This window comes from Rhamphochromis sp. 'chilingali' (assembly GCF_963969265.1).
Source record: "Rhamphochromis sp. 'chilingali' genome assembly, chromosome: 11".
Classification (NCBI taxonomy): domain Eukaryota; kingdom Metazoa; phylum Chordata; class Actinopteri; order Cichliformes; family Cichlidae; genus Rhamphochromis; species Rhamphochromis sp. 'chilingali'.
Genome location: NC_137938.1, coordinates 31334772 through 31478950, shown reverse-complemented (window position 1 = coordinate 31478950; position 144179 = coordinate 31334772). Strand labels below are relative to the sequence as shown.

The 144179-nt window shown below is 39.7% G+C and overlaps 4 protein-coding genes across 9 annotated transcripts in view; 3 read left to right on the top strand and 1 right to left on the bottom strand.

The window, feature by feature from the left end:
• Positions 1–11504: 11504 nt before the first annotated feature.
• On the top strand, positions 11505–26048 carry prdm1a (PR domain containing 1a, with ZNF domain). Its single transcript, XM_080895498.1, has 7 exons — positions 11505–11677; positions 14748–15077; positions 17022–17141; positions 18421–18673; positions 22285–23366; positions 23481–23609; positions 23727–26048. The coding sequence occupies exons 1-7, from the start codon at positions 11651–11653 to the stop codon at positions 24330–24332; spliced, it is 2547 nt and encodes an 848-aa protein (XP_080751624.1). The 5' UTR covers positions 11505–11650; the 3' UTR covers positions 24333–26048.
• A 21820-nt stretch (positions 26049–47868) lies between these two features.
• On the bottom strand, positions 47869–97234 carry atg5 (ATG5 autophagy related 5 homolog). 2 transcript variants are annotated; one of them, XM_080897472.1, is made up of 8 exons: positions 96969–97234; positions 96376–96531; positions 91341–91468; positions 90042–90120; positions 89531–89693; positions 86006–86100; positions 70521–70638; positions 47869–49660 (listed from the first exon to the last, which is right to left on the bottom strand). In XM_080897472.1, exons 2-8 carry the CDS (start codon positions 96481–96483, stop codon positions 49524–49526), a joined length of 828 nt encoding a protein of 275 aa, XP_080753598.1. In that variant the 5' UTR covers positions 96484–96531; positions 96969–97234; the 3' UTR covers positions 47869–49523. The 2 variants fall into 2 exon arrangements, with proteins under 2 accessions (XP_080753598.1, XP_080753597.1); XM_080897471.1 differs by having other exon boundaries at positions 47870–49660; positions 96376–96534; positions 96969–97233.
• A 55-nt stretch (positions 97235–97289) lies between these two features.
• On the top strand, positions 97290–101907 carry dctn3 (dynactin 3 (p22)). Its single transcript, XM_080897473.1, has 7 exons — positions 97290–97454; positions 99802–99886; positions 100210–100296; positions 100463–100546; positions 100758–100816; positions 100914–100973; positions 101200–101907. Exons 1-7 carry the CDS (start codon positions 97353–97355, stop codon positions 101284–101286), a joined length of 564 nt encoding a protein of 187 aa, XP_080753599.1. The 5' UTR covers positions 97290–97352; the 3' UTR covers positions 101287–101907.
• A 28907-nt stretch (positions 101908–130814) lies between these two features.
• The window catches only part of nt5c3a (5'-nucleotidase, cytosolic IIIA), an 18108-nt gene continuing 4743 nt past the window's right edge, over positions 130815–144179 (top strand). Inside the window, exons 1-2 of one of the 5 annotated variants that reach the window (XM_080897381.1) lie at positions 130815–130973; positions 131121–131365. In XM_080897381.1, coding sequence (XP_080753507.1) covers positions 131228–131365 — 138 coding nt within the window. In that variant the 5' untranslated portion in view covers positions 130815–130973; positions 131121–131227. The other 4 variants (XM_080897383.1, XM_080897384.1, XM_080897382.1 and 1 more) reach the window with 4 other exon arrangements.

The window sequence follows — 144179 nt, the reverse complement described above, 5'->3', positions numbered from 1 at the left end:
GGGGCCAGGCTACGGCCAGGTCAGCGGGTGATGGATGAGATTGAGCCTGGTTATGGCAGGTGCCCACCATTTCTGACCAGTCTAGCTTAATCAGCAGAGCCCTCTGACAAGAGAGTCCATTTAACCTCCTAATGACTGGTCATCAGTGTGAACACACACACAGACTCACACACAAATGCAGAGGGGGGCTACACTTAGCCAGTGTGAAATGAGGAAACGAAATAAAATGACTAAAATACAAAAATAGACACACAAAAATAAAAGCTGACACGAGCACACTTAAAGATCTCGTGCTGAACGAACACAAAGACATGAACACACACGTAATCATTGCTCCCCGCTGGTCTCCCATTCATCCCTTTATTGATTTCTTGTTCATGGACTTAGGAACGATTGACGCGCTGGTTGTTGCAACAGATAATGTAATTAAGACTTCACAGCTGAGTGCACTGACCTGCTGCAGGCTCTGACACATCTAATCTAGTCACTATTTACATTGCAACAGTGATTAGTTGCAATCAGTGAAGCAACAGTTATCAACTTCTAAATATCAAACGCTCAATAAATGTAAGCCCGTTTCCTAATTTGTAGTTGCGTCTGTGTTTAGATTTGAAAAATGTGTGTGTGTGTGTGTGTGTGTGTGTGTGTGTGTGTGTGTGTGTGTGTGTGTGTGTGTGTGTGTGTGTGTGTGTGTGTGTGTGTGTGTGTGTGTGTTGAGCTGCACATTTGTCACTTTAGCATACTCCATCCACAGTGACCCACTTTCTGTCAGCGTAGTCATTGTCTCAGATCATTCTGCTTGATTTAACAAAACAGTGTCCCTGCCCCATGTGTCTGTGTGTCACTAGGTTTGGAGTCAATTGTTGTGCGAAATTATACACTGCAATCACATTTTTTAACAACAAAAAGGTCAGCTGTACGGAAACATTTTTCTTCTGTTAATAATGTTTTGATATTTCTTTCCAAAGCAGCCAGTTTATTTGTTAGAGCACAAACAAGATTAATAGATCAGATCAGTCTCATAATGCAATTAATTTTTAAAACAATATGCAGCCCAGTCATAAAAGATTAAACGCTGGAATTGCTGGTTTTGTAATTGCATTTTTTCCCACTGATCATTACTCAGAAGAAAAAGTCCATTAATAGGACTTCCTTTTATCACCTTGTGAATCAGATAATAAAAAGGTTCAGCCACTTTGTCTCATTTCAGGCTTTAGCAGAAAAAAGATGCAGGGTGTGAACGAAGTGTCAACAGTTTTTCTCCCTCCTGTTAGGAAATGTGTGTGCCCAGGGTGATCACATTAGTGAAAGTAGAAAGTGTTAAGTGGACAGTTAAACTCTGAGGTGTGAGCACTAATTAACATAACATGTTAAGTGTAAAACTTGTGTATTGAGTGTTTGTTTTCATTTAAGCCAGCACACACACACACACACTTGAGAGCAAGAAATACATTCTGCATTAGCGACCAGCCTAAATTTACATTTCCCTCCCACTGACACTAATGTTTGCTGCATGCTAGTCTTCCAGATAGACTCACTAGATTGTTTCTTTAAAGCTAATTAGCAGACAAATCCTACGCTCCCTACAAAAGAAAGGTTTCATGAGGGTTCAATAGGTACAATACAAGATTATTTAACTCTTGTATAAAAACTAGTCACAACTGGGTCATCTCTTTGGCTTAATTTGAAGCACCAAGCCCCATCAGCAATGTCCCTGGTTTGAGCATTGGCAGCTACATGATAAGTTGTCTCCTACAATAAAATAAATGATCAGTGATGAATTAAGACACATGCCAGTGTAGTAAACTGAAACAGGAAGGCATGAGGATAAAATGGGCCTGAGAGAGGAATGAGGAGGAATTATAGTCAAAGGAAGGACTCGATGAGGAGGAAGAAACAGGATAAAGGAGAAAAAGGAAAGTGGGAAACAAGAGTTGCAAACAGCAGTTAGCCTAGGGAAGCCATTCACTTTAAAAGCCAGACAAGAAATATCAATAAACAGATGAAAAGAAAAATATCACCACACATGAATCATCTATCCCTCTATGGACGGTGGAAGGAAGGATTTTGAAAAAGGCAAGGGGGCGGGGTTAAGCCAGATTGTTTGTTGTCATTGAAAATTGAAAAACACACGAAACAACATTTAGCATTTTTAGCAACATATTGCAGCCCGAGATAGCGCTGTGGTAAGGAATATATCTGTTTGATATAATCAAAAGAATCCTGCAGACGACGAGGAGGGAGGGCATCTCCGCGTAACAGGTGAGCGCCGAGGCACGCGGGGGAGGGGGAGGCGCGCGTGAAGTGTGGTGTGAGTCTGTTTTGCGATTACTGTAATGAAATTGGCGAGTTTGTTATCAGTTTATTGAAGATTTTGCCACGGTCGTAGTCCGCAGATAAGAGCCACGTTTTCACTCATCCTCCCATCACTAGCTGTGAGTTTAATTCCACTGAAGTGTAACAGGTTGCTTTGATATATTACTGTAGTTCTATAATAGTCCGATTCCTGGAGTTTACACACCCTCGAGTTATCTCGGTTAGAAGTTGTTAGATTAATAAATCTGTTATTTTGCCGTTTGTCACACATGTACAACAGGTTAGACTTTTGGGTGCTAGTTTTTTATTCCACAGAGTAATTCTTCATTTCCAAGAAGTTATAACTTCCTCTCATTCCTTTCTCCCGGATTTTGAGGAGGCTTGGTCTTAATTTAAAAGCATAAACACCAATGACAAGTGTAAACCCTGTTATGGTTCAGAGAGGAATGGAAAGTCTAAACAGATTGTGCCCTGGAAGAGCTTTACGGGAAGGATGTGAATGATGGGTAGATAGGTACATGCCTGAATATACAATATTATTCATAATCATTCTGACAGAAAATTTCCCAACTAAAAATGCCTTGTTTACTAACAATAGCATTGTAAGAAAAAGCTGGAGCATATCCCAACAGTCATGGGGCAAAATACAGGGTATACCCTAGACAGGTTGCTAGTCTGTTGCAGGGCCAACACACCATTCACACCAACAAATTGCCACTTGAACTAATTTGCAGATTTTTGAATTGTGGGAGGAAGCCAAAGTACAAGGAGAGTCCACATGGATACAGGGAGAACATGCTAATTCCACACAGACGGATTCAAAAAGGGCTTTTTCTGCACAAATTTCCCACATGGATACAGGGAGAACATGCTAATTCCACACAGACAGATTCAAAAAGGGCTTTTTCTGCACAACTGTGTCAACCAACACTCATTTCATTTTACTTTAGGTCTTCTCAAGTCCATGATATGTCAAAGAAATGATCAAAATACAAAATAACTTAGTATGAAAAACCTAATGTAATTTTTAATGCAATAATCTTTAAGTGCTTTAAAAGGAATCCGGACTATTTCATCCTGTGGGCCCTAGTTTCATTGTTTTAAAAGTCCTAAATATTTAATAAATAGTATGACTAGAGCAATCGGCCTTGCACTCCAGCGGTATCATGACCAAGCTGCCATATCTAAGAGCCAAGAGCATAAAAAATGTCTGCCTACACAGCTTTTAGTTTGGATTTCCAGGGGGAGTGACGTTAGCTTTACAGCTTACAGTCGATGAGAAATGGGAAAAGGCTTATGGATGAAGAAATTTCCAAACATGTCACAACTGTGTTTTTAGCTCTTCTGTCCTGATAGATTTGAAGTATTTGGTCAACTAAAAGTGCTCACAGTTGCTGGTTATAAGTGTCCACTTAAACCAAGCCTACAGTTTTCTCCTACTGTACAAGGAGTCAAAATGCCTTCAGATATCAAACAAAACCAACAGTCACAATTCATATCACACAGGATTCTGGCATTCTGCTAATTCAGTCAGTTTTCCATGAGTCTTCTCCAGTTAAGACCAGTGAGGTAGTTTAGACTCTAAAAGTGACTATTAATTAGATTTCATCAACCAGTTTAGCCCAACTATTGGACTAAAGTGGTTTTTCCTGAGGCTTGTTCTAGTTGAAACTACCAGGATGTAGGTTGGTGTTGCATGAGGCATGTGTATTTGTGAGCGTTATCTCAGTGGCGCTTTTCTCATGTCGTGACTCACTTCAAGTTTCCGCTGTTCACTGGAATATTGCTGGAACATGTTTATGTCCTCAAGTTTTAATGGCTACCTGAGAGTGATTGCAGAAAGACTCTGTGTCCCTTTTTCTTGCAAAAGTGCTTCATAAAAGTTGATTTATTTTTGTTTCTTAGAAGGTTTTTTTCAGCTCATCTCAGTGCTGACGTTTGTTGTTGTCTGCAAGTGACGTACGGAGCAGTGAAACTGACTCACATGCCTGGACTGGAGTCTGGAAAATGAATGACAAGTAGAAGAACAAACACAACAATTAGGGGTTGTAAGCTCTGTTAACTTGTTAACTTATCAAAGTCACTAAAAAAGCTTTGTTGTGTTTATTGTTGGTTGTTTTTTGCATCCAGATTAATCAAAATCATTTATTCCAGATGTTTTATGATATCTTTATTTGATTGGAAGGAATTTTCTTTGATTTTCCAAACAGAAAGAGAAATCAGGTAACTAATGTTAAACAGGGTGAAAACAAAATGGAAATATTTTACCAGGGTAGCTACCACTGAAAGTGACAGAAGAACAGTCTGTAATTTGCGTCCTGTGCCTTAACACCATGGTAAGATCAATACCTCGCCAAAGTCTGCGTATTAAGCATTAAGCTTGATCTAGGAGATGATTAGCTTAGCTTAGTACTAAGATTGGAAGTTGGGGAAAACAACTATACTAGCCTCTTACAAAGATGAAAGAAAAGCCCTCGAAAACTTGCTAATGAAGACAATGCATGTGGTTACTTAATCTGTATACAAAAATGTCCCGTTATGCTATTTCTTGAGAAAAAGCAACAAGGAGAAATTACTTCAAGATTCAGTTATCGTGTCTGGCTATTGTTTGCCGATATTTGGACTTCAGAGTTTTGACAACAACCAGTATGACTGTTTCCATCTGTTTCTTTTTGCAATAGCAAGCTCCTTGTTGGCTTAGTCACCTTAGTGGTGTTACGTTGGTCATCTAATTTGTTATAAGGAAGAAAGTGGTGCTCATACTTTAAATAATGGTTGTGGCTTATGCAACAGATTTCATGAAAATAATGAACTCTGAGTTTTCATTTGGGTTTTGTTTGTTTTTTTGGGGGGGGGGTTACACATTGAATGGATCTCAAAGGCGAAATGGGCTGTACCATTATAAATTATTCATATACACAAATAATTAGCCAGAGTAACATTTTTCATGGATATATTCAGGCACTGGCAGTACTTACTCAAAGTTTGGAAGAACAGTTTGCTTACACAGACTTCAGACACGCGCCTTTTTCTAACCTTAGCCACATAGCTTTTGTTGCCTGACCATGAATGACCTCTGAACACACTCCTGAATGATTGTTTAGCTGTCTCTTGATGAGTAGAGTGTATTTGGTTGCGTGCAGTCTGATTAGCTATAGACTCTGGGGGAGGGGATAATGTGGAGGGTTACTGTCTGGTTTGGATATTGCTCAAGTTTACCCTCGGCCTCTCTGCTATAGCCATCTGTTGATGGTGTCAAGATGAGCCCATTTATGTGTGTGTGCTTGTACACACAGCAGGGGTGGATTGGCAAGATTAGGAGAGGTGGCTACCTCACACCCCTCCCCCTTCCATCCCTGATGGACCTCCACCTACTTTTTGAGGCCCTCAACCTGCTGCATGCCACGCGTTCGTGGTTGTCCCACACACAAGAAGACACACAAATAAAGAGGAGGGAATTAGGCAGGTCTAACCTGCCTAATTCTCTCTAATGGCTTCTCTATTCAGGAATTAACTCCCTATAACCCACACACACTTTTAGAGGGTCTACGATATACTGGCCTACAGTGTAACGGTCATAGTAGCACACTGTCTCTCCCTCTCTCTCTCCCTCTCTCTCTCCCTCTCTCTCTCTCTCACACACACACACATACACACACAAATACAAAGGAAATGGACAATAGCTGATCTCTGCAGTAATTTGGCGAGGCATCAAATGGCCTGTGGGCTTCAATTAAAATGTTTAGAACTCAAGGAAGGACTTGAGGGGAGAGAATGGGGGAAGATGGGAAGGCAGAAGAAAGAAAAGAGGAGGGGGGAAGATTTTGAGAGAAAGGGGACGAAAGTGTTTAACTTTTATCAGGATAAACTCTTTCTTTGACCCTCTAGGAATTACCAACTTACCATTGTGGCAGGACTTGTGTGTTCCTGACATTCCAGGAGCTATGTTGTCATCTTTTGCCTTGATAGGGACTCCCAATGAAAACTTGTCCTTGGTGAGGAGCAAGACAAAGAGCAATTAAAAAACACCTATGAGGAAATATTTAAGGGACCAGGTTTATCCTGCCTTGGACAAGGTTTTCGGGACCTCATCTTGGATTCAGGCTTTGGGAGCTCCTGAGCAACTGGTGGCTGGCTTTAGCTTTTGGAATCCAAAAGGGCGATCTGGGCCTGTCCTCTCGTGTGTTCACCACGTGCCAAGGGGTCGGTCAGGTGCAGTCTGTGTTTGGCAGCATTTAAGGGCAGAGATACTGGCAGTCTGATCCCCGACTGTTGAAACTAGCCTTTGACACATGGAAAAGAGCCTGAACTAGTGTTTGAGATTGAAAGATATTGTCCGGATATAGTTGGGCTCACCTAAAAACTGGCAAACTGTAAGGCAACCCAGGAGGGGAGAGTGTTGCTATACTCACACGGTTTATAGTGCGAGTGGGATGCTGCTGCCTTCAACTGAGTTGTATAGTTGGGTGGTGGAAGGAAGACTGCAAGGTTCTTCTCAACCCCACTGACACATAGAGAAGGCAGAGAATAGGACAAGGGGGCGAGATTACTTAAGTAGTTCAACAAATTTTTCTGCGCAGGGCCCAGAGTAAATTTAGCTGATTACCTGAGTGAGATTCACGCTGACATCTTTGATGGACTGGATGTTGTGTGGCTGTCTGGGTGATACACCTCTGCAACATTTTTTATGATGACCCATGGTGATGCTTACGGACTGGCAGAATTGGGTGGCGGTTCTCATCTTTAAGAAGGGAGACCAGAGGGTGTGCTTTAATTATAAGGATATCATACTACTCCCTGGGAAGCGCTGCACCATTTGGCAAACCTCAGGTTAGGGAGGAAAAGGACAGATCTCATTCTGATCATGGAAAGCTAAACCAGCTCTTTTCCAGAGTTGTCATGCGTTGGTATTCTGTTCATAATTTTTATGGACAGAATTTCTAGGCAAGTGGCAACCAGGACCCATAGACCCATTGATTGTGTGTGTTTCGCTTTATAGGGACTTTCTCTTTAGCATCTATGCATTCGTGTTTGGATGTTTTTACTGGCACAAACAATTTCCAAAATACAAACAGTGATGTGTTTTTTCTTTCTAGAATTTAGAAATAAAATGAAATATTTTCAAGGCAAATCTCTGTTGAACCAAACAATTTAAACTGCTGCCAACAATTTATATGAACAGAACTGAAAAACTACCCTTGTCTCCTCTCTGAGTTCTTACTCGAAACTGAAAAGGGATTGTAACCTTGGTGTATTTTCAGTCTTACCAAACAATCTTGTTCATATCCAGATCAGCTATTTAAGAGATGAAAGAGCTAACATCTTTCTAAAAAATGTAACCAAGTGGAGTTTTAGTCGTCCTAACACTTCCTATCACCTTTTCTGTAAATTGAAACTTGCAAAGTCTTACCACTTAGTGTTAGAAGAAAATCTTTCATAAAAGATGGAGATACATGTTTATGTGTGCACATATATTTTGGCCATGCAGACTACCAGATCCTGACTGCTATTAGGGGATAAACACAGACAGAGAGGTTGTGGTTTACTCAAAGGAATGTGAGGTGTTAATCCCACATGTATGTCCTGAAACCCACCTTTCTCTTTGTCTCTGTTCTTTCTCTACTCTCCTCTTCTCTCTGCTCTTCCTTGTACTTCCTTGTGTTTTGAAAACGTCTCACAAATTGCAGATTTCAAGATAACTCAAAGAGTTTAAATGCCAAGCTGAGTAGAAAGTTTGTGTAAGTGGAGAATATGTGTGTGCTCACGCTACTGTATGTGTGAGCATGGTTGTGATAGAGGCCCTCTGTTAAACCAACAGAGACCCAGGAGGTCTTTGGACCCTCTTTTGTCTGTCCTCTCTGTATCCTGCAGGTATGCATGCAGGGCCACTGTGGAAACAATACAATTTAAAAAAGCACATTTCAGTGTGACTTCAGGGTAACTTCAGACACTGCTCCCCACCAACTTCAGATACCCCATAGCTATATAAATGTCCTCACCCCTTCACAAAGAGTGTGAAGGAAACTTGAAAGGGAAACATAGTAGTCATTTTTAAGTGAATCATCTATCATAAAAATGATGATAGAAGATAAAAAATGTACTCCTTTGAGTAAAAGAGTGTTTTCTTTTTAATATCTCTTTCTCCTCAAGCTTTCTCTGTCTCTCATCTGCTCTCTCCCTCTTTCTGTCGCCGGTTGTTTTGCACAGGGAGGAATTGCTTGGTTGTAAAGCATCAACATGTCCGACAGCTGTGGGGCAGATTTGCAGCTCTGTGTGTGTGTGTGTGTGTGTGTGTGTGTGTGTGTGTGTGTGTGTGTGTGTGTGTGTGTGTGTGTGTGTGTGTGTGTGTGTCTATGCCGGGGTCGTCCGTTGGCAGGAAGCAGTAGGCAGCAAGTGATGTGGTCAGACCCTCTGTCACCAGAGACAGAGCGAGAGAGGTCCGATGTCTGTCTCTCCTTCTCTCTCTCTCTTGCTTTCTTCTTGTCGTCTTCCTGTTGCTTGTTTTCTTTTCCTGATCATCATTCTTCATTAGAGGAAAAAAAAACACAAACAGAAGGAAGCTCATTTAGGCCTCTGAGGGCTGATACTGATGATTGTCAGACTAGTACTCATATCATGTACACTCGGTTCCTTTCAGTTTAATGTCAGTTTGCATTCTAGACTATAAAGTCATACGCTTCCAGACAAGAGAATAATCAAATTTATTGCCCTCAAAAATTCATAGTATGAATGGAGAATTTCTCATTTATGCAAAAAGAAAAATCAAAGTCAAAAACTATTTCATTTAGTCTCTTTCTCACACTCATTCTGCATATATTTTTATATATTGTGAAGTTCTAATATACTTGTTGATTTAGTTTCCGATCTTATACTTACCTACTGAATTTCATGTCGTAGAGGAAAAAAAACACTTCTGCAACCTGAGCAAAAAAACGTGAAAATCCTGAGAGGAACAGAGGCTTTAAAAGGGGAAAAGTGATGGAAAAACTAGAGTTAGAGGTCAGTGTGGAAAATCATTTTTGTAAATACAATGTGGAAATCAAAGGGAATGAGGAGAAAACGAGGAGAGGAGGGAGGCGAATGAGTAGGAGGTAAATTGAGGGAGTCAGGGGGACAATTAGATGGGAATTTCCAGTGTTAGTAAGAGAGTGAGCTTTTGTTATAACAAGCCGAATGAGTGAGAGCTGTGCGTTAAATTATGCATGCCACTGAACTGGTAGCTGAGAGAGGATGTATAGGAAGAGAGAACTGAGCGAAAGCCGTTGTCTTACTTACACCTGTGGACTGTATAAATGATGCATGCATAGCCATCGTAATATCACCCGTTGATTTTGGACTCTTCATTTTGAAAACTTATTCTGGCTGCTGCTGTCTTAGTTAATTCATTTGAAAACAGCACCGGCACCGCAAACACTGCCAAGAAGCAGTAAAGGTGAGGCCTGGCAGACGTCCACTAGCTACAACATCTATCAAACTATCCAAAGGCCAAAATCATTTTTGTAGCAGGTTCTTTTTAAATGCTGCAAAGTTGGGCATTTCAATATATCAATCTTCAAGGGCCGACTTGATTTCAGAGCCAGCCTGAAGTGGCCATTAGAATAACTGCAGTTTTCACATAGGCTTAATTTTTCCCCATGTCAACTATAGCCAGAAACATCTTGCCATTGAGAGCATATTTTACAATAAGCAGCAGAATTATCCTGATGAGAGAGTGTATTGTTTTACTTAGAACCTTTGGGTATTATACAGAACAGTTTCTCTTTTGTAATCTACAGCCAGTGCCGCTGTAGATCCAGTCTGTCAGCTATTGTCTGATGACTTAACGTCCGGAAGCAAAGACCAATATTTTTGTGCTTTCAGTGAAGCCAGAAGAGATAAGATTTCCTGTTCTGTCATCTACTCGTTGTTTAGGAATGTAGATGTATTAAAAAAAGTTAAGTGGCTGTAAGGCAATAGTTGTTACAGTTAGTACACTTTGTTCTTCAAAAGAAATATCTACCTGCATGCAACCAGAGCCTGCTAAAGTGTAAAGGGTTACTTGAGCTAAACAATGAACACCAAACCACTTCCAGTGGTAAAGTTGGTGTTTGTCAGTTGCAGATTGATTATACATATTCATATGCTGATATCTGTTTATAGATATTATCATGTGTTTTAAAGGTAACTACAGTGTTGTCTTTCAGTGTCTTAGTTTCCAGTGACATACCCTAACTTTAGTTTATTTGCCTTAATGTCTTTACATTCAAATCTCCTCCAGAATTACTTTGACCAGTGATGGCGGCCCTAAGGAGATAAAGAAGAGTTCCTTACATTTAGGATATAGTGGATACAGCGTATTGTCCTTAAAATAAACCAGTTGTAATTGCTTGAGTTTGTTCTTTTTGCCCTTTCTTCTTCTTCCCTGTCAGACATGTGCAATCGCATGTGAGCCAATAAGGCAAAATTCATTTTCTATTAAAACAGAAATGAAGTCATTGTAAAACGTAAAAGAAAGAAAGACAGCGGGAGAAGCATATGGAGAAAGACAGAGACAGAGAGCAAGTTATTTGAAGGGGAAGATGCAGAGCGACAGAGAAAGGGGGAGAGACAATAAAAGAGAGAGAGAGAGAGAGTACTTTTAAGTTCTTTTGCAAGAGCAGCAAGAGCAAACCAGTCCTGCCCCCTAGAGGTATACGCAAAGTGTGTGTGTGTGTGTGTGTGTGTGTGTGTGTGTGTGCGTGCGTGCGTGCGTGCGTGCGTGCGTGCGTGCGCGCGTGTGTTACTGTGTGTGTTTAGCTGAGGAAGAGAGGGATGTCCTGTGACAGTGACTCAAAGTTTCCTCCCCCAATACATGCACACACACGCATGCACACACTCTCACGCACACATATGTTGTTGTTGTTTACTCCTTAAATGCTTTGAATGGACACACTCACAGAGAAAGAAACTCCTAAACACAAAAAAAACACACTTATATTCACACATAATCATAATCACTGCAAAAAACAAAACAGGCAGGGGGACAAAAGGCTGTGTTTTCAGTGTTGTGTGTATGTCGGCGTCTCTGTGTGTGTATAGCTTATGGCCTCAGGTGAAAGCACATGCTGCTTCCTTCCAAAGAAAAGTTGGTGTGTGTGTTAGCAAGGAGAGAATGAGGGGGGTGGAGCCAAGAGGAGGAGCTATAGACTTCTGTCTCGCACATACACTCACTTCAGAGTACACACACTCGCATTAGTGTGGATATCAGCACCCGGAGCTGGAAGGACAGAAGGAGCGGAGAACTACTGCACCTGTCCCACACACACACGCTATCTTCACAGACATACAGGGAGAAAGGATCTGACCGGACGTCCCTATGTGTGGATGGGACCAGAGTTATACAGTAAGTGTGGAGCATTCGTTCGTATGCTCAATTTTTTTTTTACATTTTTACTAAAAGATACAGAAGAACAAAGATTGATTTTTTGCTTTTGTATTTTTTTTTCTTCTTTTAGTTTTAGAGAAACTAAATAAAAATTTCAGAATTTAGAGTAGAAATAAAACTTTAAGAGTTTTTTTTTGTGTGTGCTTTTTAATCCAGTTTAATATACTTTTAAGCTTATTTTAATCTCATTTTCAGCCTTGTTTTCTGAACATTAGGACGATTTTTAATTAGAAATTTGAGGTTGCAGCCAACGTGACTTCATTTTTCTAATAAGATTTTTCTTAAAATAGTTAGCTGCTGTTGCAGATGCTTTTACTAGTTTGAAAAACTGAGGTATTACAATGTTTGTTTAGCAGCTCAGTTATTTTCACATATTTGACGTATTTTCTACATATTTTTACAAATCAATCATTGTTTGTTCATGGAAACATGTGATTTTTGTTATAACAGTAGTGTTTTTTCCCCCACATGAATTTCAGAAAAAAACAGTCTTGGCATGATTCCTCATGTCTGTTTTTTCAGGTTTTTAGAATTTAATGTTGTTATTTAATGTCATTTTAATGTGAAATCTGGCTGCCTGTATGCAGATTCGCCTTTTACATATTTTTCAGTTGCTCTACATGTGCAAACAGTGAATTGTTTCTTGGTTCTTGGTTTCACTATTAGTTTTCAATGTTGCAGCTGTTATGCAAAGTAAATTCAAGAGAGATCAAATATTGTATTTTCATAACTGATCACTTTCAAGTGATCTTCATTTTAATAACAAATTGGGCAGAACCTGTTGTTCGCTTGGCGTATCCTTTGTAGTAAAAAAAAAAAATCCAGCCGCTGATTGGGAAAAATCTTTCTCACTGGAGTTTTTATTGTTTTGCTAGTCAAAAATTAGATTTTGTGGTTTTAAGATACTTAAATGTATTTTGGGTGATTTGCTTTGTTACAGCCTGGCAAGTCAGACTGTTACAGTCAACATACTTTAAGATTCTGGGTTTAGAAACTACTTTTTGATTGCAATTCTGGAACAGGAAAGTCAGTTGCATTGGTTGCAAGTGCTCAAAAGTGTTGTCTTCTATAAAAGTGTTAAAATTTGAAAATATAAGTCTACATTTTCAGTAACTAAGGGTGTTTATAGAGTTTATTTTCATGTGTAACTTTAGTATCTGTGTGCTGACTGTTTAAGCACAAAGTTGTTGAATGTGAGGGAAATATTCTTTTTTGTGGCTTCAGAAGCATTTGCAGACCTGAGTGTGCTCACTGAAGATCTGCTGCTTTCTGCTGCTCTGCGTGGGACAAGCAGCATGTTTGTCCCTTTGTGGATATCTGCCTGTCCCTGTATGTGTGTGTGGGATTGTCTTGGGTGGGATCACGTTTGAAGTTTTGTTTGCGCTGCTGTGGCCCCCCAAATGGAAAAGTTTTGACGCTCCCTTCCTCATCACTCCCCCGTCCATTACTAACATACATACACACACACAAGCTGGGAGTCGGGATGATTTGCCGGTTCCGCTGCAGTGCCACTCTGCTTCCAATTTTAGCTTCATTCAGACACAGACAGCATTTCCTTCCTCTGTCTTCAACCCCAGGGAGAGACACGGAGGAGGGGGAATTAAGAGGGAGGAAATACGGAAGATGTTAGCGTCACATAATCTGAGTAGATTCATCACATTATCCAGCAAAGTCCAAATTTCTTACATGTGTAAGCTAGTTAAGCTCCAAGTTGCAGTGTCGTTGTCTTTCTGAGTAAAAGCATGGGAGAAAACGACCGCAAACAAAACAGGAAAACTTTCTTTGCTTCAGGAAAAGAAAGAAAGTTAGAGACAAAGAGGTCACTTGGAAAGTTTGCTCAGACCGTTAATTACTTTTTGTTATATTGTTCTTTTAAACATCGGGTCGATTTTTTGAGGCTCAAGCATAGAACTTCGTTTACGCTTGATCTTTTGTAAAGGGGAAAATCTCATCGACAGCGCAGCTTGTAAAAATTACACACAGTTCTTCATATGGTTTGGGATTTTCATAATCATATTTCGTCACTATGTGTGAGAACACAAGCTCAGTTCCTCATCAGTTGCTTTTCGTTACCGCGCTTGATCGTTGTCTCCTGAGGTATCCTACGCTCCTATATCAGCCTGAGTCATGTTCAGTTTCACCTTGAAGACATCACTCAATTCTGATAACAAAAAAGCTTTGTAATACAAACACCAGTAAGACCAGAAGGGCCATTTCAGGTGATTAAAATGATTGGGACTGTAGTCAAAGGAATGAATTATTACAATGCTGGATTAGGAGTTTTATTTGGAAAATGGTATGCATTTAGATTATTAGATCATTATTATTATTAAAATGAGCTGGTCTTTACTAGAGTCATGACAAAATGAAGACTGGAATTTTGTCATTTCTTTCCCCTAATTGTTTCCCAAATTAGTTAACATTTAGTCTAAATAGTTGACAAGACAAGCAGCTTCCTGTCTTTCCCTTAGTGTGCATGTTCATTTACGCGTGTGTGTAAGTGTGTCTATATGTGTGTATGTCTGTGTGTGTGTGTGACTGTAGCATTAGTCAGACCCCCTCCTTTCTCACTGAATCACCACACATAATAATCACATCTCTTCCTCTCCTCTTTGTCTTTCCTGATCTCTTCTTTCGGAGTTTATCTTACATCATTCCAATCCTTTTCTTTCTTTCCTCTTATCATTTCCTCCCATATCTCCTTCTCTTGTGGTAGTTTTTCCCACCACTCCCAGTTTCTACTTTCTCTTTTTTTCTCTTCTTTAACTTTTTCTTTTTCTTATTTGCCTCTTGCTGTCCCTTCTTCCTTTCTGTTGCTTTTTTACTGTCTGTCTCGATTGATCTAGTTTCCTTTTCCTTTCTTCCATCTACTCGGCTTTCTTTCTCTTACTTCTTTCTTTTTTTGTTCTATTTTTGCAATGTCTTTCTTAATTTCAACTATTTTTCACTTGCTGAGCTTCCATTAGTGGAAATATTTAGATAAAAGTGATCAGAAGTAACCTTTTTCGCTCCTGCCTTTCCTGTCCAGGCGACCTCTCATAGCTCGGCCATGTTGACCAGTGAGGGGGCGCACACCATGGAGCAGGACGACGCACGCCACGGAGCCAAGATGGCTTCCTCTGCCACCAGCACAGGCTCAGGTGGAGCGGGCACGATGACAGATAACGACGTCGACATGGAGGAAGCAGACATGACACAGTGGACAGAGGCAGAGTTTGAAGAGAAGTGCACGTATATTGTCAAAGACACGGCATGTGAGGCGGGCCCAGACGGTGATGCCATGATGATGTCGACGACCAGAGCCGAGGCTTCGCTGCCCCGTAACTTGGCCTTCAAACACCTGGCTGGCAGCAAGGAGGTCAGACTCTCTCTCAAACTCACAAACGCACACACACGGGCACATGCTGGCAGACAGACAAACTTTCTCTCCAGCCAGAATATTTCATACACATTGAGGCAGAGAAAGGCATCTGTACATACACACAACTGTGAGTCAGACATGGGTCATGTAATAAAAAAGGGGTCAGGTCTCGTAAAACTTCACACACACACACACACACACACACACACACACACACACACACACACAGAGGCATTTATGTGTGCGTGGGTGTGTGAAACATCAGAAACAGATTTGACTTACAGTGCTGTTTTATCAGCTTGTATCTATCCATGAAAAGGATTGTGTCATCTGAGAAAAATTATGGCGCCTTGATCGCAATTGTTTCAAGTCATAAAACTACTTGAAATACCGAACCATGCAGGCAGGGGGCACCATCAAGCCTCTCATCCAACACAGTGCATCAGACTGTTTCCATCTGCTCGTCTTAAAACTGCTGAATGAGAAAGTGTCAGAGTGTGATTTGAGCTTTGATCACTCAAATGCTTCATATGAAGCATTTGACGATTTCCTGTACTGTAAATATTTCTTTACTAACCAATCGCCCACTACATGATTATAGATAAGCTTAAAGTAATAGACTTTTTTTCACTGATCTAACTGGGGGTGGCAAAGTCAAAATGTCAACAGGCAATGGATGAAACTTGATAACAGGGAGAGTGAACAGAACCACCATGACTCTTAGAGTGATAAGAGTGGTTTGCAGCAGCAAAGGGTTAAAAAGCATTTAATAATGTTCCAGAAAACAATCAGATATCCAAGTGACTAAGAGCAAAAATAAGCAATTTAAAAAAAAGCTTGTTTCCACTTTAGAGATTGTCACAGATAGGATATTTTAAAGTAGAAAAGCCACAGCACTTCTATGCTGTGTTTCAAGGTATTTTAAAGATGCATGACTGTCGCTCAGAAAATGTCAGTTTTGGCACTTGGGAGGTTCCCAGTAAAGCTGCGTGATGTCATTGATTTTTTTCACCAGGCGATTAGCAGTGGGAAGCTGAAGAGAACTTTACAAGCTGATATTCTATCAGATAATATTTAAGAGAGGGAAAAAAGGTAAGGCTGAGGATGGCAGCTTCTAGAAAGAAAGCTACATTATGTTCAAAGTGAGAGAGAGAGCTTTGTAAAAGCCTGTTAATAAGTTGGGTTTTTTTTAATCACATGCTAACACATTTTCATGTCTGGTCCTATTGAGAGAAAAAGGGAAAAATGGGGATTTCCCATGTCATCAGGGAACGAGGGGGTTTGGGAAAGACTTCTGTTTGTGTGGGTTAAGCATGAAGAAAATGTGTGTGAGTGCATTTCTCTACCATCCATGGCTGGAGCCAAACGTCTAGTCACCACATAATCCCTTGCTTTTCTTCTTCTTCCTTTTCTTCTTCTCACCTCTTGCTCTTTGATTGAATCAGATGACAGAGTGAGAAAAAAGGAGAAACATGGTTGTTGTTTTTTTTTTACCCAAGTATCTGAATGTTTCCTCTTGAAGCATGTGAAGTGGCGGTGGTTTTGGTTTGATGTGGCAAGCAGTAGAGGTGTAAGGAGAGAGACAGAGGGAGAGACTCGAAGAAAGAGATTTTAGTTTTGTCTTCAGCCATTTGCAGTCACACACCAACACAGACGCTCCAGATGAACTCAAGTGTGGAGCTGGTTCATTAATCATTGTCTCTGTTGACAGCTGGTTGACGCTGTGTGTCTGAGTCTGTATTTGAAGTAAGACTTAATGAGACTTAATGATATGTACTACAGATGGCTGTGCAGATATTATGAAAACACATATTCCACACACCTGAACGTCCTCTTCAAACATTTCAGACTTCATCATCATCACCCAATCCACTTCAAACATCCTGTTTGGCCTTGACGTGTTTTTTCCTAACCTGTCTATATGTGCGTGTCATCGTGCAGGTGGCTGGCGTGTGCAGCAGGGAGTACATCCCCAAAGGAACTCGCTTCGGTCCCCTGGTGGGCGAGATCTACACGGCTGACAGCGTCCCCAAAGACGCCAACCGCAAATACTTTTGGAGGGTGAGCACAAACATCAAAGATACACACAACAGCAGAAACACATACTTCCTCAGAAGCCGGAGAGACCCCTTCCTGTGACGTCACGCACATCTAAAGTCAGTCACCGAACAGGAAATTGGGTTTGCTGTTTTCTGTGTGTGTGTGAGTGTGTGTGTGAGTCTGTTCAAGGAACGGAGATGAGGATGTGATGTCAGCGTATACAAATAGCATGTCACGCTGCCGTTCCTGTAAGTCCACACACACTGACACACACTGTTCGCCAGAAGACGCTCCATCACTACCAGTAACTGACAATGCGACTGCACATACTCAAAAACCATCTACCTGACCACCGCCTACACAGTGTGTGGTGTGTGTGTGTGTGTGCGTGCATGTCTGTGTGTGTGTGTGTGTGTGTGTGTGTGTGTCTGTGTGTGTAGTATGTGAACCTAACCACAGTTCCATTCATGCTCATATCTCACTTTCTCACACACACACACACACACGCCAAGCCAAGAAAAAAACGAGTTATTAAGACAGAGAACGAGAGAGACAGAGAGAGAAAGGGGGAGGAGAGGCAGAAAATGAGTTGGTCTTTCCTTTCCCTTTTCAATATAAAAGAGGATCTCCTCCTCCTCACCACTCTCTGTCTGTCTCTGTCTGTTCTTCTGGCTCAAAGAGATGAAAGTGAAGAGAGGGAGATGGTAAGGAATGAAACCATTAAGAAAGAGACGAGAAAAGATTTAAGATGTATGTATGTGATGCAGTTTATAACCAGTGGTGTCTGCTTGGTGGCAGCTACTTCTTTGCTACATGATAAGTAAATTATTTTGCTTTATTACTTCAATCAAGTATTCTGACAAACATGCAGCTGTTTTTACTTGTTTAGTTGTTTTCTGACTGATTTTTTTTAATCAATGAATTGCTTCTTTACCAGCATTTTAGCCAGTTGTTTAACTTCTTCTCCTAATTTTGCTAGTTCACTATTTTAATTAAGCGGTAATGTTACTTATTTAGATATTTGCTTTGTTAGCTACTTAAATTAACCTGTTTATTCATCAAATTGCTAGCATTGTAATTAAGATGTAATAAGTGAAGGAGGGGGTGAAATAAGAGTGAAATAAGTTTTTTGCATGTTACTGCTTTGTTTCTTCTCATAAGACCTGAATAAGCATAAAAAAGGAACAAAGGACAAGGGATTTATATTATTCTCCCTTTTTTCTGTTAAATTAACTTCAGTGTAATCTTACATTCAGGTAAATTAACTCACTATTATTTTTTTCTTCCTCTCTCTTTTCAGATTTATGTGGACGGAGAATTTCATCACTTTGTCGATGGCCTGGATGAGACTCGCTCCAACTGGATGCGGTATGTGAACCCGGCCCACTCGGCAGCAGAGCAGAACCTGGCGGCGTGTCAGAATGGCATGGAGATTTACTTCTATACTGTGAAGCCTGTCCCAGCTGGTGCCGAGCTGCTTGTCTGGTACTGCCACGACTTTGCCCGACGCCTGCACTACCCACCGTCTGGGGAGCTGATGATGCAGAAACTTAGTAAGTTCCCGTGATTTGACATTTTTTGAAACCACAAAGTTGATGAGTAGAAGTAGTGACATTCACTGGAACATTAATCATTAATTTTTCTTTCTGAAGTTAAACATAATTTGTTATCTGACATCTCGTGTGGTTAAAACTTACTACAGCATTCACTTGCTGTGAAAGAGCAGCATGCATTATTACTCGCCTGATGCACTGACCACCGCACATAAAAAACATGAAATCAATAGTCAGTGTAGGTGTGTTTGTCTTGACTGTGTCCTGTCGCCGCTCTTAAACCCTAGCAGTGTTTTTGAATATAGCTGTGTCTCCTTCCTCTCTCAACATTAGCCTGTCATTATCTCTCTCTCACACACACACACACACACACACACACACACACACACACACACACACACACGCACTCAAAAGTACAAGACCAACAACCTTTCATCTCTGTCAGTATCAGCGTTGTATTTTTGCTTGTGTGTGTGTGCTAGTGACAGTGTAATTACACAGACAGGGGATACGGCCCCTAATGCCACAGTCTTACACGCTTAAAGACCCGCTTTTAACATAAAAGCTCGCACACACGTGCACGCACAAAACCTTGCTCAACCTCTGCAGAAGAGTCGGAGAGTGTGTTTGCTTGACTGCGTGTTTTCGGTGACCTTTTGACGGGAAAAACTTGCTCTCATAAGAGTATATGCAAAATGCACATTAACAAGTATTAAAAAGAGTTCTCAAATATTTGTGCTTTATTTCATACTAATGGTATTTAACTAATCAGTCTAACCAATAAAAAAGCTTAATCTCAACCTTTAAACACGGCCGACTAACTACGCTCATTCACTGTAGTTGAGCTGATCAAAGGGAGACCGAGCTAAGAGGAAAACAAAGGCAGAGAGTGGGAGCTGAGTGGTTTCCAGGTGTGACAGCAGGCTAATAGTAGTGTTAAGCTGGCAGAGGAACTAGCACACCCAGCCAGAGTGACTCCACTGCCCAGGGAAAAATGCGCATGACCTGGGGCACAGAGGCAGGAGGTACCCACGATCCCTTTGCCTGCCTCCCCTCCCCGCAACTCAGCGTGTATACAGTAGAAGTGTTGCCTTTAATTAGGTTCCCCTGTCAGTTAAGCCCCACAGGCTTTGTTGACCTACCAGTGACTTGAATACCGATTCTTACCTGCAGCAGAAACAGTTGTTTCATTTGACTCCATTTTTGTCCTGGAGCTACCACACAAGTTTCTAGCCCTTTTTCATTTATTTTTTTTTTTTACTTCTACTGATCTTTCATTCCTAAAATGAGTAAAACATTTGACTGTTGGTGTTGCCCACTACAGTTAAGCTTTACAAACGTTGTCAGAAATAATGTCATTGGCTGAGTAAAACGAAGAAGAAAAACCACAATCTTTCTGACTAAGTAACGTTAAACTGAAACTCAGTTAAAAGGGCAAAAGGTAAAAGAAGAGGAAGCTGCTTTGCTGAATTTTAATAGTCATGCTGCGCACCGAATGTGATACCATTAAGTCATCGAAGTTTATTAGTGATTTTAGTCTATTTAACGTTGCTTTACCGGCATCGACTGTTGTAAAATATTGTTATTTTTCACCGATTTGTTGCTTGAGGAAGTGGACTCATTTTGTTCGCTACTAATGCAAGTAGATGCGCCCGAAATGAACCGCTTAAATACTAAATAAGTTCCACGTTTTGGTAGGGTAGCTAGCTAATGCAAATCTAGGCACTAGATAACCATTATAAACTAACTCTTTGCAATAATTTGGTAGCCTACCCACTAGATTATTTTGGGGCTTTCAAACCATTTCATTTTTAGAGAAATTAGTCTACACTGCAAAAACTAAAATCTCTGATACCGCCCACTAGATTCTCATCAAAGTTTTGCGTTTTGCTCGTTGTAAAATGTTACATGTGTCCTTAAGGAGGCACTAGAGCTTCTGTTCCGAACCGAGCGACAACCTGTATTATATTCCCGAGGAGCGCAACGATGACAGTTGTTTGTATCATATTTTTCTTTCTGGTTTTAGCTCTTTCTAGCGCAGTCATAGCAAAACCAGACATATGTATGTGTTTAAGTGTGTGAGCAAAATGAGTGAGCATGCACCACAGTTTTACTCCCTCACTTTCTCCTTTTTCTCTTTTTGTCGCCGTCATATGCGCTCTTGAAGTGTTAGCGCTGGAGAGCACCTGTCATCCATGTGTGTGTGTGTGTGTGTGTGTGTGTGTGTGTGTGTGTGTGTGTGTGTGTGTGTGTGTGTGTGTGTGTACATGCGTTGTGTTCAAAGACACTCTCTCTTCCCACACACACGCACACAGTCAGGAGCGTGACATGCCACCATATTTATAGCCACCCTTTTCACCTCAAACACATGCACACAAGCTTGCTGCTCATGTGTGTGCGAGCGTGTCAGCCAATCACGCTGATATATTTGCCACTTAAAAAGACTAGAAAGAAGGTGGAGGAGGGAATGAGAGAGGTAGAGTTGCACCTCCTACCCCCCTCTGTTGACTACTTGAACTTCCTGGCAGAAGGGCCGTGTTGACAGATTGATATCTCCAAGATGGCTGCCCTGTTTGTTTTTCAGAAGAGGGATGGAGGGAGGAGGTAGAGAAGGAGGAGTAAGACTAACTGATAACCTCAGTGTTTACACACTGTCGCTATACTGCTGACAAAAGGGTCACTGACTATGTGTGCAACTGTGAGTGAAGGGCTGAATCAGGAGGAGTTAAGCAAATTTCACCAGTACTGGCACTTAAGATTAACTTTGACATGCTCCGTCTCTCTCAAACACACACACTTGCAATATCACACACGCATGTCCCTCTGGGCGACCTCGTAGTAAAAACTTGACTGCCCACTAAATGAGCTTATAGGTAATACACAACGGCATTTTAAGAGCCCATCTGTGGCAATTTAACAGCCGAGATGTGCTGCGAACTGACATCCCGGGGCTTTTAGAGTGTATGTGAGTGAGCTCGCCTCCTAATCTACTCTTTCATCATACTGAGAAGACAGTAGGTGCGAGTGAGTGAGGAGGAAGCGCTTTAATTTAACCTTTGACCCGGAAACAATAGCAAGTGGCCAGGAAAATGAGGAGAGCAGGAGCTTGATCAAACGTGTGTGTGTGCTGTCCAAAAGTGGAAGAGTCAACAAATCAGACAGAGGCCTTTGTCTGGAGGCGCCTCTGTGTGTGTGTACCTTGTCACATGGTGTAGGTGTGTGTATGTGTGTTTATGGAGGGCAGGTGGAGGCCAAGTTTTTTCTTAGTATATCTTTAGCAGGAAACCTTCCATCAGCCCTCTCTGTCGGTCTGCCACCATTTGATTTTATCTTGATTTTATAGACACACACACACACAGAATGCCTAAAGGGAGCTGTCACACCTCACTTCCCGTCTTTTGGCCCCACACTCGTTCGTCAAATCTGTCACGCTAATTGCCCCACTGAGTTACTAATGGTGTTTCTTAACACAGAGTTGCACACATCTCTACTACAGAGATTTTTATGTTCTTATAAAGAAGTTGTGATTTAAATGCCAAATGTTTTTAAAATCATTTTTTTGATTTGACAAACCCCTCCCTGACCATTTTTTTCTCTGTCTGTCCCTTCAGAGCAGTCTATTTTGGAGGTAAAGCAGCAGCAGGTGAGCAATGAGGAGCATGTGCAAGAAACATCCAGCCCGTCCCCTGTCGCAGTGACCCCCACCCCACCAAAGAAAGAACACAGTGTTCTTTCTATTCTGCGTGGCACCTCATCTTCGTCGTCCACAAAGAGGGAGCCCAACAGGCCGCTTCCCACACGTCCACGCTGTGCCGACAGCCCCGATCGTCTCCTGTACCCTCGTGCCCTCTACCCACCTCTCAGGGCCCACCCTCAAATATCTGAGGACTTCCTCAATCACAAAGCTGCCCGCCTTGCTTACCCCTCAACTCACTCGCCTGGCAACCAATCCTCAGCCACACCTAGCCCATCAGCAAGGAGCAGCCCAGAGAGCAGCCCTCACGGAAGCCCCTCTGGTGCAGCACCATCGCCTGCTTCCTTCTATCCCACCGGACTGGGAACCTATCCTGGTTATTCCCCACCGTCTGCCCCCCTCTCCTCTCCCTTCTACCCTCCAGGGGCCCCTTACTCACGTTATCTTATGCCCCATCACTATCCTCTCCCTGGTGGTGGCATCCCAACTGTAGGAGGAATCTTTCCCAGGATGTATCCCCTCTACAGCAACCTCCTGCCCCATCATGTGCCCCTCCTGCCTTCTGAAACACAGAGGCGCTTCCTAATACCTGACCCTGTGCACCCCTCCTCCATTTCTGGCCACAGAGACTTCCTCCTTCCAGGGCCCACAAGTGCCTTCTCAGCTGCTACTTCTCTGAGAGACACAACAGGTCCTCACAGCACTTATCCCAGGCACCCTCACTCTCATGGTTCAGCCCACGCTCCCTCCAGCGGCTCCCCGACTGCAGGCACAGCACCTCCCAGTGAGCAGGTGCCCACTAAGCCTACCTCAGCCCTGCTGGGCAACACCAGCGAGCGTTGTCACGATGACGAGGCAATTAACCTGACCAAGGTGAAGCGTGGTGCAGGCTCAGCAGGCTACAAGGCACTGCCTTACCCTCTGAAGAAGCAGAATGGCAAAATCAAATATGAGTGCAACGTGTGCAGCAAGACCTTCGGACAGCTGTCAAACCTGAAGGTAGGTTTTGGCTGTCATGTGTTTTTAGCTTATTATTAGTCCTGCATGCTTTTTGAATCACAATGTTATCTTTAGCATGTAGAGACGGGGTTTTTTTCTCTTCTTGTCATGCAGGTTCATCTTCGCGTCCACAGTGGGGAGAGACCTTTCAAATGTCAAACCTGTAGCAAAGGCTTCACTCAGCTGGCTCACCTGCAAAAACACTACCTGGTCCACACTGGGGAGAAGCCACATGAATGTCAGGTGAGAAAATATCACATTTATTGCTTTACCAGAGTGCTAATGAGCATAGATGACTGTTAACTGGTGGGTTTCTACAGGGTTCTGACAGGGTTTCTTTTTTTGCTTCTCATCATTCAGGTTTGTCACAAGCGCTTCAGCAGCACCAGCAACCTGAAAACTCACCTGCGCCTTCACTCAGGGGAGAAGCCCTACCACTGCAAACTCTGTCCTGCTAAGTTCACCCAGTTTGTCCACCTTAAGCTGCACAAGCGCCTGCACTCCCGCGAGCGTCCACACAAATGCCCCCACTGCCATCGCCACTACATCCACCTGTGTAGCCTGCGACTTCACCTGAAGGGCTATTGTTTGGCTGCAAGCTCCAGCTCTGGAAGCCCAGCCATTTCAAGCCAGATTGCCTTGGAGGAAGTGCACCGCGCCAATGAGGAGATTGAGCGCTTTGACGTCAGTGAACACGCTGAGCGACTGGAGCAGTTGCAGGGAGGGGTGGAGATGGAAGCCATGTTGGAGAAGCAGGTTTTGGGGATGCTATGGAGGGAGAGTGACATTAAGTCCTCAAACTTCCATCCCCACCACAAGAGTAAAACCACTGAGCTTCGGTCTGCAGGTTATGGTGCGTACGAGTCCCCAAACGAGACGTCGGTCATCAAGATGCGGCACAGCAGTCCCATCCCCCCACTTCCTGCCAACATAACTGTCAAGCAGGAATCAGAGGATCACGCTTAAGTGACCTTTTTGCACCTGAGAGACATAGAGCCAAGACTGCATGGTGGACTGGGTTGCCAGGAGCAACAACTGTAAATATGTCTACCTGGTTGTCATGAGTAGTGACATCATGACCACTCCAGGGTTTAAACCTTTCAGGGACTCACGTACTCAGGGCTGCACTGTCCCATGACTACTTAATGGTTTCAGCATTTATTATACTTAGAGACAATCATGTACACAGGATTTACCTGTAATGTTATTAATATAATGCTTTTATCATTGTTGTTCTTGTATTATTTTATTTTTAATTTCAGATGTCCGTGGGGTTTTTTGATCGTTTTGTTGTTATATACTTAATTTATTTTACTTTTATTTGTTGTCTTCAAAAGCAATATGTGGGATGGTTACATTGATTTTCTATAGTTTTTTTTTTTCCTGTGGCCATTTCTTTGTAGATAGTCACTCTCCCTATGCATATATCTGTCTTGTGACCTCTGACCTATAGAACCAGGGGTATCCATTCTTCAGGGTTTTACCTATTTAAATGTAGAAATCAATAATAGCAGGTTGAAAGGCTTAAGAGAGCTTGCCAAAGCGTGGCAGAGCAATTTGTTAATTTAGAAAGAAGACGTTTAACTCAGCCCTGCTTAATAACTTCTCTACGCCCTTTTCTGATGCCTACTTAATTTAAATGAAACAAGAAAGGGCATTTTTTTGTATATTTTTCACAACGGTTACCTCAGTGTGGATGCGATGAGTGTGTGTCTGTGTGTGTTTGCATTTAAAAGGACAGCTGAAGATGGGAGTTTTGTATTTATTTGCTTTCTTTTGCTACTTGAAGAAGAAGAACCAAATTGAACTGGAGTGCAGCTCTTCATGTGGTCCAAAGAAGAGGCACAGCCTGCTCAACGTGTAGCACATAACAGACTTGGGAGGCTGGTAAGCCACCTCCGTTCCCTCGTCCCTCCTCTTGTTTTGTTTTATCTTCTATTTAACGTTGTCAACACCCAACAGAGGTGTGAACGTCCTCACATTTAGGGATTTACAGTTGACACCAGAAACCAAAGTTCGCTTGGCTTTCATTTTAAATGCGCACCAAAAAAAATGGAAATATCCAAACAAAGGAAGGACTTGAGAAATCAAAATGCTGAAGAAGGGAAGGGATGATGTATTTTGTGTACATGGTGAGGTGTTCACTCTTTAGCTGTGGTCTTTCGTTGTGTTTCATGTTTTTGATTTTATTGTTGTTAATGTTATTTGTTAATACTTTGGTTGAGAAACAATGGCCCATTTCTTCAACCCTGCCCGTCCACTATCTCGTTACCGAACTGGCCTACACCAAAGCACCTCGGCCTTCCTTCATGCACTGGCCCCCTCGTCCTACTTTATATCTTCAGTGCCGATGCTCACACCATTCACACTTTGTACAATATATATGATACTGGTCATCATGGCATTAAGACCCAACTTAATGTTACTACAACGGTGCAACTGTGGTTTTCGTTAGCAGTTACACGCCAACACCCTGATCTCCATAGCTTCCTCCTCTGTTTCATCGTCTTTTTCTCTAACTAATGTTTGACCAAAGCGTGTCTTTCTTCGTTCAGAGCTTTAACTCCAGAGGAGATACCCCTGAAAACTGTCTCTGTTTACATTCTGTTTACATAGTTATTTATGAGCGAATATGTCAAAATGTGTAAATTATGATATAAATCTTCACTGTTGAAATCTAAACGATATGGCTCTGTGTGTTTTATTTTAATTTGGGGGTTGGAAAAAAAACAAACATTAACTATACATGAACTGTACAGAAAATCTGATAAAAGGTGAATAGCAATGCTTACCTTTTATAATTATATTACTATCTGAATTTATAGCTGTATGTGCTGTAATTGTAGCATATATTTAATCATCAAAAAACACTTCATATAATCACTACTTGAAAGTACATCACTATATATCTACAAGTTATATTCCTGCCTAAAAGAAGCAGACAAAGCTACTTACAATTGCTTTTATGGGCCAAATTAATGTATAACCTGAAAATTTAAATCTATTTTCAAAGTATAAACTGAAATTTTGATCTAATGTCTCCTGAGCTTCTGGAAATTTGTCAATTTTGTCTATAAGAAATTGAAAATCTATTATAATTCTTGACTGAGTTAAAATAGGTGCAATTGCAAACATCTATTCCTTAATATCTGAATAGATGTATATGACTGGAGACTGCAAAACCCTAGAGCTTTCAAGAGGCTGTAAAAGCCCATCACCAATACTTTATCACTTTATTTGCCTGATGTCTGTGGAGTGAGTGAGACCCAGGCACAGACAGAGGCGAGGAGATTGAACTTGAGTTGCAAACCAAAAACAAGCCTTTATTGTGGCTGATAACATGAATACAACTCAAACGAAGGCAAACGGGAGTGACAGCTAACTGAAAACCTACACTGGGAAAAAATTAAGATAACAGAGACGATACAGAGGAACTATGCTGACTAGATAGAACGAGGTAACACAGACGACGTGACACTGAACACAGGAAGACTGAGGACTTAAATACACACATGAGGTGAGCTCCAATGAAACATAATGACAACACAGTGGAGAGTAACACTGGAAACACTAACATGAGACATGGACCTTCAAAGTAAAACAGGCACAGACTAGACATTGAACTAAACTTAAGGGCAAACTCTTAACCAGAATAACACTGAAACTTGGGATTATAATATTCAAAACAGGACAACTAATGAACCACAATACAGAAAAATACCAAAATACAAGAAACTGAAAATGCTGGGTCAAAATGACCCAGAACCGTGACAATGTGACTTAAGGCACTGCGAGGTCCCTCAGACTCCTTAACACCTATGAGCTGGCACAGTTTACTTTTAATATCCGGTAAAGGTACTTTTCTGTAATTTTCAGAAGGACTTTGCTACAGTACATTTCCCTCAAACAGTACACATAAGCACACAGTCAGATACATGTTCTTATAACTGTTCATACATACTTATATACATGCATTTAAAGAAAATCTAATCTACAAAAATGAGTCAGGATAAAGCTATTCTCAATGTTTAGTCCTGACGTGTGCAAAAGCAGACACTGAGACCTCGGAAACGATGACACAGGCACCCATGTTCTTGGTTTTGAGTGGGCCTTTTAAAGCAGTGTGTGTCCTTTTCTTGATTTGTCACAGTGCTTCTTTGGGACAGTTAAATGAGTATGACCACGTATTGTGTATATGACTGTTGACTGGTCATGCATTATGGTTTTCAGGTGGCTTAGTATGACATATGGAGATTACAGAGATCACTTTTGTTTTAAAACATAATAATGCTGATGTAGCCCCTTTCTTGTTTGTATATTTAAGATGGTGACCTCACGCTGCACATTTCCGACCACAGCCCTGCTCAACTTCAACCTGAGTAAAGGTCTAACCATCCAGATTAACTGAAAACACCTGCATGTGTATGTGTGTGTGAGAGTGACTGTTACTTTCATTACAAGCAGAGCTCAGTCATAGATGAAACCCATCAAGTAAGAGCAGTAAAAGATGACGTCTGAACATTAAGGGAAAGGACAGCCTAAAGAAAAGCATTATGTTATGCAAACAGCTGAAAAATCATCACAGGCTACATTACTGTTTTTAATAATTTTGTTTTTTTGCACCATATCAACTCACTCATTCGAACTTTTATCACTGAACCTGCAGTAAAAGTGGAAAGCCATGAATCTTTATGTCTATTTCCGTGCAATGCCAAGCTTTAAGACTAGAGCAGGAAATGGGAACACAGTTCCCAGTGCCCTATGGGCTGCACTAACTGTGGTCTGTCTTTTATCCTGCCATGCAGGAGACAGGCAAACAAGTGAGTCATTTTTTTAGATCTTAAACTCAAAGCTGTTTTCAGAAATCCACCACAGCCTTAAACTTTTCTAGACATAGAGCTGCATGTGAGAACGCAACTATCTGGACTGGATCAGACAATAAAAACAGTCTGTAACCTTCCAGCTCTCTAGCACAAAGCCCATGTGATAATCATAACAAATTTACAGTGGCCGAGTGGGGATCATATGTCCTGTCCGGAGGAGCTAACCCGCACGATAATCACATGTATTTAAGTGAGTGAGTATTTCCAGTAATGAGAATCTCTTTGAGGTGTTTTATTGAAAGGGTGACTAACGATAGTGTTAAATAAATCAATAAAATTCAGTACATGGTTTATTGGAGTGCCATATGTGCTACATGTTAGAAAAAGAAAATTCTTATGTTTTAATATATTCGTTTTTATGTTGTGACAAGTGACATTGTTGTGATAGTACAGTGTGGTTTTTGCAATCTCTGTGTGATACTAAAATAAGTCAGAGCATCCCATTTTCAAGTCAGCAAGTTTACTCACTGTATGAAATCACATAACTGTGTAACACGTGGAGTGCTAAGGACAACGGACTACCTGTTAGTACCAAATAATGAAGAAGGAAAACATTTTTATGTTACAGGACAAGGACAGTACAGTCTGTACAAAAGCAGTAAGGTCAACCAACAAGTTTTGGCTGTCTTAAGGGAAAACCTAATGGGTCTGGTATATAAAAGATAAACGTATACATGACATCATCAACAAGTGTGTGGACTTGTGTTTCTGGAGCGTTGGAGTTTGGAACTGAAGCTTTTCGGTTTTTGTTTTGTTTTCTTTTTTTGTGGCTCCAGATGTGACCATATTTAGCTAAGCTGGAAAATTGCTAATTAATTAGCTAATGCTAATCAGCACAGTAAATCCATAAACTGTAATAGTACGTCACAGATGTCTTGTGTGGTCTGAAAATCACCTGCATTTAAAATCCAAAATACCCAATACATTGCAGAGAGGTCCATTTTGGTTCAGTAGACTTCATTGCTAGCTAGCAGCTAGCTGCCTATCCTGGCACCTCTTGACACTCAAAGCAGCAACACCCACATAATGCTTTCCATTTACTTTGGAAACTGAAGCTGGCAGTGACATCACTCCTGAATTGACCAAGTTCGAGTACTAGTAATCAGAAAGTAGAAAAAAAAAAACAGGGTTTGTTTTGCTCCTTTTCAAGACAGAGCCATTCATCCGTCGCTAGCAATACAATGCAATGCCTGCTGCAGCATGTTCACAGACAATGCCGGGTCAGTAAATGGCTAAATTACTGAGTCGCAAATACTGACCAATGGTCGCACAGAAAAGCTGCAAGTCCACCATCTTGGACTGTGAGATTGCACTTTGTTGGGTCTTCTTTGACATTCAGAGTGGGAAATTCAGGGGCATTCCTGTTGAAAATATGACACAGAAGTTGTGATTTCTTATGTTAAAAATACACACCCTGTACATTTAAACAGTAAAGTAGTTACTGGCGAGAGGAAATACATTTTTTTGTAGTATGCTAAACATATGAGAATTTTTGCTGAAAAGCAGAAGTGGACATAAGAGGATTTGCAGGTTTTGGCAACTCCACACTGGCTTTATTTTTCATTCCTTGAGCATTTTGGCCCTCCACCATGTTTAATGCTGTAAAGGGATTATTACTGATTAATGCTGTTTTCTGACTTTTACACTAGTAGGTTTTTCAGTCACTCAATTTACAGAAATATACACCCAGAGGCTCACGGTTTAAACTGTATTTTCTGCATGATGAAATAATGAGTTTTATCTTTTACTGAAAGATCACAGACCCATGTAAAATGTGATTAAAGTTTATGTTTCCTTTCAATTGACATAAATGGTAGTTGAACGAGGGCGGAATATGAAGTTTTGGGCCGATAATAAACAATAATATGAATGAAACGTTTATGAAATACATTCTAGGAAAGCCAAAATCCTTTAAAAAAAATCACACTTAAAAATAAACATTTAAAGTGAGGAGCGTCATTTCATCAAACTAATTTCTTCTGAAATTAATCTGAACAGCAGCCAGCTGACTTAAGCAGAAAACAAGTGATAAAACAAATTCCACCTCCATATTATTAAGGATCCCACCGAGAGTAAAAAGTCACTGTATGAGAAAGCAGTATGAATCCATTACCTCATCACTCAACTAACAACACTCGGTGCGCCCCCACCCTTTGACTAAGCATCTTTCACTTTTGCACACTTCATCGCTCTTTCCTGTTTGTTCAATCTTATTATTACTATCAGGGAAACTTCTCAAGCCACCCGTTGACACAGCGAGTTCCACTACCCCAGCTCTGGAGGAGGGGGGATATCCCACGGTTCCAGATGCACGTATCGAAACGACAGGCCCGCCTTCCACTTGCCTAGGCTGAGGTGAGTTTTGTTTATCTGGTATCCAATTTCCCCACAACGTTTGATAAGGTTTCAAACTTTATCTCATCTTACACAGCCCTCCCTTTCACAAGAACAGCTTCTTACCAAAGTGAGATACCCACAGTTTTGAAGAAAAGGGACGCCCACGGGTTAAAGTTAAAGGAAAATGGCGTCCATCTGAGGACAGTTAGGGGGAAATACTGGAGAAATGTAGACATTTCTACGCAAGCCTGCGGTAGTTACCTGATGATCATGCAGTGATTTTAGCCTGCATTTCAACTGTGTACATTTTCTTATTTCAATATCAAGTAATCATAAGGGGTCAGTCAACATGTAAATTACTTTAGATTAAACATACTCGTCACGAATATTTTCTATTTGCCACATGTAGCATGGTAATAACCTGACTTTTCTCAAACTTTGTCAGTGGAAACCTGGAGTATGGTTAATGTTGGGTCCATTCTTCCTTTATGTTGAGCAGGTAAATAAATACCTTGGGTCCTCTTTTTCAGGAAACTCAAAAAAAAAAGGCTCGAAGTTGTGACATGTTTATATTTCCCTTAAATTGAAATTGATTGTACCTGTCCGTGTGGTAATTTGATACCCAGCTGCCATGTTAGACAAGTGGGAGGAGAGGCGTGAAGTGGTGGGAGGTTCACTGAAATGAAACAGTGCAAACAGTGTTGGTATTTGGAAGGAAGTAGGTCTTAGAAATCTGCTGTAAAACCATTCCACTGCTGAGTGGGTACTACTGTAAACAAGGGTGATGTAATCTCTAGTGAAAAATGAAAATTGTTCCGTTGTGTAGATAACCCATTTCATTTAATGTTCCCTTGACTAGACGTGTTTAAATCCATCTATGAATTATTATGAGTCATTTCAGTTTACATTTTTGACACATCTGCAAGACAAAGAAAAGATAAAAGGAGAAAAAAACAACCTACCGTTTGTTCTACTTAAAGTCTTTTTTCTCACCTCGTTTTAATTTAATTTCAAAGTGACATATACTTTTTTCCGTTATGTGTGGGGAAAATAGAGCAGCAGAATAATATCAATGTCCAGCTGGATGGAGTCTAATCAGAGACTGATTGTATGCTCTCCCACTACTTAACCATCAGGACATTTTTTAGTGAAGATGTTTCTCATGAGGTCCACACAATTACAATTTTGGCACGTTTCCTACCATGTTTTCATTTTCTTACCCAGCAAGAGTCACAGTGGGCCACCCTACACTACACTACACTGGCTACCTGTTAGAGAGAGAACTGATTTTAAGCTTTCACTAATTATTTTTAAAAGCCTGATATGCGTTTATTCCTGCCTATATTATAAATTTAGCCACACCTTATGAACTAAGCCACTGCCTGTGATCCTCGGGTCAGCGGTTGATCACAACAGGAAATCAAGGATTATTTTTAATGTTGACTCATTTTTTATCCTTATTGTATATCACTACCCACTATAATTCTTCATATTTTTGTTCTGGTTTTATTGCTTATTAACCAGCCTTGCCACTTTGCCCGTCCTACACAGAGCGTACTGTTTTTGTCCGGTAATATACAAAAATTGTCTCTGTTCATGAAGCAGTACTAACAGGGAGCACTTTGTCCTCGTCGCTCTATGTGTTACACTGTTGAGTAATTTGAATATTGCTGAGGTCACAGATGGAGGAAATTGACTGACCATTGAAAGTGAGATATGAATAACTTTAGTGTGACGCAGAGAACAATCAGACAGTGGTCTGCTGTCACACGACTGCCAGTATCACTACAAACAAGAACACGTAAAGAAATAAAATAATAATTTGCTTTTTTTTATCTCTACCCTTTGCCCCCTTTTTTTGTTGTTGTTTTTGTTTTTTATCTATCCAGGGTGATATATGACCTAATTATCAACTTTTTGCTGAAGTTGTTCTCACACATAAACTTCAGAAAATACCAATAGAATCACATTCACTCACACTTTCTCTCATCTAGCACACAATAAGACCCCCTCAAACAGATTCTTACAACTGGAAATAGTCTCTCACGTAAATACATATGTTATGATATAATCTCTTGTCCCGTCTCTGCATGTCAGATGGCCGCCCCTCCCTGAGCCTTGTTCTGCTGGAGGTTTCTTGCTGTTAAAAGGGAGACTTTCCTTCCCACTGTTCCCAAGAGCTTGCTTATAAGGGGTCATGTGATTGTTGGGGTTTTCTCTGTGTTGGTGTAGGGTCTTTAACTTACAGTTTAATGCACCTTGAGGCAAATGGCCCACAGATGGCCGCAAGATTCATTACACAATCTCAAGAATGGGAAATAATCCAGCAGCAGGCTGAAACATCCTGTATACCTGGTGTTTAGATTCTCCTTGACTTCTCTCATCGTGACGTAGCGCCAGACAGACATACGAGGTGGCGAAGAAGAGCCGAATATGTGACAGTAAACAGCAAAAGCACTGCTAGAGTATTTCATGAAAATACTCTTGATTTATGCGCTCATGCACCCCCACACATGTTCTCGTTCAAACAACATAAAGTGCATGCACTTATTACGAAAAACATAAACACACATAGAGACACTTGGAAACATGTATGTACTTACTTTACGACTATAAATTTACAAAAAAAAAACAAAAAAACAAACTGATGTCCACACAAGCTTACAGTTCATGTACACATGCAGCGATTTAAACCTTCTTCTTTCACATCTCCATTTACTGATAAACCATTTGTCTCTTAGGAGATTTTGTCATTTCCCCCCCGAAATGTTGTGATTAGTTTCTATCATGATGTAACCAAAAACCAAACAAACCCTTCAACACCCACGGCATACACACTTGTACACACTAGCATACTCTCAATCTCCTTCAAGCTCCGTTCCAGAGTGACGCCATTCAAGACGTTTTCAGAAACCGAGTGGCGTCCCCCACGGCTGTTTTCCAGTAAACACATTACAGCACGTCATTATGCAGCAGAGGAGGGTCACTTGTCCAGCCAGTTGACTCAGATTAATGGCCCCCACCCTTTTCCTAGACCTGATTTCCAATAAATCCACTTTTATTTCCCAAAAATTTGAAACCGGAAGCTTTTTTTTTTCTGTCTTGCTGACAGATGATATCCAGCCAACTAATAAACAACGTCTTGTGTCAAAGTTTAAAGAGGAGGAAGTTCTTTTAAACATCAGTGTGTCACTATCAAACTGACTCCACTACATCATCAAAACACACTCTAAATAAACAAGACTATTGGGAGCCAAATATTTCTCCAAATTAAGATCACATTTCCCATAAATCCTGTTGCTGCCTGTTACCAATAAGAGCTTTCCTTCCTGGGCTAATGGTTTCCTCTTTGTCTTTAATCAAAAGAATAAAGATGTTGGACAAGATTTAATTCCATCTTTTCTTCACAAGCAACTTTTTATCAATAAAGACTAATGCCATATGTTGTATTTTTAACCATGTTGGTGTGATCCCCCACTGAATTGATATATCAGTCTGTTAGTTAGTACACATTCATGAAAAAAAAATCTCAACACATGACTTTTCCTTTAGGGCCGCCATTAAGTTTTGAAATCCATTTTTCCCCGACAAATTCCCCCCAGTGACTCCAAAACTACTACTACTAGTTTTTCAAACTACTAATTGCTTCCAAGTGAAAAACAACCTGAAAACTACATTAGGGTGGCACGTGGTTTGGTTATAGTTTCCTAGTTTCCTGGAAAATGTAGTTAAAATTACTTTGTAAATGTTCAAACTGACTTGCGCACATGCTTCCCACATGCTCTGAACAAGTGTGTGGTGTGGCTGTTCGATGAACACATTGTCTTGGCATGCCTTAACAGTGGCTTTGTTGGAGGGGGTTAAATTACAGCAGAAAAGCAGTGGTATGGTTTTCTTGTTTGTAGTTTTACTAGTTAACGCCACAAAAAATGTCACGAATGCAGTTGAACTACATTAATGAACAGGCAAGCATTAACGTCGTTTACCTAGTAAGGTGTGTTTTCAGTGTGTATTGAGACACCCCCACTCCATATTTGGTTCCTCCTTTGAAATAAAATATTACTGATTAGACACAGCTGTGTTCCTCAGATCTTCTCTCATACTTAGTATTAATTATGTTAATTAACAATATCCAAAAGTACTGCCAAAGATGTGGTAAGATATCTGTTATCTAAAATACCTTAACGGATTTTCCAAAATTATGCAACCATAACTTTTATGCATTTGTGTGTGTGTGTGTGTGTGTGTGTGTGTGTGTGTGTGTGTGTGTGTGTGTGTGTGTGTGTGTGTGTGTGTGTGTATATGTAAAGAAAAGAACACATCATCTTACCGGATGATACAGGAAGTGAGTGTACTACTTCATGTGGTTCATAAAAACCGCACATACCCCTTCAGTCTTTTTATCACGCACACTTCATGGATGTTATGAAATGATCAGTGAATACAGCCCCCCCCCCACCCACACACACACACACACACACACACTTATTAGAAAACAGAAACAATTCCACACTCAAATCAGCAGCTGGCGGTACAACAATGAGAAGGAAACAAGCACCCAGTGTTCCTGATCACTTGTGATTACATGTTAAAGTGAATAAGCATGTGTGAAATGTGCGCTGGTGTTGTGACCTTCACTGCACTGTCAGATTTTCTACATCCACTGGTGTGTCACATGGGTCAGAGTGGCATAAATTTATGAGGCTCTGTTCTGATGTTTTTTTGTTGTTGTGCAGACTGCTGCACTGGTGCTACAGTGCACCAGTATGGATGTAAGCCAGGCTCCAAATTGAGTGTCTCCTCACCTGCCTGCCAGATGGCTGCTCATTCCTGAGCTAGGTTCTGCTGGAGGCCTTTAAAAAGAGCTTTTCTTTGCCACTGTCGCCAAGTGCTTGCTCATGGGAGAATGGCTGACTGTTGGGGTTTTCTCTATATTGGTGTAGGGTCTTTACCTTACAATATAGAGCATCTGGAAGCAACTAAAAAATTTTTGAATTTAATTATTGGATTATTTACTCTCGGTGTCCACAGCTGACTGTTTGCGAGTTACCCAACCAAAGAAATTTACTTTCTATGTGATTAACACTCACTGCAGCAGAAGCTGCTGTGAGACTGATGGCTGCTTTGTGCACTTGGCCGTGTAGTCGTACACGTGTCTGCTGATCTCATGCATGAGGACATCACTGGGTAATAATATTTTCTGGTGAGAAAGTTAAATTATTTCTGTGACTTAGGTCACAGAGAGCCAACAAAATGGTCTCTGTCCTTTGTTTGATGACCCATCTGGACGCTTTCCTATTTTTTTGTGAAATGACTCATCTTGTTGTTGTTTTTTTTTGTCATCGGCTGTCCTTCCTCTCTGTGATTCTGTTTCCCGTCAATTTTTGCATTGTTTGAATTTTGTACTCTCCCTCTTGCCTTTTAAAGACTCCTTACTGGTATTTGACCCCAGCTTTATTCATGAAAACTGTAATTTTGGATTTAATCTGAGTGCTGCTTGTTGTCTGCTTTTTAATATACTACTGATTAAGGCCATTAGACTTGGTCTATTGCACCTATTTATTTGTATTCAATTCCCATCACCATCCTGCTTCCAGCCACTTGGAGCTGTGAGCTTTCAACAACACAGTTGGCTTGCAAGGTTTCCTCTAAAGCAGATGACTGGCTTTTCAGGGTGTGCGTCATACAAACCCAGTCTTACAGGCTCCTGCAATATCCAGGATTTTGTAAGTGCCATGTCTGCTCATTATGATATTTCAACTTAAATAGTTAAATATATTCTAATTATTTCTTATTTTCATCCAGAACCAGTTTAGAGAATCACAGCAGTTTGCTGTGATTACAAACATGTCTGCATGTTCCCATCAGAATATGGTCACGTGTATGAAGAGGACGACCAAGGTGACTCAACAGAAAGCAGTAATATTACTCCGTACACCCCCTTCTTATTCTTTACCCATAGGGAGTTACGTTCTTCTTCTCTTCGTCTTAAAACCGCAGCAGACGACGTTTCCTCCTGCAGATCATTCACATGTTTTACATATCAACAACTTTTCTACAAAACGTCTGACGTGTTTTATACGGTTACTGGAACACAGGGGGAGTGTGTGATGGCTCTGAGGATGTTTATCACTAACCCGAGTTTAATTTTATTAGTTATTGACAACTTGTTGATATCAGCTAAATTACAGTATGTATTGCATCATCATGCCTGTCTGCATTGTCCAGACACAAGACTGCACATATTTGTGCAGTTACCAGGCTCTTGTGTGGGGGGAAAACATTAATAGTGGCATTACTTTATCCCTTTTTTATGTATTAGCATTTCTGTTAATTGGGCACGCTTTCTGTGCTGGTGTCTGGGTATTGGAGTCAAGTCATCAGGAAAATTCATCTCACCTGGTCAGATGGTATTTATTCCAGCAGCCACTCTCCATCTGGCTTTTGTTCAGCGTGTTTCATTTGGAGCCAGCTTAAGATGTTTAAATTAATGTACTGCACAAAGCACTTTAGACCTTAACTATCTTAAGCAGAATCATGTTAAACTACTTTTAAAAAGGCAGAACCACTGACGCTGCCCAGTCCCTCAGCTGTGTTTACCCCAGCTGGGAATTTCTGTCTAAAACAGGAGGAGGACCACATCCACCAAGACCCATCCAAGCATGGGGTTAAGTTCAGGTTTTGGTTCATTTGCACCCGTTTGGTGCTCCCATTGGAGTTATTTCACGAGTGATCAAAAGTTATTTGTAATTTACTTTTTAGTAAGTACTTCTAACTAACCTTCTTTCTTCTGTGTACTTAAAAACAAAACTCTCCTAACTACCTCTAGTAATGAAAAAAACTCTTCTGAACAGTAAACTAAAGATAGCTGTGCCACAGCAGCACCACCTGTTGTTTCCATATAAAATAAATAAGAAAAACGAGAATATCTTCCTTTGTTTGCATATTTTCTTACTGCTGTGCTGTGCATTAGCAGCTGATGTGTTGTCTTCATTTTTAAAACGCAATAATTGGGGATTATATCCGTTCCATTCACAGCCTTAAAGCTTTGTAGCCTTAATGCTAATGCAGGAGGTACAAAAACAAGGCAAATGAGTTCCCCTAAATGCATGGTGGTTTTCCATGGATTTGAAGGCATGGAAAACCTCCCACTTTGAGGTTAATTCTCTTGTCTCTGTGCCCTGAACAACATCTGAAATTGGTCTCCATGAGCACTGCAATGTGGATCCCGCTAATGCTAATGTGTTTGTGTAGTGGGAAAAGTAATTATTCTCAATGTATTTTCTTATCATTTGACCCCTTGTCTCACCTGTCAAACAGCACAGTGCAATCAGCCATACTAACATGTTTCTTGCAGGTTATACAGAGATGTAATTAATGACAAGTTTGTTTGAATTTTTGAAATATACATACTGCTGAGGACCTGTGACGACTTTAAGCCAAAGACATTGCCAATGAAATTGGAGCGTGAGCTGGAAAGCCCTATTTAACACAGCTCAGGGGTACAGAGTGAGTTAAAAGTGAGATCCTAAAGGCTGCTATGGTTATAGGACACATTTGTGACACAACAGAGGAAATACTAAACAGACTGTAATGTCATTTTGAACACAGCCTTGTTTGTGACAATACCAGACAGTCAGGAGCCACACAGCAATACACACACACTTAGGTACCCAACTTGATGTCCTGACCCCAAGGCAGGAGGAGGAAAGGGACACACGGTGCTTATTAATGGTGTGTGTGCAAGAGTGTCTGTGGGATGAAGGCAGAGATCAAAGTGTAATAGCTCGCTTGCCCCTATCATCCACATCTTCCCGTCATACTCTCTCTTTTTCTCTCAGTGGGTCTGTCCGTCCTGTCTCTTCCGAACACCTGCCTATTAGAGGGCGGCGAGGTTAATAATAACAGGTTGCACCCCGTGTGTGTTTGTAAGGGAATGACTGGAAACGGACAGCATCTCCAGAGAGCATTTGTGTTGCATTCTCAGACCAACTAGACCGTGTGTGTGTGTGTGTGTGTGTGTGTGTGTGTGTGTGTGTGTGTGTGTGTGTGTGTGTGTGTGTTTACAACTGGGTTCTATGAACATACATACGTGTATGTGCAAGTCTGCATGTCAGATTTGGACACCAAAAGTATATGGACGTCCCTTTGGCTGTTTTTTCATTTTTCATTTACTTTTAAGAGTTTAAATGAGGGGAAATGGCAGTGCTACAGCACAGAGGAACACTTCAGAGAACAGTGTTTTTTCAGCATTCTTTGGCTCTAGACTTCAAAACATTTCCCATGGGTACAAAGCCATCAATAAATTAATTTTTTCCCCTAAACCAGTCTGGAAGAACTTGACTGACCTCCCTAGGGATTGTTATAGCAGCACATAAACATCCACTGTGTTGAAATAAGATATCTGCGAGTGTAAAGTTAAAGAGTCTGCATACTTTGGTTCTTATAGTGGAAGTGTGGGGGGTGTTTATATATGTACAATATATAGGTTTCTGTGTGAATTTTAGCAGGGGAAGTTGAAGTTAAAGTTTTTGAGAAGACTGCATAAGAAAATGTGAAGGGGAAGTGACTGCACCTTTTTAGCATTAAAAACAAATCGGGTATTAAAACCTAAAGAGGAAGAAAAACTACGTCACATAGTAGTGGATATTTGTTCATGTGCTGAGGCAGGAGAGAGAGAGAAAGAGCGGAATCGTGTCCTTTGAATCATTACCAACTTCAAAGGCTGTCGCTCTCGTTAAAAATGGACATCAAGCCCTCCATCCTGTGGAAGAGAAGAGAGAACCACAGAGAGAAGGGTGTGTATGTGTGTGTGTGTCACACTGCCAGGAATAGGGAGTCAAAGAAACACGTACACACTTCTGGTTCTCAGTTGTTTACAGGTTCTTTGTGAGGAAACCTGATGCTTTTTTCTCATACGAGTCTCATCACTTAGCCGCTATGATGTCATCTAAAATTTTCCATTACAATTTTTTGTAACAGGTAAAAAAAAATTTACTTGTAGCTGTAAAGGAAAAGTGAAAGAACATTTTATTATATGATTCTTTTTTTTTTTTTTTGATTCAGCTTTAAAATGATATTGTGAATGTAAGCGCATATACATTGTAAGATTATGAAATCTGTTGACATCTATGTAGGGTACAAATGCAAAGTCTGGCTTAAAATGTACTGTTTATCTGTTTTGTTTACAATCTAATTTGCAATAATGCTACATGCTGACACACTGGGCAAACCAGGGCAAACCTGACAGTGTTTTTCTATTTTTACATTAAAGGCCAATTTTGTGTTCTTCTTTAAATTATAGAATCAGTGTTCACTGAGTTGTTTGCTCAGTGTGCTCTAAGTGCCTGTCTTTTTAATAAATTATGGCTAAACAAGTTTTTTAGCCCAAGCAGACATACAATTATCTATTTAGCGTCCTCTTACTGTTTAATAAACAGACTAAACTTGGCTCAGTTCTGATTTCCTGACAGGAAAATACATGTAACTGCACAGCCTAAATAAAAAAAACAGCACGTTTCCCTATCAGACACTGATGCAACACTTTTGTACCGAGATAAGAGAAGCTAGCAAGAAGAGAAAAATAACTGCTGGTTAATTTTATATTCGTATTTAATTTTTCCAACACCATTAAACATAACACAGAATAGAGGTTTTTACACCAAGTGGCAAAACAGAAAACAGACTGCTATTAACAGTAGTGTTCAATGGTGTTGTTTGAGAAATAAACCAAAACAGGTGACATTTAAGTTTTAACTCTGAATGACATGAAAATGAAAATGTTAAAAATACATTTTCCTGTTTTGTTTTTTTAAATTGTACTTTCAACAGTTATTTGAGAGAAAATTGTAGGTTTCAAGAAAAACACAGGATGACTAAATAAAAATGACATCAACAGTGTTAACATTTTGAGAATGAGTTTAGCATTATTCAATTTAAAAGCATTTAATGCTCAAATAAGGACAACGAAGCAGGAAAAATGTGAAGGAAATAAAAGCTTTGATGGAAATGGTTTTCTTTAAAAACCTTTAATAGATATAAAATGTAACCTTATAGTTTAAAACTCTCTGAGAGGATACCTTAAAGGCTTGAGGACTGTCTGGATATTTTTATTAAAGTGTTTTTTGTGTTTTATCTGTTACAAGATATGTAGCCAAGCATGGTTTGTAAACATGAGCACACACTTATCGCCAACATTCTTAATCTGGGTGCTTCTTCTTTTCTATGTTCTCTTTTTTCTGTCTCATTTTTCGACCATCATACTCACATTTAAAGTGTTTAACTCGGCATGAATGTGCTGTTACAGCCTGTTGTCATTTGCACTTGTCACATGTGTTCTCTGTCTCAGTCTGCGCTGCGTTACATGTTTGTGTGTGTGGCTTCGGATGAGGAACACACTCGTGACTTCCTCTTCATCACTAATCACTCTCATCTGCTGATCTGCTTGATCTCTGTTCTGCTGTCTGATATACAGCGGCCCCCTGAGACACTTACAAAACAGGCGAGTGGGTGTGTGCGCATGTGTGTGTGTCTGTGTGTACTTGTCTATGTTTGTGACTAGTTTGAGTTGAAAAATACTTTCAAAGAGCTGTTTGAGGATTGAGACTTGGTTTTAGGTTTAAAGTTATATTTAGATGTTAGATGAAGAAGAGATTAAGGTATTAATTATCCTGCATGAGGCTTTCTTTCACAGGCTCTGGAGGATGATCCTGTGTAGGCTTTTGATGGCTGCTTGTAGTCAGAGTGCACTCTCACAACATACATTTCAAACCTGTTAAGCGCATTCATTTAGCTTACGTTAAGGAACGCAACTTAAAAACTACTGAAATTTTAGAGTTTAGTTTCTCTCTGAGTAAGAAAGATTGTGATCTCAAAAAACCAAAACAAAATGAGACTATAGGGGATCGCGCAGCACTGGAGGGCATAGTTTGTGGTTTGAGTTGATGGTAAAAGTGTGTGTGAGCATGACAAAAAGTTGTTTCACGGAATCTGGTGGAAATCAGCTGTCCGGTAAAGTTTTGCCTATTTTTGGAACAAACAAATAATTGTTTCCAGTTGTTATGGAGATATTAACAAACTGGTGATGAAATCGCCCTGATACAAATTAGATTATGACTAAACAGTTGCCCGCTCGGTTGTTTAAACCTTATAGTGCAATTTATATTAGGAAATAAAACAGAGACAGGTTTAGCTTTTTTCTTTTTTAATTGAACTAAATTAATTAAATGAACTGAATTCTGGATTCTGACAAAAGAAACAAAGAAAAACTTTGACTTTTTAATTACCTTCTCACTGAAATCTTTAAACAGTCTTGGCAAACTAAGAAAAAAGAGGGATCATAATGTTTTCAGAGCCCGCTGACACACATTCATAAAAAAAGGCCTGTTGCAGCATTGTCACATACTGTGTTACCCACAATAGAAAGATGTCCAATGCGGTTCTTCTGTGTGCCTTCGGCTGTTTTCACTGTTTTTGAAGTTCTTTTACATATATTTCATGCAGAAAACATTTGCACAAACAAAAACATCACAAAAAGAGAACCTCATCAACCGTAGCTTGCCTCCACCAGTGTGTGAATGTGAGAGTGAATGAATAGTGGCATTGTAAAGCGCTTTGGGTGCCTTGAAAAGCGTTATATAAATCCAATCCATTATTATTATTATTATTATTATTATATAACTCGGCTGTATGCTGACCTAGCAGTTAACACTGTTCCCTCACTGAGGGTTTCTGGTGTCAAGGGTAGTTCCTCCTGTCACTGTTCTCGACCAAAGCACAGGCTTTGGAATCTGTGCATGGTGGAAGGTCACCTAATGCTTAGGATGGTTTAAACACAGAAGGTGGTATGAAATCAGTACTGATTAAATGCAAAGTGGTGCATAAACACATAGTGAGTGAAACATAATACACTCAGAGCATTATGGAGCCACCAGCTAAATCTATTGCAGCATAACTAAGGGAGGATTCGGGGTCACCTGATCCAGACCTAACTACAGGGCTGGACTGGTAATAGAATAGAATAGAATAGAATTCAACTTTATTGTCATTGCACATGCACAGGTACAGGGCAACGAAATGCAGTTTGCATCCATCCAGAAGTGCTTTAGTGATATAGATATATTACAGTAAATATAGATATGTAAGTATATTACAGAAATGGGTCTATTATGGTATGTTATAATGTACACGGTATGAAGTATGTTGTGAATATTCTATAACTAAGTATGTACAGGCTGTAGTGAGTACAAGCTATGAACAGGATATAAATATGAAAAACTATACAGAATATGAAATAAATAACTTTACAGAAATCTGAGATATACAGCTATACAGAAATGGGAACTATGCAAGTTGTAAACAGTTGTAGGATTAAAGATTATTGAATGTACAGAATGATTATTTACACAGAGCTATACAGTAGTGCAGTTAAGATAAGTGAGGGTGTAGATAGTTTCTACAGAGGCTATATAAAGTGCTAGTGGTTGTGAGTGGTGGTTCACTCCATGTTATTATTGTGTGTTTGAGGGTACAGTTGTCCATTGTGTGTGTGTATGTTCAGTCCATGAGTTTAACGTGGGTCAGATGTCAGGAGGCAGAGTTCAGGAGTCTGACAGCTGTGGGGAAGAAGCTGTTCCGGTACCTGGTGGTCTTAGTCCGGAGGCTCCTGTGGCGCCTCCCAGAGGGCAGGAGGGTGAAGAGTCCATGTGATGGGTGACTGGGGTCTTTGATGATTTTCCCAGCCCTTTTCAGACACCGCTTCCTGTAGATGTCTTTTATGGCAGGAAGTGGTGCTCCGGCGATGCGCTGGGCAGTTTTCACGACCCTCTGCAACGCCTTCCGGTCCGAGGCAGAGCAGTTCCCGTACCAGACTGTTATACAGTTGGTCAGGATGCTCTCGATGGTGCAACGATAGAAGTTCACCAGGATGTCTGAGGACAGGTGGTTCTTCCTCAGAGTCCTCAAGAAGAAGAGGCGCTGGTGAGCCTTCTTGACCAGCTTGGAGCAGTTGGTCGTCCAGGTGAGATCCTCGGAGATGTGGACTCCCAGGAACTTGAAGCTGCTCACACGCTCCACAGCCGTCCCCTTAATGTGGATGGGTGGATGTGGGTCAGCATTCCTCCTGTAGTCCACGATGAGCTCCTTGGTCTTCTCGGTGTTAAGCAGCAGGTTGTTTGTGTCGCACCACTCAGCCAGACGATCCACCTCCTCCCTGTAGGCGGCCTCATCGTTGTCACTGATGAGGCCAATCACCGTGGTGTCATCTGCAAACTTAATGATGGTGTTGGAACCATCAGCAGGTCTGCAGTCGTGGGTGAAGAGGGAGTAGAGGAAAGGGCTCATCACACAGCCTTGTGGTACACCGGTGTTCATTGTGATGGTAGATGAGCAGTGGTTATCCAGCCGGACATGTTGGGGGCGGTTGGTCAGGAAGTCCAGTAACCATTTGCAGATGAGGGAACTGATGCCCAGGTCTGTCAGTTTCCTGATGAGTTGTGAGGGGTGGATTGTATTGAATGCTGAACTGAAGTCTATAAACAGCATTCTGGCGTAGGTGTTGTTGTTGTCCAGGTGTGAGAGGACAGAGTGCAGTGCGATGGAGACTGCATCCTCTGTGCTCCTGTTCTGGCGGTATGCGAATTGGTGGGGGTCCAGGGTGGGGGGGAGACAGGATTTGAAGTGGCATACCTGGCATTTTCCCAGTGGGCCTATGCACTTTTAGGCCGATCGGCTGGCCTGAAGCACTGACAGCAGCCCATTCGCTCATTTTCATTATTAACATAGTATTGTCCGATCAAATCTCTTAAAGCGACAGGCCCCTACCTCCCCTGCTTCGCTGTGTGCAAAGTTTAAAAAGTTTAGTATGGAAGAGGTGGCGAGAAGGTGCAGAAAAATGTGTCAAATTAACAACATGTCAGCTGTCGGTGCTGCTGGCACCAGCTGTGGAGAGGAAGCGACAGAGGAAGAAGAAATTCACATAGTAAGAAAATAGATGAAGTGACATAATTTGGAAGGATTCAGCTAAAATGAATGCCTACTTTGAGCCACTGCTAATAGCTAAAGTGGAGCTTTTTAGAACTAACCCAACAACAGCTGTACCAACCTGATTAAAACCTGTTTCAATATGTATAATCAAATAAAATTAAATATGTATATATATTATGTATATATTTCTGTGTGTGTCCATATATAAAAAGCCTCTTTATTTGCTAAAAGCTACACGGTGTGATTCTAGACAAAGCTTTCCAACTCTGATTCAGGAAAAAAAAAAATCTCACACACCACACAGACAGTATCTCTGCTAACAATTTAGCTCATTCCATCCATACACTTCACCAAGCATCTCACTCCCCCTGCCTGGAATTTTATTTCCTACGGCTCCATCTTCTCACTGTATTGAGTATGGGGGTTGGATCGCAGCTTGGGAAATCCCATTAAAACGTCTGAGTCAGGGAGATGACAGAGTGAGACAGACTCCTCATCACAGCGTCTACGGCCACAGTGTGTGTACAGTATACAAACACACTAACACAAACACATGCAGTAACACACACATTACCCCACGCCGAGCCCCGGGGTTTGAGTCAACACCATAAACCCACCGTCCCATCACACTTGGCGGCTGAGGAAGCCTGACGTGATGACATGATGTGTGACATCACTCACACAAAACACACAGTTTGGATTAGCACACTGGCAGTGTGACAAAAGACAAGACTGTTTGTGTGTGTGTGTCAGAGGGAAAAATTCAAATGCATGTCTCAGAGCACAGACATACACACCTGTAGGGGGCTATAAATGATCTCTGTAATTATGTGCACACATACACACAAACACACTGTACATTTCAATTACTTGGAAAAAGAAGAAGAAAAAAAATAGGACAAGCAGACACACACATATATATACACAAACACACACACAGTGACAGGGCAGCCCAAGGCTTGTCTGGACAGTTTAGTGGTCTCATTAGCAGTGGGTGGAATGCCAACAGATAATTAACCAGAAGAGATGAAGAGCGAGAGGGAGGGTGAGTGTCAGCAGTAAAACACATAAGAGAGAGATGTTCTTTATGAGGTGGATAAAGTAAAAAAGCCAGTGAAACACCAGAGGGGAGCAAAGATGACTCTGTCCTGTCTGATGTTTCAAACCCAAAAGACACAGAAGACACTTTCACTGGGCAGCATTTCGCTCCAGTGCTATAAAGGCGCAGAGCATTATGGCTTCATTAACCCAGCTTTCAACGTGTCTGATCTCACCATGTCTCAAAGAAGTCACAAACTGAATTTGTATTTTTGGAAAAAATAAAGTTATCTTCAAAATCATGTATATTTAAAATAAAAATGTCCTTTTGTTGATTACCTTGGATAATCCAGACATGGAGTTTGATACCATTAAGTTATCTTTTTACAATGAAAAATGGCCCCTTCATGTCTACGTGATGGCCAAACCCATGGCCACACTCTAAAGGTCGGTAACTCCTGTGTATTTTCATTTCTTTATTTGAACACAATAACACACTTTAGTTTTAATAAGTTTATTGGTTGGTTTGGATACATTTGTTCTACTTGTAAGCACACACATTTAGTTTACTTATGTATGCATACCAGTTCATTACTTTGATTTTTGACTGCCCTTTATTCTTTTACTTCTTACCTGCCATCATCCCTGGGAGTTGTCAGACACTGACACTTAAGGTCCCAGATCTGTTATAAATATGCAGAGGCCTGTTCATGTAGAGCTTTATATAATAGGAGGATTGTTACTATGAATGTAAAAATGTACAACTATATGAAGAACAGTCAGCGTTTTCTTTCTGCAAATATATTCAGCAATTTATGGGAAAGCTCTTTCAATCTGACTTTTTCAATGTCTCAATTGCATCTGCATCTGCACAAATACACAAACTTCAGAAACTCTTAGCTTAAATGAACTTTGCTTTTCTGATTTCTTTGTTTCCTTTGGGGTTTTTTGATCCACTGACTGGATGCTGAAACCTGAATTGCAAAGCAGAATGGCCTTGGTGAAGTAACTTCAAGGTTAACCTTGGGTTTTCAGTGTTACGAAGGTGTTTCACTTCTCATTGGAGTACTGGTGACTCATGCTGTAGATGTGACCTGATCGGGAGAAGGTTATGTCCCATATAAGAGAGGAACATTTTTTAAAAAAAAGAAGAAGAAAGAAAGAAAGAAAGAAAAAGAAAAAAAGTCACCACTGGCTGACAAATCAATTCTCCGAAAAATAGTGTCACCCTTCTCGGAAGATCTCTTGGACCACGGTGTGCGAACAGTGCACTTTTAGCTTGTTTTGTGTTTAACCTTTAATACTTTTCTAACATTATACTTTTATCTCCCTTTGTTGTTCTGCTGCCAGTGGACCCATTTCTGATTGGTCATACTTTATCTTGCCAACACTACTTCCTTCACATGGCTGCACTCACGGATAGATTTTAGCTAACAGCAACCTTTGCTTGACCGCTTAGCCTGATTGGTAATCTGGTAAGTATAGCCAGAGAAAGGAAAGATATCCTGCACATGAGGAACTTGTTTTGTGCTCTACACTCTCTCATTGCAAAAAAAAAAAAAAAAAAAGAGTTCAAACTGTTTCACATGAACAGACATAAGAAGTTTGATAGGAAGTCGTATTTTTTTGCCATTTTAACTTCCTTACTCGTATTCATAGTTTTCAGTCACTTGACTGTCTCACCACGCTGGCAGGCAAAACATTACTTTATCATAATGGGCCATAGTGGAAAGTCAGTAGTGCTGCAGGAAAAAGTGTTCGGGTTTTTACCACCTATCTCAAGCCAAGACTACTTGGATCATCTCCCCATGGAGGAAAAACGAAGATATGAAGAGAAACTACAAGTGTTGGGGACTAATTCTGCCCCAGCAGGTTTATCCAAGTTCCTGTAAGTGGTGACGTCTCTCCCAGAGCTCCAGTTCAGCAACATCTATGTGAATCTTGTAGAGAATGCTCACCTTACACTGTTGCCAGAGCGAAAGCTTTCAAAGTATGGAGAGCTGCATGTATTTTCAATCTGGTTGAGTAAATAACGCCACATGTATGAAGTGAAGAACAAGAAAATTATCACATATTATAAAATAATGTTGTTTTATGAGGGTTGAGCAAGTATTTTTGCAATGCCATGTAAATCATTCCTACAGGTTCGCTGTGGAGAAACTGAGTGGGTATGTCCCTCTAGCTATGACATCACATGAAACCTACTTCCGTACAGAGCCTTTAAATACATATAGAAGATTTCAGTTTGATTTTAAATCAGTATGGATTAACAATGTCAGATTGATTTTTAATGGCAATTTATTTCACTGTGAACAGTAAAAATCACAATCAAAACAAACAAAAGAAAGTCAAGATGCCGATACGAGAGAGAAACATGGCAACATTTTACAAACTCATCTAGTCATTGCATTCCTCAGCTACTGCCATTATGCTGTAAAAGAAATGCTGCCCACTATTGCCAATTCTCTTTGTGTCAACAAACAAAATTATTTAAAGCATATGTAGAACATGTAAAACCACCACTGCCCCCAACAGACTGCAGACTTAGTGCTAAGTACACCTGCCGTCTCATTATCTCAGCTGAGTTCTTTAAATGAAACAAAACCAGATGCTCATTTAAGTTTGGCAGTGAAGAAAAGACGCTCTTGCCAAATCTGACAAAAACAGACAGTAAAAACAGCTAAAGAGTGTTGTACTGATGGAAAGATATCAACACCTGCTATTGAAAACACATGTGGATTTTTTTCCCCATGAGTCTCTCAGTAAATGCTTTAGCCTCATTAGTAGCTACGTGATTTTTGAATGTTAACTCTGTGAAAATTCGACATCTCCATTGTTTTTTTAGTAGTAAAAACAGGCTTTTACCATGCCACCATGTCATTTTTAGTTTAGGGACATTTGGTTTTGAGCGTTGCAGATTCCCACCATCCACTGGGCAACAAATCTAAAAAATTAAAGACCTTAAGTTGTGCAAAGGCAGTTTTTTTTCTCTGCCAACAAACAAACAAACAAAAAAAGGAATTTCATAATTTTAAAATCAAAGCTACAATTTAATGCTAATTCATCAACAGTACAGAAACACTTTGGACATTCTGATTGCTAAGTTGCTTTTGCAAATAACTCAAAATTCAATGGTAAACAGTCAGCCCAAAACACCTCCTGGGTATGCTGAGATCAGTGAATTATGTCAGTCACTGCTGCCAAAACTCCAAATCAGTTTATCCTCTTTTTATTCAAGCCCACTTTGTCAAATGAATCCGTATTTTTAACCAACAAAAGGTTGTGATGTGAGCTTAAAGTGACTTCATGTGCACACGTCCACACATTGATGAGAGGACAATAAGGATAAAGATGATAATGTGCAGTAAATAAGGCAACTTCAGCAGGATTTGATACACCGCTCCCCAAACTAGAAACAACTCCATTTCCCTGTCTACAGACAAGTTACCGACAAGACAAGGAGGAAGATGTGTGCCAGATTTGTGAAACAAAGGATTCGTTCACCTCCTCTTCTCCCATTGAGATGTTTGCTTGTTCAGAGAGGAGTGGAAGAAGAAGACGTGGGAAAAGAATAAAAAAGAAAAGAAAAAAAGAACGAGATCCTTTGCTCATTCAACTCTTGCTTCTCCTTGTAGGAGAGGAGAAAGTTCTTTCCTTTTTTAAACAAGTTTTTGAGGGGGAAAGAGGAGGAGCAGTAGTAATTTTAAGAGGATATAAATATATATATATATAAGCTGGAAAAGGGTTAGTAAATATCCCCTTTTCCATCCTTTGCTCATCTTTATCGTCAAGATTATGACCTCCTTCTCATTAAAGAGTTCTGTTACGTTAAGGTTTCCACCAAAAGAAAACGCTGGTCAACTGGCTGGCCAGTGTCTTATCACAGTGACAGTACATTGCAGGAGCAGAAGTGGCCTCAATCACTCGGAGTGGGAACAACACAGATGTGCAGGAAGTTGTCAGGATGGCTAAGGTGTTCGCTGAGCCACTGCAGAGGCGTCTCCAGCAGCGGCTCGATGCCGTGGATCACCACCTGATAACGTTTCTGCTCACCTAGATGGAGTGAGAGGGGACAGTTAGTAAATACCATCAGTTATTTAAAAGTACAAATTTACAATATGTTCTTTTCTCAGTGCTGGTTTTCCAAACTCAGTGTTTAATCTGCCGTTGTTCCTGTAATATACAATTACACTCCCAAAAGAATGCAAAGTATTTCAATCACAATTACACAAATATTGAAAGATTCTTTGACCAAAAAAACCCAACAAAAAACCCAATACACAAAACAGTGATAACTAATTAAGTTAACTGGCAACGGACCAGTAGGTCTAAATTGAAAAGCGCATCCAAGCGAGTAAAATAGTTCATCAATCTGTAAAAACTATACAGGAAAACAGTTCAGAATAGCTTTTTCCCCCAATGTGGCATTGCAGGTTAAGGGATTGCACATTTTTATCATGAAAGGATTCAGAGAATATGGAAAGATCACAGCATGCAAGCAACTAGGTCCCAGAAGAAATACTAAATAGATGTGATTCTTAGGCCTTGAGGATGCACTGCACAAAGAAATGACAGGTTTCTGTAAAGGAAACCACTGCGATGGCACAGGAACCCTTCTGAAAGCCACAGTCAATGAAGTTGTTATGCAAATTAAACTAATATACCCGAGATCCAGAAACTCCTGAGTCATTAACATTAAGACGAACCGAAGTGTAAAGGTGTAAAGGTGTCTTGTTATGTGAGCAATAGAATCAAGAACGCCGCAGGGCAAAAAACCAGTGTTGATGATGGTAAGCGGAAGCACCGGTGCACAACAATGTGGGTAAGTTGCACATTCGTGCAGTCCCAATAATGCTCAACAGGTTTTGCTGGCATCCAGTCCAACATGTTTTTGCTTGTTAACAGCAAGAAAATGCTAAACCACTGTTTCCACACATCACACATCAACAGCATGGCTTACAGTAAAAGAGGCTGCCTGATAAACTGTCTGCAGTTTAACTCTGAACAAAACGGGTGCCGATATAAAACAAACAGAGGACATCCCAAAAGACTGGGAAAGTGCTGCATAAATTAATGAACAGGAGGAAAAAACAAAGGAAGAAAAACATCATGTGACAATTTAAAAGCAGAAAGGAGAGAAAGAGAGATGAAAAAAATGAAATAACGTGAGAAAGTCAGAGCAGAGTAGAGAAAAGAAAAGACAACGGTGTCAAAAAGAAACAAGATAAAAGCACAAAGACTAGGAAGTAATGCAGGAGAAGCAGGAAAAGAGATGCTAACATGAGGTGAGAGAGACCACATCAGATAGTACAGTAATACCACTGGTGTGGTGGATGAGAGAGAGAAAGAAGAGAGAAAGTATGAGTGGAAATGTGAGTGTGTGTTCAGTTAAAAAGCAAAGTGGCAGTTTATTGTTTTTGTTAACCTGTCACAGGATTCGAATTTTAAACTTTCACTCTGACAGTGCGTGGTGAGTGAGAGTCAGCGTCCTTTGGTAACGCCCATCCCTCAAAGGACCACGACTAAAAACACAAAAAAACGAACGTTATGAGAAACAACTTCCTCGACCTTTTCAACTTGCGGAGGTCAGATCGTTCGTCGAGTGTACATTTCTAAAGATTAAATGACAACTTTTAATCTGTAAACTCCTCTAGTTTAACCAATGATCTCTTTATCAGCAGTGGCATGATGTCCTCTGAAGGAGCTCTGTCAAGTCTGAAGAAATGAGGTGTGAATTTGGAAAATTATTTCATTTTAATATGGGAAATTAAGAATAAAACTCCTTTAGCAATTACAAGCACTAGCTTTTTCCTTTCATCTAAACTACCTCAATGTCATAAAATTAAAAATGGTACAAAAATAAGAAAAGATAATCATGGTAACACAAGAGCAATGAACAGGAGACCACGCCAAGATGACCATCCTTATTACTACTTTTAGCTGTACTTAATACTAAGGCCTTAATAATTAGTACATTTTATATTCTTTCCAACAATTTTTAAGACACAATTACATTTGTTTTAACAGATTTTAAAATGTTAAAAAATTTCTGAATTTTTATAGATTTATGCAAGTACAGACTTATCCAAGTAGTGTTTGGACGCATGCATACAGCAGCTCAGACTCATTTCAAGCCTCAGACATATTTCTGAAGACCAGAAATGTTTAGAAAAAAAGTATGCACGCATATTTTCTACCACTGAGCTTTAATGATAATCTCTTCTTAGAGTAAGGAACTGACCTCTAGTTTTAATATAATAAATTACAAAATCATTACATTTTTGTAATGTGCAGGGCAGTTTATATAAAGCAACTCAAATTATGTTATCTGTTCATATTTTAATTTCATTAAAGTCATAAATATTCTGACTTCTCTGACCAATAATTCCTTCCTGACTGATATTCATGCTTCAAGACATATTTTTGCAGTGAGCAGGCCAGAAGGTGACAAACCTTTTAATTGGCCATAAAACAGAAACTATGTTTAATATGTCAATTAACATAAAAACAGTCACAATTTTTTGGTCCAGTTCATCGTACAGGCAGAAATGACACTGCAATTCTTTTAGTTTAGATTTGAAATTTTAAACGTGAACTTATTTTTGAGAAACCGTTTTTGAGCTTTTTACCATTTGTACTTTGCATTTGTCTTTGCGTGAGAAAGGCAGACAGTGATTGCCCTTTTCCTGTCTATCACTGTTGTCCTCACACACACACACACACACACACACACACACACACACACACACACACACACACACACACACACACACACACTGTTGTCCTCATTCAGTTCCACGTAATATCAGGAGGACGGTTAAGACAGAGCGTTAACTGCCGGTCTGAGAAGCAACTCCACCCCACACCTGCTGACTTACTGGCAAACAGAAACATGCAATAAGTTAAAATGAAAAAGCAATGCAAGTTCTCAGCAAAGGTTTGCTTCTGAAGATGGAGGCTGTGCACATTTAGGCCAGACCTGTGAGCTGCCTCTACTGGTGGCAGCTGGAATTTAAATTTAAAAGCTCTTTAACTGCTTTTATGTAATCCAGTATTGGTACTAGTCTTCAAAACAAACCAGAATTGTTTAATCATTATAGCTAAAGTGCTATTTTAGAGTAACGGTTCATAAGATTACCCCAGCTGATGATTAAAAAAAAAAAAAAAAAGAGGAATGGCTTGGCCTCTGCATGCTTATTTTAACTGATGCTATGTGCATGCAGGAAGTCTGGTGAATACAGTTTGTGCATGTGTAAGCATCTAAACAGGACTTTATTTTACAGAAATAAAACTTCTTCTTTTTTTAAGTGTTTTTTCTTTTAAACCTCTGAGCACCTAGAAATGCATTTGAGAAAAGTACAAACCATGTAGATGTGAGAGGAAAAAACAAGTTCTAAACAGTGATAACTATTTTGTTGAATTTTTAATTTATTTATGATTTTTCACCATTCATTTCCAGTACAGCTGTTGGTGGAATTAAATTAATTAATGAAATTAATTAATTAATTAAATAAATTAAATAAATTATCTCACAATAGCATTATTAATGCATTTTAAACATAATAAAATATGTTTGAAGATTCAAGAAGTGCGAAATTAAAAGGATGTGTTGTTTACACTTCTGGTTAACTGTGCTCAAACCACTTAGCCACAATCTGAAAAAGAAAGAGGATAAAAAAAACAAAAGTTTTTGTTCTTTTCTTTTTTAAATGTTATTTCTTCTTTGATGACGGCATTTGAAGAGTCCATACTCTGAAGAAAATCATCTTTGGGTGGAGGTCCATTACTTACAGATGAGCTGTTGAGGAAAAAACAGCTGAACTGAAATGTGTTACAAGGAATTTGAAAAGGAGAAAAATGTTACGCAAAAAAGAAAAAAAAGAAGAAAAAAAAGAAATAGTGAATGTACAGCGTGCAACTAAGAAAGGGCAGCTTTTGGTTTAAACTTTACACAAAATCCTTTTAGTAAGGTCGTATTATGGTCCTACAATGCACAATCCTCTCCATAGTGTCATCTATGAGCAGCAAATCTTTAATGTGTTAAAATATAAACCAAAAAAACAATGAACCTGTGAAAATCGCCAGAGGCTGAAATTGATCATTCTGAATCTGCATTCATTTGTACTGTGAACAGTGAAACAAAGTACATAATTGTGACACCGTGTTAGGGGGGTGGGGAGCAATGATTAACTAACTATTTGGCAATAATGTCCCAAAAAAAAAATTCATGAGAAAAAGTGCAATTTAGTTCAAAAGCACAGAAAGTAAAAGGTGAGATGCTGCTTAAGTGACAGCAAGAGTGAAAACACACTTTCCCTGGTTCACTCATTTAATCGCGCTCTCTCTCTCTGCTTTACACGCACTCACAGACACACACACACACACGCCTACACACACACACACACACACACAACACATTTCTGGGTGGTATTTCTTAACCATCACTAACCTTTACCCCTTGCCTGGCAACAGAAAGGCAGATGGGGGCGGAGGAGGCGTATTATCACAGTATCACTATGAGAAATCGGGGAAATTTGCAATGGGCCACACCCCCCAAAAACTCTCATACATCCATACACTACTCAAACACATAAATATTACTTTAGATCATCACTTTAACCACCTGCACCCAAATTAGTCAGACGAATGTGTGCAGTGTCACGCTAAAACCCACACAAATTCATACAGTATTTGGGAAACACATGAGAAAAAAAGCAGGAAAAGGCAAACTGAATTGCCAGTAAGGTCAGCCTGGGTTGATGACTTTGTCTGCAAAAAACACATCGAACATCTGCACCACTGGAACAGCTGACACATGTTAAGCCAAAAACAATTGACACAGTTAATTAAAACAAGCTTTTTTCCTTTGAACCACAGAAACATATCATATTCGTGTTATATGAGAAGGAAATAGAGAAATAGAGATAGCGCATATGTAACCTACTTAATCCTTAACTTTCTAAGATGACTTAAGGTCATCAAAATACAGCAAAAGACTGTCAAAGGAATTGAACTTTGTAGAGTGCTAAAATAGCCTTTAACCACCAGGACATTGTCAAAGCAAGTAAAATTACCTTTTGTCCCTAACATTCTTGCTCATCAAGTTCATTTTATTATGTGCATGAAGTACTACTTATCCTCACAACTCTCACCAGCCAACCCGTGTAATCTCCTTGTGATCGGTATATGGCCGTGGCAGCATGAGCAACCTCTGGGTGACCGGCTGATCACCATAATTAATTACAATCAGTTGCCAAAAGCAAAAAAAATTCAATGCAATCACCGGACAACCACTGATTTTTTTTTTTTTTTTTTAAACTACTAACCAGGAGGTTGCCATCCTATTTGTAATCTAGTATGACAGAGCCATAAGAAAGCATTTAGTGACTCAGATGATGCCATAAGGATTATGGAATGGACCATAATTAATAAAGAGCTCTTTAAAATCCAAATTAAATGCCACAATCATCTTTTTTCCAACCAGTATGCACTTTTTACACATTTATAACCAGTGTAGAAAAACTAGTTAATCATGCATTTCTTTAGATTTGGAGAGGAAGTCAGAGTACTGAGGAAACCCACGCAGGCACACGGAAAACATGTGAACTCCAAACAGAAAGGCACCAGCCGACCAGGAGTTTCAAACCCAGAGGCTTCTCGCTGTGAGGCGCTAGTAGTAAACCACTGAAAAAAACATGGGTATTTACCAGGAAAGCATATAAAACGGAGGTGTTATGAAAGACACACAATGTGAACTCTGAACTAGAGCGGGGTAGAAAATGAGTTTCTAAGATGGGCTGACACATTTTTACAGTTTATATTATTACAGCTTGATAATATATTATCATATTTTTTTCTGAGAGCCGTGCCAGCGTCTGTATGCCTCTTCTCGTACTACCCTGTCTGACTCACACCCCGCCCCCACACACCCTCTCAATCTCAAGGTTGCTCTCAAAGTTCCCTTGCAGCACAAAGGAGCACAACACAGGTATAGTGGTAAATAACATTTGAATATTGAAATTGGAATTTAACTTGATGTTAAAAATGCATGTGTTCCAATATGGATGCATACATAGTTTTACATAATTTTTGCATAGTTTGTTGATTTGTAGAAACATGCAACTCCATTTACCTCGCAGAAAATGGAGTTGCTGGTTACCACTGTGAGGCTGTGGCATTTTAGCAGGTTAGTTTGGTTCCTGCTTAACATTTTGAAACACCACAGTAAGACACACAAGCTAGGAAAATGAAGTCGTGGTAAAACCAGCAACTCTTACGCTCTCTCTCATGAGAGCAAGACCAAGTTACTTGTCATGAACTGCTGAGTGAAGCAAAAGGTGAAATGAGTTTATTTGTGAGGTAAAGACCATTAAAAAGGGTAAGAATGGGTTGTCCACAATGTCTTGTTAGAAAGAAATCCCTTCAAACTGAGGTTAAATGACCCATGAGCAAGCATTCTGGCAGTGACACAAACAAGAACACTAACCTGTTTTTTAATGCCAAGAAAAAAGGTGGTTATATTCAAGATGGAGAGTTTGATTCCCCCTCAAGCAACCAGAAGTACAGGTATAACCGTCAGAAGATGTGTCACGTACAGAAAAAAAAAAAAACAATGCTGAGGAATATCGTACAGGAATAGAGATTTAAAAGTGATGTTTTCCCGATTTGACTAATACAGTTCTGTGAATCATTCGTGTGACAGCTCTGACCATTAACACCGGGAAAAGATCTTTTTGAAGCCAGCTGACAAGAATTAACACGCAGATCTAGTCATCAATATCCAGCAGCTCTACTGCTAAGTAATAAATCACCTGCTTTTTTTCCCTGTCATCAGCATTTTAAATTGTATAATTAAACTACATTACTATGCTGTAGTGTGCAATTCCAGCTTCTGATTTTCATAAGTACTTTTTACAGACAAGAAGATAACAATCCATTATTTCAGTATTTTTGGAAAAATATGTTTGGAAAAATGTTTTGTCCAAAGGACAAAAAAAATCCAAGAAACGTAATCAGTGATGATTGTAAATATCTTTAAATCTCTGTAGTGGAAGTTGCTTAGTGGAAGATTTTCCATGTCCAGAAATCATGACCACACCTGCTAAAAAGACCAAACAGAGCTTATGGTTTAATAGTAAGTGCTCAGTTGGCTCACTCCAAATCCAAATCAGTTCATTAATAATAACTCGTTTACACAGCAAATAAACAGTCTAATCTATATGAAAAGAAAAAAAAAAAAAAAAAAAAAAAAAAAGAGTAATTTGTTTGCTGACATACACACACACACACCCTGTGGTTGAGTAGTACCCAACTGCTGGCCAAGAGAACATGTTTTGTCAACCAAGCGCGGCCAAAGACTATTTAGAAAGACCGCAATGCTGCAGTCTCCTCACAGCAAACAGCGGCTGACTGCATGACTGGCAGCTGGTCAGACTTTCTGGCTGACAGAATGAATTACTAATGACTAACTGGTGGATAAAAATGACTACCTAGCTACTGAATGAAAGCTGGCGAGTCCAACTCTCCACATGGAAACACTTTCTGTGAGTATTACGGAAATCTTACTGATGTACTGAAGTATGCATGCAGGAATTTCGTCTAAGTTACAGTACATATAAATACAATAACTGAAAAATGCCTTGACAGTCACCACACAAAGATCGCTGTGTGACTATTTAAAGAAGGTTCAGTATAGTGCACGCTCATGGACACTTTATTAGGTATACCTGTGTCAAAATGCCTTGTTGGTGTCAGAGGTCAGAGGCCCGTCTGCTTTGGGCAGTGCTCATTGCATACAATGGTACTACTACTACATTTGCTTAACAAGTTCACCTATTGAATCCTTGAAAACGAAGACACAAATCCTTTGGGGGTGACATAAGGTGAACACCACAGCTTTGCCTCAACATTGTTGCTCATGTACCCATGATCTGATGGCTGCTTCCAGCAAGATGAAACACGATGTCACAAAGGTCAAATAATGTCAAACGGGTTTCTTGAACATGATTATTAAAATGGCTTCCACAGTCACCAGATTTCAGTCCAATGGAGTATCTTTAGGATGTGGTGGAACGGTAGATTCACATCTTAGATGTGTAGCCAAAAAATCTGCAGTAAATGTGGGATGTTAATATTATGAAAAAAACTAGGGCAGTTATAAAGACAAAAGGGTGTCCAAACCTGTACTAGCGAGGTGTACCTAATAAAGTGGCCTCTGATTACATGTTTGAAGAAAAGTCATCATGTAATGTTACTGTCTTGACACATTTTAATACACCGTTAATAATTTGTTATTCATTTCATTTATGTCATGACATTTTCACAGTCTGGAAGATTCAAAGATTCATGTATATTCTGAAAATAGGATAGTAATTAAAAACAAAGGTGTACGCAAATAAAATGACCTAATGTTCTGATGAAGGCTGCAAGGCTGAAATATTAACATGTCCGTTGACATGGCCAAAATAAATTGGTGAAACTGATTTTCATTAGGTTTTGTAAAGATGCTATCCATTTTCTTTTTAGGTATTCAACATTGTACCTATATGATTTGGGTTTAGCACCACAGATTGTATATAAAATTTACAATACAGTGGAACCCTGACTTACGAAAATCTTCGACTTCCGAAAGACCCTCGGGAACGAATTAATTTCGTAAGTCGAAGCACCGATTGCGCCTTTTGAGTGAACAATAGGCTAAAGGCTAATTGCTAACTGCAACAACAATACGTCATTCAAGTGGAACAGTGAAGCGCATGTACGAAAGCCAAGGGGGTTGTCACATGATTCGTAAGGCATTGTGGGCATTGTAGGCATTCTGGGCTCAGCTAATCAGAGCCAGCGGCTTTCATTACGCGGGCATTTTGCAGTAACGCGGGCAGAAATATTGCCGTTAAGTGCCTTCGTAACTTGAATTTTTCGTTAAATGGGGTATTCGTAAGACGGGGTTCCACTATATGTAGAAAAATATTGCTTAAAACATTTTATTGGATCTTACTGTGAACTTTTGATTTAGCAAATTATTTCTTTAAACTATCATTCTAACAGCTTTTAACTTCTGCTCAGTCATATGGGTATATGAAGCCCCTGTACATAATAGAAATAAAGTAGGCAGTATTTTAGATAATGACCCTGAATGCTAGAGTTTCAATATCTTTTTTCTACAAAACCACTGACCTTTGATAAAAGCTATGGTTTTCATATGTTAACCGTTAACCTGCAGCAGCACAAGAACTGTGATTAGAAAAAATGCGAAATAATATATCTTAATCATAAGTGTCTTGATAGAAATTAATCATCTTTACCACACACTGAGCTTCTGAAAACACTGTGCTAGAGACACATTTGAGTCAGAAACAAAAACACTCCATCCACATTATGTTTTGTGGACTGAGCTTTTATTTGTTTAATGTACAGAAAATACAAACTTAATTTTAGCCCATACATGTAAAACTGACTTGACTTTTGAATTAATGCAACCGTAGCATTACATAAACTGGTCGGCAACACTACAAAAGTTTTAGGACATTTTGATTACCACTTTAAATATAAAACAAGCACAAACTTGCAATCACATTAAACATTATCTGTTTAAAATCTGCAATAAGGTGGTTGAGTTTATTAACATCACTGTATTGTGATTACTGCAATGAAAATATCAGTCCTAAATGATATCCCATTATCCATAGTTTATAACTTCTTTGACAAATCAAATTAAATGTGATTGTATATTTAAAAATAGACTGAGAAATATCCATTTAGAATAAGTTACTGTAACCCTATCTCAAGGAGTTTAGTGCCGTGGTTTTGCAAACGAAACCCGTCCCTACCGAGTTTACATTTTTGTTAAACGTATCACTCATACTCATACTTCAGTGACCTGAAGTGGCTACTTTTACTTATGGTGGCAGTGTTGCTGGTCTGCAGCATTCAGATGTGTATTAACACAATGAAAAGACATGGTCTTAGAGAAGCAATTGTTGCTGTCCATCAGTGGGGTTATAACAGATCACACAATTTGAAGTTTGTTACCCTATAGTGAAAAAGTCCCACAAAGCTGGTTTTGTTCATCTGGATGCAGCATTTTCAGTGAGAGGAACGCTATATCACACTTCTAAGTGACTTCCTCAGTCTCAGCTGACAGCAGGTTTCCCCAAAGTTATACACGGTACAGTTGCACATCAACTGAAACTAGTGCCGTTACCTAACAATGAGCCATGAGCTCAGTTTCATGATCATAAATATGCAGATTCTCATGATCACTGTTCAATGACCATGAGAATTCTCTGTTAAGCAATGGTGCTAGTTTTAAATGTTGTGCAACGATGCTATTTATGAGGCTGGGGAAAGCTGCAGTCAGCTGACACTAAGTCACTTGAATGAGTGATGAAACATTTCTCTTACTGATAACACCGTTTATAGAGAAACCAAATTGACTTTCTAGGATTTTCTGACCTTGGTTATTTAGCAAAAATCTAGCTATAAAGTGACAAAGATGAAAGAGAACTTTGCAAAAAAAAAAAAAAAAAAAAAAAAAAAACCCCACCCAAAAACAAGACAGAGCTACATTTCAGACTTTAGAGGCCTCAGTTAACATGTTAAATCCTGTAATTCATGACAGTCAAATCATGAAAAGGAATGAACAAGTGTGGCTTATTTGGCAGCATTGCCAGGGGAATGCCCCACAGGACCTGCGCACCTTGCAGTGTAAACCATTGAGTAAACCATGGACTCTTCTGTATACCAAAGGATTCTTGGGTCAACTGCGGGGCCGTCTACAACTAAAACTTGCCAAAAATCATGCAACAGAAAAATAATCCAAAGCATACCAATAAATATACATAACAACCAAAAAAACGAAGAAATAATATGTTGTAATAGCCTGAACTCCAGACCTCAGCTGGGTTGCTTGAGCAATTTTGACTCAGACAGTCAGAAATATTATAATTCTGATAATTTATCAGTACATATGCATATTTTTATATCAATGTATAAATACAAAGCTGACACTTGTGAGACTTTAGAGGTGTGAGCATCACGGCAGATGCCTTTGTGTCAAAGTATCTGAGGATAAAACACAGAAAAGCATGAAGGAGATTTTCCTGGTCTGGCTTTTTATAGCAGATAACTGTGTTAAAAATATTCTGCAGTAGATCAAAAATGGAAGAAAACATGAATCGACATATGAACATTAACTGATGCTGCTGAAGTGAAGCAGGGCAAAGTTATAAAGCTAAGCATTTTGCAATTTGGGATAATTTGTAAAGGTTTACATATCTTCGATACTGAACAGCATAAAGCCTTTCTTGTGGGAGGTCATTAAAAAAACAAAACAAAAACAGCAGCATAATGGTGGAAGTGTGATTTTATTATGGTGGAAGCAAAACAGCAAAAGTAAGAGGGAATTAATGACAATGTTTATCAAATGTGAAGTGTAGTTTTAGCTGGTTCACTGAATTTGGGTCAGAGAGTGACAAAACCTCCAGCATCAGAATCTGTGAGATGTTGGCTTTCAGCCCCAATGGCGTGTCTGTGTACGTAAACGATCCGTGTTTTGTGTTTACGTCTTTTACCTGCTCTCATTTGCTGTTTTAGCTGTTTGGTGGTTGTTGAAATAGTTTTGTGAGCTTTAACCTGAGATTCTGGCGTTTCTGGGAAAATACATTTTGTTTAAAAATCGATTCAGGATTCAATACATCGATATCATTTTATTCAAGCTAAAAAAAAAATTATCGTAAAATCTATTTTAATTAAAATGCTGATGCAGGACCTCAAGAGAGCAGTGCATATAACCCGATCATATTGTCCACAATAATAAAAGTATTCATTTTCACGTGATGTAAAAGTGTTAACAATTTAAGTAAAGTTATCAGTGATATAATGATTCTGTGTATCTACTTTTGCTTTTGCACAAACAACAAGACAAAACCAGACATGTTTGAGAATGAAAGCGATGTGTCAGCCTGTGATGATTGTTAATTAGAAGTGAGCTTCTTGAACCTCTGACAAAGCACAATACTCTGAAAGATATGCAAAGAAAGTGTTGCCACTACAGGTGTAAACAACAAATTTGTTTCAACAGATGGCAAAGACTCAACATCAAGTACAACCAGATTATGTGGGAGGAGTATGGTATCATATTTATGTTAATAATTCCATAGAAGAGACGCTAGAAGCTGGTGATGTGCAGCCCAAATGTAAGCAAATGACTCAACAGACCATTACTGGAGAGCTCATAAATTATCACTTCATATGACAGTAAGAACAAACTGTAGCTGGAAATTAATCACGAAATTACACGGTAGAAAAGCAGCTGATTAAAGAGCTCAATTCAAGTTACAACATTCCAGTTTCAATTTTATTATGTGGCAAATTACTCATTCACACCTGAATGCATGGCAGGTTTGCTAAAAGAAAAAACAGTGCAACTCTTGCATCATTTACTGCTAATACATTTGAAGGGCAGCAGGACCAGTACGTGAGTCAGTGTGCAAGAGTTATTGTTGTTGTTTTGTGTTTTTAATTATATGAAAATCCTACACAGGCTGGTAAAACTAAAGTGTTATTTTATACTTTTACACTTGAAGTTGCAGTGTCTATTGCACCATAATGCTGCTGCTGCTGCTGCTGGTGGCACCTTGTGGTAAAAAATTCACACTTTGAATTGCGTCATCATTGACAGTAAAACTGGAAAGGATGGGTGGAAATTGCCATTCATTTTACAATGTTCACTGTCCACCCCCCGACATAGAGGTCGGCTATTTAGGATGTGTAATACTCTTGAAACATAGTGAGAAACCTACTAAACATTATGTAGATAAGATAAACTATGGCAACCATGAGTAAAAAAACAAGTGTATATGTTATTTCAGAGAAAGTAAAACACATTATTGACTAGCATCTTCCTCGTTATGTGGGAGGGGTGAAGATGGATGTTAACTTTCACCCTCTGAGTGCGTTTACCCATGCTGTGAAGCGTAGCCCTGACATTCTCCCAGTCTTAATGTCACACGATTTATATCATTATATTATCAACAACCCCTTACATTTTATTGAACAAGATGTAAAGGCCCACAAAAACGTGAATGCTTATCAGTATTTTGTGTGAAGATGGGCAACAAACCCCAGCCACTGGACTCTGCCTGGAATGTAGTTACTGGGTCAAGTGGACCCCGGTCACTGCTTGGGTATTTACCTGATTTTTATTCCATTTTGATATTGATACATCTGTGCATTATCCTTTAAAACTGTCAACATAGCTCATTTGTGATTAACAACAATAATACTTGTTACAACAGTAACTTGTTAAAGATAGCCATAATTTTCTGTCAGTAAGTGCTGCTGTTAGTTTACCCGTGTTATCCGTGAATAGTTCACCCCTATTCACGATTAACACAGGAACTTTTTATTTTTGACGTGGCTCTATCATGAGCAGACTTGCACTTAACAAATAAACTATCTAATGATGTGACGTAATCAAAATGCTGATCAAAGGGAAAGTAGTTAAAACTTTTAAGACACTAGAATCTAATGCTAGCTGACATGATGTTACCTTGTAGAGTTATGTTGTTGATTAGCCATCAACAGTCAGCTGTCCAAAGATGGGAGGGTCGCATGACTTATCTGCTGACGATAACTTATTGTGATAATATCAAAATTTAATTAAATATGTTCATATAGGATTTCTTATGTTAGAACCCAAACTTCAGTTCATGAGTGAGACTGAAACAGAAAAGTGATTAAAAAACCCTCTTTCTTGATGCAGAATATAGGGAGATTGTGAGGCAGAAAAAAAGAAGTAGTCATAATTTCTATGTAAACTTTCTGAGTGACAGGATATGATCGCTACCACTTATCACATCCAATATGGTGCCCGTGACATCACGTCCAAAACGTCCATATTGTCAGAAATACTATTATCAATTTCGTTTAAATATAGTGCTGTAATTTTTAGGCTATATTACTATATAATATATAATGAGGCTTACATCAAGTTATTACTGCTAAAAGTGGTTTTACAAGTAACTGAATCATGGTATGTGCCTATTTTCTTTCACAAAGTGCTTGTGCATTTTGTCTTGATTTTTTTAATTAAATAAATAATGACAAGATGCAATATTTTGTTCATGTGTTTTTCATCTGAGCTATGTCTTTTTAACACCTTGTGAAGACTAGACAAAAACAGTCTGAAAGAATTAGGCAAACAAAAACATGGTCTCAATGCAAAATGAATGATATATATCTATACAGGGGGTGCAAATAGCAGCATTGTGTGCTGAAAATTTACTCTGAAAATGTAATAAACATTTATAATAATACAGTATTTTGTTAGCTCCTCTTATTCATAAATGCATATTTAAGACTCTTTAAGGATGTGGAAAAACCTTGTACATGACAAAATTTTAACATCACCGATCCTACCAGCACAAGCAGTGCATTCATGTTTCCATTTGCTTAAGGTGTACAAGGCAATAGAAATTTTTATCAAAACATTCACATGCATCGCAGTCTTTTACAGTAAAGCTGTACGGATAGAATTAGAAAGCAGAAGATCTCAGCTGACCACATTTTAATCAACAATAGAAAGAGTCATCAAGCAGGCTTTCAAGCCATTCTGAATTCCCCTGTCTGGTGCACATCTCAGACGCCCCCGCACATGAACCATAACCCACTATATCTGCTGTATCAAAACAGCCACTGAAACCTACACTTCCCCTCGAGCCTCCGAACCAAGCCGAACCGTATGGGGAAGCCTGCCAATAGTGAGTGGGCTGTACCAAATATGTTACTGAAATGGGTGAACGTGGGAGGAGGAAAGAGGGTGCGCTGAGAGATCGCTGTGTGGATTTGTCACTCAAATAAGAGGGGGGTTGGTCAGGGTGGGGCTGTGGGGGCTATGATGAGGTAGGGGTTTTCCTACGATTATTCATGGACAATAATCAATGCAAGGGTTTTTCATGATTGTGCTCGCCTCCGATAAAAACCTGCAACTTCGCTTACAAGAACTGTCTGTCAAACACATGTCATGTGTGGGCAGCGTCACCCTTCAGGCTGTGATTTCTGTGGCAAATCTAAGCTAAATTCCTAACAAAAGCTTGCTCAGTAACACACCTGGTAGCAAAAAAAGAAAAAAAAAAAAACCTAAATAGATGAGACAGCTTCAGCACACGTCAGTGTTGACCGCTGCTTACAGGAAAATGTTGCTTTGGGTTTGTTTCCCGCAGTGTGGAGGGAACGAAAGCCTAACGGCAAATCAGGCTTTTCGGCCACCACAGAGAATGATTTGGGAATCCCCTCTTTGTATGTCTTAATTCAAGCCACCTCCATTTGTTTGCTACAACTGGTTTCTGGATCCTAGCAGGGTCAGCACCAATCCTCTCTCAGACATAACAGAGGAGGAGTTTGTTTGAAAAACCCTTGTTATTTGATGTTTGAAAGATCACACAGATGTAGAGCACCCCAGATTTTCTTTTTGTTCGAGTGCCGGCATAAAAAGAGAAAGGTTCTCTGAACTCTTCAAGAATAGTACCAGCAAACCCCCTCCCCCCAAACATCACCACCCCACCCAGTCGCTGAACACAAGTCCCGGTCTCACTAATCCAAACATGCCGCCATAATCCCTGGCTATCACCCAACTCATCTAGCAGCCAAGGAAGACGTGGAAACCAAACAAACGACAAGAGACAAAAGGCCACTTTCACCTTGATCAAGAAGGCAGGCTGGCGGACCCCTCTGGGAGGGAGGAGAGCAAAGAAAAGCAGATTTAACGTCAAAGACATGAAAGACATCGAAAGCAGACAGGGAAGATGAAGACTACACCTGAGATAGAGATAGATGATCAAAGAGGAAAAATGAGCCTTAGATCAGGAAAACTATACAGACAGAAAAACAAAAAGCAAAGCAGAACAAGGAAGAAGATTTATCTGCCACTACTTCCATTCTTCAAACAGTCAAAAAAGCAAACCTTAAAATATGGCAATGACTACAATGCATATAAAATGAACTTCTAACAACTTTCTTAAACTGTGACGGAAACTATGACAGCTGTTACGGTGCAGTACAGAGATGTCGCGTCTTGGCTGGATTTCACTGAAACCAAAGACATTGTACTTGCCGAGTTTCAAGCCTCTAAAGGCTGTGAAACTATGACAACACAAAAGACACGCACTGTACAAGGACAGATTATGATTTCTGAATTACTTTTTCACTTAAAGCTTTAGTTATTAATACTAGGTCAGGAGAATTTCTTGGTAATCCAGAGACTCTGTTAGACAACAAATGACAAGTGCACACCATCCACTTTTGTCATTCTCTGTTACAATTCATAATCTGCCACAGAAACGCAGTGCGCTACCCTACAGCTACACTACAACACTATCCAATCTTAAAACTCTAAGAACTCATACAACTCATGATTCTGGCCGCTGACTTTAGGGGTTGTTGCAGCAGATCATCTGTACCCATAGCAGCCTGTCCCTAGCATGCTCCACCAACTAACATGTTCTCCTTCACTGGTTCTCTGCATCAACAAATCTTCTCTGTGGCATTTTTCTATTCCTAATGCCTGGCAGCTCCATATTCAGCATCCTTTACTTTATACATTCTTCCATCCTCTATACAAGTTCAAACGGTCTCAGCCCTGCCTCTCTTACTTTGTCTCCAAACTGCTCCACTTATGCTGTTCCTCTGATATAGTGATTTCAATTCCTGTCCATGCTGGGTGCTCCAAACAATATATTTTACCATATTGCTGCTAAGGCCCCAACACCATATTTTTGGCTCTGGAACGTAAAGTTAATGGCTATGCTCTGTAGCAGGTAGGGCGCTACCTCTCTATCTCCAATATTTACTTACTTTTAAGTCTGCTTTTGGGCTTAACCAACTCTTAAAGTAAATATCTTGTGCTTTGAGTTTTCCCATTTACTGATAAGTGGGTAATGTACAATGGATGTTAAAGGCTTTGTTCAACTGGGCTTTGAGGCTATAGAGGGGTGAGGGTAAACCAAAACAGTGAAGAAGCCGGCATCACACCCTAAACCCTTCGCACCATTTTTGTCGACATATACTAAAAAGCACTACTCTATTGTTTTATTTGAATTATTTTTGAGTGTACTAGCTGCAAAAGATGTGTTTTGTGTGCTGTGTTATTTGTTGTATAGAATTGGAAAAAAATCTAACATCTTGGGTTACTTTGATACAAGCAAATCTTGCAGTGGCTTGGTGCCGAAATAAAACTAATTACATACTTTAGGAGATTTAAAATATGATAATAATCAAGCTTTTTAGTGCTATTGTGTATTTAATGTAAAAAATTTTACACTTTCTGTAAATTCTGTGAATCTCAGGCAACTCAACTTGAGTGAAGTGTTTGCAGCTGGGCGTCGTCTACCTGGAGTCGAGTGTTTTGACCGATGCATGAAACTAGGGCTGTTCGATATAACGATGTATATCGGATGACAATATAAAAATGTCGTTTTTCATCGTTTCATTTAAAACTATCTTTTGTTTCGTGGTGTCGCAAAATAAACTGTTTACGGCAATATTTTTTCATGGTTTTGATGGTCACTGCAGTGGCTATATTAATTTGTTAAAGTTCTCTCTTTCTCTTATATTTAATATAACCACACTACAGGCGGACAAGCGCCTGTTTTTATGCGTTGTCGTTAGCAACAACGACGGTAAAACCATCGCATGTCCGCTTGTTTATTTTCCACATAAACCTTTCACAATAAAGCTCAAGATCCTGTTGAGACTTTTCAAAATAAACTGAATCACGTGAAAGAGTATGCAGAGTATTTACTGATGAGAAGGAAAAAAAGAGCCGTCAGGTGCTAAAAAATAAACCTTAGACTCAAACGTTAGAACAGGCTTTTCCCCGCAGCATGCCGTGTAATAAATACTCACAAAGAAAACGGCGGCCGTTACAACTTATGTCTAAAAGTGTATAGTTTCATGCATCAGTTAAAACACTCGACTCCAGCTACATGACGCCCAACTGGAAACACTTCACACAAGTCAAGCTGCCCGAGATTCACTGAATTTACAGAAAATGTTAAATTTTTGTGATTTATATCGTTATTGGGACGATAGATGTCTTATATCAGGATATGAGATTTTGGTCATATCGCACAGCCCTACATGAAACTGCATTTTTAGACGTAAGTTGTAACAGCCACCATTTTCTTTGTGAGTATTTATTACACGGCATGCTGCTGGAAAGAGCCTGTTCTAACATTTGAGTCTAAGGTTTATTTTGAGCACCTGACGGCTCTTTTCTGTCCATGTCCCACTTTTCAGAACCAAACCATGTCCATGTCAGAGGTAGCCCGTCGTTTAGAAATAAGGTCCTTGATTTGTTTTGACTGGTCCTTCTGTTTGTCATCATTGCAGTTTATTTTGAAAAACCTCAACAGGATCTTCAGCTTTATTGTGAAAGGTTTATGTAGAAAATAAGTGGACGGCAAACGCTGGGTTTACCGTCATTGTTGCTAACAACAAAGTAAAAACAGTCGCTTGTCGTCCGTAGTTTAGTTATTTTAAATATAAGAGAAAGAGAGAACTTAACAAAAAGTAATAGGTGCATGTGAACATATTGGCCAGATTTTTACTTTTATAGTCATGTTTTTATTTTGGGGGACCTACACGTCCCTAGCTGGCTAGTTTTCTTCAATGGCTGCTCTATATCCTTGCGGAAAGCCCTAAATGTAAACAATCAGGGCGAGACAGAAAGAGAGTGAATGTTAAATAGACAGTTAGGCAGACAGAGGGAGAAGGGGGGCTGTTAATGGTTTTGTCTCTTTCATGCAGGTGAGTTTCCTGTGGGTCCTCTGTCCTAACACACTATTGTGTCCTTATCTACTTCCTCTCTCCTCCTGCGCAGACACTGCCTGTTTAGACTGCTGCTGCTCTCTTTCTCCTCCTCTCTCTTCTTTCATTATTTCCATGCCTCCATCACAGCTGCAAGTAAACTGTGTATGCCACAGGTGAACAAAGCCTTTATACCACACTAGGTGTCATTTTATGTATATGCAACTGGCATTGCTCTTTCAGTTCACTTTATTTAAAAAAAAAATAATAATAATAATAATAATTAAAAAAAAGGATAAACATGTTGTTTGTAACTTTTTCCCCAAGTGGTCACTTTACAGAACATAGCCATTATCTTTAGGTTCCAGAGCTCAAAATATCATATTGTGGCCTTAGCAGACATCTCAGATTACTGGCCCAAAACCTGGACATAAAGTAAGTAAATCTCAGCATATTGATCCATTTCTCTCCTTATTCTTAAAACTGTAACACAGGCAACACAGGCATTCAAACTCATTTTACATCGTGGCCCAAATATAGCCCAAAGAAGTCTAATTTCAACAATACATTTCAGTTTTTTCTAGAGATGAAGAAATTCTGCTGTGGGAAATGAAAGACGTCTTTCAGCATGACTCTTAAATGTGTACAAGAAGAGAAACGTTTCCGTTAGCTCATTGCACACTTTCCTGTGAAAAGTTATTGTTAAATGGCAGAATATGTTCTTTTTAAAAAACATAAAATAAAAATAAATTATTTTACTGAAAACCCACTGTAAAAATCATACATTTTTAGAGTTGATAGTGAGAAACAGGTGTTGTCATTTGTACCAAACATCCCCCCCCCCCTTCTTTTATTAAGATTACAGCTCACCTCAAGACTTTATGTCACATGACTTTGCCTCTTAGGCTACGTTCACACTGCATGTGAAAGCGCATCAAATCCGACTTTTTGACCCTATTCGACCCGTATCCGATCATGGTATGACAGTTTGAACAGCCCAAATCCGATACTTTGAAATCCGAGCGGGGTCACTGAATCCGATACATATCTGACGTTTTAGAAAGCGACTGCTGTTTGAATGGTCATGTCGCAATAAATCCGTCTTTTACGTCACTGACACAAGACAGACGCCAATTATCAGTGCCGGAGAAGACAAACAAGAAAGCATGGCAGCGGAAACCGGAGACGGAGCGAGGCATATGGGGAGACAATTCTATTCAAGCTAAACGACTCTGTGTCCATATATACCTCTGGTAGCAGCCCATGCTCCAAACAAGCCCATTGTTAAAACACGGGCTCTCTTTTTTCTCAGTGTTCTTCTTTCTCTAATTAATTTGTCAAAATTCTGTCGGTTTCGACTGTGCAAAAATTGTTAGACGGCTGCAACAACACCTACTAGCTCTGTAGCCGCCACTTTTACTTCCGTAAGCAGAGCGCGTTGTGTGTCTTCTTTTGCGCATGCAGGCTGCTTTGAGGGCCGTGAACCGTTCACACTAGAGCGTGTTTGCTGTCACATTTTATTTTGTAGTGTGAAGAACCACACACACAAAAAAATCAGATTTGATCAAAAAATTGGAATTGAGCATTAAGACCTGCAGTGTGAATATAGCCTTAATGACTCACAACTCTTTATCTACCCATCCCCATATCTATTCACATTTTCTGGCAACTACCACCGTTTTTCTTCACCGAGACCATCTCATGGTTATATTACCTTATTATCTCTGAGAATGAATCTCAGACATGTCTCATGTAGCAGCATAAAAAAAAAAGAAGAAGAAGAAGAAGAAGAAGAAGAAGAAGAAGAAGGGATCCATTCTTTTCTCCTCTCACTTCTGGAATATGGCATGACCCACATTTGATAAGAAAACCAAAGATAACACATTCTGTTACTTCTTGTGTTAACTGGTGGCGATGTCAGCATTACAGTCTTGTATGTTTATGTTAGTGATGTTATGCTTGTATTATTCCTGATGGCATTGCCATTATCTGTTATTAAGGAGATGCAAATGTGACTCCGCTGCTGACTACAAAAAAAAAAAAAAAAAAGTGAAGACAACATTTCACCCACTCCCTCACTTCGAACTTGCCTGTGTGTACCACTTACCATCATTTGTTATAGCAGCTGGGTACATTTCCTTTAGCAGGTCACCAAGGGTGTATGCATTGCCTTCAGGTGAAACTGGTCGAAACAGCTTCTGGATGAATGGCCTATCGCTCATTGCCTGTAAGTAATGAGAGTAGAGGAAAGTATAGAATCATAACTATAGTATATCAAACATGAAATTTGAGTTTAACATCAAAGTTTTCGGTAATAGTTCTCCGGGCTTCTTGAGGGACATTCATTGCTCTTCTTTGGATGTTGGCTGCCTTCTGTTCTGTTCAGTAATGCCTCTGGAGAGGCCAATCCATGACTGAGTGTTCAATTGTTTTTTGTTCTACCCTGGTACACTTTTACTGCACTGGTGTTGTGTTTGGACAACAGTGAGTGTAGGCACTCACTGCTGAACTGATGAAAATTTCATATTCTCCCATTCATAATACCTGCTGCCACTGATTTTCAATCTAGTTCTTGTATACTTTGGCATACTTCAGCCTTTTCACCTCCATAAAAATAGCTTATTGAAGGCTACCGTTCCAATGAGACCATTTCTGACGAGGCTTTAGTGAACACTAGATGAATTAACCAGAGGCTCAGACGTTAGGTCATTGCTAGTTCATAACTTCAAGTCAGACATTAAATATGGATATTCATTCCAACTTCCATGCTAAGGAAAACTAATAAAATTTCAATATTTTACCCATCAGACATGTGATATTAATTTGAAAAATTCCTGGGAAATGCAGACAAAATATCCTGTAAGTGGGCCATTTTAACATGAGAAAACACCAGAGGAAATTTTAAGGCGAGAAAGAGTTCACAAGGTTAAGATGGAGGAAGGAGTCCAAAACACTAAGCACGCAAATGCTGTGAATAAACAGTGTTCTGAGCTCAGCTGAGAATGTGTTGCTTTGATGAGCTTGACTGCTTAGAATGTGATTTAGCAATCTACTGCATTTCAACATATGTTACAAGTGATGCTGACATGTTTTACCAATTTGAACAAGCCTGGAAATCATTAAAGAGTGCTTTAGTATGTACTTGGCAGAAAAATCAGCTTCTACCAAAACTAAAAGCTCATCTGGCTCATCCTCAGGTTCTCAGAAGCAGAGAATAGTTCAGTGAACCATAGAATTAAATGTGACATCTTTTATTGTTTCATGATAGGAATACTCTTCTCCAAGAGATGGTTTGAGGTTATGGAGAAGGTGGTTTTCTCAGTAAACTGGGTTCTTTCTCGCTGTTCCACAAAAGTGCTGCTGCATAGTGAATAACAAATAAACTGAACAAATATTTGATCAAAAACCAAATAATGAAAAGCAGAAAACTGAAGAAAACTCGCTAATTATTATTTATCTTCGCCGTTCCTTGTTTCCCGTTTACCCACATTTTGTACATTCCTTCTACGATAAGAGCTTTACTGTCTCAGTGAGACAGTTCTGGGTAACAGTGACCGCTAAAAGCCCAACATGTAAACTAAGCAACTATTTATAGGGCAGTGAACAAATGTGACGTATGTAGCAAATATCCCCGAGAGTGTTCATCACAGGTCTTCAGATGCTGCAGATTGCTCAACCAGCCACCACATTCCCTGAGTGAGATGTGTGGGAAATTACCAGGAGGCAGCACAAAAAAAAAAAAAAAAACGCAGTAGACTGTGTCAGAAGCCGATAATGGACTTTGATTCAAGAGAGTCTTTCCTGGCATATTGGCATGCCCTTTGTCACAAATGAATGTCACTACTTTCAAAAATAGTGAGCCAATGAAAACAAAACTTTCTCTTCAGTGATGAAAAATGCACGATTGGTTTTAAAATGGTAGATGGGCTGGCTCTTATGTAGACTCACACCACACCGCTTTATACAACATGCCTCACCCACCCATACGAGCATTTTTTCTACACCTAAATACTATCTAGTATTCATACATGAATAATTGGATCAGAGAGCAACTTAGGGTTCAGTATCTTGTCCAAGAATACATGGGCTTACAGACTGGAGCAGCCTGGGATCAAACCTGCTCAGGATGACCTGCTCATTCCTCTGAGCTACAGCCACCCCAATATGTGATGTTAACAGCAAATAAAATAAACACAAATAAGAATACATTTACAAATAGCATCATTTTACCTGTTAGGATAAAAACTTTAAACTGTAGAAATCACCTAACTTAAAACCACACTTCAAAATATAAAAACGTTTTTTCTCTCCTCTACACCAGTCTAGGTAGAAACCCACTCTTTGTGGTTTCTTCCTGTTGAAAGATTTTTTCGACTCCACTACTGCCAAGCACTAAAAGGGAAATGTTGGTTTCCACCCAACTATATAAAGTGCCAAAAAAAGTATTTTCACTTTTTAAATCATTATTAGTGAATAATAATAATAATAAATATCTAGGGCAAAATATCTGTGTGCATCTATGTTCTTCGTAAGGGTTTTTCTCCCTATCGCTTCAGAATCAAGTTAAAAATTCATTAGTTCTTGTTACAGTGACCCATGTCCTCTGGACTCAATCCAGATGTCAGCAACTCTTTGTGACTTTTGTGTGCCATTTGATTGATGAAGTGAAACATTACACCATGAAATTTTATTTTAAATGGTTGTATGTTTGACGGAAAATTAACCAATTACTGAAATCAAGAGAAGCAAACTTGTGCACCACACCCGTTTGCAACAAAGCATGAATGCTGTATTTGCTACATGTTGTCCTAATCTGTAAATCATCAAAAGGAAAAGCACTCCCATGTATGCTCGCTTTTGTATCAAGTATTATAATAAAGCGAATAATTGACTGGGACAATGAAAAAAAAAATCATCTGCAAAGATTATATCTCCTTTTCACTTAAATTTTGAAATTAATTAGATTATTGCCTATCCCCAATTATCCAATTATTAAATAATGAAAACAGCTGTAGTCATAAAGTCAGTTTTAAAATGTGTGTACATCACAAAATAGCATCTTTTTAATTGTATGCATTGTATTGCATAAAACTATGCAATCATTTTATTACAATTAAATTCCACTGGGAAATTTTGGGCCTTTCTCTACCTGCTGAGCATTGTAAGACAATGGAAGAAATGTGTCCTCACAAAGAAAAACCTAGTACAGGCAGATACCCAACCTGAGGTGTCAAACGGAGAGTCTGACACACTATAGGGCTAATCATGGAGCCGTAAAAAGGAAACCAGCAAGGACAGGGATCGAATAACCGAGTGGTAACTACGCACCACAGAGCCAGGCGTGAACCAGCAAGAAGAAGCTTGCAGTAGAGGTGCGAAGCCTATGCTCAAGTTACACAGAAAAACTGAGTCACTGACAGGAAGCATGGCCTTTCGTGCGGGATCATCTCCAAGGGCCAGAGCAGAGAGAGTGTGCTAAGTGACAGCTACTTCATTGCATTTTTAAATTGGCATCATGAATTATTGAGCCAGTTGGCATACAAAGAAGGTGCTATTGATCCCTTGGGAGAGAAGCGTGATACTGTTTGGATGAAGACACTTTTCTTTTTAGCTGGCATGACACCTTAGCTGCTACAGCAGCCCATGACAACAAAAAGAGGGCGAGGTGTCACTGGGATTCAGGTGAAAAGAGATGAACCGCTCTCGCTGAGTGAAAAGAACAGTGGAACTCAAGACGTCGGCTAATTGATGGAGGAGATTCAATCCACCTAATTGAAGGCAAAACAATGGATGACGCCTAAAGCACTGTCAATCCATATGTATTTCTACAGACTGAGTGGGGTGAGGCAAAGGATTACCACTGAACTCTGAGACCATCCATTGGTATATTAAAGTTCCAACTTCATTTTCCTCAGAGCTTGACATGGACACCTACGGAGGAAAAACTATCACACGACACTGACACGTTTGACAGAAGTGGGCTTTTGATACACTGTTTTACTTTGGTCTCTGTGGCATCACCAACATTTAAGCACTGAAAAACAACAACTACAAACAGCAGTTTGCATTTATTTAATAATCTAGAAGATAACATAATACATCAACTATGGTTACTTCTGAAAAAAAAATCAAACATATCAGTTAATATAAATTTTGCTAGTACCTTAGTCTGTGCATGAGGCTAGAGTAACAAGGGCTATAAATTACCTTTTTTTTTTTTTTTAAACCAACGTTATTGCTTTTGTGCTCACAGTAGAGCTGGGCGATATGAGATTTCTTCATATCACGATATGTTTTTTTCATTTCAGGCGATAACGATATCTATCACGATATAAGCCAAATAACTATATTTGTAAGATTTAAATGTGCCGTTGCTCACAAGTAAAATGTGAAATAATCAGCAGCTTCTTTTTATTTAAATATTTATTTCCCATAATAAGTTCAACAGGGTAGATGTACTTAAGGAACATGAGACTTTTTCAGATAAATAAAGGCAAATATTGCAAACTACACAAAAGGCAGCCGCTAAAGCGTTTAAGTTTCAAAATAGAACAAACGAAACAGACTACTAAATTGTCAATTCCACTTAGAAACAAAATATTAATTCTAAAAATAAATCTTAGTTTGTGTTACAGAAGAACAGACAAAACTGACTAACTTTTGTCAATATCAAATAAACTGAGAACTAAAAGGAAATTCTCAATCTCTCCTTGTTGTATAGCTTAGCTTTTCAAACAGTTTTAACAGTTACTTTAGTCTGACAAAAGCCGAATGACGAATTAGCGCTTCCAGTCAGAGACTGAGGCTACGTCCACACGTACACGGGTATTTTTGAAAACGGAGATTTTCCGTTTTCGTTTTAAAAAATAATCCCGTCCACACATAAAGGCAGAAATGAAGGAAAACGCTGCTATGAACATGCCAAAGCAGCAGGTGGCGCTAGATTCCTAACTGTGCAGAAATATTGGCCAATCAGAAGTCTAGAAGCCTCGGTGGGAAAAAGTAAACAAAGCTGGGGCATAGAAGCAGAACCCAGTCGTATGTGTGGATGGACAGTAACTGTGTGTATATGTAAGCATTTAAACACTGCAGAGAGTAGAATTAACAGTATTGTAGAAATTCATTTCACCGAAACAATAACGTGGCGCGCAGTGTGACGCATGCACCAGTTCATTGTATTTCCAGACTTGCTTTCGGCACAATTTACAGTGCACGCTACTCTGTTTTTTGTCAGACTTGAAATAGCCGAAATACCTTCACACTACGGAACTTCTATGGCTCTTCCGTTCGACAATCTCTCCGGCGTTGGAACCATCATCTGTTTTCTCTTCGGTCACGCTCGGTTGATTTTTCTAGTCGGCACACTCATTTCCTCCATTACCCGCTGGCTGCTTCCCAAACAAACACACGTGCGGCTTGGCACTTGTGCTGTACGTTACAAGTCACGCGACGTGACGCTGCGGCTGTGATTGGTTCGGCTCTGCGCTACTTAATTTGGATTGGCTGGTCTTTTTTTTTTTTTAAGAGGTCTATCGCGATAGCTTAATTTCTCTATCGAGTAAAAGTTATATCGCGATACATATCGTTATCGTTCTATCGCCCAGCTCTAGCTCACAGCTATAAAAAGTCATGTTGAAAAATAGGTAGTTATGGCAACTAGTAGTCTTGCTAGCAGGTCATTCTACCATAGCTAGCTAGTGCTGCCTTTTCCATGACTTAAATGGGAACTGGAATCCAAAGTTATCCCAGACAGAGAATACCCTAACACCAAGCGATATATACAAAATAACTAGGGGTGGGGGTTTAACGTGCTATTTTCGATTAATTAGTTTGAAAAAAAGTAAAGCATCTAAATGCACTTTGCATTACAAAGGAAAACTTTTGTCAATGCATGATTTCATGGTATACCGATTATGCTAGCAGTTTGAGTACCAACAAAAAGTGTCAGCAGACCAAACTTGATGAAATGGCTGGCTTCAGGACCAGAAACCAGAGGAAATTAATAAGTCAACATCGGACAAAGTTGCAAATTCTCTCGCAAAATGGATTGGTCTGGACTGGAGACCACTGTCAGTGGTAGAACATAGGGGGTTAGAAAATGCGCTACAGATTCAGATGAGGAAGCCCTGTGTAACCATCAGCAAGACAGACTACAGTGGTGGTCCAGACGAGCAGGGACCCACCCACAGCTTTCTGTCCTGGCCTGCAACTATTTGATTAGTCCTGCCACTTCTGTCCCATGTGAGAGACTTGCAGGTCACATAGTAACAAAAATGCGAACTTGAGCTCTGAAAATGTGAACAGGCTAGTTTGTCTAAGGCTACGTTCACACTGCAGGCGAAAGCGCATCAAATCCGATTTTTTTTGACCCTATGCAACCCATATCAGATCATGGTATGACAGTGTGAACGACACAAATCCAATATTTTCAAATCCGATCTGGGTCACTTTTGTATGTGGTACTGAATCCGATACATATCCGATGTCTTAGAATAGTCATGTCGCATTAAATCCGTCTTTTACGTCACCGACACAAGACAGACGCCAATTATCAGCTCCGGAGAAGCACCCAATAAGACATCGCGAACGCTTCCTGGCCATCCAGCGTAGATGTCAGTGAAACTGTTGGGAAGACAACGTTGGAAAAACGTGAACATTTTATTTATACTGTATAATCTGCAGATTCTGACAGGATTCTGCGACTATCCTTTGAAGCACCGCTCCTCTAAAACAGCAATAAGGATAATTATTAGGTTATCTACATTATTATGTAAAAAACAAAATAACTTGGGAAACGTAAAGTCCAAAGTCTTTATATTAACCCTTTAAGACCTACCATAGAACCAAGTCCGCCACAGCTTATATTATATTTTTACATGCTGTAGAGCCATTTTTGGGAGCTTTTCAAGTTGCTATACATCAATACAACCATTACAGCCTAAATTTTAATAATATGCATGCATAAAGTGCATAGTAATTACATAAATTGCAAAAAAGTGCAATAAACTACAAAAAAATTTAAAATCGTTTTTGTTTTTTTAACATATATTTCTAGTTAGAGAAATTTAAGAGGCTTGTCCCTCAAAACTGTAAATACAAAAAAGTTGCACAAAATAGTTTCCCACCACAGGAAATTTATTTTGAGTGTCTTCATAGTTTTATTTTTGAAATACACCAATTTCTATACACTGCAGGAAAAACGAAAATAAATATTATAGTGCAAATTTGCAAAAAAGCAGCATGTGCATCAAAATAAACTATTTCCAGCAGTGCAATATGAGTCCTAAGCATCCCACAAACGACACAGAAAGTCATGAAGTCAAACATAACTTTTAAAAACACCAGTATAAGCTCATGAGGCCTTGATGGTAAAAAAAACTACATTTCCGTGAAAATGACGTCACTTCCGGTTTCGGGCAGGTCATGGCGGACATGCGAGAGTTCACGCTGATGGACGTAGGAAGTGTTATGAACAGCTGATCGGATCGGCAAAGCGTGTTTCTGGAGTATTATGTTTTTGTTGCTGCAAGTGCTTTTTATGCAGTTTTTGCAAAGCTGTATGTGGAAGGAAACTGTGACCTAGGACAAGCTGATGGCATAAGATGTAAGTACAACTCCTCCGGTTTCATATGCAAAAAACATTATTGCGCTAGCTCACATGGTTGCAGTGCTACCGGGATTTAAAAATAGTTACGCAAAACGGAGCGTGCCCGCTCTGACCAGTTTTAAAGGGTTAAGGGCCATCAGTCAAACAATATTGTTTGCTCTGGGTCTAAACAGAGCGCGTTGTGTGTGACGTCTTCTTTTGCGCATGTTTGCTGTCGCATTTAATTTGTAGTGTGAACGAGCAGACAAAAAAAAAAAAATCGTATTTGATCAAAAAATCGGAATTGAACATTAAGACCTGCAGTGAACGTAGCCAAAGTAACTGGCTGAAAGAGATGGACAGTAAATTGTGAGTCCAACAGATTTGTTATTTTTTGCACCAAAATGTTTAATGTTCACACTGTTTTAGCCTAATGTACAAAATAATGTTAGCTAAGGTTATTCAGAGTTTAAAGGTGAAGCTGTATAAATAAACTTAAGTTTCTGCCTTATTTTTTTAAGAAGAAAAACTGAACTTTATGTTAAACTTTTTATTATTATTATTATTTAAAGACAATACCATTTTGAAAATGTACTTAAAGTTCTTAAAATAACACTTTATTTTGAAGTCTGCACAATTTTGGCCAGGGATTTTTTTTTTTTCCTCTGTTTTGCATTGAAATGCAGTTTCAATGCATTTTCCCCCATAGATTAAAAGTGCTTGAGTTTACAATATTTATGTCCATGTCTATAAGTTATGCCCAATAAAATCCTTTAAAATTTAAAAAAACAAACAAAAAAAAACCCCATTTGCGCTTTGGGGCAAATTTTCTTTTGCGATTAATCAAGATTAATTAATTACAAAATATCTAATTAATTAGATTTTTTAATCGAGTCCCACCCCTAAAAGTGAAAAAACCAGGGGTATTTTACTGTCTCGTAGGGTTAGGGTTGTTTTTTTGTTTCAATCGCTGCACAATTTCTGCTCCAAAAGGCTTGGCAGTAACAGCAGATTAGAAATACTGGAAACTTATTACTGTAAATGCTGCAAAACATTCTTCCCGAGTTCAACAAGCAATTCACCTGTTGCCTGTGGCAAGATTACGCACAACTGTTTCCAGCATTCCCAAGTTTTGTAATTGTCTGTGTAGTCATCACCTCCCCCTCTTCTCACTCAGCCATTACAAGATATCTCGGAGGCAATAAACCTGTATTCTTCGAAGCAGGCACCCTCCGAACACCACAACAGAGGTTGCTGGAGGCGGACTGCCTGCTTTCACATCAGGGGCTTGTGACTCAGCACTTAGTCACGGAGCAGGAACAGAGAGGAGTACCTGTACAGCAACAATGTAAACGGTCTTCAAAAGCAGGATAGTAATTTTCACTTTCCGTGCAGCGAGACGGTCGGCCCTGTTTGCCTCTTTAAATCACTGAGTGGCGTCACTGCTGGAGCAGAAAGATTCACTTGGTTCTTTGGTTTCCAGTGTATGCGTGCACACACACACACACACACACACACACACACACACACACACACACACACACACACACACACACACACACGAGAAAAGTGCTCAAGTGGAAGCAATTTGATGACAAATACAAATAAATGAAAATTGCAACACAAAAACAGAAGCTTGAAAAGGCAGATGTATAAGTTCACACAGAAAGGTAGTTGTGAAAAGTATGTCAAGACCATCAAAAAGCTATTCTGAGAATTCGTGGTTGTTCATTAACCTTACCTAAATAATTTACACTGTTACAGCCTGGAGGGAAAACAGGGTTTAAAATATAAATCTGTCAATTTGATCTGACCAGAACAGAAACAAAGCAGCATTCATAAAAACAGAAGTTTAATTCTACGAATAATAATTATTAATGATGTTTGTGGGAGACAATGCAGACACACGCACACACAGAGACAAATGTGTTGTTCGTGCCAATGAGGTGTCTTCATCTCCATAAGGACAGCAGGCCAGACGGAAATGAGCCCTCTGTTATTTGGACTGAGTGTTGTCATTAATTCTGTCTGCATCAAACCCAGCACATGTTATTTACACTAAAGACCACAATCTGGCTTTGAAGGACTCACTGAGGGAGGGTGTGTGTGTGTGTGTCTGTGTGTGTGTGCGTGTTTGTAGGTGGAGGGTAGGGGTGTCTTTTTTCAGTTGAAGGCAGCCTCGTGTTAAGTCATCCACAATGACTCCTGAGTGCCAAGCAGCTTTGTTCTTCTCAGCGTCTATATCATTTCAATTCTAGTCTATCTAGTTTTTTTTCCAAAGCTTGTGGCTTAGCTTGATTTTATCATGCTTGGTCTTGCCATAACAAATCTAGCTAGCAAAATACTATACTCATAGCAACAAAATATGCCTTGGAGAGCTGCTACAAACTTTGTTGTTTCAAATAAATTGTAATTTTTTTTTTCTTGCTTTAATTCCTTCCTTTGTTTTGGCCTTTGTAGTGGAGCATAAAGCTTTTTAATTAAAGGATAAATCCAGTTCTAGATCTTTTCCCCCTAATTCTAGGACTCACTCTTCAAAAGTATTAATGTTCCACTCAAAAAGACAAATCTGAGGAGCGTAAACTCCAACAGGATTAATGAGTTAGTTGTGTGTGTAGAGACCAAAGCCAAACTTTTAAGTGTCGTTAAGAGGACCTCTTCTGACCTGGTTAGATTACCATGGTAACTGCATATTTAAAGATGCATAATGCTGCATATTTATTTCTATTCTTAGAGTTTCCTACTGAAATCAGCTGTACAAATCACTAGTTCTTTTCCTGATGACATTATCAAGAGCAATACAGATTCTCAGTTGTAGGGATATTTTTTATTTCCAAATCTGTTGAGCCAAACTTTGCTAGATCAATATCCATATATTCAAATAGGAATGCTGAACAAATAAGTATATTTTTATGCAAGCTCCTGATTTGCTGGCTGGTATGTTCCACACTTGTGATACTGCTTAAAAATCAAAGCAGCCATCTTTATTTGTCACAGATAACAACCATAAAAAAAAAAAAAGACTTTCACTTCGGCTTGAATAAAAAAAATGTTATTTCTATATATCAGCCATTTCCCCTGGTGTTAGAAATAAATGGCAGCAACGAAAGAGCACTTAGTGATACAATAAACATGGGTTAGGGTTAGAATTTACAAATTTACAAGTTGCTGCCTGTGGACATTTGAAATGTACTTGGCAAACTGAGTATAATCCATTTTCTGAACAATAAAACAAATGTGCCCTTTTATGACCCTGATGAACAAATCCTGGATTAAGAAGGAAAGGTAGTAACTGTTGTTGTTATGCTGACTATGTCTAATAGGGTTCTTAGGTTTTGTTGAGCCAACCACTGCTTCTTTAACATCGGCCTAGAGACCTGTCAGCAACCATTTGCCAACCACCAGTCACAAATGGGAAAAATGTGTATTCCCTAATGAGTTAATGCTTCCTGGCAAGTCAACTTCTTAAGTCTCATTCATGCAGGCCTAGAGACTCATCAGCAACCTGTTAACTGTTGATCGCTAGGGAAAGCGTGTATTTTGGCTGCCGACAGTGGTTTCTGGATGTTGCTGGAAGTTGCTAGTATGAAATTAGTTGCAAAGAGGTATACGGTGCTGCACTGAAAACCTCCTTGTAAATGCTTTATTTGCTAATAGGTTGCTGTTGTTCTGTATGACAGACAGCAGCAACCTGGCAGCAAATACAGGCAAACTACTCAACAAGTGGTAGTGAAAGAGTGAAAAGTGGTTTAGTTTGTGCTACTCAGAGGAAAATTGTGAGTCGTTGCAAATTAGCTGGTGTCTTTCACACTAACGACAGACAACCGCAGCAATCTGCTAGTGACCAAAGCAATCATAAGGCGGCTTTTGGTGCAGCATCATCTTTGCAGCTGAGCTCGGCAGACGACCACTCACAACCAGTCAGAAACATGCATTTTTCTCTTGATACCAGTGGTTGACAGATGACTGCTAACAGTCCTCTACAACTGTGTTGTTGAAGCATAATCCAAAGAAAGGTCTGGCTGTGTTGAACTAGCTTCATACTACTCCTCTGGGTTTGCAATGAGTTTTTAAAAACATTGAACTTAAGATGATCAGGTTTAGCCAGACATTTTCAGACACTGGATATGTAACACTTATTGCTTAATTGAACCCTTAAAGTGAAATAGACCAGTCTTACATTATTGCAAACATAATACTAGAAGTGATGGAACAAGCCATCATGTAAACTATGTGGAAGATTTAACAATACACCAAGAGGTGTTATTAACTCGGTTCTATTTTGATTATTACAGAATCCAAAACTGTTCCTACTGCTATGCTGTGTGATCATACAGGTGCAGCTGTGCCATGTCATATCGCCAGTGATGTCAATGTACGTTTTTACATGATATAAAAGTATCATATTGCAATATTAATGATATGGTTGTACAACGAGACTAGCCCAAGCATATCTGAGAACGAGAGCTGTGTGGCAGCCTCTGATGATGATTTTGTGGCTATAAAGATAGCTACATCAACAACCTCTAGAAAAACACAATACTTTGCAAAATATGCAAGAAGACTGTTACCGCTTAAGGTGCAAACACAACGCTTGTTTCACCACTCGAGGTAAAGACACACTCGAGGTAAAGACACAATCGAGGTAAAGACACACTTGTCGAGCACAACCAAGGTATGAAAGCACGCGAGGAGGATATATTAGCAAAAGTAAACAAATGACTCAACCGAGCATCTCTGGATCAGTCACTCGTTGCACTCCATATGACAGGAAGAGCAAACGGTGGATAGAAATTACTGATGCGGTTACCTGGTGGAAAATCAGGGCCTTAAGCAACTGGTTAAAAACCTCAACCTATGATAAAAAATATTTTTTACCTGAGATGTTTTAATTCACTTTTTAATTTGTGGCAATATGCATGCCGCTAAAGAGTTACAAGGTTAAGTGACTTTAGTCATAGCACTATATTACAGCACTTCACTATCCTGCTGCTGCTGGCAGCTTATTAAAATAAATTCACACTTTAATTTAAGTAGTTTGTCACCAATGACAGAAGCTCGTTGGAAAAAAAGGATGGAAAATGCTCTTCATTTGTTTCCGCGAATAACCCTGCTGCCTACAAGCTGCAATCATGAGAAAACATTGCTTTTTTAAAATTTCAGAAATATCATTCTTGGAAATTTCCTTGAAATACTGTGAAGTAATTTTGTGTCTATATTGCCCACACCTAGTTGGAGGTATGTAATCAGCATGTAATAAACTAATAAAATAAAGGAATAAATGCCACTTAACTTTGTCAATTAGGAATTATTACTGAGTTATCCCCAATTAGCCTCATTACCTCAAACTGTAACTATGTCATAAAGAAGCATTAAGTCTGTAGACATAACACCGTAGAGCACAGCATTTGAGAGAAACGACAACAAACAAAAACAAAAGGGTGTCTGGTCATCTAGGTAAAAGCAAAACGTTGCCTTTCTAAAAGCAGGCTACTTACTTAGCCACAGTTACTGCTCAGCAAAGCTGTGCCCTACTTATGAAACAGTACAGACATTCATGAGTTTTGGTTTCTCCAAACAATTTTTGCAAACTTCTGTGGACACTCATCGCACTTTAAGACCGTGAAAGTAATTGCCAGCACTGCAGAAAGCTGCAGTATTTTTAAGATCATAATGAACTGATTCTGTTCCCACTCTTCTTTAGACTTTCCAGACTTTCTTTGGTTGTAAATATTTAGCAGTTTGTAAGACTAAAACCACACCATCTCCACAACAATCCAGACTTTTCAGGAATGATGCTGACATTCTCTAGTGTATTTGGAAATTACAATGTGAGCTCGTAACAGGCTTTGATGCTACAATTGTCATGAAACCAACACAGCTCATAAATGACCATTGAAACTTTCAATTAAGTCATGAAAAATGTCCAAAAGTAGAAAGGTTTGGGTTTCTTCAACCCACGAGAAGTTACATAGCTTTGTGGCTGCAACAAGTGCATGTCTGAGAGGGCGGGCTGAGCTGGTTGGACTGCATGTTTCTGTGTACCACTTTAAAGCGTCGCTAATGTTTTATTACTGAAAACAAGAATGCTTTTGTTGAAGTGTAAAATGTTTTATTTATGTGCTGAAGATGTGAAAGTAAAAACAAGCATTTTCAGCTTTGAATTTCATGCAAAACAGTCAGCGCTGACAGTGACTGACAGCTGCTGCGTCGCCCTTGTTGTTGTGTAGAATGTAAATGCTGCCATATGTGGAGCCCAGCACGTCTAATTAAAACTTAAAACACTTGATAATAAATCGTCATGATGGGAAATTACCAGCAGTCACAGCAGATATGGTGACGGAAAAATATGCTTAGTAGGAAAGTTCACTCTAGCATCTTACCATTACACTGAAGTCCTGCTGTGCTATTAACATCTACAAATCTCTTTCGGTTCCATAACATAACACTTGACACAGTCATTTAAGACCAGATCTATTTTTTGCACTGTTTGCCACTCCATTTTTTTCATATTATATTTCCTAACTTGCCTTGACAGACTAAAGTTTTAAATTGTTCACAGAACAACAGTGATGGGACTTTCTGCACTCACAATGAGGCATTAGACTCAAAGCAGACTGTCAACATGTTTTGCTACAAAATTCCAGATGTGTTCATGCCATTTACTTCCCTGACTGGACTGAATGATACTCTTCGGTAAGATAAAAACAGACTTTTATATATGTTTACAGCGGTGCTACAGATTCGTCCATTAGCATGCCATGTTTTGTTGTAGAACTGCATTTTTACTCATTCTGTGAACTGTACCAAGTACTCTAGAAGTTGCAAAGTTCATTTTCCAGACGTTTTTCGGCCATTTGTGATCGGTGTAGAAACCCCCAACACTTGACTCAAAGCGCTTTCCCCCACTGTCTGGCTTGCGACGGCTAATGTTTTCCAGTTGCTTATTCATCCCTTCTTTTTTCTGTGCTCCAAAGGGACTTTTTACCTGAGTCAGGATTAAGCTATATCGGCGTAGTGGAAACACCCGACCTGAGGCTGCTTGTCTGCCTGCACCTCCTTAAACCAGACTGAACCCTTAGGCTTACACATTGGCTGAACATGGGTCAATGAAACTCCTGACAAACTTGTGGGTGTTACAGGTATCAAATGTACAGGGACAAATGAATAACTTCCCCAGAAACCCAGGCACAACGGATCACACGCATATTGCGAGAAATATTTTGGTTTTTGATTTGCCTAAATCATTTACAGAGCGACTGTTTTATCATAGGTCATGACTACAAGTAGGAACATGTAAAGCAATGAAGTTACGGGCAGCATGAAAAAGAAATTAAAACCACCTACACTCAGGTGTCAGGTGAATATTATGACTGACATGTAAATCATTCCTCTGCAGACTTGGTTGTGTGTTCTAAACTGAATGAACCAAGGCTCTTATTGTTTATTAAAGTTATGACTATACCAAGAAAAGGTCCAAGAAGAGGTTAACATGGATGACTGACAAGATTTTCTTTTACTGTTAATGTAGAGTTATAGCAGGCAGAAGCAATGTTTACCCATCCTTAGGTACAATTCTTAAATTGTGTAGGAATTATTATCTGAGGGTTTAAAATTAAAGGAAAGAAGAGTTCATTTTATCTTTCATTTCATCAAGAGTTCTAGTCTTTTCTTTCTTTCTTTCTTTCAAATCAACAGGCTGTTTTAAATACAGATCGTGATTCCAAGTAATAGTTTTTGTGACCTCAACAGTAGACTACAGTAGACAAAGAGAGGCAGTGAGTAGCTGGAGAAATCATTGGTTGATTTATCTGCTAAAGAAACACTCTTTACTTTTGCACAGCCCTTTGGCACCATCTACAGGGCAGAAGAGGAAAATTTCCCTTTCAATGAATTAAAAATACATTGTGCAAAGTGGAAATACTATGTTCAAAGCATATTTCTGTGGGGGAAAGAGTTTGGTTTGTGGTTTTTAAGTTTTACTCGTGTGTCCTTATGTATGTTACCTGGTATATCCTGAAAGGGATGTATCTGAAGCCTCCCTCCTCAGTGGGGTATTCCATCAGCTTCCTGTTCATGGCCCAGAACTGGTCGAACTTATCTGACACAAAAACAGACACATAACATAAAAATCACACAAAGATAAAACTAACTTTTTAATAGGTCATCAGTATGCCTATTAGACCCCGTCCCTAAAAGATTACTCAAAAAGTCTTACCATTAATAAAAATTATTGTTATTACACTTTTTTCTTTATATATCACAAAATAATTCAGGCTGCTGTTCCTAAGTAATTCCTTAAAAATCCCTTACTTGATTTCAAACCTTCCTTTCATTCTGAAAACTCTTCCAATTCTTGTTGTAAATCTGCTGTGCGATAGTTTGCAGAGGAATGATTTATTTGAAGAGTTTCAGTCAGAATTTAGAGTTCACCATAACAACGAAACAGCGCTAGTGAAGGTTACTATTTATTTTTTATGACCTTAGACAGTTGACTGATCTGTGCTTGTCCTGCTCGACCTCAGTGTGGCACTCAATGCCACCTACTACATTTTATTACAGAGAGTAGAATACACCGTTGGTATTAAAGGAAATGTACTGTGCTGCTTTCAATTGTACTAATGTGATAGATGCAAACTTTCACTTCCTCACAGACAAAAGTTAGCAACGTGGCTCCACGGGGTTCTCTGCTGTGACCAATATTTCTGACATCACACAGTTATACTGTTAGAAAACGCTGTGCTGATGTTGCTGATGCTGATTACCTTGTAATATTTATCTCTAAAGCCAGGTGACATACATAAACTTTTTAAACCACAGGTACATCTTACATCTGTCATTTTTACTTCTAAATTACGAAAAAAAAATTTGATTATTGAACAGAAACATGGCGTCTATCCAGGCATTTACTCTGGATAACATTATCCGGCCTCCAGCAATGCACTGAGGAATCTTAACACTCACGAAACAAATGCCTAGGATGGCCTTAAATATACGCAATACTATTAAAATGAGAAACATCTGCCTCAGAGAGCTGTTCTATAAGTCTTCAGTTCATCCAGATCACTGCAGCAACAGTACTAACAGGTCCTGGGTTGCTAGTGGACTGGGATGGTGCTGCTTGTAGTCCCTTCTACTTAACAGACAGTTCTTCCTTTTAATGTCCCCAAATGCTTAGGGCAATGACTCTCAAAGTGTGGGCCGTGAAGATTAAAATGACTCACAGTGACATAATTATATAAAATGTATTTACTTATATAAAAAGTGAATGGAAACTGGTCATAGGAGGTGGTCAATTTGTGGATTAACTCATTAGTCTGGCCCTCATTTATTGCTCTTATTTTGAAGATTGTGTTGCAGTGGCAATGAGGGACACATATGTCTGGGTATCATTAGCAATTTACATAAACAATAAAAACAACAGCCTGTGTTGTTTATGTTTACTACATAAAATTTCCAAGGAAATGCATCACTTTCACTTGAATTTTAATTAGTGTGAAGATTTAAGATTGGGTGCATGGTCTCTATGGGATTTTCTGGTTTTTAAGTGAGCTGGAGCGGGTGCAATATAAAGCACTGTTGTTTTGAGTGGGTGTAACTTAAATTAAAACTGAACTGAATTGAATACATGCCTAGCCTAAGACATGTGCTAGAATGAGAATGAAATTGTTCTTTAACTCTGAGAAACACCAGTTTTCAAACACCTCAGCACCTTCAAATGGAGGTTAAAGTAAAAGATAGAGACGCGTCACTAAAACTGAAATTTAGTGTCAGTATTACTCGGGCCAACTGTCAAAGCAACACAAGAATTTAGTCTTTTAGTTACAGTGTGATCTTTCACCATCAAAATGTTTCCACACAGCATATGCTAATGTCAAACCCCCCACCTGCATCCCTGCCTTACTTTCACATGAACAGTCTGTTTTTCTCTCTCCTGGATGAAAGTTTGAGACCTCTCTGTTTCTGGTCTGTTTTGGATGTGAAAGTTTTAGTTCAGATTAAGTTTCATCTTTCACTTTCATGTCTGGGGCCAACTCCTTCTTTTTGGATAGGTTAAAAGGACTTGCTTCTTCTCTGTTAAATGCAGTTTTAAACAAAACCCTCAGTTAAAAAAACAAGTTCATAACCTTATCTTTTTAAGAATCTTCTAAATTCACTTTTATCTGCCTTTTCATAATAATGTGATATTTTGTTATTTTCACACCACGAGTTTCAGGGGAAAGTGGGAGAGAGACAAGCAGCTGAAGTTTTGCGGGTTTGACACCCTTGGGTTTTTCTGCAAATCTGTTCGACTCTTACAAATGCCACATGCACAGTGTGCAGTTTTGACAGTTATGGGATAATAACAACTATAAGCAAACTATCTGAGAGATAGGCATTAACAATTTTCACATCCATAGAGTATGCAAACTAACCAAAAGAACCGTTAGATGCAGACTTATTTGTAATAATATTCATATAAATGGCTTTTGCTACTTTAAGCAGAATTTATTGTTCAGGATGGCTGGTGTGTTTACTGTTTGCCCCAGTCCAAGGATACCCTGTGTGCCTGCAGTGAGCTCTGTTAATAAATGGAGGCAGGGGAAAAGCACAACCAGTCTGTGGGTCATTCTTGCTTTGCTCCATCAGCCAAAAACACTCTTCTCCATGTCAGCCAGCCATGGAGAAGAGTGAAGTTATAACATACAAAGAACTGAAACTGAGTGTTGACAACGTCAAGAAGTGCTCACTGCAGCCACCTTCTGTGCTTTTCATCCTGGATTTTTTTTTTATCTTTAAGGGTGTTTTTTTGGCAGTTCTTCTTTTCCTGGTGAACTCTGCTGTAGTTTTGGTCCACTATCAACCAGTCAGCATCTGGGAGACGCATATGTCATCCACTTCCAGCGATGTAGATGTAGCATTTCGGAGGACTGCACGGGAGTGCGTCAGCAGTTGGTATAAATCCCTCTCTCCACCCTCTCGAAATGGAAACGTGTACACAGACGGACACATTTGCAGAACTATAAATTCCACTTTACACATTTAGATATAAGCGTGACTGGTCTGGAATAACATTTGTGTGCTCTAATAATAACTAAGAAGCAGGCAATTATACAGAAAACCAAGATGACACATTTGCTGCTGAGTGGTCCAAAGGGTGGCTGCCGTCCTGGTGGTTGAAGTGTTTATAGTTACCATTTTAATCAGCTTGACCAGCAGACATTCCAGGCACATCATGTTGCAGACTGGGTTGCAATTCAAAAACAAGCACAAGTTTTACAACAAACCACAAATCAGAGGCATCCAGTTCTCCCTGACACCTCTCCCAACACAAGCTTTGACTATTCTATAAAGCCGGTAGGAGATTAATCTGCTTGGAACGATGATGTGGAAATACAAACTGGTGGGCGTTTGGAAAGAAGTTTGCAAACTCAGACCGTCCCTCTCTTTGGTTTGTTTATGCATCATGATCATCTGCCAATCTGTTTGGATGTATTCTTTGTGTGCATGTCAACGCCACACCCTGAAATGGGCATGTGCGTGTGTCTCACCGTTCTGCAAGCCCATCCACAGCTGTTTGTGGTCTTTCTTCTGCATGTCATTGACAACTTGGCTCTTGTGCTTCAGGGCGTCGGCCTCCTTGATGCTGGACATGAAGTGAGCCTCTATCACAGAGCTGGATGGGCAGTGGAGCAGGTCCTGATCTGGAAAATTCTGACACATATTCACATGGCAAAAATATTTAAAGCTCGATGATGGGGATACCACAAGAAACAGGAAAACATGTTCTCAGGCCATTTTATTTACACATCTACAGACATATCTACAAATAATTAACTGGCAATTAACACAGTCTTTTTGTCTCTGCTTTGGTTCACCAACCAGAGTAATCCTCTTCATTCATCCCTATTTCAATATTTTGTTGTGTATTTATTTCCAATATTTTGTATTGTATTTGTAGCTGAGTAAGTAAGAGGTTTAACAGAACTTCATGCTTCTAGAAACAAATTAGATAGGAGCGCTAAGACTTATCAAATCAATAAACTTGTGATCAGCTCTTACCTTAAAGTGCACAGTGATGCTCCAGGGTAAGACGCTGTTAGAAGCATGGAGGTCAAACAAGACTCCAATTGGATAGTGCCTGTATCCATGAAATGCAAAAACAAAATTATGGTACAAGAGAAAAACCTGTTGAATGTTTGTGTTCAGCATCTGTTCCCAAAGCCAAGAAACTAGTTTTACCCCTATCTTTGGGCTTGGAAACGTTTAAGCTGATCAGTTGCATCACCTGTAGACAGTAGAGTAGACAGGAAGCAGGGAGAGAGACTGGGAGGAAAACACACTGGAGGTGGCCCAGGACTGACTGAAATCCAGGCCCCTGTAGAAGCCTTTCAGCTGGTGAGTTATACTAAAGATTATGACTTATACTAGAGAGTCTAGTCACATCTTTACATAGATCATTTTATCAGGACTTTGTTTCACATAATCCTATGTTTTTTCTTTTGCGCAGTGGTTTGGTAAGTTTAACCATAACATATAATCATAACAGTTTTAATCCTAACTTCCAGTGTTTAGAAAGGGGTTTGTAACACGCTTCGATGTTTCAGAAATGAAGAGGCTTTTCTTCATCAGAGCCTAAAATAATGCATGCATTTCATGTTTGTACTCATATGCTAATCATACTGGTTATCATAACGGCTAAGAAGATAAAATTATTTTTCTATATGACAATAAGTAATTAATGACTACTTTTTTATTTAGCGATTTACTATTACTTGTGTTGCACTACTGACATCTTGTGGCTACGTGCTGTAATTCCATCTTTATAACTGGCTCTGATTTTAGCAGTCAGTAGGCACAAAAGAAATGCAAATACTGGCAAAAGCTTCTGTGCTGTTCTCGAATGCTTAAGTTGATAGTGGCATGAATACATAGTCCTGACTGCACAACGCTTTAGAGAACATATACACAAGGCAGCAAAACAAAAGACAATTACATCAAATAGATTATTTATTCCCAATGAAGAGATTTGACTACATTTATTTTCAAGATGATGCCTAAATATAACATTAAATCCCAACCCAGTTTCCAGATAATACTGCTAGCTGTAATATGGTGTCAGTCTTATAAAGTAGGACAATAAACTAACTGGATCAGCCAAAAGACATTTCATCGGTAGACATTTCTATAAAAATAATCATGACAGTAACAAACATTAAACATGATAAGCAGAGAATGAGATTCTGTTCTTTTAACATTTGTCTTCCACGAATGCCAAACCACCATCTTACGACTGGAAAAGTAAAACTCCATTGATGCACTGATTGAAATGAGTTCAAACAACAGCAGTTATTCTCTCACCATTTGAGTGGCGTTCCTTCGTACTCGAACCACATCTCCTCCACATCCTCTGCTCTCATCACTTTGAGGAAGTGCTTTTTCACCTTGTCTGTGACCAGAGTCAGGTAGCTCACTCTGGGTAACAGCAGCTGATAAAGTAAGAGAACAGGGGAAGAGGTGCATTAATAAGGGACAGTCTGTTACTTTGAACTACATGGTAGCCGTGGGCTAAATTTAGAAAGTGCACATTAATGACATAATGAGCAGCTATATTGTGTGTCTGCTTGGTTCTTTGTGTATTAACATCCAATATTACAGATGAGTAAAATGTCCTCACACAGTTGTGAATTAAAGACACCTATAAACAATGAATGAATTATTTTGTTATTTTTTCCATTTACTGTGACATATCATATATGTCACATAACAGCAGACAACAATCTATAGAGTAACTGTAGCGTCATGTTGTACATTTTTGTGGTGCATGTGAGCCATGTGGCATAGCTACGGCAACTACATAGTAACTGCTGTTAGATCACAATCCCTCAATTCACTAGAATTAACCACATTCAAAGATTCTTAACACTTAATTTACATGGATACCCTGAAACTTGAAGTACATGTTGGTTGGGACTTGTAAACAAAATAGATTATTTGCATAATCTATGGCCTGTATTCACAGGACTTCTTAGGACTTAAGAGTAGCTACTAGTGATAACTGCGGTATGCTCTACCCTAAAAATAAATCCTGACAGAGGTAAAAAATTTTCACAAAGCACCACAGCCCTTGAAAGAACTCTCAATGTGAAAAAATGTTAGCAGTGGACAGGAGGACTTTTAGAAGGAGACTCATCAGCAGAGAAGGAAATGGTAGAAAGACAAAGTGTAGAGCAACCATTTTTCCTCCAAGTGAGGAACAAATTCGCAGTTTACATATTTGAGTTAATTAATGGGTTTGTTTTGGGTTTTTTTGGTTTGCTTTTTTTTTGAGAAGATCCAATTATCACTAAAGACTAGCATAAGAGATCAGTAAACACAAACTGAAGCTGCCATATTGATATTCATGGTGTGCTGATTAACTCAAATCAATCAATGTACTTAGTTTCATACAAGAAAACACTCCACTTGCTGGATGCCTTTAAACAGCAGAGCAATTGTATCTTTTTTTCTCTTACAGTCTGTACAGCAGCTGATTGAGACAAGGTAGAAATAGTTGTATCAGAAGTGTCAGAAACCATAAAATGGAGTTACAGTGTAGCAGTAATTACTTTGATTTGTTAAACCACAGTGATCTCATTATCGTTTACAGCATTTTCACAGTCTCAAACTATTACACACTTAATTTAAATTGCCACGGTGTTGCTGGTGTAAGTTTTAAAAGCTCATCATTTATTTCCCTTAGGATAAACAGATAAACAGAGTAACTTACAAAATATCCCAGAACGGTGTATAAACACAAGCAAAAATTATAGGCATGTCATTGTACTTCGGCACAGACTGGTTTGTAATTCCAAGTATTGTGTAAATATTGTCTAAAAGCTAGTGTATTCAACTGAAATGTCCATTACATTAGGTCAGTGATTCCCAATTGGTGTGCAGTGCAAGTGCAATTGTGTTCCTTAAGGGAAGTCCAGGTGTGAAACTGGTTCACCCGAAAGACAAAACTCCTAAACACAAACTTAACAATGCGGTGTATGCTGTACAGTGCAGCGAGGAATGCCCAGACCTAGAGCTGGGCGATATATCGAGTTTTTAAAAAATATCGATATATTTTTATACGAGATATAAGATGTGACCATATCATTTATATCGATATAGTCTATGTTACGTTATAATTATACTTGTGGAGCCGCAAGTTTGCCTCTCTTTCGTCCACTTTCGTCTTTACGCAACGTTACTCGGCCTCGCCTCTCCTTCACTGAACACAACTCCCCCTCCTCCCCCATCGCTTCACCTACAGGAAGCGACAAGATGGACACGGCAAATCTCCGTTAACGAGTTACTGCGCATCGCCCCGTGCGTGGGGCTGGACGGCGTCAACGTGTTAGCTAGCTAACCACGCTAACGCCATGCAGCCCAGAGGTGCTGCACGGACTAAAATCCTTTCATTTTCTCAAAAGTTGGCAGCGTGCCTTATGTATGAATTCTGGTTGTGCTTGATGGCCGCGAACCGATTTTATGTGGAACACGGCGCTCAGCAATCTGTCAAAAATGTTTGAGTACGACTTTGGTAAGCTACGGAGCTGCACCGCTTGATGGATTGTCGGAGCATTACGGCTGAGCCTAGCGGAGTGATACGTACTGTGCTTCAACGTAATATTACCCTACTGTGTATAAGGACCATAAATGGCACCTGTTAAGAGACGTGGTTGCGAAGTGGATTTCAAACTCCAGGCTGTCAGTCACGCAGTAGAAGTTGGGAACAGAGCAGCTGTGAAATCTGTCTTTGTTATTGTGCTCAGCATCTTTTAGTTTACATTTTGACTGCACAATTGTGAGCTTTTTGTTATGCACAAAAACAACATTGTTTTCTTTTATTTATGGAGCATTATTATTTAATAAATGCTCATAATTTATTTTTGAGTAAATTTTATGTACATCTGCTCTATGTTAATAAAAGTGCCTGTGTGACATCTGGGACACAGCTTTGACTAAGAACTCTCTTTTTGTTCTTACTTTATGGCTTTAAAAAAATATATCGAGATATATATCTTATATCGCCATCCAGCTAAAAAAATATCGAGATATGAATTTTGGGTCATATCGCCCAGCCCTACCCAGACCTCTACATCGGAGAGACCAAAAAGCCACTTCACAAGTGCATGGCACAACATAGAAGAGCCACCTCCACGGGACAAGACTCAGCGGTTCATCTGCATCTAGAGGACAAAGGTCACTCTTTCGAGGATGCCAACATTCACATTTTGGACAGAGAGGACAGATGGTTTGAAAGAGGAGTGAAAGAAGCCATTTACGTCCACTGTGAGCGACACCAACTGTCTGCCATCTATAATCCAGTTTTGAGATCCCTTCCCAGACGCCTTAACGCCCACTCACATCCTGGGCCATCTGACCTCAGGAAATCACATGATAGGGTGGGACCAGGTTTCACAATGAGCTCACGCGAAACCCTGGCTGATTGTGACCCACACCTGCTTTCACACCTTGGCTCATGTGATTAGGTAGAGGATCATCAGGGGGTCATTTGTCCCTCTGTGGGGGGAAACTCCCACTGCGTTTAAATCTGGGGCTCTCCACCATTTGACCTTAGAACTGAAGAAGCTTCTCGGATGAGAGGTGAAACGTCTTCAAGCAACTCGAAGTCCAGACACTTTTCTTTCCAAGCTCCTTAGACTACGATGACCTGGATGACTGAGAACCTTCACAGACATATCTATATGTACTTGTATTTGTTTTTTATTCTATATGATTTTTGTCTTCTTGTTCATTTATTTGTAAACCACTGAGTCTGTAACAAACACTGATACAGCAGACATATACAAAAAGTCATGAGCCACCCCTCATTTCTTTGTATTTTCTTTAGATTAATGGAAAATGGGAGCCACAAGTTACTGAAAAAAGTGCAAACATACATGGAAATACATTGAGTTTCCACACTTCTACCAAGCTAAAAATCTGTATTTGGTATATCTGGTCTATTCGGGTATCCTTCTACTGCATTTTTTATGTGGGATCATAGCCACTCAGATGCTTTCCTAATGGACCAAAATCTGATGGCATTTTTCTGCAATCATAATTCTAGCAATTTTGACCAGATACTCAACACACCTGGCTGAAATGTAGCCCGAAACTGTGACAGTCTCCAATGCACTTTACAGATACACACTGTTCTACGTCTTTCCTGACCATCAAGTTTGGATTTATCACTCCATAATATGTGTTTTCAGTCCATTTCTTGTGTATCCACATCCTTTTCTCCCTGTTTCCCTTCCTTAAGAATGGCTTCTTGACAGCCACCCTTCCACTAATTTCTGATGAGGCTTCAGTGAACAGCAGATAGACAAACTGAAAGATTGCACCTCTACTGTGTCAGATCTTTGCTGTTTTCTTTTCTATTTCTGAAGGGTGTGAATTTCAGATACTTCTTATCTGCTCCAGATAGTGTTTTAGGCCTACAATTTCCTATTCTGCCTTCCACCTACCTAACCATTTTCCTGTGCACCACGCTGAGGTAAGTCATGTTTTCACCTAATAGTTATACGTGAATCACTTTATTGGTGCAAAAATACTATTTTATGCCTGTCAAACTGTGTTACTCTTGGCAGTTTTTATAGATTCAAATAAAGTGATGTGAACAAATGATTTGTTTTCCCCCAACAACACATTATATAATTTAAAACAGGTTCCTTCCTAAATTTATTATACATAGATACAACAGTGATTCATTCCTTGAGTTAGGTTTTTTGCTTCTTTTATGTTTGTATGATTCATTGGACGGTGTAAAGTGGTTTAATATATATATAGATATATATTATTTTGAGAATGGTCAGCTACAGGGACTGTACTGAAAATGAGAGCAAAAGGAGCCACAGTGTTCAACGCCACTCAAAGCCAAAGCAAAAAAAGCAACTGCAATAATGTCTGGCTACCTGGAAGTATAAAGAAATGTAATTTTCGCAAGCAAGAACAAAATGTTTGAAAAACACTTTGTTAGATGATACTTAGAACTACACCTATAATCTATGTAGGTTTGACTATTTCACTAATGTTTTCGGTTCAGGTGAGACCACAGCCTGGTCAGCTACACCTCCACACTGAGGTAGTTAGTTCCTTCATTTTGCTTTGACAACTCTTTTACATCATTCTTATCCTAGAACTCCTTGCTGCTGAGTGGATCCTCGGAATGCTTATGAATATGGGTCATGTACCCTTCTGTAAGCAGGCTTACAAAAGTTAAATAAGAGGCTTCCTTCTGACTGTGTTGTCTGAAGGACTTCCTTGAAGCATGCTTCGTCAGAAAGCATTAATCTCCAAAAACAAAAGTTAAGTCAGGCCTAGATTTTGCATCATGTTAGATGAGAACAACTGTACTTACATAATAAGCCTCGGCTTCCCTCTCAGTAACCTCATCCTGGTTCAGAGTGAAGCAGGTGGGTATCCGGCCGAACCAAACGTCTCTCAACACGTCCTTGTCATCTGCCATGCTGCTGCTCCCAGTGGCACATAAAGAATGAATTCCTCAAACAGATGCCTGCTTCAGAAGAGATAAATCGCCTACTGTCAGCAAAAGATCGGAGCATGATTAGCAAGCAAACACTGACAAAACTTTCAGCATCCAAACGCTGAACCTCAGTTCAATAACCAGTGCAAGTTAAGCTAGCACCACGTTGGCGCACTTCAGGTTTGAGTAACTTAGATATCTCTTAAGTAAATTGCCAGTGAAGTTATTTCTAGGTTACAGTTCAGTGATAGGTCGCTACCTATCTCTTAGACCTCCAAAGGAACTCCAAAATTGTCGAACTACGCAGCTGTAGAGCAAAAACTGATGTTAGCTCGAGGGCTAAGTAGGCTAACTTACCCAATGGAAACATAATAAAGAAATGTTTAAAGTCCAATTACAAAGGTACTGATAATATTTCCCACAGACAGACATTCTTACACTGTGAGAAGGAGATGGGGGAGCCTTACTTTTTAGTCGATATTTTGTAGATATATTGAATGGAAAAGGGGCCTATGTTGTCATTCCCCCGCTGACACCGGAAAAACAGCAAAAATATCCAATTTCCCGCAAAACAGCGACCACTGGCGACCGCTATTCTTACTAAACCAACTACCGAAATATACCAAATGATCTGCAATTTTACGTTGAAAAAGACACTAAAATTTTAAAAATAAATATTAAATGCTTAAAGTATTTTAAAGCGTTGTAGGTTTTGCATCCATCCCCCACCAAATAGCCGAGTGGTAAAGAGAACCGGGGGCGACGCATCATCAGTATGCGACGGCCCTTCTCAACTACGTAGCTCTCCTCCGCCTGTTTAGGATCTGTTGTGTTCATCGGCAGCTCCGGGAATGGATAAAACAACTGAGATGGATAACCTGGAAATGCGTCTCCGGGCGCTAGAGAGTCGTATATATGGCGAGAGAAAAAACAAGAGTGGAAAACCTGTAAAGGTTCGCTTATATTATGTATATCTGTATATATACTAGTTGTTAGCTTTGCGGAGCTAACGTTGGTTGTGAGTAAACGCCCTTTTTTAATTTATACACTAGAATGTCTGTGAAGGTTCTCAGTCATCCAGGTCATCGTAGTCAAAGGAGCTTGCAAAAAAAAAAGCTCCTTTGACTATACACTAGAATGTTAGCAGAAGTTGTTTTAGTTGTTCAATTTAGTTTCGCACAAATATGAGAAACTTACTTTCCTGCCCATCAAGAAGCTATTCCTTTATTTTCATAACTGTTGGTTATTTAGCTTTCATCTGTTTACATTAAAAAAGCTGTGCGTTGTAACCTGGTTTTTGTGGCGCTGTGCTTTTGTGTCTGTTCAACTTAATCATAATCAACAATACAATAGTCTGACACGGTTAAACGAAGAAACCTCGGCTAGCTAGTGATGAGATGCTTTTTGAGGCGAGGGGACTCAGCAGGGTATCATGTGATCTGGAAAAAACACTCTGGCTTACAAAGAGGCATTTAAGTTGGTTTGTTTTCCACTAGATTTTGTCATTCCAAAGGTGGAGATAGTGCTACAGTGTGCTGTTAGGCTTAATTTACTTTAAATTCAAAGATTTAAGAGTATTATTGCCATCTCAACACATGAGGTAGCATAAGAGGGAACAAAACTAAGGAATGAGGTTCCTGTGAGCTAAACGACTAAAACAGTAATACGATTTAAAATGCTTTCTAAATTTATAAAAACAAAAGGTATCATGTATCTCTACTGGAGAAAAGGAGAATGAAAGTCATAGGAAGCATGACAGAATGCATGTATGTGAATAAGGAGACAGGTGTCATAGGGAAAAGCAGGGGTAGTGAAGATGGACGAATTTACCCATGGTTTAGCCATCCAAAGTAACAGACATTGCACAAGAGAGGTGAAGAAGAGAATGCCTGCTTTTTCTGGTCCTGATGCTGCACAGCCTGTGACATGAGATGTAATACTTCTTTCCAATGGTCATCTGTGGAAACCATTATCCAATATGTACTGCAAAAAGCCAAATAAGACCTTAAATGTAGTAATATACAGACTAGGGCTGCCACGATTAGTCGACTATCAAAATCATCAACGACTAATTTAATAGTCCACGCGTCGTGTGAAGCTTTGTAAGATCCCAAAAGACACAGGAATAAGTAGGATTTGAGAGTGTAATAACGGGCTGAAACAGAAGATGGCAGCACTGCATGTACAAGGATGCCAGCTGCCGTTAAACCCCAAAGAAGAAGCTGTGTCCCAGAATTCATAGCGCGGCCCTGCTCAGTTTCCAACAATGGCGGCAGCTAGTTAGTTTTAATATTACTCTTATTATTCTTTCTGGGTCACAAAATAAACGTTTAACATATTTTCAGGTGAGAATGTAGCTGTGTAAACTTCAAATATGTGCTCGGTTTATCAAGACAACACATATTTGCAAAAGCATCCTGACATTTTTGGAGACGTCTGCTATCCACTAGCTCGATAGCTAGCCGGGGGCAAGGCTCATTAGAGCCGGTGAGAACACCGGACTCCCGGCAAATCGTTTTCAAACCCACCGCCGTCTTTCGCTACTCAGGTTAAACATGTAATATAAGTCACTTAGATAACTTAAAAATGTTATTGTTTGGCTTTTTTTAGTATTTTATTTGTTCCTGAGTAAATCGGTTTGGCTGAGATTAAAGTTATAGTTTTTACACAACTGAATAAACGTCAAGCAGACGACTGATTATCAGAAGTGTGAGATGCTCCAGAATTTACTCCGGTGTCCTGTTATATTTTAGATAGCAAGGAGCAGACGGTTGAGTTTATTAAACTTCACCGAAACAATCTGCAAATTTCATTAAAATTGAATAAACTATCATCTTGTCTTTATTTTTTAGTTAGCACATACACTTAAAGCTGTAAGCTAATGATGGTTATATAGGAGCAGATGCATGCTGGTGCAATAAGCTGTATGTTGTACATCCAATGGACGCCTGATCTGATTAGTCAACTAATCGCAAAAATAATCTGTGACTAGTCGACTATCAAAATAATCGTTTGTGGCAGCCCTAATACAGACAGCATATATTTAGCCTGCATCGCGCTAATTCTCACATTTCTTTTAGGATAATAAGATTCCAGTCCTCATAAGCATAAGAAGAATTTTTTTTTGTAAAATGCCATTATTATTTTTTATTGGTACCTTCTGTATCTCCCAATGTCATATAAACTCTTGCATGTATTTTATGTGCTAGCATACTCCCCTATACCACACCACCAAAAAGCAACAACAACAACAAAAACCCTTGCTATCAGGATGATAACCACTAACTTTTTCCCCTGCAGTGTGCAGAGTCATTGGCCAGGATTCAGGCCGGTCTGACCAACACAGCCAATAAGAGAGAACGAGTAAAGATTCTGCACAAGAAGAGTGAGTCACACATTCTGCCAATCTCTCAGCCCCTACACTTTAGATTATTGGCTTGTTGTATTTTTGTGAATATATATTTTTAACATTACTCTAAATTAGCAACTACTTTATACTGATGTGGTTATTCATATTATAATACCTTTATAAACTGATGTGTTTAGTAATGTGGCTACTGAAAATTAAAAACTTGAAAGGGCTCTAAATTTCTGTGACAACCTTTAACTTTCAAGACACCAAATGTTCTTGCAGAATTTTTTTCTTTATTTAGATTTTAGACTGAGTCTATTGAACTTTAAATCATGCTTATTGGTGTTGTGGTGCAGTTGAGGACCTCTTAAAGTACTTGGACCCTGAGTTCACAGACCACATCACTGTGCCTGATGCCATGAAGCTGGAGTTTATCCTTGCAGGTAAGAACTCTTAAAAGTTCAAATGAAAACTAATATTACTGAGGCATACACAGGCATTAACTTTAATGTCGATTGCTATATGTGCAAATTGTATTGGTATTAAATTTTTTATATATATTGTAAACAAGTAGAAGCTGAATCCATTTCTTGCTCTGTCTCTTTGCAGAGGAGGACTTCTTGCTTTCGCATGCTGCTTTACTGGAACAGGTCAGCAACCTGCAGCCACTGCTGGACAGCACCTACATCAGAGGTGAGTTTCACTTTGTAGGACACATTAATACCCAACAAAACAATGTCTGTTTTGTTCTTTTATATTCCTGGCATCATTTTGGAGGGATCTTATGCTTAGTTTTGTTACCTACGATTAGCCAGGGGTTTCAGCCTGTTTTAAATGGGTGATAGATGTGCCTATTGTAGTACTCGATGTTTTACCTCATCAGGTCTTGTTTTTTTGTTCACAGATGTACCAGAACATGCCACCAAGCTGCAGCGCTTGTCACAGATTCACATCAAACAGCAGGTAGCCCTTTCTTTCTTTCTCTTTCTTCCCCATCTACTCCTGTGGGTTTGTCTCTCACTAGGTTTTATGTGTAAATATTATTCTGTTTGTTTTACAGGACCAAAGTGAGGTTCAGTCACAGGAAGTTAAGAAGCTTTTTGAAGAATACAACAAAATGGTACACTTCAATTTTTAAATTCCAGTGATTATGAGAACAAAGCTATACATATATTCTTTGGGTAAACAAAATGTAATAATCAATCAAAAACATCTTAAACTTAATTAGCAAACTACCAAAGTTTTTTATCTATAGCTACTTTGGTCAGTCATGGAAAAATTCATAATACACAAGTTGTTGCTGAGATAAAGCTCCACCCACTGACAGCTGACCTCTTGATTGCCAGATGTTCCTGTTGTCCAAGCAGTTCACCCAGTGGGATGAGACCCTGAGAAAAATGGAAGAGGCCAAAGGAATCCGACCTGTGGAATAGTGATTATCAACATACGTTCAGATGACGAAAGTGGAAAAACACTGCACTGTGGTGGGAGTGTCAGATATGTGAGGCAACGGCATCACCACATTTCTTTCTTATTTTCTTTCTTTTTTTAAACATTTAATTTATTTGAATTAGGTGATATAACTTTGATAATCTAACCTGATGTAAGAAATCCTCAAAAGTGTAAGAAACAGTACATTAACAATTCCAGAAATAGTCACTGCAGATTGTAAAATATTGAAGGCAGGTTTGTCTTCCTGCTAATGCTGGTGGTTCCAAACTGACACTCATATTGGAAGAAAATGGGTTTCCTGTAACCGTTTATTTGTGGATGAATTCACTCCTATCATTAAACTTGTAGTTGTTATGCTGTTTATTGTCAGACAAAAGTACTTTACTTGTAATGTATTCCTGTCCTCCTTACTGTAGGCATGTCACAAGACTTAAATTGCTCTTCCCCCAGTTCAAAAACACACACCTAGTTACTTCCCTCTGGATGCTTCTTGACATGACTTATAAAACCTTACATTAGCTTCAGTATTTTTTCCAGTATTTGGTTTGAACAATTTCATTATATCTGATTTATCTTATAGCAAATAAATGTTGATAAATAAATATGACTTTTTGGGGGGATATTCAAAAGTGTTGCATGTTGTGTGTATATGAGTCTTACAACAGAATCTGGATCTGTTTAGGTCTGTTTGTGCATTCTGATGTTTTGTCAGTTTCTAATAGGTTACTCAGCCATTTTTCACATTTTCACAGAATAGATGAGATTGGAAACTTGGAAATAATTAACCACATCAAGAAGCAATATAATATTGTCACTGTATGTTTACTCCAAAACAACACTGAACACCTTAATACCTATGTGCTTTACAAATTGAAATGGCATGACTGACTGAACATTGACCAAGAATTATTTTTGCTGCTGTCTCATGTAAGGCCAGAAGTACAGCACTTTTTATTTTGTTCGTAACAGCTCAAAGAAAAGGTGAGACTATTTTTTGCTCGTTGAATATTGCGCAGCATAGATCAAGGCACATAATATGTTGCTTACTAAAATTGAAAATTATGCTTCAGTTGGTTGGCTCCAGTGTTTTTATATGCTAATAGGTCAGTTATTCAGTTATAAGATCAGTCTCAAACCAAAAATTCATTTTGTTCCCTGAGTTCTGGCAAGAATGGCCCAAAGGAAGGTAGCTGCTAATTCTAATGAATATAGAAAGTATGAATTGGAATTTTATCAGGTATGTTATGCTATATATAATCAAAGGTTGAAAAGAGAGTGGCAGAAATGTAACTAAAGTTTTATGAATTATGTGTTTGTGGCAGCTAGATAGCATAGTGGGAACATTGGCTGTATCCCAATTCAGGGTCTGCAGCCTTAAAGTACGCAGCCTCAACGATCCTCAAGGGCCGCATACTCAAAGACCGCTAAGGCCGGAAGTGCGAGGCTTGTGAAATGGGACGGTCTAGCCTCTGTTGCGCTGCCCAGGTTGCCTAGCAACCATGATACTAACAGCTGGAAACGTGTCATACAGCTTTGTTTGACAGAAATGAAGGAGAAAATCTGTTGTTCATTTGTTTGTTTCTTTCTACATGAGCTTTGATCATTCTCTGTAAGATTAAGCTCAGCTATTGAACAGCGTATATTTTAAAGTAAAGGCTTTAAAACCAAGTTAGTACAAACGTCACTAATGTCACATAACTTTGCCGACATGTGGCCAACAGTAATGTTTTAATGTTCTTCGTTATTAAACATTTGCACATAAATAAGTGACATAATATTCAGTACTTAAAGTTTACTCTTCGGCCGCCCCTCATCTGCCGTTTTTTTTCGGCAAAATTATCCACACCCACCGCCGCGCTATGCATTCTGGGATATGTTGGGCCACGAAGTCTACACTGCCACAGCCTTAAAATTCAGGGAAATGAAGGACGCATTTCAGGGCCGCATTTCGAGCAGCCTTTGAATTGGGACAGCCTTCGGCGCGCCGCTGTGACGTAATCGGCATTGAAATGCGTACTTTAAGGCTGCAGACCCTGAATTGGGATACAGCCCTAGTTTGCCTTTGGAAATTTAGGTTGGGGCTTTGACGTGTGTATCCAGTAAAGGTCCCCAAGCTAGGCATCCCATGCTACCCAAGCCTACCTTGGATATGTGCATTATATGTAATCCATCCCAGACCTCAGTCGCTTAACAAGGTCCGCGTCAGATATAGAGGAAGGGAGAATTCAATTCAATTCAATTTTATTTATATAGCGCCAAATCACAACAAAAGTCGCCTCAAGGCGCTTCATAGGTACAGAGAAAAACCCAACAATCATATGACCCCCTATGAGCAAGCACTTTGGCGACAGTGGGAAGGAAAAACTCCCTTTTAACAGGAAGAAACCTCTGGCAGAACCAGGCTCAGGGAGGGGCGGGGCCATCTGCTGCGACCGGTTGGGGTGAAAGAAGGAAGACAGGATAAAAGACCTGCTGTGGAAGAGAGACAGAGGTTAATAACAGATATGATTCAATGCAGAGAGGTCTATTAATACATAGTGAGTGAGAAAGGTGACTGGAAAGGAAAAACTCAATGCATCATGGGAATCCCCCGGCAGCCTACGTCTATTGCAGCATAACTAAGGGAGGATTCAGGGTCACCTGGTCCAGCCCTAACTATATGCTTTAGCAAAAAGGAAAGTTTTAAGCCTAATCTTAAAAGTAGAGATAGTGTCTGTCTCCCGAATCCAAACTGGAAGCTGGTTCCACAGAAGAGGGGCCTGAAAACTGAAGGCTCTCCCTCCCATTCTACTTTTAAATACTCTAGGAACAACAAGTAGGCCTGCAGAGCGAGAGCAAAGTGCTCTAATAGGGTGATATGGTACTACAAGGTCATTAAGATAAGATGGGGCCTGATTATTTGAGACCTTGTATGTGAGGAGCAGGATTTTGAATTCAATTCTGGATTTAACAGGAAGCCAATGAAGGGAAGCCAAAACAGGAGAAATCTGCTCTCTCTTTCTAGTCCCTGTCAGGACTCTTGCTGCAGCATTTTGGATTAGCTGAAGACTTTTCAGTGAGTTTTTTGGACATCCTGATAATAATGAATTACAGTCGTCCAGCCTGGAAGTAATAAATACATGAACTAGTTTTTCAGCGTCACTCTGAGACAGGATATTTCTAACTTTAGAGATGTTGCGCAAATGGAAGAACGCAGTCTTACATATTTGTTTAATATGTGCGTTGAAGGACATATCCTGGTCAAAAATGACTCCAAGGTTCCTCACAGCGTTACTGGAGGCTAAGGTAATGCCATCCAGAGTAAGAATCTGGTTAGATACCATATTTCTAAGCTTTTCAGGGCCGAGTACAATAACCTCAGTTTTATCTGAATTAAGAAGCAGAAAGTTAGCGGCCATCCAGGTCTTTATGTCTTTAAGACATTCCTGCAGTTTAACTAATTGGTGTGTGTTACCTGGCTTCATGGACAGATAGAGCTGGGTGTCATCTGCATAGCAGTGAAAATGTATGCTATGTCTTCTAATGACGCTGCCTAAGAGAAGTGGAAAAGGCATCAGGATGTTGTGCTGTTGGAATGCTACTACGCAAGTAACCTCAGTAGAAGAGGCTGCATGAAGAAGATGTGGGACCTACGGAATCTTCAACACTAATGGCGAAACAACTAGTAGCTCAGTGTTCCAACATCTGGAAGAACCAACTGCTATAGCAACTTAGTGGTAAGTGAATATCTCAGGCAGCAGAAATACTAGAAAGAAGAGGAGGAACCATCATGGAAGGACAGGCCCATGCACAGCATGTACCACCAGCAGATAAAAGAAGTGGCTGATACTGAGAAATCTTGCCAGTGGCTAGACAAAGCTTGATCGAAAGATAGCACAGAGGCACAGAAACCAGCGCTAAGCACAAGATTGATAGAGGCTGGCGTCTACTACACTAGGCATGACCCCAAGTGTGCAAAGATGCGTTTGAGCATACCCAGCACATAACAGTATAGTGCAAGAAGCTGGCAGGCAGGCCATACATGGAACACCATAACCAAGTTGAAGGCTAGCTGGCTTTAGTGTGCAGGAATATCCGTGTCGACGTGTCTTTGAAGGATGTGGCTTTGGCCAGTAAATAGCCTATGAAGTGCTGCTCAGGTCATCATCACACTAGCAGCTAGAAAAATTTTATACAGCATTGTTTGACAGAAATCAAGGTAAAAAAAACGTATTACTTTCGCTGAGATCCTTTATTGTTATGTGATGTATCTGAAGCCGAGAGACTACGGGACCGTAAAACATGACTTTTTTAACATTAGCTAGTAAATAACCGTTAGCTAATGCAGTTCATGAGACAAGTGTCACTCTAAAATGGACATTAAATTTAACATATCAATATCTGAAATATATTTATTTCAATATTTATAGCTGTGAAATTTAAACCAAATACTGAGCTTTACTTAAAATTCAAGGTGCATTTATTTCTGTATCAGAATCAGAATACTTTATTAATCCCGAAGGAAATTATGGGTTACAGCAGGCAGCACGCTAATGGCGCATGCACACTTACAAAGGAACCTTCTGACCTGTTTGTTATCAGGGTGTTTTTGTTCGGCTCCAGCCTTGAGACCACAGCTGGTGCTGAAGTGGTAGCCGCATGAAATGATGGTGGTTTTTACTTTAGTACGAACAACTCATGTGAATTTCAAAGCTGTTCTAGCAGTCCGACACTTGTCTCTCAATCTCCTGTTGGAGAGCCGTGAGCTTCTCCATGATGTTATCAATCTTCCCAGATGGTAGTCGAAAAGGAGGCACAGGTGTGACGCCGTCTTCGTCTGGTCCTGCCTCGTCTTCGTCTGGTCCTGCGGTTGCCACACCGCCGTCAGAGCCAGCTCGACCCGTTCCGCCTCGTTGCCGCCACTGCCACCCGCATGGCTGGCCACCTGATTTGTTTTGTCTGCGCCGCCATTGCTGCGTGCACAGTCGGCCCCCAGAACTGTTTCCCCGTCATGACCGTTGCCGTCTACATGGTCGACCCCCTGAACTTTTTCGTGGACTCGTGTTGAGATCCGCTCTGGTTTTGTTTGGGTCATTTCTGTATTCCTGGACTTTTGGTTTCTTGGACTGTTTCTAGGTCTCCAGTGTTTTTTGGTTTTTGACCTGTTTCCCTGACCTCCAGTGTTTGTGTTGCACTGTTTTTCTTGTGTTTATGAACTACTCTGGACTCATGCTCCTTGTTTTCTGTTTTTGTTTCGGTCCCTCCTTCCTGGACCCCCTCCGCCCTCCCTGGTTTGCTTATTTCATTATTTTTTTGGTATTTCATTTTTATCAATTAATTTTAATGTCAGCAGGTGGTATCACACTCAAACAGATTGAACAGTGGTAAATCCATGATTTAAATCTCCTGTTCCACCACATCCCAAAGGTGCCCTTGGTTTGGGATCTGGTGAATGTGGAGGTTGATGGAGTTCAGTTAAGTCATTGTGATGTTTAAGAACCCAGTTTGACATGATCACAGTTTCGTGATATGGTGCATCATCCTTCTGGAAGTAGTCATCAGAAGATGGGTACACAGTGGTCATAAATGGATGGACATGAATGGTGGAAGTTCGAGGAGAGAAGTAAGCAATTAACTAATAGGAGAAATTATGTTTAATGATCAAACCAAGTTAACTGATGAATCCCTGAGATTCTAAATCTGAATGTAATTTTTTTGCAATGATAGGGAAGATTAAAACACAATCACTTGTGGCTCATGATGTGTATTAAAGGGTTAAAAAACACTGTAAAAGCACACAGACGGTATTATTTTTAGGGTAATTGGTTCTACAATAGAAAATGGTCTTATGCCATTAATTATGCCACAAAATATTTTTTTCATTGTAAATAGCTGTCTATACTTAGTGAGACTGTAGAACTTAAAGAAATAAACATATTTTTTATTTTTAGTAATTGCTCGTATTTACTGTTAAGATATACCGTTTTATCAAACAGTCTGAGCTTGTTAATATAAAAAAAAATTCACCGGAATTTTCACAATAATTCTAACAATGTTTTGACATTTTTTTAAAATTAAAAGCACAGTATGTTTTGAGTTATTAACATACAGTTGTAAATTGTAAATTCAAATAAAAAAGCTGGAAAGATTGTCATTCATACAGAATTATAGATAATGTTAAAGATTTTTCCTGTTGTTTTCGAAGACAATGTGCCATATTACTGTAAATTAATATATTTTCAACATATTAGCAGTGTAAAAGTAAAAGGAAATCACCATTTGTCAATATACAGAAATTTAACATAAATATTACAATCATTTACTCTTTTTGATTTAATGGTAATTTACCGTTGCCATATTACGGTTATTTGGGGTGATTTTTATGTACATTTCTTACATTGTAGGGTTTATTTCTTGGATTTCGCACAACCCAGGAACAAATCATGAATGGGCTTGGATTTACGAAATTATGAATGAAATGTGCTCTATTTGGAAGCAGAGGGCGGGGCGGCGGGGGATTCTCTGGCTGGCTGGAGCAGAATCTAATAACAAACTCGCAAAATAAAACAAAATTAAAACAAAATTAAAACAAACCAACAAACACGAAAACAGCAAACATTATGATACAGACTTATATCTGCACCGATGTTTTTTCGAAATTCTATACGCGAAAAGTGAGCACGAGAGCCCTCGGTGCGTCTGCTCGCTGCTGAAGTCAAAGTAAACTTTATTGTCATCTCCGCTACACAGTATATAGAGAGACGAGACGACGAGGCTCCAGTTACGGCAGTGCAAGTAAACGAACAATAAATATTTAAGAGTAAAAAAATGAATAGGCCTATACACTTTAGGACTAGGGGTAAAGGGATCAACAACAATTTAAAATGTATATTTTATATTTTGTTGATTTAAAGTCTCACAAACAACCCGTTTTTAAAGTTTAAAAAAAGAGAAAAGAAGAGGAGTGTAGTTACTTCCTCAGTCGCTAGAGGCCGGGATTGAGCCTGCCTATTTGCCTGACGCGCTGTCAACTTTACGCAATAATGCGAGAGGTGGAATTGCTTGCTTGTTTATTAAAGTGCTTGAAAAGTTTACAGAGCAATGTGATCGGCTCGCGATTAAAACTCTTAAAAAATCACAGGCTCTAATGCAACAAGGGGAAACTCGTTGTGCTGCGGTCAACAAAAACTACGGCTACCCAGCCCTCATCTCTGTCAAAATCAAACCAGTGAAAGACTGACAACGCCCTCTTAATGTCACCGCTAGCACCCAAGTGACTCCCATTACGCATCTGTTGTCAGCGTGAATTGTTGATTTGTCCTGTTCTCATTGTATGACGAATTATGATTTCTGTTTATTAGCCATTTGCATACCATGCATACTTTCTCTCTCTTCATTTGTGTGTGTGTGTGGGGGGGAGTGTTCGACAGGGGGCCAAACGGGCTAGGACCACCACTGCATGTCCCCACCAATAATTTAATCTCTTCGAGTGAAGAAAAACAAACCCGATAAAAAGAAAAAAACCATCTGTCAACGTCTCATTCACCCAGCGGTGCAGAAAGACTTAAATTACGTTCTCTACTGGAGTCCTACGTCATGTGACAAATATGGCCAATGTGATTGGCTGTGCCTTTCAGGGAGCTCCGTTTAGTTTTAGCAGCGGCAAGCCTGCGCTGCGAGGACCTGCAAGGAGGAGAGGAGGATGGCAGCAAAAAGGAAGAACCTGGATATAAAAAAGTATTTCGGAAACTAACTGCACAACAGGCAGCACTATTAGTTTTCTCAGTCTCCCAGAGTAGCATTTCTAATTTTGATTGAAACTGTCAGAGAAAACGGCAGCCTCGCGCAAGCCCGGATATTAGTTTACAGAGGCTGTTAAAATTATACATCTAACGTTAAAATGTTGGTGACACAATAATTTCTTCCTAATGGTACTGACATATTCATAGGGTTAATTTTTGAGACAAAATATCATGAGGTAGTCACGATTTTGCAAATATTACACCTTGTAGTGCAGTTTGCACAAATTGTTTTAAAAATGCACTCACCCTACAAACATTACTGATGAGTCAAGATCTGCACAAATTGACAGAAACACTGAAGCAGCTTCACATTTTATTCTTATTGTCATGTATGTCCTATTTGTCAGGTGAGAGAGAGATGGTGATACAAGATCACAGGTGGAATTGGATGATGACTTGGTGGTTCATCACTGTATTTGAAGCACATGTGTGACTGCATGTATGTGGAATGTCTCACTTTTATTCATCAGGTGACAGAGGCAGCTCTGCCATGTTGTAGCTCAGACAGAGGTGAAGCGGCAAAGTCACAGGTGATGATTTGGTGCTATAGATTAACTAGTATTTATTATCATAACAATTGTTAGGCTGCTGATATAAATTGATTCATTAGTGTATATTTGACAAAGAATCTGAATTGACATGTCTCACTTTTTATATGGCATGAATCCATGTGTTATTTTATCAGGTAGCAATATGTCCTAGTGCAGTCAGAGGGGAAGAGCCAGGGCCAAAGGTGATGCACATCAAGCACATAATAATAATTTTAATCTCAGGATAAAACGCATGTACTGAGGCTGAAAGAAGCTTCAGTGCTCTCAGAAGACTAAAAAGATGGCTAAGGTCAACAATGACTCAAATGAGATGAAACAATGCTGCTGTATGCCATGTCCACCAGGAGAGACTGGACAGTATAGATGTAAAACAAATATGCCAGCAGTTTATCTCAGTTAACGAGAGGAGAAGGCATGTGTTTGGCTCCTTCACATAGTGGACATTGAGTTGTTGTGTGGGGCACCAGTAGTCCATGTCTGTTGCTGTAACAGTAGTTCATGTTTAGAATAAAATATCCCAGCTCACTGATTTGATCGGGGCAATAGTGTGCCTAAAATGTTGCATAGTTTTGCTGAGAGATCTTTTGTGGTAATCTTAGAGGAGTAGTTTTATGGACAAAAACCACCTTTCAGTGTTCCCTTAGTGCTAATGTATAAGAAATGTTGGTGTAGTATAACGTAACTAATTTTGTTAAGTCCTTAAATTCATATTCTTTTATTGTCATGACTGTATTTGAAGCTATTTTTATGTTTGTATGATACCTGATTTATATGGAATATGACTGAAGTAAACTAAAGCCTAAAATACTTTAGTCAGTAATTTGTTTAATAGTAATTTAACATTATATAATTCACATATAAAACTATGAATCGTAATTTTAAATGGTTTAAAAGTATGCAGAATAGCATATGTAGGCAAGTATATTTCTCCTTTTTTTTCTTTTTTTTTGTTAATCAAGAAGCAAAGACAAAAAGGGAAAAAAAAGAAACAGGGCAGGGTTCAGTGGTTGAATCATCCGACGGAAAGGTAAACACCTGATGGGTTGACTTGATATTAGAAAGAGAGGTGGGGCAACTGGGTACTTGACACAGTTAAAAAGACACAATATAACACAATTTTTTTTTCTCTTTTTTATTTTTCATTATGTGTAGAAAGGTCAGAGGCTGACAGGGATGAAAAAACACTTCTAACCATGTTTACGACTCACAAACTGGCATTCGTTGCTGCAATTCTCATCAAACTTAAAGGGCTTTGCATTCATTCTGTCCAGTATTTCCTGAACATTAATGCTTGGATCATTTTTACACCATCCTTCAAAATGAGTGCCATGCTGTAAATACAAGAAAAAATAAAGGGAAGTTAAATGTTACAATGTAGCTCTGAATTTTGTACAAATAAATACCTCCTATAACAAGTCAAGTAAAGAAACTGGAGTAACAATAATTTGGCATATTGCAAGAAAACCACAAACACCCGACCACTACACGCTTCAGCCCCACCCTCCTTGCTGATGGTAGAGAGGTAATTCTGTATTTTATACTATTCCAGGGAAATATGCCACCACTCATTTACATGACATATTTGTACATTAGATAAGAACAAAGGCTGGTTTGTACTTAATTCACTTTTACTAAATTAATTCTGATTTAGTGGAACTTTGGGTGTAATTAACTACTAACATATGCAAAATTAAAACTGGCCAAGTCATGGTTTCTGTTCTGTTCCTAATCGAATGAGGGATTTCGTGACAAACACGATGCCCTATTAATCAACATACCTGAATTGAAACCCTCACTCCATAGCGCACATACGTTGCAACGTGTTCACAGTTATTTTTAAATGCTCTATAGGTACCACATTTGTGATGCTTCTCCTTGATTTGGGCCATTATTCTTTCTTCATTGCTTTTTGGGTATTTTTCAAGGCCATCGAGGTAGTTGTCTTTCATGTATACCTTCTTACCAAGTTGCGTAAAAATACAATCTGAAAGACTTCTTGGTGTTATAACTGGACCTAGATGTGAGAAACCAATAGAAAGCCGTTGAAAACATTATACTGTAACACAATATATAATGCATCAAGTGAAGGAACATTTATAATGACTGACAGGTCACTACATGTGAAATTTTACAGAGTGGCTGGTCAAGGAATTGCCTTATTTTTACTTGTGCAAACAAAGTCCTAGTAGTTTCCAGATCAATTACACTTACCTGTACGTTCAAATAGGTTCTCCTCTTTATTTTTACTTTGTCACTTTGTCACCCACATAAACAGCATAGTGCTTATAGACAGACTTGCCTAGGCAGTTACACTTTGGGAAGGCAATTATATCTCCAAACTCAAGCTGTGAGTGAAAGACAACAGAAATTTTTTACCAACTTAATATTTCCTGCAAAACAAATCAAATACTGCTGTTATGGTAGCAATAATTGTTTATTCATTTTTGTTTGTTTTGTGTATCCAAGGACATCTAATTTTTTCTGCATTTTTTTCTTTACATAACATTAAGAAAGAAGGCATCATTGTGAATTAAACATTGTAAAATAAAACAAAATACAGTAACATACATCCTCGTTGTTGGCCTCTATTAGATTGATTGCCAGCTGAAGAATTACAATGATGATCAGGGTCCTCATTTTTTCTTTTGTGGAAACATGACAGGACAGAATAGTTGAACAAGATAAATTAAACAAGTAAACAATAACTGGCAAATCTGCCATAAATTAAGAAAGACTGAGCAAATTACATGCATCAAAAGTGATACATTTTATGGCTGGAAATTACAGAAGCAAAATCAAAAACTCTAACTATCAAGGCATCTCCTTAAATGTTGTAGCTGGCCTATACGCAGTTTGTAAAACCAGGTTAAAAGAAAAGAAAAAGCTTAAAATCGTAACTTTAATGGTAAGCAGATAATCTAAATAAAACACTATTTACCCTATAAATAAACACAAAGTTTGGTTACAACCAAAGTACCATGAAAAATTTCCCCAGAAACAAAAGGAGTTGTGTTAAAGAAAGATTGCTTACAGTTTTTCCAGCTGGTATTTGGCTTTTGTGACCAGTTAGAATTTAAGACTTAAAAAATTACTCCAAAGATTTCTATCCTGCACCTGACAGACACCAGACATAATATTTTATTAACTGTAATATTCACTGGACGAGACCATAGAAAGAAGTAATTTCAGATGTCTTACCTTAGTCAGTGTAACTGTGGAATCCTGCTGGACCATAGTGAGACAGCCTCTTATATACATTTCTGAACAATATGTTTGCAGACAAGACTATCTCGTGGTGACCGTAAAATCATTTGTATAATTCAGTCTACACCTAGTACTTATTTGCTTATCAACCAAGGTTTGGTTAAAAAAAACTTTTAGGTTAGGTTAGGAGCAGCAATGTTTAAATGACTTGTTGACTAGTCATACACATCCCTAAATACAACATGATCTTTATGCTGTAAATCAGCGGTCCCCAACCACCGGGCCACTTTTTTGTTTGTTTGTTAACTCTGTTTCCCTGGGTCTTTTCCTGTGTTGTACTTGTGTGTCTTATTTTGAAAGAAATGTTTACACGTTACCATAGTGATCAGAGAGCATTAAGGGGCAGAGACGAGGACGTTACTCATCGGTCGTGTCCAAATTTATGGGCTGCATCCTACTTCCGGCCTATCCGACCTCCTGAGGACCCGGCCTTCGCGGTCTACGTGGGCCGGGTCCTCAGAAGGTCGGATAGGCCGGAAGTAAACAGCTGTGGAATTGGACGGTCTAGCCTTCTGATTAGTGTCACCGCTGTCTCGGTGGAGTTTAATAAATTCGGCCATCTACTCCTTGCTATCTAAAATATAACAGGACACTGGCGTAAATTCTCGACCATCTCACACTTCTGTTTAATCAGTTTTCCTATTTGACGTTTATTCAGCTGTGTGAAAACCAAGGAGGAACCCACCCGGGGGATTAATAAAGTTTTATTTTATCTAATCTAATAACTTTAATCTCAACCAAATCGATTTACTCACGAACAAATAAAACACTGAAAAAAGCCAAACAGTAACATTTTTAGGTTGTCTAAGTGACTTAAATATTACGTTTAACCAGAGAAGCGAAAGTCCGCGGTGATCTGAAAATGATGTGCCGGGAGTTATGCCGTTCTCGGCGGCTTCAGTAACCCTTGAGCTCCCGGCTAGCTATCGAGCTGGTGGGTAACAGATGTCTCCGAAAACGTCGAAGCACTTTTGGAAATATGCGATATCTTGATAAACCGAGCAGATATTTGAAGTTTACACACCCACATTCTCGCCTGAAAATATGTTAAAAGTTTATTTTGTGAACCAGAAAGATTAATAAGAGTAATTTTAAAACTTAGTAGTGGCCGCCATTGCCGGAAACTGGAGTTTGGCTGGGCCGCGTTATGAATTCTGGGATATGGTGGGCCACGAAGGACACACCCGACCCATCCTTCAAATTCGGGGAAAAGGAGGACGCATTTGTCGGCTGCATTCGGAGGAGTCTACGGCCCTTTCTCAATATGCGTACTTGTGCGTACTTGCATTCTCGTGTACTCGTGATACGTCATCAGTCGGAGACCAAGTACTGTTCCAATTCAAAGTACGCATCAAGTCGAGAACGCGAAAAAGTCCCGGATGTGTTCTCGCTCCGCCTGTTTTATCGAGCATGCATCGGTGGTGACTTGTGTGGACTTGGTAAATTCAAATAAATTCAAATTCAAATTTTATTTGTCACGTACACAGTCATACACAGTACGATATGTAGTGAAATGCTTGGACAACTGCTCGTGACCTAAAGAAAACAAAAAAGGAAAGGCTATGAATAAGATAGGAAATAAATATGAAAAATTAAAAAGGGTAAATTTAACTAGGAAGGAATAAAATATAAATTAAGGTTAAAAATGAAATAACTGTACAACACAAATTAGAATGAAGGGTAAATTTAACTGGGAAGAATAAGATAAAGATAAATATATAAATTAAAGTTGAAAATAAAATAACTGTACAACAAAATACACAATACACAATATAGAACTATATAAGAATGTATGAAGAAATCTAAATATAAATAAATATATACACAATAACAGCAGCTGTACAAGTATTAACCGGAAATGAAGAATATAGTGACCAGTGTTGTGCAAAACCAAAGTCCAGAAAGTCCAGTGTGTGTGTAAGAACCATATGTGTGGGTCAGTACTGTGTGGTGGTGTGATTGAGAGACCGTATCGCCTGCGGGAAGAAGCTCCTCCTCAGTCTCTCTGTGTTGGTCTTCAGGGAGCGGAATCGCTTTCCTGACCTCAGCAGAGAGAACAGTCTGTTGTTGGGATGGCTGAGGTCCTTCACGATCTTCCTGGCCTTGGTCCGGCACCGCCTGCTGTAGATTGAGTGCAGGTCAGGGAGCTCGGAGCGGATGGTGCGCTCAGCTGACCGCACAACCCTCTGTAGAGCTCGTCTGTCCTGCATGGTGCTGTTCCCGAACCAGGTTAAGATGTTTCCCGCCAGGATGCTCTCTATGGTGCACGAGTAAAAGTTCCTGAGCACCTTGGAGGGCAGTTGGAAGTCTCTCAAGCGTCTGAGGTGGTAGAGACGCTGTCGGGCCTTTTTCACCACGGTGTTGATGTGACAGGACCATGACAGGTCCTGCGTGATGTGAACTCCGAGGTATTTGAAGCTGTCCACTCTCTCCACTGGGCACTCGTTGATGACGGGGGTCTGGTAGTTCCTCTCCTGCTTAGTGCTGAAGTCCACTATCAGCTCCTTTGTCTTACTGACGTTTAGAAGGAGGTTGTTCCTCTGGCACCAGTTCTCCAGATTCCTAATCTCCTTCAGGTAGGCCGTCTCGTTGTTATCAGAGATCAGGCCCACCACGACGGTGTCGTCAGCAAACTTGATGATGGTGGTGGAGCTGGTAGTGGCCACACAGTCATATGTGTACAAAGAGTACAGCAGGGGGCTCAGAACACACCCCTGGGGGGCTCCAGTGCTGAGAGTGGTGGAGGCTGAGACATGTCCGCCCATCCTTACTGCCTGTGGTCTGCCAGTTAGGAAGTTGGAGATCCACTGACACATAGATGAGCTGAGTCCCAGATGCTCCAGCTTGGTGGTGAGTGTGGAGGGAATTATGGTGTTAAATGCAGAGCTGTAGTCTATGAAGAGCATTTTAACATAATTCCCCCTTCTAGTGTCCAAGTGAGTGAGTGATGTGTGGAGGAGATGAGAGATGGCATCGTCTGTGGAACGATTTGGACGGTAAGCGAACTGTAGTGGGTCCAGTGTGTCTGGTAGTGAAGAAATGATGAAGTCTCTGACCAGGCGTTCAAAGCACTTCATCACTACTGAGGTGAGGGCTACAGGGCGATAGTCATTGAGAGAAGCAGGGTGGGGTTTCTTCAGGACAGGAACAATGATGGACTCTTTGAAGCATGTGGGGATCACCGACTGAGATAAAGAGATGTTGAATATCTCAGTGAACACAGGAGCTAGCTGGTATGCGCAGTCTCTTAGGATACGACCTGGGATGCCGTCTGGTCCTGCTGCTTTCCTGGTGTTCACTCTCTTGAAGGCTCTCCTTACTTCATGCTCGGAGATGACGAGCACGTTTCCGGTGCTGGCAGTATCTTCCTGTCTGCAGCCGTTAGCGCCGCTAACACTAGCATTGTTGGAGACCTTAGCTGCAGCCTCGAAGCGAGCATAGAAAGTGTTCAGCTCGTCTGCCAGAGTCACGGCCGCGTTCGTCATACCGGTTGTTGGTGCTTTATAGTCCGTTATTGTCCTTAGTCCCCGCCACAGGCTCCTAGAGTCACTCTGTTGGAGTTGTGACTCTAGTTTCCTCCCGTAGCGCTGCTTCGCCTCTTTCACCGCCCTCCGCACGTTATATGACGCGGCTTTGTACGGGTCCATGTCCCCCGTCATGAGTCCCGTGTTGTAGGCAGCGGTGCGGGATCTCAGAGCGTTGCGGATGGTTTTATCCACCCACGGCTTCTGGTTGGGAAACGTTGTGATAGTCTTTGTCTCCACGGTATCATCCGCTAGTTTCCCGATGAATCCCACAACCGCTTCCGTAAACACGTTGACGTCATCGTCGGAGCTGTTTCTGAACATGCCCCAGTCTGCGTCATCGAGTGCGTCCTGTAACGCGGCCACCGATTGATCCGTCCAGCGCGCGACCTTCCTCTGAACCGGAACTTCCTGTTTTAGCCTTTGTTTGTATTTTGGCATGAGGAAGATGGCGGCGTGATCAGATTTGCCAAACGGGGGGCGGGATTGTGCCTTGTAGCCGTCCTTGACCGTAGTGTAGCAGTGGTCCAGTGTCCTTTCACCCCTGGTGGGGCAGGTGATGTGTTGATAAAAGTTCGGCGCTGTGCGTTTGAGGTTGGCGCTATTAAAGTCCCCCGTCACAATAAGCGCAGCGTCCCGGTGTTGTGTCTGGTGCTGTGTGAGTGCCTCATGCAGCTCGCATAAGGCGGTGACCGTGTCCGCTTGTGGTGGAATATAAACGGCACTTACAATGACCGATGTAAATTCCCGAGGTAGATAAAAAGGACGACACATGATGGACAGTAGTTCCAGATTTGGTGTGCAGGAGCGTGTGAGAGGAACAACGTTCGCACTGTTGCACCAGTTGTTGTTCACCATTAAACACACGCCGCCTCCCCTTGACTTCCTGAGTCCCGTGTCCTGTCCATGCGGTGAACCGAGAAGAACTCGGCCGGCTGGATGGCGTGGTCCGGCACCGCTGGGTTCAGCCATGTCTCGGTGAAGCAGAGGAGATTGCAGTCCCGAATGTCTCTCTGGAACTTTATCCTGGCCCTGAGGTCGTCAAGCTTGTTCTCCAGTGACTGGACGTTGGCGAGCAGGATGCTAGGCAGAGGTGTGCGGTGTGCACGAGCTCTCAGCCTGTTCCTGATGCCGGCTCGCTTCCCTCTAGGCCGCCGCCGCTTCCCTTTGTTCTCCCTCGAGATCTCACTCGGCCAGCTCGGATCCGGAGTTAAAAACTTCGAATTGTGAGTACATTGTATACCAATAGAAACAAGAGTGTCACTGTCATACCTAATGTACCCAATGGTGATGATTTTGCCGATTTAGAAACGCTGAAAACTAACTTAAAAAACAAAGACAAAGAAAAAGTGGTCGGAGCAGTCGTGACAGCAGCCGACCTCACCGGCGCCATCTTACATTTCTTACTGGTACATCTTACTGGTACAGCTAAATATCCCAGAATGCATTTCGTCCAAAACTCAAACGCGCCAATGGTGGACGAGCGGGGCTAAAAACTTGAATTTGGACAGCCATCGGCACGTCGCTGTGACGTAATCGGTCTACAAATGCGTAATCAGGAGGATGCAGCCCATGAATTTGGACACAACCTTAATGTTGTTGGCGCATTTTCAGGAGGACGCAGATAATAAAGCTACACAATTATAGAGTGAATTCGTGTTTATCATTATATTTTAAAAAATACCACAGTTTTTGCCTTGGTCGTATCATTTTATTTTGTTGTATTTATCCGTGACACCTTAAAAGCCGGTCCGTGAAAATGTTGTCAGACATTAAACCGGTCCATGGTGCAAAAAAGCTTGGGGACCGCTGCCGTTCATATCAACAAAGACATTAAACTGGGTATGCTTTTGGACGAGCTGAGCTTAAGAATGATCTCAGTGTCTCAGTCAAATGTGAATGCTATGCTGGTCTGCTGTGGTGAAGAGAAAGAGTGTGAAAACAAAGCTGTCAATTTCCCCTACGCTCACATATGGCAACATGCTGTTGGTAGTGAGTGACCGAAAGAATGAGATTGTATATACAAGCAGCAGAAATTTGCTTCCTTTGCAGAGGTCTGGGCTCTCCACTGCATTAACTGGACCTGCACAAACAACCCAAAAAGGATGGATGGATACAATACAAATACTTGAACAAATAATAACAATTAAACTTACTAAAGCTAAATAATATCTAAGCAAACTGCAGCATACACATTGTAAGTATATAAAATAAGTTTATTTAAAGTTTATTTAAACAGCTGTTCGCACTTTCATACTACTTATTTGATTTATTAAGAACACAATTATAATTTTGAGTTTCGCTTGGCTTTAGGTAAATAACTTTATTTTGATAGTTCCTGTTTAAACTGAATTTGCGTAAACATTTTCATCATTTACAGAAACTTGTGAAGTGGCTGCAGCAGCAGTCAAATGCTGTGGCTTCAGAAAAAGATTAACAATTTTTTTCAGTTGTAATTTTCATAGCAGCTATCTCCCTATCCTTATATCTTTGTATAAAACTATGATAGTGTACTCAAAGAAAATGTGTCAGTGTCAGAAATGGTGTTGTAAAACTTTAGTCTCTGTTTCCTGATATGCTCCTCAGTCCACAGCTGAGTATATAAGTTACTTTTTTTTAAATATATACAGCAGCATAAAAGGGTGAAGATCAAAGAATGTTTGCCCAAAGTGAAAATCTATCGGAGATATATTTCACAAATAGATATTGATAGAAAAATGATTAAAGCTGTGCAACACTATCTGAAATTAAAACTATCCAACACTCTTTACAGTAAGCTGAAGTAATGTATTTAATAATGTAAATTATTAAAACTATGCAAAGTAAAAATGGTAAACGGCCTGTATAGCACTTTACTAGTCCCTAAGGGCCCCAAAGCGCTTTACAGATTCAGTCATCCATCCATTCACACACTGAATGTAGCTACAGCCACCCCGGGGCAAACTGACAGAGGCAAGGCTGCTGGACGCTGGCGCCACCGGGCCCTCTGACCACCACCAGTAGGCAACGGGTGAAGTGTCTTGCCCAAGAACACAACGACCAAGACTGTCCGAGCCGGGGCTCGAACCAGCAACCTTCCGATTACAAGGCGAACTCCCAACTCTTGAGCCACGATTGTCCAATGCAATGCAATGCAATATTATTTATTACAACTGACTGTTGTCTGCGCTTATGCGCCATGTGGCAGTTCAGAGTACCCAGCCTTCTTGGAGTCCCTGGGTGGGGTGCTGGAGGATGCTCCGCCTGGGAACTCTGTTGTCCTAATGGGAGACTTCAATGTTCATGTGGGCAATGTCAGTGAGACCTGGAGGGGCGTGATTGGGAGGAACGGCCTCCTGGATCTGAACCCGAGTGGTGTTTTGTTATTGGACTTCTGTGCAAACAGTATGGCCATAACGAACAGCATAACGAATGTTTGAACATAAGAGTGTCTATAAGTGCACGTGGCACCAGGACGCTCTAGGCCGCAGGTCGATGATCAATTTTGTAATTGTATCACCATATCGCTAAGCAAAGGTCCCAGTGTCAAGAGATATATTCTAAAACACTTCTTCAGCTGAGAATCAGAGAGGAGAAACGCACAGTTTTACTTGTTGCTTAGCAAGGGTAGCTCTGAGCTCTCGCACGAGAGTGAGGGCTCAGGGACTCGCCGCTCTGAGACTGCCCTGGTCTCTATTTATACATCAGTGGGTGTTTGTTAGTGGTGTGCGGATCAATATTGAAATATCGATTGTTCCGATCCCAGTAATTTATGTTCTAGAATCGATTCTCATATTAAAATATCGATATTTTAGTACTTTGGGGTAAATTTGTAGTTTTTCATTAACAGGAACACAGTGGAAAGAAACTATATCATTCGGATCATCTAAATTGGAAGAAACTACTTCCTCTTATGCCTTTCATTGTCATATGCGAAATACGGCTGTATAAATGTGTTGCAGCCCCTGGCCAGTGTTGCCAACTCCTCAGCAAAGAAAATCGCTATTGGCTATGCTAAAAGTATCTAGAAGTTGCTAAACGACGTCATCGCCTAATTTGCATAATTGGTCATGCTAATATCATTGTAACCCACGTTGTAGGAGAGAAAAGAAGAAGAGACATAAAGTGAGTAAAAAAAACGTCCTAAATGCATTTAGAATTTATTTAGAATTACAAATTATTATTATTATTATTATTTATTTTTTTTAGCGATTATCGTTTTTTGTAGTAGTTTTAAACCTTGTGATCCACAAAACAACATAACAGTAAAAGAAGAACTGATTGCGTTACAGTCAGTGCGGGAGCAGAGGCTTCACTTATACGCGATTCATTTGCAGTTTGGACGCATAGGTGGGAACATCTCCTGCCCTGATAGCAGCTGGGGGAGGACTATCCTCTGCCCGTGAGCGCTTTGGCACGGGCGAGGTGCCCACAGCAGCACCCGCTGCTTGTTGAGAAGAGCAATATGCGCTTTCACGTCAAAAAGTTGTCGTAAATAAGTCTCCAATAACACCAGAAAAAGTCACCAGATTTGTCGCTAGTCGCTTTTTAGAAAAAAAAAAATTGCTAAGGGGCTCTGAAAACTCGCTAAATATAGTGACAAAGTCACTAAGTTGGCAACACTGCACCTGGCGTGCGCACTTACAACAATGGCTGAGCGTAAACATGTCATGTGTGGACATATTTTACCTCCACAAACAGCCAAGACGCGGCTTGCGATATGTGGCAAGACAGTGAGGTGTTGTGGCAACACCACTAACCCTCGTCAAACACCTCAGAGTAAATCATATCACAGAATATGATGAGCTTATGTTGAGGCGAACTGAAGAGGAGGAGAGGGACAGGTGCTGCTAGGGCAAGACAGACGTCTCTCACGGAGTCCTTTAGTGCTGCAGGCAGGCAACATGCTCAAATAGCACACAACTTCAGGTTTTTTATTTCTATATGATTATTCTGCATCATTAAGCAATAAGAACAAGTAGTCTGATGTCCTGTAATCATTGTGAAGCTATATTATTATTACAATTACATAATGCAATTCTATATTGTATTATGAAATACAATGAAACATTAAGTTTTTGTACAGAGTATCGGTATCGGATCAGTATTGTCGATACCACCCTGGATTTTACTTGGTATCGGATCAGAAAGGAAATCAGTAGTATCGCACATCACTAGTGTTTGTAAGCTAATCCGTAACTACCCTCCTTAGCTCGGTCCTGAGACCTAGCTAGCTAAGATGAGGACTCGGCTGTCAGGGTTCGTTTAGCTAACCCGTGCAAGTGAATGAATTTACACCGACTAAAGAAATCAAGAGAAATGCTCCAGGCTACTCAGTCACTAATTACTGTTACTGTACTTTTATTACAAGTATTATACTGTAAAAGCAACAGGCTGCATCCTGCTTCAGCTCCTGTGCAGAGCTGAATATTAAATATGTGCAAACAACAGCATGTTTTCAGTCTCTTGCCACATGTGTAAAGACAGTAACTTTTTTTAAAAAAAAAAAAGCTTGTACCTTGTAGCTCCTCATTAATCAGGAACTATGGATTAAAGTACTGTAGTGTACTGTAATACTGAAAAAAATGTAAGAGAAGAACTTCAGATCCTGAGTGTGTGAGGACAGAAGAATCAGCTTTATTTCAATTTTGAGGGATAAAATTTATATTTGAGTTTGATGGTTCTGTTCTCTTTGTGATTACAGGAGCTGCCCTCAGATTCAGACCTCAGCACCACCCAGTGACAGCAGACAGATCATCCAACATGTTCACATGTTAACTGCAAAATGAACTGATGAAAACTGTACAAAGGTTAAAGTACCACATGTGCTGTAGTGAAAGCTGCAGCTGTTTTATTGATAAAGTTAAAGGCAAAAAAACAAAAGGATTAATCACCCATGTAACTGTGTCACTATATTTCAGCATTAACAGGACCTCAGTTTGGCGTTTCACAAAGCTGCTGATCTCAGACCAGCACAGCTTCCGTTTTAAACACTTGATGTACTCAGCTGCATGAAGAGCACGTTTGAGTTTCTCTAACACAATTAAATAAAACCTGATGAAGGTCAAAGGTCGTCACTTGTACGTTGAACTACAAACTTGTGATCTGGAATTCTTTCAGTTTTTTGCAGATAGTGTGTTATTTACCATAAAGTGATGCAAAGTTATTCATACCAGAGTAACCACAGAGGATCATATATTTTTAAATATACAACTTTCTACAGGACTGAATATAATATCTTTATGTAAAAGTCCAGAGCCTCTGGGGAGTATCCAAGTATTTATAACATTACACAAACCAAAGGTCTCCATCACAGTGTTGATGAAATGCTGGGTTTATCCATCTCCTGGGGCGGGCCTACGGAGGAGTGCTAAAGATTTCCCTGTGAGGGAGCTGCTGGTGAAGATCATGAGTCCTGCTTGATTAATGCGATGAGCTTCAGTGTTCCTGGTGTTTCTTAAATGATGCTTTTTTTGAGTGGGTCAACAGAACTTCTGGCACAGGACAGCTGTGATGAAAGAAAAGGAAGAAGTTTCTCCAAACCTCTGGACCCAGAAACCCAGCTTGGTCCTGATGGTCTCCCTCACTAGTTTCTCTCCAGGGTGAATCTAGCTGTTATATATAATATGGATTATTATTAAATGAAAAGAACAAATTAGACTACACTAATGAAACCTTATGCTGCTGTTTTTAAAGTTTCCATGTTACCAGGCTGGAGAGATTTAAACAGTTTTAGATCCATTACACTCACAGTCTTAAATGTTAAAATCTCAAAGGACAGCATTATATTTTTGATATTAACAGTAACTCTGGGCTTCTGTGGAGTGTGTAGCTGATCTCATCGCTATCTAAAAATGGATTAAAAAAAAAAAACCCTAAGAAGTGCTGAATCCTTCAATAACACAGACTATTAGAGTAACAGGTGTGTAGCATCGCTAACTAGCTAGCAACAAGCCTCCAACACAGTGCATATGCTAGCGGCTCGTCTAGCAAACGAATTAACAACAGAGCGATTTTAGAACTATAAGATGATAAGCTGTGTCTTTTTTTTTTTATAACAGTGACATGCTTGTATTTACCTTAATTAAACAAGTCGTCAGCCGCGGTAAACCAGCAAAAAACTCGAGCCGCCGGGCTACGTAAAAAGTATAGGGGGGCGTGTTTGCGGTCACGTCCAGCGGGTATGTGGGCGGGAGTGTTACACAGTCGCTCCGCCTCAAGTCACTACTGCACAGACTCTGGCTGTATCCCAATTCAGGGTCTGCAGCCTTAAAGTACGCAGCCTCAACGATCCTCAAGGGCCGCGTACTCAAAGACCGCTAAGGCCGGAAGTGCGAGGCTTGTGAAATGGGACGGTCCAGCCTCCGTTGCGCTGCCCAGGTTGCCTAGCAACCATGATACTAACAGCTGGAAATGTGTCATACAGTTTTGTTTGACAGAAATAAAGGAGAAAATCTTTTGTTCATTTGTTTCTTTCTTTCTACATGAGCTTTGATCATTCTCTGTAAGATTAAGCTCAGCTATTGAACGGCGTATATTTTAAAGTAAAGGCTTAAAAACCAAGTTAGTACAAACGTCACTAATGTCACATAACTATGCCGACATGTTGCCAACAGTAATGTTTTAATGTTCTGCGTTATTAAACATTTGCACATAAATAAGTGACATAATATTCAGTACTTAAAGTTTACTCTTTGGCCGTTTTTTTTTCCCGGCAAAATTATCCACACCCACCGCCGCGCTATGCATTCTGGGATATGTTGGGCCACGAAGTCTACACTGCCACAGCCTTAAAATTCAGGGAAATGAAGGACGCATTTCAGGGCCGCATTTCGAGCAGCCTTTGAATTGGGACAGCCTTCGGCGCGCCGCTGTGACGTAATCGGCCTTGAAATGCGTACTTTAAGGCTGCAGACCCTGAATTGGGATACAGCCCATGGCTCCAAATTTGCAAGATGGCAGCTTCCACAAGCGGGATATTTTTGTGGCTTCATTTTTGCACAATGTTAGGAGGCGGTGTCACGTCGTCCATCTTTTATACAGTCATTGGTTTCTAACAATGACTGTGGTTTCTAAACTTACATTCAAAATAAACTCACCTTTTAGCTTCTGGTGTAGAAGTACTTTTCTAAAACTTAAACTCCGCTAAACAATAAAGAAAGAAAGAGCTTTTAACGAGGGAGACGTTCCCACTATGAGAATATTGAGGAAGGAGGTGAGGGCTGCAATAAAGATTGCCAAGATGAGCTATAGAAATAAGTGAGGCAGAACTCAGCAGTAACAACCTCAAAAGAGCTTGGCTTGGTATGAAAACAATGGCAGGGCTACAGACGAAAGGTAAAAGTAATATTACCTTAGAGGGGTTTACCTCTGACAAACATCTGGCAGACGGTCTTAACAGTTTTTACCTTTGTTTTGAGAACTTTGACTGTTCTAGGCAGACCAGCACACTGAGGGAAAAGACTGTCACTCCCCCATCAATTTGTATTGATGAGAGGGGGGTAGCTAATCTTTTTAGACACACTAAAAGTAAGAGTTCTGGACCTGACAACATCTGTGGACAGGTACTGAGAACTTGTGCTGATCAGCTGAGTGGGATTTTTCACCATATCTTCTCACTTTCTTTAGAGCTACAGACAGTACCCAAATTTTGGAAACATGCGATCATTGTTCCTGTTGCTAAGGGCAGTTCTCCTAAGGTACTGAATGATTTTAGGCCTGTGGCTCTGACTTCTTTAGTGATTAAGTCATTTGAGAAGATAATTAAGGAGATTTTAATGCATGTTGAACACCATCTTGACCCCTTCCAGTTCGCCTATAGAGCAGGGAGAGGTGTGGAGGATGCTGTTGTCACACTCCTGCATCTCTTGTATAAGCATCTTGAGGCCCCCCACACCCATGTAAGATTATTATTTGCTGACTTTTCATCAGCATTTAATACAATTCAACCCTTCTTACTTGCTGACAGGCTTTACAATCATTTCAAGCTTGACACTAGTCTGGTCGGCTGGGTGACAGACTTTCTGACTAATAGGTCACAATGCGTGAGGGTGAATAATGTATTTTTTGATGTGCTCTCCTCCTCTACTGGATCACCCCAGGGTTGCTGCCTCTCTCCCCTTCTGTTCATTCTGTACACAAATGAGTGTCGCAGCAATTTCACGAACAGACATATCCTGAAGTTTGCTGACGACACAGTGATCGTCAGTCTTCTAGTGGGGGATGAGTCAGGCCATGGACAGGTTGTAGGTGATTTTGTGAATTGGTGTGATGAGTCCTTCCTGTCACTTAATGTGTCAAAAACTAAAGACATGATTATTGATTTTAGGAAGTCCTCTTATAGCTCATCACCCACTATCATTAAAACTGCCGATATTGGGATCGTTGAGAGTTATAAATATCTAGGTGTGGTACTTGACCATAAACTGCGTTTTGAATCTCTCGCTGATGCCACTACTAAAAAAGTTCAACAAAGACTGTTCTTTGTAAGGAAAATGAGATCTTTTAATGTCTCATCCGAGATGTTGTCTTTGTTTTATAGAAGTTTTATCGAATCTGTGATGTCTTTTTGTAATTTTCCCTCCTGTGGCTGTGAACAGTATGGCTGGTGCAAGTTTTTGGTTTTTGATGTCAGATCAGCATCCTGATGTGGCACACCTGTGAGGTGGGATGGATTATCTCAATATAGCAGATGTGCCCACTACCACACATTTGGACTGATTTGTGACCACTGTTTGGGAGGGATGGTTATATTGTGTATCTGGAATGAATTTTAGGTCTCTACGTCCATCCCATGGGGAATGGGAGCAAAAACAAAAGTGTTGCGTTTATATTTTTGTTCAGTGTATGTAGTCAACCAATATATTACACCAGGGCTGGACTGGGACAAAAAAAATCGGCCTGGGCATTTTGACTAGAGACCATTTATTTTCATAAACTATTCATTTGCCACATCAATAAACAGCATGGCAGGGCAAAATATTTTTTCTAACATGGCAACCTTTAAAAAGTGAAAGGAGACAGAAAAACAGGTGAGAAAGAATAAAACTTAATTGACTTTTTGATGGAATTTTACACACAGTATTGGTACAGTATCTAGAAAATGTGGGAAAATACTGGCATCATATACAGTACTTACTTCTGAAGAAATTATGTTGGGACCCTGAAAAAAATTACTATGTACAATAATGGATTTCTATACATTTGACATCAGATGAAAACTTTGGTTGTAATATTCAGATAATTATTTGTTAAAAGTAATTAAAGAAATTTTAAATGAGAATAAGAAAGTATTTTTTGTGCCCTCCTTTCCCTGTTAATGCTCTACCTGCCCCCATGGCAAAACTTTGCTAGACCCGCCCCTGCACAGTTACCAGCTGTCAGCTACGTAGAAAAGGATCCTGGTGTTATTTGTCTCTCAGAAACAGTTCAGAACTTTCCTTCAACCCATTCATGTCACCTAAAGGTAAACCTGTTTCTCCATCACCTGTTCAGCTCTGATGATTCAGTAAGGACATCTCCTGATTTCATCTTCATGTTTCCCTGTTTCCCTCTCACCACATATCCAAACCGATATCATGACCAGCAGCTTTACGGCTGTGGCTCCAGCAAACATCAGCTGATACTAGAAAGTAATATTAAATAAATTCTAACAACAGCTGATCAAGTGTGAAGGTGCTTCTGCTGTTTAACGCTTCTGCTAGTTTCCTCTTTCTGGCGCAAAGTGAGAGATAAACAAGCAGGAGAGACTTGCGGCAGAAACGCCGATCAGCTAATCATTGATCAGTTTTGTGATTGAAGTAGCAGCAGGAGAGGGAGGGGGGGAGAATGAGATAAGAAGTGGCAGTTGACAGCGTAACGATGCAGAATAACTCCAGCTTTGTGTCTTTTTGTTATTCTAGCTGAAGTACGGGACAAATCGCGTTCATTTTCAGCTCAATACGAAACGCGTAATTTTAACTCTGAATACCAGAGGATTCCGTTTTTTACGGCACGGTTGGCAACTCTACTAACCTAACCTTATGAATAAAATAAAGTTCACCACTCACATCATAGCACCCGCCCAGCAGTATAGAAACTCCGTCATGCTAGCTAGTACGCACTATGAGTTATTGTAACTGACTGTAAAAAGTCAGCACAACGAAAATCAACTACACCTAAACTTGGTTTATATATGACCCAGATAGACTGCAGGTCATAATATCTCACCTGAAGCTCAATTCACCTGACAGTCGGACCGGCGGCCGCCTCGGGTCTCTCCTCTATGGGCTCAAATTGTGGTCATAAATATTTTGTACTTGTAAATCAGTTTTGTACTTGTAAATCAGGATTTGTATGAGTAAAAAAATTTGTGCATGTGTAAAAAAGATTTGAATGTGTAAAAAGAATTTGTGCATGTGTAAAAAAAGATTTGTGTGTGGACTTTGCCAAAAAATACACATGAAACTCTGCACTCAACTTTCAAGTTACAAGTACGAATTTTGACCCTATTTTTCTTCCTTTCACCTTCCTTTCACCTGATTGGCCAATGTCATGTCAATCACAATTTTAACTATCCACACAGATGGGTTTGGCTATTGGAGTGGTGCTTTATGGAGCTTCAGGTCAACAAACACTAGTGATGTGCGATACTACTGATTTCCTTTCTGATCCGATACCAAGTAAAATCCAGGGTGGTATCGACAATACTGATCCGATACCGATACTCTGTACAAAAACTTAATGTTTCATTGTATTTCATAATACAATATAGAATTGCATTATGTAATTGTAATTGTAATAATAATATAGCTTCACAATGATTACAGGACATCAGACTACTTGTTCTTATTGCTTAATGATGCAGAATAATCATATAGAAATAAAAAACCTGAAGTTGTGTGCTATTTGAGCATGTTGCCTGCCTGCAGCACTAAAGGACTCCGTGAGAGACGTCTGTCTTGCCCTAGCAGCACCTGTCCCTCTCCTCCTCTTCAGTTCGCCTCAACATAAGCTCATCATATTCTGTGATATGATTTACTCTGAGGTGTTTGACGAGGGTTAGTGGTGTTGCCGCAACACCTCACTGTCTTGCCACATGTATCGCAAGCCGCGTCTTGGCTGTTTGTGGAGGTAAAATATGTCCACACATGACATGTTTACGCTCAGCCATTGTTGTAAGTGCGCACGCCAGGTGCAGTGTTGCCAACTTAGTGACTTTGTCACTATATTTAGCGAGTTTTCAGAGCCCCTTAGCAATTTTTTTTTTCTAAAAAGCGACTAGCGACAAATCTGGTGACTTTTTCTGGTGTTATTGGAGACTTATTTACGACAACTTTTTGACGTGAAAGCGCATATTGCTCTTCTCAACAAGCAGCGGGTGCTGTTGTGGGCACCTCGCCCGTGCCAAAGCGCTCACGGGCAGAGGATAGTCCTCCCCCAGCTGCTATCAGGGCAGGAGATGTTCCCACCTATGCGTCCAAACTGCAAATGAATCGCGTATAAGTGAAGCCTCTGCTCCCGCACTGACTGTAACGCAATCAGTTCTTCTTTTACTGTTATGTTGTTTTGTGGATCACAAGGTTTAAAACTACTACAAAAAACGATAATCGCTAAAAAAGAAAAAATAATAATTTGTAATTCTAAATAAATTCTAAATGCATTTAGGACGTTTTTTTTACTCACTTTATGTCTCTTCTTCTTTTCTCTCCTACAACGTGGGTTACAATGATATTAGCATGACCAATTATGCAAATTAGGCGATGACGTCGTTTAGCAACTTCTAGATACTTTTAGCATAGCCAATCCGGTTGTTCAGTGATGACGCGACGAATCCTACTTCCGGGTCTAAAGTAGTCTGCGTTTAATATGGCTTTTGTGTTGTTAACATGTTTAATGTTATGTATTTTCTTCTATTTGATCTCAAAAAGCTCCTAAAACAGTCAGTGATCCCTGTTGACCTCCCTCGGCTTTTATTACCGCTAATCATTTATTTAAGCTCAGTTTTTAAAACCTTACGATGTAACTACAGCCCAGCCCATGCAGCAGTATATGAATGACTAACCTCGTATTGTGGATGGATTATCTCAGTTGTTCTCCTGGCTGAAGTTTGGTCCTTTTACAGCATCCTGCCATGCGATTACATTTGTTCCTGACCACCGAGAACACTCACGTTAACTTTTATCGAGTGGAAAAAAAGTTAGCTTGTTTATATTATGCTAACATAGCTGTGTCGCTAGTGGTCACGTAGCACATCATTATATACCAGCTAGCCAAACTTCAGTAACCCTACAAACGTCACTGCGGTTTAGTTTTCTGTCTTCATTTATGCTGGAAGTGATAGCAGAGCTGTACGTTTTAATTTGTTTCCAAAACCCCGCAGTCAGGACATGCTATATTGTATTTAGATAGAAGCTAGCGAGCTAACTCCCTGCTAACTTCTAACTCCGTTAAATGTCATAAATTCCGTTTTCATGGATGCCTGGATGTTAAACTCAATTGTTACACCTGGTAGGGCAGAACGCTGATCATTTTATTAAAGATGAAAGACTTTAGACAGTTTTTCAACTCTCAGTAATCCCATAGTGATTGTTTGATATATGGACCTGCAGCGGAGTTTAGACCCAGACACGGCTAGTGACGTCAGACTGAACAACCGGATAGCGATTTTCCTTACTGAGGAGTTGGCAACACTGGCCAGGGGCTGCAACACATTTATACAGCCGTATTTCGTATATGACAATGAAAGGCATAAGAGGAAGTAGTTTCTTCCAATTTAGATGATCCGAATGATATAGTTTCTTTCCACTGTGTTCCTGTTAATGAAAAACTACAAATTTACCCCAAAGTACTAAAATATCGATATTTTAATATGAGAATCGATTCTAGAACAAATTACTGGGATCGGAACAATCGATATTTCAATATCGATCCGCACACCACTAACAAACACGTTTAACTTACCGAAAAAGTGCAGCAGGGCCTCGTGTCCTTCTGTCGGTCACTTTACTAAAGAACACCTCAGGCTGTCAGGTTAAAACACTCGGTCGTGTTTTCGTAGCGTAAACGCTCGCCCTCGACTCAGAGCCTACGCTCTATCTGCTATTCCCGAACAGAGATACAGTTTCTCTGTTCGGGAATAGCAGAGTTTCTCCGTGACTGCAGCTGCCATTCAAAGCTATTATGATGACGTTTCACCCCTATTTAACATCACCGCGGTTGGAATTAGAATCAAACTTATGGGAGAGGAGACCCCTTGAACATCAATCAGCGTGATGAGAACTATTGATAACAAAAGAAAGAATCTTTGGAAAAAAATTATCTGAGGAGAATAGGTTTATTTTAGTCTGACCCCAGTCCCATCTGCTAACATGGAGAAGGCGGGGTTTATGACCTATACTGCAGCCAGACACCAGGGGGCGATAGAGACGTTTTGGCTTCATTTTTGGGGAGCTGTCGCGTCGTCCATGTTTTATACAGTCATTGTTAGAAACCTGCAGTCAGCTGCGACTGAAGAAGTCACTTGGATTAGTGACGAAACGTTTCTCCCACAAAACGCTACGTCCAGATGAACAGAATCAACTTTTGGAGAGTAAGTTTAGAAAGATTTGGATGTAGCAATTTTGCTAGCTTATCTGGTGCGGCTTAGCAACCGGCAAATTAAGTTCTGGTTTGAATTAGTTTCTTATAAAAATCACACACATTTTGCCCCCATAGTAACGGGTCACATTCTGTATAGACGATCTTTGATTGCGTGATTGCACCAGAAGGCAGACGTCTGTTGATAGGAGGAAGGACGGCACTGATCGGTCGGCGGGCAGGTCGGTGAGAAAACGGCGGACCGTCATGGACAGGACGGCCGTGGTGAAGGTCGGAGCCGCGGCCAGCGCCAGTGTGTGTGCTTTGTTCGGCGGCGTGGTTCTTGCCCAGTACATCGTCGCCAAAAAGAAGCGAGCTGGAAAGAAAACTAGGATCATAGAAATGGTTAGTACAAGTAGACAATTTAGTTTTATCAAGAGCGGTAAGAAACAGGAAGGGAAGGAGCAAGGGCTTCAAAGTAAAGGTGCACTTTTTTCATAATAGCTATTCCGTCTTTATTCCAAGACGAGCGAGTTGTTTAATGTGTTTATGTAGTAAAAAAAAAAACTTGTTATGACATTGTATTTTGTCCACTGAAACACTCACAGGAGGTTGGAGCATGCGTTCAGAAATTTTCGGCCGGAAATGGGACGCTCTGCTCTGTTTTCTTGACATTAATGGGCCTACACGATGCTGTACGCGTGCGCGACAGTTCCTTAAAACAGCAGCTGTTTAGAGGTCACCGGGCAGCTTTTCTCCCACAGAAAGAGCAGGAGCCACTTTTATGCAGTGACAGCTGAGCCTCTGTGTCAGTGATGCTCTGCAGCTCTTTCAACATTAGAAAAATGCTGAGTGCTACTGTCTACTACAGGTTATGCAATCATCAGGAGTGCAGGTAGGACTCTGGGTCCAGCTCTCTAACCATTCTAGCAGGAATCAGAATGGTCTGCTAAAACATTAACAGTTGACACAAAAATGAAGGTAAGAAATGTGCGGGGAAAAGTCATATGCCTGTGTTGTTAAAAAGGTGGGAAACAGCAGCACGTAACTTTGTTGTTATGTAAGAGCCATTATATAAAACAAACACACTGATAATTTAGATATTTATTTTAGTTTGTTCACACTGAGGTATGTACATCTTTTATTTTAGGAAAAAAAAAACATGCCATCCAAAGTTGGTGTCAACCACCAAAGAACTTTTAGATTGCCTTCCAAAACTAAACAGCAATCTAATAAAACATTTTTCAAACCACCTCCTGAAAGACTTCCTAAAAAATAATACTGAGGCAGGGAAAATCCTGGGTATGCAGTATGCTGTCCAACATTAGGAAAACCTTTACCACACACAACATATTTCTCTTTCATTTTTTTTTAAAATATATCTTTACCTTTAACTGTGTTTTTATAATGTATTCTACAGATACATAGTTTGACATTTGGTAGTTGGTGCAGCAAAGAATGTGAGATTTACAATATTTTGTCATTGAAAAATACATATTAAACAAGCTTTCATGCTAGATTATATCCAGAAGTACTGTAATATGTAATATAACACCAACTGAGCCATTATTTTGTGTTAGTCAAAGCTGTTTGTATACAGCTTCTATCCAAAACATTCACACACTTATAACCTAATTTACTAGAAAGACTCCCCTGGAATTCAGTTGGCACATTCACATTCTGAAGTGGCTGTAGCAGCAGTCAAATGCTTTGGCTGCAGATAAAGATTTACATTTTTGCTGATAGTAATTTTCATAGCAGGTATCCTCCTGTCATTGAGTCATAGTTCCTTTTTATGTGCTTTGTCTTGCAACAATGGCCTGTCTGCTTTGTATGAAGCTCTCATAGTGTACTGAAGAAAAACGTGTCAATGGACAGTTTAATGATCATTAATATGTAAATTGTCATGACCGTTGATCATCTGCCTCCATAATGACATCTCTCACCTTCTCAACGAAATTCAAAGTGTTCTGGATGTTGTGTTTAGAGCTGCCTAAACACCACATCGAATTAAAGATCGAAGCCAGAAACTTTGAGATGTTATAGGAGACTGAGTTGCTCATACGGACAATTGGTCTTAAAGGTACTAGAGATGGACCGATCCGATATTACGTATCGATAGCGGTCCGATACTGACCTAAATTACTGGATCGGATATCGGTGAAAAATAAAAAATTTAATCCGATCCATTAAATATCAAAAAAGCACCTCACAAAACTTGCGACATGGCTTAACTCAGCTCATAACCGTAGCAGTCGGAGCAGTATGTGTCACGTGATAGGGCACGCCACAGCTGCTCTATCAGCGGTCTGGTTGAGTATTTGTAGCCTCGCTACCAAACCAGCATTTCATCTCTGAGGAAGTTCCCCCAGAGAGAAGTAAAGCAAGTGTGTCAGTTCATCTCTGAATGTTTGTAAAGCATTCCCGCGTTAAGCTTAACAACCGATATATGGAGCGACTGCCTCTTCTCTCTCCCTCCCTCTCCTGTTGCTACTTCAATCATGAAACTGATTAATGATCAGCTGATCGGCTTTTCTGTAGCGAGTCCGTCTCTCTTCTTTGTTTTTTGGCCCACTTCGCGCCAGAAAGAGGAAACCAGCGGCTGAACAACAGCAGCACGTTTAAGCTTGATAAGCTGTTGTTAGAATTTATTTAATATTACTTTCTACACCAGGATCCTTTTCTACGTAGCTGATGGCTGGTAACTGTGCAGGGGTGGGTCTAGCAATGTTTAGCCAGGGGGGCCGATAGGGCATTAACAGCGAAAAGGGGGGCACAAAGACATACTTTTCTTTCTTATTCTCATTTAAAATGTCTAGCTTTTAATAAATAATTATCTGAATCTTACACCCAAAGTTTTAATCTGATGTAAAATATATAGAAGTCCATTACTGTATATAGTAACTGTTAAGTCTAATATACCCTACTAAGCTATAGTACTTTTTCCTTTGAGAAGGTACCATCTGTGCAGTCTGCAATTCTGTTGAAGAAAGATGTTGAATCTATTTAATTATTCTTGGAAAAATAATTGATTTCTGTGCATTTTTTTTCACACTGCATCAAATTAAAGTTGATTACGTCGATTAAGCATCATGCGGTGGAGGGTGGTTCCCTATTTTTTATTTATTTATTTATTTATTTTTTGCTGGGAGTTTGCAACCCTATTAGTTAGGTTGCTTACTCTTTAAAATACCAGAATAGGGAGGATGGAAAAGGTTTAAGTTTATTAGATTGATCAGTATTGTTGAACTATGAAATATTTTGGGTGCAGTGTATTTTTAGCATACAGATATAACAGAATAGCTTTAGTGTTTTTTTTTTTTTTGTTTGTTTTTTTTTTAACTTGAGTTTGAACCTATACAAAATGCAGCAAGATATTTAAAAAACAGTTTTATTGGTTAAAAACACACTATATTGGATTCATATCGGTATCGACAGATATCCAAATTTATGATATTGGTATCGGTATCTGACATAAAAAAGTGGTATGGTGCCATCTCTAAAAGGTACACCTTGTTTATGTATCTTCAGTAAACCATACAGACTTGGTGTAGTTTCCCCTGGGAATAGCCTGTGGTATGTGGTCAGTAGCATTGTCTTATTCTAACTGCTTCAGACAATCTATTATCTTCATCTAACCACTACCTGCATTTCATTTCAGGGGCTCATCAAGTATTTTTGCTACTAAGCTTAGACAAAATTTTCTCATGATTGTCTTTCTGGTTTTCTGCAAAACTGTGCACCTACCCTTGTCTGCCAGAAGGATGATAATTCTGTTGCAATTACTAAGTGATGGGAGTGCCTTCCTCTCCTCCATGCTGATGTTGGAAACTGGGGGCTTTGCATTGCTGAGACAGGCCAAAACTTTTGTCCGCAGTTACTCTACTTCCACATCTGCATTGTTGTTGTTTCAAATTGCTGATTCTGTGGCTGTAATCAGTTCCACTAGTGGGATTTGCCTCCGCGTCATAGCAAAGTTCATCCCTTTTGCAAGGATATTTTTCTCTGTTTGAGTGAGTTGTCTGTCAGACTTTTTTGGTCTTACAATAACATGTGCAGAAAAAAACTAGAGGCAGACAGACTGGCATGACCATAATTGATAGAAAACTGCAGTTTTCTATCTAATGAATCAGGTGCACATAAATTAATTCAGTAGCACGATTATTTATTTTTTCAACATGGCTTCTTTGGTGGGTGTTCCATCTCTGAGGAGAAACCCTGTTAATGTTGACATTAAAAGTCCAGTAAGTTCTTTGTAGCACGTGCAAATATATAATTGTCCAACATTAAGAAAACCTTTGGCGCACACAGCAGATGTGTCTTTGACTTTTTCTCAAGAAATCTTTAATCATAACTGCAAAAGAGAGATACAAGATTGAATGTATATATTTTGTTGCATTTGCTGTGCTAGTCAAAGCTGTTTGTATGCAGTTTCTAGCTAAACATATATGCACAGCCAGTTTACTGGAAAAACTGTTAGCTGAATTCTGCTGGAACATCTCCCATTTTATTTGTTTGTGGAAACTTGAAAAGTGGCTGAAAGAGCAGTCAAATGCTGTGGCTGCAGATAAAGATTTACAGTTTTGCCAGTTGTAATTTTCATAGCAAATATCCTCTTGTCATCATGTCATAATTGCTCTTTTATTTACTTTGTCTTGCGACAGCGGTCTGTCTAATTTGTTTAAAACTCTGATAGTGTACTGAAGAAAAACGTTTCCATTTGAGAAATGGTGTCCAAAAACTTTAATTTCTCTTTGCTGATACGCTCCTCATTTCACAGGTTTGAATTTATTCTTTTCATTGTTCCAGTTTGTTCCTTGACTGCTGCACGCCTGTGTGGAAATGTCAGTTTGGGAAATTAAATCTGTTAAATGCATCATAGTAATCTGATGTTATAGAATGAACATAAATGAGAGATATCAGTGTTCATCCCTGACAGGATAGTACTAGATGAGACATGAAACTGAGTAGTTGTTAATGCATCTGGGAATTGAGTTTTCGTAGTGTTGTCCTCAGTGGTATCAAGTGAGTATCTCGTTAATATTTACTGACTTTAGCATAAATATGTGTTGTATTAACAGACAGCAGAAGTTTAAATCTGATTTTAAGTTACACTATAGACATCTTAGATTTTGTAAAAAAAAAAAAGAAAAGAAAAAAAGTTAGTCCTTTTATCCATAGGCTTTCACTGTTTACATTGAAGCGGATAGTGATGTCAGAACCCTGCTCTGAGAGAATTATATATTATGTTGAACCTTTTCAATTTGCAACTTTGGAGGAAAACATCCCATATAAATAAAATGAAAACAATTACGGAGGCAAGAGTGCGACAGAAGCAGAGTGTTATCTGTAAAGAGCTCTTCTCTCTGTCATCGACTGTTAGAAGTACTGTATTTTTATATGAGCATTTATTTGCTTTTCCAGTTGACTAATTGCATTACTAAATGCAGAGGGAGAAACGTGCAGTCTTTTGGAAGTTGCCTTGTTGTCTGTCCTCCTCTTTTTATCTACATGATGATACTGATTACACTTACTGTGTTGTCTTAATGGCCTTGATAGTTGATTATATGAACAAAACATTTAAATGAATGACAGTCATTTCTAGGTTTCTAACATCATATTCAGCAGGCATTTGTAGCTGTGTATATGTTTCCAAGTGCTGCAGTTTGCTGCACTTTATGGAACTCTGATTGTAGAACCTTTCATGTTGCAAATGTAGTAAAAAAGAGGAGTTTGAGGCAAGTGGTGTTTATTTAGTTGCAATTTGCACTGTCACCGCTGGATGCCACCAAAACTTACACACTGGTCTTTTAGGTGAAGGAGCTTGCTGGACTGTGTTTAACTGTTGTGACCACTAGAGAGCACAACAGTGTAAATTTTCCCTTCTCCATCTCTGCCAAACCTTACTGTATATATGTATATATGCTAGGATTAAAAAAAACAAACAAAAACAAAACTCTATAATGTAGTTCTGCAGAGAAAAATGTGAACAAAACAACTTAGTGTTTGGAAATATATAGGCTTTAATGATGAATACACTGTTGTAAAGAAAATGTAACTCAAGTGACTGGCTGAATTGGGTATACTTTTAACAAGACAACCTATACAAAAAGCTGAACATGCTACAGCTGGTTGTTAGCAGAGCATTGAAGGGTTTATAAATTTATAAGGTGTTATACAGGTGTTACTATTATGTGTTATGATATTTGCAGACTATCTGTTGGTATTAAAGTGTGACAGTTTGGATAGCACTGCTGGATACGTACATAGACTTAATTATCTTGAAAAAGAAAACAACAGGGAGAGAGGTAAGTTGAGACTAGGGCTGCCACGATTAGTCGACTAGTCACGATTATGTCGACTATTAAAATCGTCGACGACTAATTTAATAGTCGACGCATCGTTTGAAGCTTTGTAAGATCACAAAGGACGCAGGAATGAGTAGTAGGATTTAAGGGTGTAATAACAGACTGAAACAGAAGATGGCAGCACTGCATGTACAAGGATGCCAGCTGCCGTTAAACCCCGAAGAAGAAGAAGCTGTGTCCCAGAATTCATAGCGCAGCCCAGCGCAGTTGTCAACAATGGCGGCAGCTAGTTAGTTTTAACTTTACTCTTATTATTCTTTCTGGGTCACAAAATAAACGTTTAACATATTTTCAGGCGAGAATGTAGCTGTGTAAACCTCAAATATCTGCTCAGTTTATCAAGACACCACATATTTTCAAAAGCTCTCCGACGTTTTCGGAGACGTCTGTTACCCACTAGTTCGTTAGCTAGGCGGGGGCAAGGCTAACTAGAGCCGTGAGAACACCGGACTCCCGGCAAATCGTTTTCAAACCCACCACTGTCTTTCGCTACTCAGGTTAAACATGATATATAAGTCACTTAGATAACTTAAAATGTTATTGTTTGGCTTTCTTTAGTATTTTATTTGTTCCTGAGTAAATCGGTTTGGCTAAGATTAAAGTTATAGTTTTTGCACAGCTAAATAAACTTCAAGCAGACAGCTGATCATCAGAAGTTTGAGACGCTGGATAATATACTCCGGTGTCCTGTTATATTTTAGAAAGCAAGGAGTTTATTAAACTTCACCGAAACAATCTGCAAATTTCATTAAAAATTAATAAACTACCATCTTGTCTTTATTTTTAGTTAGCACAAACACTTCAAGCTGTAAGCTAATGATAGTTATATAAGACCAGATGCTGCTGGTGCAATAAGCTGTACGCTGTACGTCCAATGGATGATGATCTGATTAGTCGACTAATCGCAAAAATAATCGGTGACTAGTCGACTATCAAAATAATCGTTTGTGGCAGCCCTAGTTGAGACTAAGGTGCTATGTTGAATGAATGAAAACATGTGTTACACTTTCAGTTATTAGATTTGCATAAGAAGAAATTGTTAAGACAAAAAAGGCAGTTTTGGTTTGTCTGTTTTAAGGCTGCTCTTGGCATTCAGTCTCTCAGCAGGTTGGCAGGCACTTATTCTACTGAACAAACTTTGTTATCATTAGGAACAGATTGCCATCATGCTGATAGCCATAGCAGCTCCCAGTGTGGGTGTGGTAATGGGACACTAAAGGGTTTCCTTAAACCTTGCACCATGTCACACGTTAATCATACCCAGGCTGGTATTGCTATCAAAAACATGTTTCGAGTTTGTCATAAAAGTAGTAAAGATTGGATTAATGTGGGATATCAGTTTGGATACATCTATTCATGTTGAAGATGGTGATTGTTTGGATGCTTTTACTGTGATGGTAAAGGATTTTACAGTGGTTAGAGTTTGGATTGTGGCTAGTGAGAACACTACTTTCCCTGCTGTTGTGCTAAAGAAGAGCTGAAATCTGAGTCTGTAAAATCCTTATTAGACCTGAATCTAAATGTTTGCGCTTAGAAAGGGGAGATAAATGCATTTGAGCACATTGTTTACAGCTCTGAGAGACAATGAAACTGTTGAAGATAAAATAAAACACAATAGGATCATCACATGAAAAATCAATCAAATCAATATTTAATGAAGACATGCAAAATTTGAGCTTCATACAATGGAAATTTCCTTATTTCTAATTAGAGATCACTCAATTTTTAGGTTGCGTTTACAGGTGATGAAATCCTAGTGCATGAACATCAGGGGTTACATTCAGTCAGGCTGTGCATTTAATCCTTAATGAACTTTGACCTGGTCATGCCAGGATTGGGTCACAGCATCCTGAAACTAACCTGTTCAGACTCAACATCTACTCCTAACAGGGGATTGAAAGTCTGTGGTTTTTTAAAAGCGAGGTGCTCATCCATCATTTGCCTATTTGAGAAGTCAAGATTTAATTGAAAGATCAGATGTTTTTGTTAGCCTGATCATTTCCGTGAAGTTGACTGCTTTTTGGGGTGCTTGGCTGATCTTACAATAACGTATTGTTATTTTTTGTATTTATTTATTTCATGCAGCATCTTGGGTGGGTGTGCTGTCTCTCCAAGGCTATGGGGGGGCTAGCTGTGTTAATTTTGATATTTAAAAATGCTTCTGGGTCTGTATGGCCACATGCAAATATGCAATATTTTCTAAACAAACACAGATTAAATCAGTGAAATTAAACAAACCTGAAACTGAAGTACTGAAACCTTTGTGCAGTGCATGGCTCAGGATAGCATTCTAATATCATATGATCTGTATGGATAAGACAATAATCCCAGTGTATGCCTAAAAATATCAGAGCCTGCCATTGTTTTATCCCCTGGAGCTGTGAATCTGATTAGAAGGGGCTTGATGGTGCAAGGATGGATGTTAGTTGAAGGTTTGCATTTTGGGAAGTGTGAAATTGCACATTTCAAACTAAAGGTAATGGCACAGATTTCCATTGGCTTTTTGTCACTTGGTTTGTGCAACCAAAATACACAAAGGCAGAGTTAAATCAAAGTGTGTTAGAACAGAAACAGTATTAACCTGCCACACAACTACACCAAACAGTCACTGGGCCTTTTCTTATAAAGCCGTGAGGCAGCTGTTGGTGCTGTGTCTCTGTGAGGCTCGTGCTGCAGGGACCTGTTATAGGGGTGAGATGTAACCGGAGATAGTTGACCTAATTTTTGGGTGTTGTGGTATGCGAGGGAGTCGAGGTGATCAGAAAAGAAGACAAGGTCATCTCACGATCCAGTCTCTGCCATCTTATAGCAACAACACCAGCAGCACAGACAGCAGGGAACCAAGCCTTGTTCAGCGAAAATCAAGCCTGTGGCATCGTGTCAGTGTCGCACAAAGGTCCAAATGTTGTTATGCAACATTCCCTTTTATGTTCTCTGAAATGCTGATAACAGAGTTCTTAGAGGCTGCACCCACTTCATGAGAGCTGTAAACAGACTTAAGGTCCCTCCAGATTATGAGCTTCAAGGAAACTTAGATATGTCATTGAGTTTCATGTATGCAGACTATATGGTGATAATACCTTCACCAATCCAATGCTGTTTTTTCCCATGCTTTGTGATCCTTTGTGCACGCAAGATGTGATAACTGGCAGAAAATTCAATTAAATTTTTCTTTTTGATATAGCGCCAGTTCAGAATAACAGTTGCCCTTAAACAATTAAAATGACACTGCCTTTAAAGCTCAATTCTAAACGCTCAACTCTTAACTTTCATTTGTAATTTTATATAGTCATCGAATCACTTAGCATTAGTTTCTTTGCTTCTTAGCTTCTTAATTTGGAGTTGTTGACAAAAATATGACAAACATGTGACAGCTGACCAGGTTTCTGAATGTTATCCATCACAAACTGCAGGTTTCTCAACTGAATACCAAGGCCAGTGATGGATTTTTAGTGATAGCTCCACTGAACAGACATTTTATTGATGAAATAAATTGCATATTAGTTGCATGATTGCAACTGATATGAGAAAAGTTATCTAGGAGTTGACTTTAATGCAAGAACTTGCTCAGCCAGAGTACCAGTTTGTGTGCATACATTTCAAAAAGAATGTTGGACGTGTTCAGATGCATCCAGAAATGTAAAGACAGTGTAGTTTGCATGTTTCTACATGTGTGTAGATCTGCATGATATATATATATATATATATATATATATATATAAATATGAGAATTTCCAGAAAGATGAGCATAAGATACGTAAAATATGTATATATGTGTTAACTTGCATTGAGTCACGTCTATTAGTTGATCTTTCATGCGTGACTGACCACTGAATGCCCAAGCAGCTCGATGCTCACACCGAAAGTTGACCCCTGTGACTTTTAATGCATCGTCAAGCATTTTGCTGCATTTGTGTTTCCACGTGGAGGGCCGTATGCTGTGTGTTTAAAAATGTGTGTGCTCAGCAGCAGTCATCAACCCATTCTCATTGATTTTAAAGGTTTCCTTTTTTTCCTCCCCCGGCTCAATTTCACAGCTGTTTATATGAGTTTTGTTTGTGTGTTTGTGTGTGTTGACAGGGACACTGTATTCTAGTGTTCGAGCCCTTCTGTATAGGGGGAGGGCCTATGTTTTCTAATCTATTTTGAGCAAAAACCCCTCCCTCCCTTGCTGTTGCTGTAGATATATAAGGCCTCTGCAGACACACAATCTTTTCTTCACTCTCGTTTTAGCTGAGACGCCAAACTGGAGGTAAGTGTGTGTGTGTGTGTGTGTGTGTGTGTGTGTGTGTGTGTAGGAGGGAGGAAGGAAGGGACGGAGGGGTGTTTGTTTCAAATGGTTGTACTCCAGGCTGCATGCAGTTTTGTTACACGTTCATTGCAAAAATTCATTAAGTGCAACAAATTCTTGCTGTCAATGTTCACAAAAAAATAAAATCTAAGCATTTAGCAGTTTTGATGTTTAAAACGTTGGCTTCAATTCTGAAATTGGAACATTTCCTAAACTTGTTGATTTGTAATGTTGTAATCAGCTGTTGCTAAGAAGATCATGACCGTTAAGTAGTCTTAGACACATAACATGTAAGCTGTGAAGCAGCGTTTCAGAATAAACAGGTTTAGATGTCACTGCCATCAAGGAAACACCCATAAACTGCCATTTCATAGTCTGAGTGCTTTTTAGTAGGTCACCCCTCTGGCAGCCTATTAAATCTCTTTTAAACAAATGTAATCTTATCCTTTTAACAGTGACCCAGAATATAGTCGTCACTCAACAGATGTAAAATTGGATAAGTTGTTTCCATGCTTAGATTCCTGGATGAGGCCTTTTTTAGGGTAGTTAATACATGAGACAAGGTCAATTTTAGCTTCTTAATGTTTTTGTGTTCATAATGTTGTGTTATAGATTCAGAGTAATTTATGAAGTGGTAACGAGTCAAATTCTACTGTAAGTGTAAATTATGTTGGGTGGGGGTGTTTGTGAAATGGTGAAACTGTTGTCTGTGTGCATTTAGTTGGTTCTTCTTCCTTCTCTGGTTGTTTGGTTGGTTGAGACCCAAACACATAACTGTGCTGCACAAGAGACATCACAAAAACACAAATGAGCAAAAACAAAAATGGATGATCACCTATTATTGGCTTAACGTAACTATTCTTTACTTGTGAAATAACGGGTGGGGTGTTATTCAAGCTGAATTGTTGCACAAGGTCATTTAACATCTCTACACAAATACACTCATTCCCTCAAACACATGAGGTCATCTTTCCAACAACCTTTAAGACTGTCCTCCACTAGAGACTAATTGCAAGACTATGTCTGTTATTAGTTGGTCTATGAAACTAAATTATATATATTTTCAGTGAAAGCTGCATTCACAGTGGAGGCCCAGGCTGTGTTTAAACTAAGTCTCTGAAAAACCCTAAAATTATTGAAGTGATGCATTTTCCTGTTGCTTCTGTTGTTAGTGGTTGTTTTTGTTTTAAATCTCCTCCATTATTCGTTCAACCTTCCTGTCCTGTATAATTCCTTAAACCGTAAGCATTAAAATGACTCCATGATTTGGACTGTATAAAGATACAGTTGGGTTTGGAATGTGAGGGATCAAACATTTATATGCAAATACTTATTAGTGACCATGCACTAGTAGGAACATGTTTATACTCAAGAAAAAACTGCCTCGTACCTCAACGTCTGGAGTGTGAGGAGACATGCAATATGTCATTTAGTTATGGTTCAACCCACTGAATATCTTAGAGCGTGCCTAAGAGCATCTTGCCATTTAGCAGCCATCTTGGTAATACCTTTGAGCAGTTAATTTGGGCTAACAAGACCAAGCCCTCGTTCTAAATGGATGATGAGATGGATACACGGGAGAAAATGCATGTAGAGAATCATTAATCGATCATTTGATTTATATATAAATTAAAAAACAAAACTTTACTTGGTGACTTTTCCCCGGAATAAGGTATAAATTATAAATCAGCATGTTCATTATGCTGTTCTGACACTAGCTCCTCCCAACACAACACTTGAACTAATGCCATGCCAGTTCATGTTATGGATACAGATTACCAAGAAAAATGACAAGCATCATGACATGACCTATATTTTATCTCAACTGCACTCCTCTAAGGTTTCATTGCTGGCTCCTGCTCAGTTGCAGTGTTACTGTGTTGACAAAGCTCCCCACAGAAATCCGGAAACAGACTTATAAACATCTGCCAGACTACTCATAACCACTTTTATGGTACTTCCTGCTACAGTAGATGTCACAGGGACCGCAAATTGACATGACCCACACACAAACTCAGACTCGCAAGGAAAAGACACCACCAGCCACACTGTTGCTAACTTGTAAAAAGTGATCAAAACATCTTTATATTTATAACTGAATGCTCAACTTCTTTGCAAAGTATTTCTTTTCCCCTTGATTCAGCCAAATTCTAAGGTTGTCTGGTATATTGTAGCTCTAATGTACACAAACTGATCTGAGCTGTCCTGCTGTGTGTGACATTTAGAAATGTCAGCAAATTAAAAGGCACAAATTAATATTAAATTAAACCGAATAAATAATAAAAAGCTCATCATCACCAGTACTTTGGAATGAAAACTCACAAAGAAAAGTTATGAGGTGGTGAGGCGCTTTGAGGACAGTCTTGTCTGACTAGGCAGATCTCATGGCGATGTGATTAAGTTACAAGAAAGGTTGAAGTTCACCCACTCTCTGCAGAGAGTCACTGTAGCTGTTTGTGTGTCTTTGAGTTCGTTATACAACACTGACAGATTCCACACATCAGCTGTTTCATGACCCGCAAACTCTGCATGTGGATCAGGGAACACTGTGTTCAGATAT

Coding starts and splice junctions, on each gene's coding strand:
- prdm1a (XM_080895498.1), top strand. CDS start 11,651: ATGTGTGGATGGGACCAGAGTTATACA. Junction 18,674..22,284: donor GCTGATGATGCAGAAACTTA/GTAAGTTCCCGT, acceptor CTGTCCCTTCAG/AGCAGTCTATTTTGGAGGTA. Junction 23,367..23,480: donor GACAGCTGTCAAACCTGAAG/GTAGGTTTTGGC, acceptor CTTGTCATGCAG/GTTCATCTTCGCGTCCACAG.
- atg5 (XM_080897472.1), bottom strand. CDS start 96,483: ATGGCAGATGACAAGGACGTGTTGAGAGACGTTTGGTTCGGCCGGATA. Junction 86,101..89,530: donor GTGGATGGGCTTGCAGAACG/GTGAGACACACG, acceptor TTTTTGTGTCAG/ATAAGTTCGACCAGTTCTGG. Junction 49,661..70,520: donor AGCTGCTATAACAAATGATG/GTAAGTGGTACA, acceptor CACTCCATCTAG/GTGAGCAGAAACGTTATCAG.
- dctn3 (XM_080897473.1), top strand. CDS start 97,353: ATGGATAAAACAACTGAGATGGATAACCTGGAAATGCGTCTCCGGGCG. Junction 100,817..100,913: donor AGATTCACATCAAACAGCAG/GTAGCCCTTTCT, acceptor TTTGTTTTACAG/GACCAAAGTGAGGTTCAGTC. Junction 100,974..101,199: donor TTGAAGAATACAACAAAATG/GTACACTTCAAT, acceptor CTTGATTGCCAG/ATGTTCCTGTTGTCCAAGCA.